General features: G+C 40.5%; 6 protein-coding genes and 1 pseudogene across 9 annotated transcripts; 5 read left to right on the top strand and 2 right to left on the bottom strand.

Annotated features, from left to right (window-relative positions):
* Positions 1–19,655: 19,655 nt before the first annotated feature.
* On the top strand, positions 19,656–20,351 carry LOC123805149 (40S ribosomal protein S8-like). Its single transcript, XM_045817616.1, is given in 1 exon segment — positions 19,656–20,351. A coding segment is annotated over 1 exon segment (627 nt). The 5' UTR covers position 19,656; the 3' UTR covers positions 20,284–20,351.
* An 8,778-nt stretch (positions 20,352–29,129) lies between these two features.
* LOC123805114 (NFKB activating protein) lies at positions 29,130–48,513 on the top strand. Its single transcript, XM_045817559.1, has 9 exons — positions 29,130–29,603; positions 32,352–32,432; positions 37,577–37,647; positions 37,968–38,108; positions 39,902–39,965; positions 43,138–43,247; positions 43,518–43,593; positions 44,568–44,717; positions 48,183–48,513. Exons 1-9 carry the CDS (start codon positions 29,221–29,223, stop codon positions 48,355–48,357), a joined length of 1,251 nt encoding a protein of 416 aa, XP_045673515.1. The 5' UTR covers positions 29,130–29,220; the 3' UTR covers positions 48,358–48,513.
* Positions 48,514–49,021: 508 nt separating this feature from the next.
* AKAP14 (A-kinase anchoring protein 14) lies at positions 49,022–71,250 on the bottom strand. Of its 2 annotated transcripts, XM_045817557.1 has the most exons (7): positions 71,190–71,250; positions 64,589–65,866; positions 59,404–60,368; positions 59,223–59,314; positions 54,536–54,715; positions 51,945–51,997; positions 49,022–51,381 (listed from the first exon to the last, which is right to left on the bottom strand). In XM_045817557.1, the coding sequence occupies exons 3-7, from the start codon at positions 60,356–60,358 to the stop codon at positions 51,282–51,284; spliced, it is 1,380 nt and encodes a 459-aa protein (XP_045673513.1). In that variant the 5' UTR covers positions 60,359–60,368; positions 64,589–65,866; positions 71,190–71,250; the 3' UTR covers positions 49,022–51,281. The 2 variants fall into 2 exon arrangements, with proteins under 2 accessions (XP_045673513.1, XP_045673512.1); XM_045817556.1 differs by lacking the exon at positions 71,190–71,250 and having other exon boundaries at positions 64,589–66,013.
* A 4,190-nt stretch (positions 71,251–75,440) lies between these two features.
* Positions 75,441–80,653, bottom strand: NDUFA1 (NADH:ubiquinone oxidoreductase subunit A1). Its single transcript, XM_045817717.1, has 3 exons — positions 80,450–80,653; positions 77,415–77,504; positions 75,441–75,569 (listed from the first exon to the last, which is right to left on the bottom strand). The coding sequence occupies exons 1-3, from the start codon at positions 80,549–80,551 to the stop codon at positions 75,549–75,551; spliced, it is 213 nt and encodes a 70-aa protein (XP_045673673.1). The 5' UTR covers positions 80,552–80,653; the 3' UTR covers positions 75,441–75,548.
* On the top strand, positions 78,307–79,239 carry LOC123805222 (annotated as a pseudogene).
* A 50-nt stretch (positions 80,654–80,703) lies between the features above and the next one.
* Positions 80,704–96,229, top strand: RNF113A (ring finger protein 113A). Of its 2 annotated transcripts, none has more exons than XM_045817715.1 (3): positions 80,704–81,844; positions 81,968–82,036; positions 95,953–96,229. In XM_045817715.1, the coding sequence occupies exons 1-2, from the start codon at positions 80,851–80,853 to the stop codon at positions 82,024–82,026; spliced, it is 1,053 nt and encodes a 350-aa protein (XP_045673671.1). In that variant the 5' UTR covers positions 80,704–80,850; the 3' UTR covers positions 82,027–82,036; positions 95,953–96,229. The 2 variants fall into 2 exon arrangements, with proteins under 2 accessions (XP_045673671.1, XP_045673672.1); XM_045817716.1 differs by having other exon boundaries at positions 95,942–96,229.
* Positions 96,230–117,618: 21,389 nt separating this feature from the next.
* UPF3B (UPF3B regulator of nonsense mediated mRNA decay) lies at positions 117,619–137,087 on the top strand. 2 transcript variants are annotated; one of them, XM_045817731.1, is made up of 11 exons: positions 117,620–118,011; positions 118,922–119,028; positions 119,197–119,303; positions 121,970–122,068; positions 124,036–124,146; positions 125,148–125,191; positions 125,652–125,834; positions 126,237–126,275; positions 128,366–128,523; positions 128,857–129,151; positions 136,094–137,087. In XM_045817731.1, the coding sequence occupies exons 1-11, from the start codon at positions 117,856–117,858 to the stop codon at positions 136,241–136,243; spliced, it is 1,449 nt and encodes a 482-aa protein (XP_045673687.1). In that variant the 5' UTR covers positions 117,620–117,855; the 3' UTR covers positions 136,244–137,087. The 2 variants fall into 2 exon arrangements, with proteins under 2 accessions (XP_045673688.1, XP_045673687.1); XM_045817732.1 differs by lacking the exon at positions 126,237–126,275 and having other exon boundaries at positions 117,619–118,011.
* The last annotated feature ends 7,092 nt before the right edge of the window (positions 137,088–144,179 follow it).

Below are 144,179 nucleotides of genomic sequence, written 5' to 3'. Positions count from 1 at the left end.
CCAAAGAGACCTACCCCAAGGCACATCATAATTAAAATGACAAAATTTCAAGACAAAGAGAGAATCTTAAAGGCAGCAAGGGAGAAGAAGGAAGTAATATACAAGGGAGCCCCAATAAGGCTGACAGCAGACTTCTCAATGGAAACACTTCAAGCCAGAAGAGAATGGCAAGAAATAATCCAGGTAATGAGAACTAGAGGTCTGCAACCAAGGCTACTATATCCAGCAAGGCTCTCAATCAAGATAGAAGGCCAAATAAGAAGCTTCCCAGACAAAAGAAGTCTAAAAGAATACACCTCGACCAAACCAGCCCTGCAAGAGATTCTAATAGGACTGCTTTAAGGAGGAGAGAAGAAAGAGAGAGAGAGAGAGAGAGAGAGAGAGAGAGAGGAACACACATACATAAAAGACAATGAATAAGTACCTATCAATAATAACCTTAAACGTAAATGGATTAAATGCTCCAATCAAAAGACATAGAATAGCTGATTGGATAAGAAAAAAATGACCCACATATCTGCTGTCTACAAGAGACCCACCTCAGGATAAAAGACCTACACAGGCTGAAAGTGAAGGGCTAGAAACAAATCTTCCAAGCAAATGAACAGGAAAAAAAAGCTGGGGTAGCAATACTCATATGAGACAAAATAGACTTCCAAAGAAGGTCCATAAAGAGAGACCCAGAAGGTCACTTCATAATTCTCAAGGGAAGAATACATCAAGAAGACATAAATATTGTAAATATATATGCACCTAATATTGGAGCACCGAAATACATAAAGAAAATCTTAGAGGACTTCAAGAAAGATATGGACAGCAACACAATTATAGTGGGAGATTTTAACACCCCACTATCAAAAATGGACAGATCTTCTAAACAAAATATCAACAAAGATATTGTGGCATTGAACAATACCCTTGATGAAATGGACTTTACTGATATATACAGGACCCTCCATCCAAAAGAAGCTAAATATACATTCTTTTCAAATGTACACGGAACATTCTCAAAGATAGACCACATGATAGGACACAAAGCAAGCCTCAAGAATTTCAAGAAAATTGAAATCATACCAAGCATTTTCTCAGACCACAAGGGACTGAAGCTAGAAACCAACCCCAAGGAAAAAAACCAAAAACACTCAAAATCATGGCGATTAAATAGCATGCTATTAAACAATGAATGGGTCAAGAGTGATATTAGGGAAGAAATCAAAAGGTTTCTGGAAACAAATGAAAACGACCTCACAACAACCCAAAACTTATGGGACACAGCCAAGGCAGTCCTGAGAGGGAAGTTCATAGCGATACAGGCCCACCTAAAAAGGTTACAAACATTCCAAACAAACAACCTAACCCTACGTCTACAAGAACTCGAGGAACAACAACAAAGGCAGCCCAGAGCAAGCAGAAGGAAGGAAATAACCAAGATCAGAGCAGAATTAAATGACATAGAGACTAAAACCACAATTCTAAGGATCAATGAATCCAAGAGCTGGTTCTTTGAAAAGATAAACAAAATTGACAAGCCTTTAAGCAGACTCATCAAGAAAAAAAAGAGAAGACCCAAATAAACACAATCAGAAATGAAAGAGGAGAGATTACAACAGATACCACAGAAATACAAAGGATTGTAAGAAATTACTACAAAGAGCTGTATGCCAAGAAATTTGAAAACCTAGGTGAAATGGACAACTTTCTAGAAAAATATAATCTTCCAAAACTCAATGAAAAAGAAGCAGAAAGTCTGAACAGACCAATAACAACAAAAGAAATTGAAGCAGTAATCAAAAAACTCCCAACACACAAAAGCCCGGGACCTGATGGTTTCACAGGAGAATTCTACAAAGCGTTTAAGGAAGAGCTAACCCCCCATCCTTCACAGACTATTCCAAAAAAATCCAAAAAGATGGGAGTCTCCCAAACTCTTTTTATGAGGCCAACATCATCCTAATTCCAAAACCAAATAAAGACACAACAAAGAAAGAAAACTTCAGGCCAATATCACTGATGAACATTGACGCTAAAATCCTCAACAAAATACTGGCAAACCGTATCCAACAATACATTAAAAAGATCATACACCATGACCAAGTAGGATTCATTCCAGGGATGCAAGGATGGTTCAACATTCGCAAGTCAGTAAATGTAATACATCACATAAACAAAAGCAAAGACAAAAACCACATGATCATATCAATTGATGCAGAAAAAGCATTTGATAAGGTACAGCACCCATTCATGATAAAAACACTCAGCAAAGTGGGAATAGAGGGAGCATTCCTCAACATAATAAAGGCCATATATGAGAGACCTTTAGCCAACATAATTCTCAATGGACAAAAATTAAAACCTTTTCCATTAAGATCAGGAACAAGACAAGGCTGTCCACTTTCACCACTTCTATTCAATATAGTACTGGAAGTTTTAGCCACAGCAATCAGACAAGAAAAAGAAATAAAAGGCATTCAGATTGGAAAGGAGGAAACAAAACTGTCGCTGTTTGCAGATGAAATGATCGTATACATAGAAAATCCTATAGACTCTACCAAAAAACTGCTTGACCTAATAAATGAATTTGGCAAAACAGCGGGATACAAAGTCAATATCCAGAAATCAAAGGCATTTCTATACACCAACAATGAAACGGCAGAAGCAGAGATCAAGGAAAAAATCCCATTTGAAATAGCAAAAAAGAAAAAATAAAATACCTAGGAATAAATCTAACCAAAGAAGTAAAAGACCTGTATTCAGAAAACTACACAACACTGAAGAAAGAAATCAAGGAAGACACAAACAAATGGAAACATATACCGTGTTCATGGATTGGAAGAATTAATATCATCAAAATGTCCATACTACCCAAAGCAATTTACACATTCAATGCAATTCCTATTAAAGTACCAATGGCATATTTCACAGACATAGAACAAACACTCCAAAAATTTATATGGAATTATAAACGACCCCGAATAGCTGCTGCAATTTTTGAGAAAGAAGAGTAAAGTAGGGGGGATCACAATACCCGACACTAAACTATACTACAAGGCTACTGTAATCAAAACAGCCTGGTACTGGCATAAAAACAGGCACATAGACCAATGGAACAGAACAGAGAGCCCAGAAATAAGCCCAAGTCTCTATGGTCAATTAATATTTGACAAAGGAGGCAGCAACATAAAATGGAGTAAAAATAGCCTCTTCAACAAATGGTGTTGGGAGAACTGGACAGCCACGTGCAAAAAAATGAAACTTGACCACCAACTTACACCACATACAAAAATAAATTCAAGGTGGATAAAAGACTTAAATATAAATCGTGACACCATCAAAGTCCTAGAGGAGAATGTAGGTAGGAAAATCTCAGATATTTCATGAAGAAACTTTTTTACTGACATGTCCCCTAGAGCAAGGGACATAAAGGAAAGAATAAACAAATGGGACCTCATCAAAATTAAAAGCTTCTGCACAGCTAAAGAAAACAGTACCAAAAATTAAAAGAGAACCAACTGTATGGGAAAACATATTTGCCAATGACACCTCAGACAAGGGTTTAATCTCCAAAATATATAGAGAACTTACACGACTGCACTCTAAGAAGACAAGGAATCCAATTAAAAAAGTGGGCAAAGGATTTGAACAGACACTTCTCCAAGGAGGACATACAGAAAATCCAAAGACACATGAAACGATGTTCAATATCGCTAGCTATCAGAGAGATGCAAATTAAAACCACAATGAGATACCACTTCACACCAGACAGAATGGCCATCATAAACAAAGCAACAAACAACAAGTGTTGGAGAGGTTGTGGAGAAAAGGGGACCCTAGTGCACTGCTGGTGGGACTGCAGACTGGTACAACCACTATGGAAAGCAGTATGGAACTTCCTCAGAAAACTAAAAATGGATCTGCCTTTTGACCCTGCAGTTCCACTGCTGGGACTCTATCCTAAGAATACTAAAACACCAATTCAAAAGAACCTATGCATCCCAATGTTCATAGCAGCACAATTTACAATAGCTAGATGCTGGAAGCAACCAAGATGCCCATCAGTAAATGAATGGATCCAAAAACTATGGTACATTTACACAATGGAATTCTATGCAGCAGAAAGAAAGAAGGAGCTCCTACCCTTTGCAACAGCATGGATGGAGCTGGAAAACATTATGCTAAGTGAAACAAGCCAGGCAGTGAAAGACAAATACCATATGATCTCACCTTTAACAGGAACCTAAATAACAAAACAAAGAAACAAGCAAAATATAACCAAAGACACTGAAATTGAGGTCAGGCTGATGGTGACCGGAGGGGAGAGAAGAGGGAATTTAAGGGGACAGTGGGAAGGGTTCACAGGAACAAACTTAAAGGACACATGGTCATAGACTAAGGGGAGGGTGGTAATGGGAGGGAAGTGGGGAGGGTGGGAGGGGGGTCTGGATTGGGAGTAAAAAGGAGAAAACTGTATTTGAACAATGATTAAAATAAAATAAAAAAAAGAAAAAAAAACAATTGAATCTAAGTAACAAACTAAGCAAACAAGAAGAACAGAGATAGAATCATAGGTATGCAGATCACACAGAAGGTTATCAGCTGGGAAGAGGAAGGGGGTGACTGGGGGAAAGGTACAGGGATGATTACAAAGTACAAATTGGTACGTACTGAATAGACAGGGATTGTTAAGAACAGTATAGGAAATGGAGTAGCCAAAGAACTTGTATGTGTCCCATGGACATGAACTAAGGTGGGGGCTATTTCTGGAAGGACTTAGGGGTGCTGAATGGAGGAGGGAAAGGGGAGAAAAATTGGGACAACTGTGATAGCATAATAAATAAAATATACATTTTAAATAAATAAATAAAATTTTAAAAGAGCTCATGTGATTAGTTTGGTCTCACTCAGTTAATCCAGGATAATCTGCCTGTTTCAAGGTCTATGATCTTAATTATACCTGTAAAGTCCTGTTTGGCACATAATGTAACATATAGCCAGGATACAGGGATTAGGGTGTGGACATCTCTGGTGTCCATCTACCACATGACAATCCAGAAAGTTACCACTTGACACAGGAAGAGGACAAGAAACCTGTTTGCCGCCCCTGATCTAGATAACAATAGAGAAATTTATACCTTTTACATCCATATATCTGGTTGTTGGCTTCACTCACTGCAAAGTCCGTGTGTTAGTTTTCTGTAGCTTTGTAGCAAATTATCACAAACTTCACTACTGAAACTAACACAAGTTTATCTCATCAAAGTTTCCCTATATTGAAGTCTAAGTGGGACTTAACTGGGTCCTCTGCTCAAGGTCATGTGCTAGCTGTATGCAATTTTTCTGCTGGATTTGCTGGGGTTCACTGTCATGACAAGAGCCTTAATAGGTATTTTAGTGATCCTCCCTTTCCCTGTTTTAACCAGTATATATACAGACTTCCCTAGGCACAACACTAACTTTTATTGATGCATAATTTACAGAACATGAATGTAGTGCTCCACTAATGACTCGGGATTTAGAAAATCCTCTTAAATGTATTACAAGTGACAGTTTATATACTTTTCTTGAAAGTAGATTTTATGATGAGAGCATATACCCTGTCTGGAAATACTTACTATATATCCTTTCTTCTCCAATTGATTTCTTTTTGTCAAATCATTCAAACACATGGGAAAGTTGAAGGAATACTACAAATAATGCCCCTAGCACACCTTCACCTATATTTCAAACATGTTAAAATACATATTTACTCTTTCTGTCTCCTGAACCTTATGAAAATAAGTTACAGTTGTCATGACACTTATATCTATAAATACTTTCATTATCCATCTCCTTAAAAAAGGAAATGTTCCTACATAACCATGATGTTATTACCCATCTTAAAAAATTAACAGTAATGTAACACTGTCATCATATATCTAATCCATATTCAAATTTTTTCAATTGCTCCAAATGTCTTGCAGCTATTTTAAAAATAGGTATCTCATTCATGCACAACATTTGTACTGCATTTAGATATTATATCTTTTCAAATTCTTTTAATCCATAACACATCTATTTTCCGCCCTTTTTTCCCCATGACAGTGGCTTTTTGAAATGTTGTCTTGTAGATTACTCCAACTTCTGGATTACTCTTTGTTTTATTATGATGTCATTTAATTTGTTCCTGTATCTCCTGTATTCCCAATGAACTACAGGGCAGATCTAGAAACATATCAAATCAACTCAGGTTAAACAATTTGACAAGAATACTTCATAAATACTCTCCTGTATTTATGGCAAGAAAAAATTCCAAGATGTTCTAAATTAAATTACAGCATGGCCTGAGAGTGAGAGAGACAGTTAGCTTGAGGGCCAGCTCTGACAAAAGCCTTCTCATATTCTTGTATATCTATTGTAATTTTGGAATAACTTCCAGGTGGCTATTTCCAGCAATCATTCAAAGAGAGAATACAGTCAGGTGCCCCCCACATCCCAGGAGTTTTCAATTCTCATTTACACATGAATTTACAAACCTGTCCACAACCTATCCAGGGGAGCAAACACTTCTTCTTTGGACTCTGCATCTATACCAGAACTGCCCCACTTCAGCTTCTCCCATCCCTTTTGTCTATAGCTAATGTAAATCCTTTCAGGGCTTACATCTCTCTCTCCACTACCTGAGGTATAAAAACACTGGCCACCTCTAGGATGGTGGACATGTTGTCTTGCTCTAGTAGTACTGCATTATGCCAGCAAGAAATGTGACTCATTAGAATTCAGAAGAATGTTCTTCAGCTTCCTGGCTTCCTCTAGTCATTCTAGTTATCTCTAGTTATCCCTAGATATTTGCATTTTTAGGTGCTAGTCTAGACTCTCATTTCTAAACAATATAGGTCTAAGGCACTGTTCCAGCAAGGAATTAGAACATAGTATTATACGACTGTGTTTTTCAACTTCCAGGTTTCCAGTATTACTTGTTCTAATTATATCATTACATCTAGATAACTGATGAAAGAGGTACACCAACTATCTATAGTATTGATTAATTATTATAACAAGAAATAAGAAATTAGAGTGGCAACTCATGTTTTTTTATTGTGATTTTAAATATTTCTTCTAGTTATTTCTAATTAATTCTACTTTACCACCTAGCTAGTTACTAGCTGGGTGGTAGCATGTATCAAATAGTACATATTCATTTTTTAAATAGATATTTAGAATTGCAAAAGATGTGTTTTCCAGCTTGAGGTTGTCTCAATTTTTCATTTTTAGTTGTCCCCAGTTCAGTAGTTACCTAGGTGCAACTACCTATATAGAACTAACTTATTATGCTAACAAGAAATGAGAACTTAGTGGTTAAAAAAATATTTTCCTTCCCTGCATATCTACATATCTCTACATCTACATATCTCTCTAGTTATCTTCAATTAGCTAGTTTCCTGGGTACAATAATTATCTGTGGTACTAACTCATTATTCACACAGCGGATAAGAATGTAGTGTTGAGAAGAATTACTACAAATTCTTGCATTCAACCACTTTTCTTCAGCCTTCTGGTTTCAACTCATTATTCTGATTATTATCATTTGTTCCTAGATGATGAAAGAATAATCATCATTAGACACATATGGAGCTAGCATGTAAAGACAATTTAGAGTTAAAAAAAACTTGACTTTTAGCTTCCTGCCTTCAACTAGTTATTCTTACCATCTCTGGTTGTCTCTGGTTAAGCACTTGCAAAAGTACAATGAAAATTTGTACCAGTAACTAATTTTTCCAGCAAGAAACTAGAATTTACAGTTGGTAAAGTTGTTTTTTTCACACCCATTGATTCTCATCTCTAGATAGCCATAATTAACTATATACCACTAATTATTTAAAGCACTAACTCATTCTCCCTTTTAAAAAGATTTTGGAGATATGTTTTTCAACATTTTGGCTTCAAGTAATTTTCCAGTTATATCTAGTTATCTCTGGTTAAATATTTACAGAGATACCACTATTTCTCTACCACTCTATGACTTACTAATTATCTGTTTTGCCAATATCCTTTTTCAAGAAGAAAGATGCATTTCAGAAAAATCTGCTTTTTAACATCCTGGTTTCAATTACTCTTCTAGTTTTCTGCAGTTGCCTCTAGATAAAGAGTTATCCAATCACAACTAATTAATGACCTATATTACCAACACATTCTTTCAATGATAAAGGATGAATTGAGAAATATGTTTTTAAGCTCCCCTGCATTCACCTAGTCATTTAGATAATATCTAGTTATCTCTAGATGTCTAAACATGGTCAATGTAGTTATTTACAGTACTATTTCCACATTCTAAACAGACATGAAAATTTAGATGTGAAAAGGATGGATGTTTTCTCTCTCATTGATATACCAGTGTATTTTCTTATATGTAGATACTTCTGATAAAACAGTTACCTAAGTATGACTTACAAACTGACCCAATAACTTGTTTTCTACTTCCTGGTCTCATGTAATGATCATCCTATATTGCTACTTGTCACTTAGGTACCATTAGCTATCATATTAACTCATTATTCAAACAAGAGATAAGGAGCAAGTGTTTAGAAGAGTGATTTTACAACTCTCTGGATTCATCAATTTTCTTAGTCACCTCTAGTTAACTTTGGCAAAGTAGTTGCCTAGGTATTACTAGTTATCTCTAGTACCAATATTTTATTCCAACATGAAATATGAATTTAGTATTGAAAAGATGGTGTTTTTCAGCTTGGTAATTTCAACTTATATAAGTGAGCTAGAAATGACCTCTATCTGTTGGCTCCTAAGTTGTTTATTTCTTCCCTGCAGGCTGAGGCCTATTACCTCAAAAGTTTGCTAAAGCCAAACTCAAACGTTTACATATCCAATCGCTTTACACATATTTGAAATAACCACATTTTTAGCCAGTTAGAGCCCTGCTACTTTACATGGCCCCCTATAAAAGTGTACCCAATATGTCTGCTAACTATAAGATAAACCCTGGGCCATAGAGACCACAAGTCACTGCTGCTCTTTGGTGCTCTCTGACCCAGATACTCTCCAACACGGTGCTAAATGACATTACTTAGGCACTTAAGCACTTTGCTGACTCCCTTCTCCCCCAGGAGTTAACTTGCCTCCCTCTCATTTCAAATGGTGGTACCCAGGAGCCTTAGTCTCTTGACAAATCTCATGCTGTGAGGAACTTCCCCAGTCTCAAATATGTCAAACCCTCCCCCCAAATAAAGCTGTGTCCTACTGCCACCTCGTGGGCATATATTTTCCCTTGGTCAGCCCAGAAATCCCTTGAACATCTATACCTCATTTTTCTGGTCTATTCTAGGTAGTTCTAGTTAACAAATTACTAGATCCCACTAGAAAACTGTACAATTAACTCATTATCAGAAGAAGGAATAAGAATATAGACATAAGATGAGTGTTGTCTTCACCTTCCCAGTTTGAACTGGTTATTCTAGTTATCGCTAGTTATCTATAGTTAACTAATCATCTAGGTCCGCCACATATCTATGGTACTAACTCATTATTCCAAAAGAAAACAAGAATTTATATTTGAGAAGAATGTCTTTTTCAGCTTCCTGACATCAATGGGTATTAGTAGTTATCTTTAGATATTTTCTGTAAACTAGTTACCACTATTTTAGATTTATGAGTTCTTTCGACATGAAATATAAAGTTAGATTAAGAAGGATATGTTCTCCAATTCAAGGCTTCAACTCCTTATACTAATATTCTTTAGGCAATTCGTTAAGTACCCTTATTCATCTATATTATTAACTCATTAATCCACCAAGAGAAAAAGAGTTTAGAATCCAAAAGAACCTACATTTAAGCTCCTAACTTCAACTTCTTACTCTAGATATCTTTACCTATCTCTAAGTAACTAGACATTTAGTGTCAATATCTATAGTACAAAATCATTCCAACAAGAATTAAGACTAATATTTAATGTGGTAAAATACACATAACATAGAATTTGCCATCTTAACCATTTTTAAGTGTACAGTTTATTGGCATTAAGTACATTCACATTTTTGTGCAATCATCACCCCCATCTACTTCCAGCACTTTTTCAACTTCCCAAACTGAAACTCCAAGCCCATTGAACAATAACTTCCCAATAACACTTCTCCCAGCCCCTGGAAACTACCATTCTCCTTTCTCTCTATAAATTTGACTATTCTAGGTATCTCATATAAATGGAATCATATAATATTTGTCCTATTGTCTGGCTAATTTCACTTAGCTTAATGTTTTCAAGTTTCATCTACATTGTAACACATGTTGTAATTTCATTCTTTTGAAGGCTGAATAATATTCCACTTATGGGCATATCACATGTTGTTTATCCAGCCATCCATTGATGGACACTTGGGTTGCTCCCAGCTTTTGACTATTGTGAATAATGCTGCTATGAGCATCTGCATACAAATATCTGTCCAAGTCTCTGCTCTCAGCTGTTTGGGGTGTATATCCAGAAGTGCAATTGCTGTATCATATGATAATTCTATGTTTATTTTTTTGAGGAATCATCGTACTGTTTTCCATAGTGGCTGCACCATTTACATTCCCACCAGTAATACACAGGGTTCCAACTACTTCCAAATTCTCACCAACACTTAGTTTCTGTTCTGTTGATAATAACCATCCTAACTGGGTGAAAATTTCAGTGGACACCTCTGGAGTCAGTTACTGTGGTAACATAACCTACAACCTAAGAATGCTGCATGCCATAACTTTTATTTCTCATTTAAGACTTGCCTTACCCTCCCTCCTCCCATTAAACCAAGGTTGTAGGGTGTTCTATTTGGAGTGAATCCTTGCCTCAAGCAGATCATCTTTCTTAACAGGCATATTCTCATTTTCCTTTGTGGAACCCTCAGACAACATATCCACATTTGGCAAGTGATACAAATGTTCATGGGCTCTGCAGTAAAAGGCTGGCAACCACAGAGAACCAGTCCCATTTTGCCATGTGGCTCTTCTAAGCAAAGTGCCTTTCTCTTCTGTACCCAGCTTACAGGAAGAAACTACAATAGTCTCTCCATACTGAAAGGAGCTTTTGAGGTCATGTGGTCCACTCCCTTCATTTTAGATTTGGTATGTAGGCTTAAAGGACAGAGTGGCCAGCCCAAGAAAGCACATAAAGTTCATCCTGGAGAAGAGAGCCTCTTGGCAGCCATGTCCTCCCCTGAGCCCTGGTTCTTCAAGCTCTGGGCAGTGCACATCAGCCCAGGTTCAGCTCCTCAGTAGTTAGATCTGCATCCTGCCCAAAACTTTTTCCTTCAAAGGGTTGAAAAACTCAAAGCTCCCATGAAAGCCTCATTTCTGAGTCATTTTATCTTTAGGAAAAGTAATCAACCTCCCCTGAAGGCATTCAGTCTCCTAGTGTCCACACGTTCAAGTCTTGAGTAAGTGATGCAATTTGTACCCTCCTCACAAAAAGTCAATTGTGCTTTGACTACCATAACCCTCATTTCTCCTACTCTCCTTGCAAAGCCAAGTCTGCCAACCAGTGTATGACCCATGAGCAAAAACCAGCTCTGATTGTGCTGAACTGGCTTTTTGGGGGAAAGAAGGTTATTTATTTGGAAACTGTTCAACAATAAATATTCAATTTGAAATTGATAATTTATGGTTTGCCTTGATCAATGTCACACTCACTCCTTCTCAGATATAAGCATGGAACTATGGGAGAAGGACCCTGAGTACAATGATATAAATACAATTTTCACCTGCGATGAGCTGTATGCTCCCCACTCCTGCCACACAAAGGGTGGGTCTTAAGGTGACTTCCTGAAATCCCAATATTTTAGACTGTAGAAATACAAAAGATGTTTCCTCCACGTGATTTCACTTTCAACATCAGAGGACACAAGATTGAAGAGGTGGCATTCATGATTGGGTACATAATTGATATACCTAGACCGATCCAAACCACAATCCCCAGACAAAATGTGAGCTGCTGTGAGAATTGTAGATTTGAAGTACAATTTTCCCCTATTCCATGCCCAAGGATCATGGTTTTGGGGGTGGAAATGAAGGCAAGGTAGGGAACAAGGAAGAGTCTCCATCCACTTCTCCCTTGAACAAGGGAGACAAATGAAGAACCAAAGGATGTTTTTAAATAGGAATTGGAAAGGGAGGCTGTGGAGACCTAGGGGAGAAAGAAATCCAACAGCTTTGCCCAGAGCTGTTGATCAGGTTTAGTGAGCTAGGTGGTAGCTGGGGCTGGTTGCTCAGCACTTCCTCTGCGTGGTAGTCATGGGGCACAAAATGATTGCTCTGGCCAGCTAGGCTTTATAAGAAATAGGAAAAACAGAACTCAGGTCCACTTGCAAATGAGTTCCTTACAGCTCCTACCACAGCTCCCATCACAAGGTCAAGCAACAGAGCTGTCTTTTCTCTTTTTCTCTCTGGCATACCCTCCTATTAACTCAACTGGTCACCTGAAGGTATTGCACCAGGACTGAAATATTCCTAAGAAAGGAGGGAAAGTCAAAACAGGGAGGGGGGTCTCACAATGTGATTGGCCCTGGCCTAGGTCCCCAACTCCAAGATCCCCAATAAACATCCAGATAGTTCCACTTTTTTTCATTTTAATCACAAAAAAATTCCAAGAATATCTAATGAATTCTATGAATCTACCCACCACAGCAAAACCTCAATTCCAAAAGGAAGTCATACAGAAATACTGCAAGGTGTTACATTGGTTCTTCTGCTATTTATTTAACATAGAGATTTAGACTTCAGGGGGTCTCTGTGGCAAACCTGTTCTTCCATTAGGTGAATACATTCTACAGTTTCAAAATTCCACTTAACCTTCAGCTTAAAAGAATGTTCAGTTCATTCATTCCAAACAAAAAGGCTGACTACCATCCTGATCAAGATGGAAGTGTGAAGAGGTAAAGAAAGAGAGCTTCACTAGTCATTAGGTGTCTATCCAAGAGCAGCAACCAAATCCAAGGCCAGAAATTGAGGTCCATTAGACTCACTTTGCTTCTTCTCACCATTCTTTCCCCTGAGAACCATGAAAATACCTTAATTCACAGGCAATAGACAAATGGTTTTAGAAAGACTCTTAATACTCCTTTGACATTTCAGGGCCCTTTGCACAAGCATGACTTATTCTCCCCCACCACTTGTAGTCTTGTAATATTAGACATCACATCTCAATTAAATATAATCACACTATGTAAGAATTTTGGCTCATAGAATTGCAGATTTATTCTAGGAAAGGGCAAATTGCCAGGAAAGAGTCCTTCTTTTGTTGACTTTTTATCTTTTTTATTTTCCTAGTGTTTCCATTGTAACCATTAGAGAAAGTACCAGAGGTCAGCACACATTCAAATTGTCTGTCTTTTCTAAGTACAGTCTTCTGACAATAAAATTAGATTTCCAAAATGATAACTCTGAGGCACTACAACTTCACAGCAGACCCCCAAAACCTTCCATCTTCACTTCTGACCCTACATCTTTCCTTGTTCTGTTCTTGTTCCTACTTTTTCATCTAGCCAATTTATTAAGGTCTGTCTCTTTCTTGCCTTTTCCTCCTTTCACTCCTCCTTCCCTTTTCAACTTTGCATGCCCAGTTGTTGTCTCCTTCCATCCTGAAATTCTATATGCTTGAAGTGTGGATCACTTATTTATCAAGAAAGGTCATAAACCATGGCCTTCCATTGAAACCTAACTGTTTTTTGATGTAATACTTGTGTCCCTTACCTTCACAGTAAGTACCTGCATTGCCTGCTGGGACTTCTACACTTGAAACAGCATAAATTACCATTATTCTTTTTGCAGATGAGGAAACTCAAACAGAGAGAGGTTAAATAATATACCCAAGACACACAACTGACAAATGGCTATAATGAAATTCATTGAATCAAATATTCAATTCACTTAAATAAATTCTTTGTATTTGAGAGAAAATATATACTAGTGCATGTTTTTATATTTCTCTTCAATAGAAAAGGTGGAAATAAACAAAAACATAGGTTGTATATTCATTCTCAGTTCATAATATTCCACTAACCAAAATAACCCCATATCTTAGATATTTTATTGAACTAAGGGTCCACTTTAACATATCTCCATTCAATATTTCTGGATAAAAATTAAGCATATTAAACCATTGGGTATGAACCAAGTCTTCTTCATTTATTCTTTCTTTTATGGTCCTCTTTTTTTAATATATTTTATTGATTATGCTTCATTTGTTCTTGTACCTGTACCAGTTAAATGGATTCCCTTTTCTCTGTTTTAAACTATCTTTTTTGTTATTCATTCATCCTTTTATTCTCTATCTTGGGATTTAAAGCAACATAAAACTTATAAGATACATATAATACAATAAGCAAAAGAAAAAATAAAAGTGATTGATGTTTTTTTTAATGTGGATTAAGTGATGTCACAGGCCCTATGTGAGTGGATTACAACAAATGCAGCTGCCAGAAGATAGGGGCCAGTGTCCTACATCAGACCTGCACCGAGGAGTCACCACTGGAGAGAAACAGCCATTGTTGTCCGGGACTGAACTCTTAGGGAGGAGAAGGCAACAAGATAGCAGATGACCCAGTGCTGTAGACAGGAATGAGGAGATATTTTCCCGTAGTAATCTGATAATGGGTTATTTTCAAAATATATAAAGAACTTATATAACTCAACACCAGGGAAACAATCCATTTAAACAATTGGCAAAAGATCTGAATAGACACTTCTCCAAAGAAGACATACAGTGGCCCATAGACATATGAAAAGATGCTCAACATCTCTAGCCATTAGAGAGATGTAAATTGAAACAACAATGAGATATCACCTCACACCTGTCAGAATGGCTATCATGAATAAATCAACAAACAACAAGTGTTGGAGAGGATGTGGAAGAAAAGGAACCTCAGTGCACTGTTGGTGGGAATGCAGACTGGTGCAGCCACTGTGGAAAACAGTATGGAATTTCCTCAAAAAATTAAAAGTGGAACTGCCTTTTGATCCAGTGATCCTGCTTCTGGGAATATATCCTAAGAATCCTGAAACATGAACTGGAAAGAATATATGCACCCCTATGTTCATAGTGTAACTGAAACCAAGGTTTGGCTGCCCACTGCAACAAAAGCCAAAATCGTGAGACACGTGCTGATGAAAAAGGAAAGAGGCTTTATTCAAGTGCAGCAACCTAGAAGATGTGAGACTCTCATCTCAAAGCTCATCTTAACATCTCAGTGCAGGAAGGGGTTTTTATAGGGAGGGAGAGGAAAAGCAGAATAAAAAAGATCAGGCAGAGAAGTTGTGGACATGCAGGCAGCATCCTTGCTGGTCCTGATATGGATGTTTAATGTCAGCATCCTGGAACTGGTCAATGCCAATCAAATTCCTGTAGTTGGCAATCTGTATCATATGAAGTCGTGGTCAAGGCCATTTCTTGTACAAGCAGGAACAGGAACTACTGATGCCTCCAATACATTTATTAATGCAACTGTCAGTATGTGAGTTCTTTTTATCAGTTTGTTAGTACATTTTATTCTAATTCCATTTTATGGTAAGTCAGAATAGTATAAAGTTTATTTTACTTTATTTTATTTTTAGAGAGAGAGGAAGGGAAGGAGAAAGAGAGGGAAACACCAATGTGTGGTTACTTCTCACGCACCCTCTACTGGGGAACTGGCCCAAAACCCAGGCATGTGCCCTGACTGGGAATCAAACCTGTGACCCTTTGGTTCACACACTGGCACTCAATCCACTGAGCCACACCAGCCAGAGAAAAGTTTTTATTCCCTGTTGCAATAGCAGCATTATATACAACAGGTAAGATCTAGAAACAACCCAAGCACCCATCAGTAGATGAGTGGATGAAAATGTTGTGGTACATTTACATAATGGAATATCACTGGGCCATAAAAAAGAAGGAACTCTTGCCTTTTGTGACAGCATGGATGGGCCTGGAGATTATTATGCTCAGTGAAATAAGCAAGTCAGTGAAAGGCAAATACCACATGATCTCACTTATATATGGAATATAATGAACAAAATAAACTGATGAACAAAATTGAAACAAAGGTGTGGATACATGGAACAGACTGGCAGCTGTCAGGGGGAAGAGGGGAACTGGATGAAATAAGGTGAAGGGATTAGCTAAAGAACATATGTGTATAACCCACAAGCATAGTCAACAGTGTGGTGATGGCCAGAGGGGAAGTGGGCAAAGGGGGAGGGGGATGGGGACCTTTGTAATAGTGTAAACAATAAAAATAAAGTTAAAAAAAGAAACTGATTAAGAGCTTGGAGGCAGCCCATGGCAATGGCACAAGCATGATATCATTGATCATTTTTCCCAAAGACCATAATTTCACAAGTGGCAAAAATGTAGGCAGATGAATTTGGGACTGCATTTAACATTAAGTCACATGTAAACCACCTTTGAGTCCTGGGAGCCATTACATCTGTACAACAAAGATTCAAACTTTATAACAAGGTACCTCCAAGTGGCCTGGTTTACCATAGCACAATTGTAACAGAGGAGGGACAAGAAAAGAAAGTCAACAGTAACTTTGAACATTTCAAACCAATTAATACATCATTGTATTTATGTGGACACAAATTTCATACAGAGGCCCTTACAGCACTACTTTCAGATGATAACAAGTTTGACTTCACTGTAATAGATGGTAGTGGTGCACTTTTTGGCACACTTCAAGGAAACACAAGAGAAGTCCTGCACAAATCCACTGTGGATCTCAAAAAAATAAAATAAAATAAAACATGGTAAAAAAGGTCAGGCAGCCTTGTGTTTTGCCCATTTAAAAATGGAAAAGTGAGCACAGGCTGTGAACCAAAGGGTCACCGGTTCAATTCCCAATCAGGGCACATGCCTGGGTTGCTGGCCAGGTCCCCAGTGGAAGCCTTGTGTGAGGCAACCACACATCAATGTTCCTCTCCTTCTCTTTCTCCCTCTCTTCCCCTCTCTCTAAAAATAAATAAGTAAAATCTTTTTAAAAGTGGAAAAGTGACATAACTATGTTCAGAAAGCAGCTGAGACCACTGTGCACCTGTTTCTTTCTGGGGACAAAGTGAATGCAGCTGGTCTCATTTTAGCTGGACCAGCTGATTTTAAAACTGAACTAAATCAATCTGATATGTCTGCTCAGATATTGCAATAAAAAGTTTTAAAATTAGTTGATATATCCTATGGTGGCAAAAATGGATTCAACCAAGCTATCGAGTTATTTACTGGAGTCCTCTTCAATGTGAAATTCATTCCAGAGAAGAAATGAATAGGATGATACTTTAATGAAATCAGTCAGGACACTGGCAAGCACTGTTTTAGAGTTGAAGATACACTAATGACTTTAAAAATGGGAGATGTAGAAATTCTAGTAGTCTATGAAAATCTAGATATAATGAGATATGTTCTTCATTGCCAAGGCACAGAAGAGAAAATTCTCTAACTCCAGAACAAGAGAAAGATAAATCTCACTTCACAGACAGAGGCAGGACAAGAACATAAACTAATTAAGAGAATGCCCCTGCTGGAATAGTTTGCTAACAGCTATAAAAAATTTGGAGCTACATTGGAAATTGTGACAGATAAGTCACAAGGATCACAAGATGTGAAAGTTTTACCAAGCAGACAAATGAAGGTTCAGCTGCCTGTTGCCACAAAAAGCCAAACTTGTGAGGCAGGTGCTAGTGCAAAAGGAAATAGGCTTATTCAGGTGTCACATAACCTAGGAGAGTGGTGGGCTCCTATGTCAAGGACCATCACAATCCTCCTGCTCAAGCTCGCAGTTCTTACAGGGTTAGGAAGGGGAGGGCTTTTTTAAAATCCAATTATTTTTCTAGCTTTTGGTGCACTTGGGCACTATCCATTCATATCTCTAGATTTCTGCGTGCTTGTTATAAGAACCTCCCCCTGCTTCCATCTTAGCCAATGGGCAGAGACTTCCCTGGCACTCTGATGGACTGTTTTATGGTAACAAAAGGATTTGGTGGTATTACAGGTATCTTGCAGTACCTAGTAGATTTCCAGGGAGTGGAATACCAAGGAAGAGATAGTAAATTTTTTACCTTGATGACTACTAGGTAGCTAGCAAAATGTGCCTCCCCTCCAGCATCCAACCCAAGGAGTACACTCATGGTGAAAGCCAAACAGATCCCTGCCTTACAATTGGAACATTTCCAGAAATTAATCCATGAGCAGTGGATACTGAAAAGAGAACCAAAACAAAACCTGGCCCAACCATACACTTTTGTTTGTCATGGTGTCAGCACAGCAGCCTACAACTCAGTTCCTAAATGCCACTTTGCACTAATTTAAACAAGAATCCCAGTTTTTACTTTTACTCAATGGTGAAAATGGTTGCTCTTGTATTTTATGGAATAACTGATTTTTAAACCTTCATACATAGAAGCAAAAATACTTTAACCACTGTAAACCTTCAAAAGTTAATAGAAATGAGATCATACTGGTCTGTTTCTTGATTGGAAAAAAATTAAATTGCTGCATTTCACAGCGACCCACTTACATGGCACTCTCATCTTCGATTGCATAAGAAAAAATATATGTGGTGAAATGTTGGAAACACTTCTCTCTTGGTCTCTTATTTAATGTTGAAAGGGTGAGCTAATAATAGACAATTTCAATTTCACTCCCTCCCTCACACTACCCTTACCCTCTCCAGACTGTCAGTTTTAAGGATGCAAATTGCATTAACAAGTCAAGCTGCCACATGAAGCATTTGGGTCAGTGCAGTGTTTCCTTCCATCTGTTTTGCAGGCACATTTGTGCTGGGATTTGGGAGCTCTTAGCATGAGTTGCTTTGACAAGGGTTCCCATAATCCTAGACTACTAAAAACTAGTTTGGGATGGGTATGATGGGGCTTCTGTGCTATTGCTGGGGTTGGGAGAAATAAAACATGCAATTTAAGTGGAAGCAAAAATAATAATAATAACAAATTTAAAATGCGATTAAGCTGTTATTTTTTAAAGTTTTTATTTATTTTTAGAGAGAGGGGAAGGGAGGGAGAAAGAGAGGGAGAGAAACATCAATGTGTAGTTGCCTCTCACGTGGCCCCCACTGAGGACCTGGCCTGCAACCCAGGCATGAGCCCTGACTGGGAATTGAACTGGTGACCCTTTGGTCCACAGCCCGTGCTCAATCCACTGAGCTATACCAGCCAAGACTAAGCTGTTATTAAAAAAAAAAAAAAACACACATACAATATCCTTTTCTCTGTGTGAATGGTAACCAGTGTGTGAGCACACAATATTATGAAATATCAAACCCTCACACTTTCAAAACTAAGGCAAAGACTTCCAGTTTCTAGTCCAACTTGTGAAGAGTATGGGAGGCACCCTGGCATTGTGGCTCATCTGATTGGAACATCGCCCTGTGGACCAAAATGTTGTGGGTTCGATTCCCAGTCAGAGCACATACCTAGGCTGCAGGTTCCATCCCTAGTCAGGGTGCATATGGGAGACAATAGATCAATGTCTCTCTCTCACATCCATGTTTCTCTCTTTCTCTCTCTCTTTCTCATTCATAAAAATATGCTCAAGTGAGATACACACACACACACACACACACACACAATCTCTTTTTTAAGAGTATGGAAGGCATTCTCATCTTCACAGCAAGAAATAAAATGAACTCTCTTTCCAGCTGGTGCCAAGCCATGGGCATCTCTCGGGACAACTGGCACAAGTGCCGCAAGACCGGGGGCAAGAGGAAGCCCTACCACAAGAAGTAAAAATATGAGCTGGGGCGCCCCACTGCCAACACTAAGATCGGCCCCCAGCGCATACACACAGTTCGGGTGCGAGGAGACATCAAGAAGTACCGAGCCTTGAGGCTGGACGTGGGCAACTTCTCCTGGGGCTCAGAGTGTTGTACGCGCAAAACAAGGATTATTGATGTCGTCTACAATGCATCCAACAATGAACTGGTCCAAACCAAGACCCTAGTAAAGAACTGCATCGTGCTCATCGACAGCACACCGTACCGACAGTGGTACGAGTCCCACTATGCACTGCCCCTGGGCCGCAAGAAGGGGGCCAAGCTGACTCCTGAAGAGGAAGAGATTTTAAACAAAAAACGATCAAAGAAAATTCAGAAGAAATATGATGAAAGGAAAAAGAACGCCAAAATCAGCAGTCTCCTGGAGGAGCAGTTCCAGCAGGGCAAGCTTCTTGCATGCATCGCTTCAAGACCAGGCCAGTGTGGCCGAGCAGATGGCTACGTGCTAGAAGGCAAGGAGCTGGAGTTCTATCTGAGGAAAATTAAGGCCCGGAAAGGGAAATAAATCCTCCTCCCTGCTTTCACATTAAAAAGAAAAAGCAGATTCCTCTAATAAAGGTGATCTGTGTTTTCTGAAAAAAAAAAAAAAAGAAATAAAATGAACTAAAAACAGCTCCTTTGATCCATCAGAGAAATGAGGTCACAGAGCAAACTCTTGCCCTGAAAACTAGAGAGACAGACATATAAAGAGAAACACAATGTACCAGAAGTCTAATAGCAGAAACCCACAGTTGGTGCCAGGATGAGTAGGAACACAAACTGTAATTTGACAAATTTCTACAAGCTATACCTTGAATATGGACTACTTGGAGAGTTAAAACTGGGGGCTTTCCTTAGGAGTACTCCACTCTTTCATGAGTTTTGCCTCTAGGAGCCCAACCAAGTTGTCACCGTAACAATTGGAGGGGGGGGGGGGAATCTCCTTCTTACAGCAGGGGGAGGGGGAAAGCAACCTTTCTGAAATATGTCCAGAGTGCTCTGTTTTCCTCAACCAAGACTTGTCCTGAAGGGAAGGAAACCAGTTTACCAGAGCCTAAATGACTTGCATTTCACCAAAGCTTAGCTGACCAGCAGGGAGGGAAATATCCAACTCCAGCCCCTTCTAGCTTTTGGTCTCAGCTAAAACAAAGTGTAGGGAAGCTAAGAAGCACTTGTAAAGGTCACAACCCAGGGATACAGGCCCACTAAAAGAGTAATAGCTAATCACAGAACTATAGAATGCTTCTCTTCCCCTCAGCCGTACCACCACATCAATAGTGGTCCTGTGTAATAACAGTGGGTTACAGCTAAAAGAAGTGCACAAGCCTCAGATCCTATATAAGAACAAACATCTATCTAGAGAAACTCAAAGGTGATAGGGGAAGCAAAAAAAGACACTAAAGGAAATTTTAGCCTCTGACACACAACTATGGCAAACAGTAAACACAGCCTAATCCTAGCCAGGTAAACATAAAACCACATACTAAAAACAATATACTGTGGTTCTTTTACCCAATACATCATGTCAGGCTTTCAACAAAAAAAGTATAAGGCATGCTTAATTTATTTAAAAAAAAAACATAATCTGTAAAGACAAAGCAAGCATCAGAACCGGACTCAAATATGGCAGACATTTGGAATTACCATGTTTTGCCACATATAATGCACACCCACGTTTTTGACCCAAACTTTAAGCAAAAAAATATTTTGTTTTATTTTTTTAATTCAATTTTAAAAGTTCAACAAAACCGATGATCACATTCCAAGGGATTGTTTTTCCATACAGATATCAGTATTGCTTTCCAGAGTTATACTTTTAATGTATAAGCATAAATAAAAGAATTAAAAACATTTATATAGATATGGAATTAGTACTACCCATTTATAATGTGCATCCTTATTTTTCCCTCAAATATGTGGGCAGAACAATGTGCATTATACATAGCAAAATGTGGTATTTGATCTGGAATTTAAAATAACTATGATCAATACGCTAAGGGCTCTAATGAAAAAGTGAACAACATGCAAGAACAGATGAGTAATGTAAACCAAGAGATAAAAACTCTAAGAAAGAATCAAAAGAAAATGCTAGAAATCAAAAACACTATAATATAAATGACGAATGCTTTTGATGAGCTTAACAGACTGGGCAAAGTAGGTGATATTAATGAGCTAGAAGATATGACAATAAAACTTCCCAATATGACAAAAGAAATTTTTCAAAGTGAAAAGCAAAGAAAAATATGAAAAGATAGAACATAATATCTAAGAACTATAGACAATTACAAAAGGTGTAACATATATGTATGTAATGGGAATACCAGAAGGATAAGAATGAGAAAAAGTAATGGAAAAAATATTTAAAGTAATACTGGTAGAGAATTTTTCCAAATTAATGGCAGACACCAACAACAGATCTAGGATGTTCAAAGAACATCAAGCAGGATAAATTTTCTTAAATCTACACTGGGGAATATCATATTCAAACTGTAGAAAATCAAAATCAAAGAGAAAATCTTGAAAGAGGCCAGATGAAAAATAAAACCTATAGAGGAGCAAGAATAAGAATCACAATAGAATTCTGTTCAGAAAATATGCAAGAAGAGAATGGAGTGTTGGAGAACTTAATGTGTTGGAAAAAAATACCGCCTACCTAGAATTCTGCATCCATCAAAATTATCCTTCAAAAATGAGAAATAAAGACCTTCTCAGATGAACAAAAAGTGAGGTAATTTATCACCAGTATACCTGACCTGCAAGAAATGTTAAAAGATGTGCTTTAGGGGGAAGGAAAATGATATAGATCAGAAATTCAGATCTACATAAAGAAAGGAAGGATATTAAGGAAATAATGAATGAAGGTAAAATATTTTATGTTTAATATTCTTAATTGATCTTGCAGATAGCAGTTTGTTCAAAAAATAATAGCAAAAATGTATTCCGTGATTATAGCATATGGGTAAGTGGAATGAATGACAGCAATATTATAAAGGACGGGAGAGAGGAATTGGGAATACTGTGCATAAGGTATTTGCATTACCAATGAAGTGATAGTGTTATTTGAAAATGGACTTAGATTTATTGTAAATATATATTGCAAACACTAGGGCAACTAGTAAAAATTTTTTAAGTACAACTGATATGTTAGGAGAGGAGAAAAATTGAATCATAATAAAAAGCTCAATTAAAACCAGGGAAGGCAGAAAAGGAGTGGGAGACAATATAGAAACCAAGACAATATAGAAACAATGACAATGAATAGAAAACAGTTACCAAAATGTTAGATATTAATCCAACTATATCAATAACCATTTTAAATGTGAATGGTCTAAATATGTCAATTAAAAGACTCAGATGGTCAAAGTGGATTTAAAAAAAAATAAGACCCAACTATATGTTGTCTACAAGAAACCAAAAGCTGGTTCTTTGAAAATATCAGTAAAAGTGAGAAATCCCTCTCCAGGCTAACCAAGATAAAAATAAAGAAGATATAAACTGTTAATATCAGAAATGAAATAGGAACCATCACTATTAATCCCATGGATACTAAAAGGATAATAAAATACCATCAACAACTCTATGGACACAATTTTGATTACTTAGAAGCAATTCTTTCTAAGGAATTCCTTGACAAACATAATCTACCAGTACTCATACAAAGAGAAATGAACTATCTGAATAGGCCTGTGTCTATATTTAAAACTAGGTCAATAATTAATAATCTTCCAAAACAGAAAGCACAAGGCATAGATGGGTTCACTGGGGAATTCTACCAAACATTTAAAAAAGAAATGACACCAATTATTTTTTCTAATTAGTATATTAATTTATATTTAGACAGAGGGGAAGGGAGGAATAAAGAAAGGGAAAGAAACTTTAACGTGTGGTTGTCTCCTGTGCACCCCCAACCAGAGACCTGGCCCACATGCACCCACATGCCTAAGCATGCACCCTCACTGGGAATCCAACCAGCCACCCTTTGGTTTTCAGGCTGGCGCTCAACCCACTGAGCCACACCAGCCAGGGCAGAAATGACACCAATTCTTTACAATCTTTTTTAGAAAATAGATGCAGAGTCAACAGTTCCTAACTAATACTATGAGGTCAGCATTAAACTCATACCAAAACCAGACAATACTTTCAAGAAAGTAAAACTAAAGACCAATATCTCTCATGACCAAAGATACAAAAACCCTCAACAAAATACTAGCAGATCCAATCCAACAGTGTATGAAAGAATTAGACACAATGAACAACTGGAATTTATCCCAAGTATGCAAGGCTGGTTCACACTCAAAAGTCAACTAATGTAATCTATCACATCAATAGGCCAAAGAAGAAAAATCGTACGAGCATATCAACAGATATAGAAAAATAACTTGACAAAATCCAACACTAATTCATGTGAAAAACTTGTTGCAAACTAGGAGTAGAGGGGAAGTTTCTCAACATGATAAATGACATTTATTTAAAAGCCTACAACTATAGTCACACTTGATGATGAGAAACTAGATGCTTTCACCATAAGATTGGGAACAAAACAAGGATGTCTCCTCTAATCACTCCTATTGAACATCATACCAGAAGTCCTAGCTAATGCAATAAGAAAAAGTAAAATAAAAGGTATACAGACATGGAAGGAAGAAATAAAACTGTCTTTGTTCACAGTGACATGATTGTCTAGGTAGAGGTTTTCAAAGAATTGATAAAAAACCTTCTGGAACTAATAAATGACTATGGCAAGACTGCAGGACATAGGTAAATATACAAGTCAATCACTTTCCTATATATCAGCAACAAGCAACTGGAATTTGAAATTTAAGACACCCCATTTATGTTAGCACCCAAAACTGAAATACTTAGGTATAAACCTAACAAAGTATGGGCAATGTCCTAATGTCTATATGTGGAAAACTACAAAACTCTAATATAAGAAATTAATAAAGATCTGAATAAATGGAAAGATATTCTATGTTAGTGGATAGGAAGACTTGATATTGCCAAGATGTCAGTTCTTTCCAACTTAATCTATAGATTGAATACAGTCCCAACCAAATTCCAGTCGGTTACTTTGTAGAAATTGAGAAACTGCCCTTAAAGTTTATATGGAAAAGCAAAAGACCAAAAGTAGCTAAATTAACAGTGAAAAAGAACAAAACCAGAAGACTGACACTGACTAACTTCAAGAATCAATATAAAGCTACAGTCATCAAAATATTGTGGCATTGCCAAAGAGTAAACAAATAGATAAGTGGTGCAGAATAGAGAGCTCAGCAATAGACTCGCATAAATATAATCAACTGATCTTTGCCAAAAGAGCAAAGGCAATTCAAATGAGAAAGGACAGTCTTTTCAACAAATGGTGCCGGAACAACTACACAAAAACATGCACATGAATGTTTATGGTAACTCATAATCACCAAAATCTGTAAGTAACTAAGCCCTTCAATAGGTGAAGAGATAAACTATGATGCATCCATACAACAGAATATTATTCAGTGATAAAAATAAATGAGCTATCAAGCCACAAAAAGACATGGAGGAACCTTAAATATATATTGCTAAGTGGAAGAAGCCAGTCTGGTTCCAACTATATGTCACTGTGGAAAAGGAACAACTGGAGGGACAGTAAAAAGATCAGTGGTTAGTAGGGGTTTCGGGAGGAGTAAAAGGAGAAGGAGGCAGGAAAGAAAGGATTAATAGGTGGAGCACAAGGGATTTTTTTAGGGCAGTGAAATTATTCTGTATAATATGGTAATAGTAGATACATGACATCATGCATTGACAAAAGCCATAGAAAGCACAACACAAAGAGCAAACCCTAATTTAAACCATAGATTTCAGTTAATTATAATTTATCAATATTGGTTCATTGATTATAACAAATATACACTAATATAAAATATTAATAGGGGAAACTGTGGGGGAGGAGTGTAAGGCAGGGGAAGAGAAGGAGTATATAAGAACTCTGTACTTTGTGCTCAGCTTTTCTGTAAACTTAAAACTGCTCTAAAAATCAAGTCTATTAGTTTTTTTTTAAAAACAAGACCAAAAAAAAAAAAAGCACAAGACAAGGTCAAAGCATAAACATTGCTCTCGTCTCCACTCACTTGAATCTGATGTTTTCAATTTGTGCCTTTTTGGGTTTTTGGTTTATTGGTGTGTTTTATCTGATAATAGATATAAAAGTACTTCATATAGTGTTGGTTACATTGTGCAAAACTGCATTTTGAGGAACTCCTTTTCTTGCATTTTTAAAGCATAAGGAGGAAAGGGGAAGTAGAAAAGGAGAAAGACGAGGAAGAGAGGAAGGCTACAACCTGAGGAACTCAAATGCCATAGTTCCATATTAACATCCACCCTTAAACAAAAGGCAAAGTTGCAACACGTTTATCTTTTATATAATCACAACAATAGTTTTGTGCCTAAGTGCCACAAATAAAGAACGTCAGTAAATTGGAGTTAAGCAATGCAGAAAAGTGGGGTGTATCTTCTTTAGCTGTATTCATCTTCCTTTCCCTTTTCTCCTCCTTCACATACAGATGCAAATTGATAGTTGTTCAATTTTATTTGGAATTTGTGACACAGCAACCATTGGCCTGCTTTGGGATCTGGATTATTTGCCAAGTTTTGCCACTTCTTCATTCTCCACTCTCTCAGATGTTGAGGATGAGCCTCCTCACACTCACCACTAGCCTCTAGTATAGTTGATCAACATCCTATTCTCTAGGTGCCTCATGCATTAGTCACTCATTCCTCTCTTTACCTTTTTGTATGCATATGCATGTATACACATGCACAGAGAGTCCTTAGCTAAAATATATCCTGGAAGGATGACATCATTCCATTTCATCCTGTGTTATTTTTTGGTCATCAGAACACTCCAAGTTACATCCATATTTCTACCTGTTGACAGACTCAACTCCTCCCAATGAGGTTAAGTTAGAAATAATTGTCCATTTATGGCATGGTATTTCCAATATGAAATTCACATTGGCTGACCCAAAAGTTTGAGAATTTTCCATACATCTAGAGGCCTAATATAATCAAACTCCTTCCTATAAATGGAGCATCAATGCAGGTGTTAGAGGAACCAACAAAGTCAGTGCCCCAGTAGTTACTAGAGAGCACAAGTTTGTACCAACCAAGAAATATTTGAGAGGAAAATTATGCTTTAAAGTATGTAGCTCAGGTTTTGAGCCCATAAATCCTTTCAAAACAGATCCGTGATTTAAAACTTTTAGTCTTGCAACTTCTTAAACAATTGATGGTATAATTGGAAAGCACCTATAAATTGAAGCAGACGCAGACTACAAATGAGTCTTCCCAATTCCCACTTCCTCAACCTCCATATCCACAACCCAGATCCCTCCCTCGGTGCTCTGAGTGAAAGCCATGCACCTGCTCAAGCAACTCAGATTGCAAAGAGAAGTAGTTAATGGAAGCTGAATACATCATAGCCACAAACTATTTAACTCTACTATAAAGAATGGATCCATGTAAGTAGGAATGATTTTTTTTTGTCTTGGCTGGATTGGGTTTCCACATGACTCAACCTCTGCCCCACCTCTGTGACTGCCTGTACCTGCCTATGTGCTCTGATTCCACGCCCCCCCCCCACACACACACTTCCTATTTGAGAAACGCAGGCTTCTCCAAGGAAACTGAGCAAGAAGAGTATCATGCCAATCAGAGGTGCAGGGGTAGGGGTTTTATCATTGAAACTAAAGTGCATGATAAGGGGAAGGTAGAACAAGTACTGTTGCAAAGTTCACTTTTAGAGGCAATTGATGTAAAAGTGTGCAGCCTGGTATCGCAAAAGTTAGGCATAGGTTTTCCACTCAAAACTTTATTAGAAATTTCCCCCAATCTCCATTCTAAAATATAACTTCTCTTACTTCATTTCTTGGTCCTCGCTCATGACCAATTGTTTTTACATAAAAGATATTCAACATAATTATACAACAAAAATAAATAAAATGTCCCTAAATATTGAAAGTAAAATTAAATTAACTTGTGTATTAAAGTAGTGGCATAACGAGAGAGAGGTAAACAATTTCATGTCAGTTTAAGATACAGTAATTTCATTATCCATCCCTACTGTGGGTATGCCCTAAGGGTAAAAATAATTAAAGAAAAAAATCTTCAACTCTTTTCAGTAATTCTTTCATTGGTGGTACTGTTGATATTTTTACATTGACACTGCTTTATGTATATTGTGGGATAAAGTAAATGAGTAATTACACTGGAGACATTGAGAGCTTGAATTTTGATTTGGAAAAAAAGTCAATACAGATATAAGATCATTGAGGTTAAATAAAATCTCTGTAGTCTTGAGTGGAAGTACCAATGTAAATAATTCATGGTGTATTTTATCGCCAAATAAGATTCTACCTCTATACACCAAGTGGGAAAAAAGGGATATCCAATAGTGTGGTCCACTTTTTCCATTTAACATTATGTAATACACCTTTCCTTTAAATTCCAAAATAAAGGAGGTTTCCGATAATTAATGGCATTAGTTTTCACTGTCTGATAAGTTACTTCTTAGGAGGAAAGGTCCAGAGGCCATCTAGCTGCTAGTAGAATGGGTTCAGAATTTCCACAACAAGCTCATTGTGCTTTCAAAAAGTAAAGTCAGTAGAACTAGTGCTCCAATGCTCTTTCACTTAAAAACAGTATAAAATGAATAGAAATAATGATCATTAACCATGTATTGCTGAGCTGATATATGATGAGACTAATTTAAGGGGCTGGACAGGAGGGGGCGTTACAAACTCCTTTTGCTGGAGTACACTGGTGGAGATGGATGCCTAGGGAGAAAATATGCAATTTTCTGTAGGCTAAAAAATTAACTGGAGTGTATCAGGCTCAAGTCATTAACATAGAATTTGTGCCCTCTAAGCTAATTGGGCAACAGGGAGTTTACACATCATAGCTAACCACCAATAAAGATAAACTTTACTTATTTTGCTTGGGACTGGAAAGAAAAATTGGGGGGGAGGGGAGGCGCAAGCGCGGGGCCGCATGCATACATACACAAACATATACACAAACATGTGTAAAATTACATTGGCTTTGTTGTTAATACGGCTGCTCAGTGAAAAGTGTCCTGTGGCCTGTCATCCCGGCCTTCTATTCAGATATTTCAAATCGAGGATGAAGAAAGGACAAGGTCTCCGGTCCAGTTTAGACTTCAGCAACCTCGCTAGGAACCGGAAGGACTCACGGGTCAGGTTGCCCCACCGGCTTCTTTATACCATTACACACATTACATCCCGTCGGCGCGACAATCTAGGTCAGGGGAAGGTATTTACCGACGTACCCGGAACTGTTTCCAAGGTTTCCTAAGGTTCCGGTTGTGACGCAGTGACAGGTCTTCCCGGGAGCCAAGGCAACCGGTATCTTCCCAAGCTAGCAAGAGCGCCCCCTTCTCCCCGGCTTCGGGGACACAGCGACAGTGATGGCTCCGGTGTCTGGTTCGCGCAGCCCAGAGAGGGAGGCCTCGGGCTCTAGGGTGAAGCGTCGCAGTTCGTCGAGGAGCCCTAAGCCCAGCAAATCCGCCCGATCCCCGCGGGGCCGCCGCTCTCGCTCGCACTCTTGTTCTCGGTCTGGGGATCGGAATGGCCTCAGCCATCAGCCGAGTGGCCTCGGCCAAAGCTCCCGAAACCAGCCCTACCGCTCCCGCTCGCGGTCACGCTCTCGAGAGCGGCCTTCTGCGACGCGGGGCACCCCCTTCTCTTCTGCCTCGTCCGCCTATTATGGCGGCTACTCACGCCCCTACGGGAACGACAAGCCTTGGCCTAGCCTCTTGGACAAGGAGAGGGAGGAAAGCCTACGGCAGAAGTGAGTGAGATGGGCGCACCCTCTCTTGCACCCACCTACCTTCCAAGTCCAATTTTATAGTTCATCCTTACTGACTATTTACATTTCTCTCTCCGCCTGCCTTGTGCCCATTTTCATTCCTTCCTTCAGTGCACCCACTACAATGCCTTATTTGCTCTTTAATCCCCTTAAGTTTTCACTCATCCTCAGGCTCCTTTAATACGGTGCCGTGGTCTGCCGCTACCCGCTTCTGTCTCCAGGCTTCTAGCGGACGTGGCCGAGCGCCTCAGACCTACCGGAATCTTATAGGAAGCATTTACTTGGTTGCGTGGTTATCATTCGTGAGCATGTTTTTATTTCCCACTAGACAGTTCTAATGGAAAGGAGGGACCCTATTGTATTGAATACAAAATTCACAGTGATTAGCACTCTGTAGGAACGCTGCCATTGCTTGTTGAATGATCAGACAGGTTTGAACAGGATATCTTAAGTGGAAATATTTTGTAGCCGGTTGGGAAGGGTTGAGATTAAAGGTTTAAATTGGAGAGGAGAAAAACCTCTAATGACAAGATAATTGGATGAATGCAGGAAAAGTGACCTGCTGAACTCTAGATAAGGCTACATTGAGAAGGATCTTATTAAAAGTGTTCTCAATCTTGACCATGAAAAGTAAGGTCAGGGTAAGATCAGGTCTCTAATGAGAATGAGTACTGAAGTGGAAAAATAGATAGTTTAAGAAGTAGAAAGGAAACGGGTTATAATTATCTCTAAGTCTTAATGTCTAATGCTTAATGAGTGTTAAATTATGTGGCGGGCACTGTACCAAGTGGTTTACATTCACTATGTGTTAAAAACGACATTTAAAAGTATTACAGGCATTGAGGTTAAGGTTTTAATAGCAGCAGATGTCCCCATGAATTGTTTTCTTCCAGGAGAGAGAAGCCAGTAAAGCATACTGAAGAGGACAGGCTTCAGAATCACACTGAGGGAATTCAAAGCCCTGCTTTGCTGCTTAATAGTTGTGTGACCTTGGGCAAGTTACTTATCCTCTCTTGAGTTTAATTTCTTCACTATTTAAAAGGGGATGGAATTAGTACAATTGCTTTTATAGTTGTAATGATTTAGTGCTTGGAACCTAATAAATAGTCCTTACAGTGTTAATTATTAGGTTTTCCTGCCTGGGAACAGAAACAGTAAAAATGGTCCTGAGTTAGGTTGGAGACTTACCTCTCCAAATTAAATTTTTCAGAAAGTTAGCCCCAGGCTGTGTCAATCAAAAAGCAACCAGCTTCTTGCTAGACAATCATTACCAAAAGATGTTGGAACTTTTGGATGAAATTTGCATTTGTACATTTAGAAAATAAATAATTTATCTTAAAAGGACAGATGGCAACAGGGGTTGAATTTGACTGCTTGCTCTTTACAGCCTGTCAAGCATTCTTCCTCCTGTATGCACAGTATTCCAAGTTCAGTCATAAATATGTCTCTTTTTAGACTGTTTCTTCGAGTGGGAAACCTGACTCTGCACAATTATAATACCTCTTCCCCTGAATAAAGAATTATATTTATTTTGTAAGTTTTTTTTAAACAAATGGAGTCACAAGCTGCTAAACTTTGAGGAATTGAGCCTTAGGTTTTTATGTTTGTTTGTTTATGAGTAATAGCAAAAATTAAGGGAAGCAATCACAAACATAAAACTTTTTTCTGTGTGTCCTCTTAGAGTAGATAGAGATATAATCTTTTTTCTAAAAATGAACTTAAATGGAAAAAGAAAAACCCTGTATCTCATTGAGTATAATTTTTTGTCAAATAAAATTTCTTTTCAGAGCTCTCTTTATTTTCTACTTCTAATGCTTCATTTTTATTTTCTTCATTAATTGTTTCTTTAAGATTTTATTTATTTTTATATTTATTTTTAGAGAGAGGGGAAGGGAGGGAGAAAGACAAGGAAAGAAGCATCAATGGACTAGAGAAACATCAGTCCGTTGCCTTTCACATGCTCCTAACCAGGTATCTGACCTGCAACCCAGGCTCTGACCTGAATTGAACCAGTGACCCTTTGCCTTGTGGGAAGATGCCCAATCTACTGAGCCACACCAGCCAGGGCTATTTTCTTCATTAATTCTTGAATGTCAACAAACAGAAAGTTCGACCAAACAAAAGTATTGACCTCTCTATTTTCATAAATGTGTGTAAACAAAAGAAGTTATTTACAAATGTAAAACTTTCTGCACTCACACATTGCAGAATATGAAATGAGCAGTTGGGAGCTAGGTCACGTGTGTGGCAGAGAGGATGCACTTAGCAGCCTCCCAGGCTACATTTCTGGCCCAGCCTCTCAAGCTATCTGTAGTCTGTGCCATTTGATAGTATTATCAAAACATCAGATCCTAATTGTTGACTTTATATTTAAGCCAAGTTTTTTATTTTTGTTTTTTAATAAATTTATTTATTTTTAGAGAAAGGGAAGGGAGGGAGAAAGAGAGGGAAAGAAACATCAGTCAGTTGCCTCTCACAGACCCCCAGCTGAGGACTTGGCCTGCAACCCAGGTATGTGCCCTGACCAGGAATCAAACCTGCAACCTTCCAGTCCTCAGGCCAGAGCTCAATCCACTGAGCCATACCAGCTAGGGCTAAGCCAAGTTTTTATTAATTTAAAGTTTAAAATGTAAGGGAAAATACGACTTAACTGGACTCCTTTGAATTTCATTGTATGTTTAGGAATCAATTTATCCATTTAGTTATAATTCACATGCCTATATCTTCTAGGAGATTAAGCGAGAGAGAGAGGATTGGAGAATTGGGAGCTCCTGAAGTATGGGGACTTTCTCCAAAGAATCCAGAACCAGAGTAAGTGATTAAAAAGTATATTTTTAAATGTAATATTTGTTTAACTCCAGAGTCTATTGTCAAATTTTTGTTCAGTACAGCTCACATTTTTCTCCTTTCTTGTGATTAATGCTATTCTACCACTAAGTTTGTTTTGTTTTTTTAATTTATTTTTAGAGAGGAGAAGGGAGGGAGAGAAACATTGGTCAGTTGCCTCTCACATGCCCTCAACTGGGGGCACAGCCCACAACCCAGGCATGTGCCCTGACTGGGAATTGAACCAGTAACCTTTCAGTTCCAAGGCTGACACTCAATCCACTGAGCCACACCAGCCAGGGCTACCCCTTACATTTTAAAGACATTGAACATATCTATTGCTAGCAGATTTTAGCATGCTAATAGTTTTCTTAAATTGTTATTCACAGGATGCAAATTTCTTGTTCATAGAAGGGTTCTGTGTTAAAACAAATACTTTTATACTATTTCTGATCTTTTTTTTCTCAATCCAGTAGCAGTTTGCATGTTAGATGTTAGCATTACAAAGGGATTTTTTGCAGTATAATTGACATACAACATTATATTGGTTTCAGGTATCCAGCATAATGATTTGATATTTTTATACAAGGGTGGGCAAAAGTAGGTTTATAGTTATTCATATGGAAAATAATATAACAATAAATAATAATACAAGAATAAACTGTTTTGTGTACTCACAATTATAAACCTACTTTTGCCTCACCCTGTATATTTTTGGCTCCTTTGTTGTAAATTAATTGACCATATACAAGGGGGACCCCCCAACAAACCGGAATTATCTTCTGGAGGGTGCGACCCTTGTAGTACAGGCTTTTCCCACTAGGCAAGTATTCTAGGAACCCATCTGTATCGGTTTTATCAGCTGGCATTGTTGTGAGAGGCTGCCTTCAGCTTCAGTGAATATTTTTTGAAGGCTCTTTCAGCATGTTTGCATATTTCATGGTGGGGGTTTACCAGCACACCTGCCCACACCATGCTGAGTGTTCAGCAGTTTTTGACCAAAAATGGCATGACTCCTGTGCCACACCCTCCCTGTTCACCCAATCTGTTGCTGAGCAACTTTTTTTTTGGTTTGTTTCCCTGATGAAAAAAGTGCTCAAAGGGAAATGTTTTGCCAGTATAGAAAAGGTCAAACAAACAAACAAACAAAAAACGGCAGAAGCACTAAAAGACATCAAAATCAACGAGTTCAAAAACTGTTCTGAGCAGTGAAAAAAGTCTCAATAGGTGTATTGCATCAAATGGAGAGTACTTTGAAGGTGTCTAAAGTTTAAACATGTAAGAATAAATACAGTTTTTTAGAAATAGATTCCAGGGTGTTTTTTTTCTGGTCCCCCCTCATATGTGTAGGTTTATTTCTGGGCTTTCTATTCTGTTCCCCAAGGAATTTTTTTCAATAAACATACTGATATGGTTTTGTTTAGTTCTCCTATATCTAGTAGTATCTGAAGATTTAATCCTTTTTTCCTTTTCCTTTTTTTTTCTCTCTGGTTCTGTTGATCAGCTGCTTCTTCCTTCTGCTCTGTTTCTGTGTCTACTTTAGGTTGAGTTGAAACAGTGGGCTTGACTGGTAAACTTGTCATTTGTGACAGGGTGATAGAGCATTATTATCTGAAACTCGTTCTTATCTGAAACCTTTGGGAAATGCTTGAAGAGTCTGACCCCAAAGAATTAGAGTTGGAAAGAACCCTAAAATTAATTTTCTAAGCAATACCTAAATTATTCCAGATATGATTTGCAGAGAAAAGATTATATGGTGTAAGAACTCCTTTTCTAAACCATTACAGAATTTTTTATAGCACTTATTTTCGGAATTCTCTACAACAGAAAGAAATGTGTTTATACCATAGTGTGTGAGGCTCTTCTTGCTCTGGGGAGACAGAGCAGTTGCTGCTCTGCCATTTGTCCTTTACACACATAGAAATAAAATTATGACATCTTCCCACAGCCTTCTTATCCCCACTTTCTTTCATCTTTCCTTATGGCTCCCATTGCCTTACTTTCGTCCTGTGCTTTCTTCTGAAAATATGAATCTTACATGCTTATTTCAGTTTGAATAGCACTTTGTAAACTCTAAAGCATTATGCAAGTGTAAATGATTACTATATTATCATGAAGGTGGTAAATCCTTAACCGATACTCTTAGAAAAGCAGTCCAGTGCTTGCTTTTAATAGTTCTTGGAAATCGTTTGATACTAAAACTTTTTAACTCTATATTTTTTATACTCTGTGGTCCATATTTTATCACTTTCCTGATTCTTTTTTTTCTTTTTAAATTACAATTGACATACAATATTATATTTGTTTCAGGTATACAATCCCATGATTAGACATTTACATAATTTACATAGTGATCACCCTAATAAATTTAGCACCCATCTGGCACCATATATAGTATTACATTATTCCCTACGCTATACATTATATTCCTGTGATTATTCTGTAACTACCAATTTGTACTTCTAAATCCCTTTACCTTTTTTACCCACCCCCACCAACCCCTCTCCTATCTGGCAGCTATCAATGTTTTCTGTATCTATTAGTACATTTCTGTTCTGCTTATTTGTTTTTTAAAATCCCACATATAAGTGAATTATCTGGCATTTGTCTTTCTCTGTCTGACTTACTTCACTCAGCATAATACCCTCTAGGTCCACCCATGTTGTTGCAGATGGCAAGATTTCATTCTTTTTTATGGCTGAATCGTATTTCATTGTATGTATGTACCACTTCTTTATCCATTCATCTATTGATGGACACTTAGGTTGCTTCCATATCTTGGTGATTGTAAATAATGCTGCAGTAAGCATATGGATGTATATGTTTTTTCAATTCACTGTTTTGGGTTTCTCTGGATTAATACCCAATAGTGGAGGTACTGGATCCTTCTTTGTCTCTTGTTAATGGCTTTTGTTTCAAAGTCCATTTTGTTAAATATTGATGGTTTTTCAGATATGGCACCCACCTGCCAGCTCTGTGTGGAGAGGGCTCAGCAAAGAAACAATGACTTTTGTCAGCACTTCTGTCTGGGAGAAAGCTGCCCCTCCAGCCCTCTCACTGATGCCAGTGATGCCAGTCAGTTCAGTTCCTCCCCGTATGCCTCTGGTGCCTTTTTGACCTGATGCCCCAGCACTGGAGCTCAGAGGGAGTGAGTCTGAGTAAGTCTGTGCACTGGCCATTTAAGAGGAATGTCACACTCAGCCACAATCCCTGCTGGTTTTTATACCCAGAAGTTATGGGACTTCTCTTCTTGGTACTGGAACCTGGGCTGGGGGTGCCTGGGTGGGGCTGGGACCACTTGTTCCTCAGAGAGGGACCTCTGCAGCGAAGATATCCCTCCCGGTTTTTCACCGCTGTATGTGGGTGTGGGACCAGCCTGTTCAGTGTCTCTGTCCCTCCTACCAGTATCAATGTGGCTTCTTCAGTTTATTTTTTAGTTATAGGACTTCTTTTCAGCTAGATTTCAAGTGGTTTTGAATGATGGTTGTTCTATAGTTTAGTTGTAATTTTGATGTGATCATGTGAGGTTCTGAGTACCGTGTTTAGGTACTCCCATCATCTTGACCAGCCCCCGACATTTCTGATTCTTATAACCATGCTCTTTATTTTTTTCATGGTCCAAGCATGTAGTGATTTTTATTAAGAATAAGTTTGAGCCCCGACCTGGTAGCTCAGTTGGTTAGAGCATGGTCCTGATACACCAAGGTTGGGGGTTCGGTCCCAGTCAGGACACATAAAAGAATCAACCAAAGAATACATATAATAAGTTGAACAGCAAATTGATGTCTCTGTCTCTCCCCCCTTCCTGTCCCTCTAAAATCAATAAAAAAAAATTAGGGGGAATTTTTTTTTAAAAGAATAACTTTGGTTTGCCCTGGCCAGGTAGCTCAGTTGGTTGGGATGTCATCCCATACACCAATAGGTTGTGGGTTTGATTCCTGCTCAGGGCACATACCTGGGTTGTGGGTTCAGTCCTCGGTCAGGGCACAGCTGATTAAGGTTTCTCACATCGATATTTCTGTCTTTGTCTCTCTCTCTTTCTCTCTCTCTCTTTCTCTTTCCTTTCCTCTCTAAAATCAATTAACATACCTTTGGGTGAGGATTAAAATAAAAATGAATAAGTTTGATTCTAAGCATTCCACCTTCAATTCTATAATACTTTATATTAAAAACTTATATAAGCACAAATACAAAAAATATTAATTATGAAAACAAATACATTAAGGCTCCTTTTATATATAATATACATTCAAACAAGTCAAGATTTTTCAAAGTAGAAGAATAAAGTCAACTGTTACAGCTTAGAAAACAATGCTGCTTTATTACTAGGAGATTATAAAACATTGAACTAGTTTAAGAAAACAACAGAGTGGGAAAATGTAGCCATTTTTGTCCAAAAGTGGCTCAGAGCAAAAACTGCTTAGATGTTCATGAGTCCTACGGGTTTGGACTGTACAGTATTAAAGTGTGGGGGAGACTGATGCCTTTTTAACCTCGGGCCTGTGAGCTCAGCTGATCTGGTGACTTCAAAGAGCCTCTTTATGTGTACCTTCCACTGTTTAGTCATTGAGACATCACTGTATGTTATTTACAAGTCTTCTTTTGGCCATCCTTATAGTACTAACTACAAATAATTCTGCAGATTTGTGAGTGAGATTGGGAGGGAAATGCTTTTGTAACTTATTTTTCCCAGTGAAGGATGAATTCTAGGTAAGTTCTTGGTTCTTCTAAAGGACACTGTCAGAGCCCTTGAGAATTTTATCAAGTGGCAGAATTGTTTCAAGGACATAAGTCTGTGTATGAGCAGTCCTCAACCATCATTTTACAAATCACATCATTAGTCTATATGCACAAAGAAAATATTCCAGTCAATGTGCAATCAGAAATGTACTTTTCAAGATGAGGTCAGTTAATACTTTCTTCTTTCAAAAGAAAGAGCTATGGGAAAAATAGTTACCATTCCATCCTTCAAAAGCAAACTACTATAGAGCAGTATCTTATCTTAAGCACCTCCTATTTTATTTAAGTAATACTTGCTGATGAGAGAAATCATCCATTCCAGGTATAATCCACATGTTTTCAAACTTGCAGTATATGATCACTACAATAACCATGTTCTTTAAATTCAGCTCTGATGAACATACACCAGTAGAGGATGAGGAACCAAAGAAAAGCACCACTTCAGCTTCTACTTCAGAAGGTATGTTTTGTTTTGTTTTTTTTCCTCTGTGCCATTGAGTGACAGCTGCCACTGGCACAGTCCCAGGGCAAGGATGCACCCAAGGGCTTTTCTTTCAACACCAGCTACCAAATCCCGGCCCCACTGCCTCAGAAGGTATGTTTCAAATACGGAGCTTCTTTATTTACAAGTTAAAAAGTAAGTTTATAAATAGTTAAACATTAGACTTTGCTTTTCTTCAAATCGTCTATCACATACTCTTTTTCAGTATTTCAAATAAAATAAAATTAATACTCAGAAACACTTCTTTAGAAGTTAGTTTTTATTTGTATTCTCTGTAGAAGAAAGGAAGAAGAAGAAGAAGGATAGTCACTCAAAAGAAAGGTCCAAGAAAAGAAGGAAGAAAAAATCATCTAAAAGAAAACACAAGAATTATTCTGACGATAGTGACAGTGACTCTGATTCTGAAACAGACTCCTCTGGTAAGATGGTCACATCATTCTGCAAGCCTCACTTCAAAACTTCTTTTACATTTTAAAGCTCATTTCAGAAGCATGCTCTTAAAAACAACAATAACAGTCAAGAGTTTTTGGACACTTACTGACTTTGGGATGGGCACCCTGCTATGTGCTTGCTATTTCATCCACACAGCAACTGTAGGATAGTTCTTTGAGATGGGGAAAAGGAGGCATGGAGCATCACGGTCACACATTTGGGATTCAAACCTAAGCAGGGTGACTCTAGATTGGTTGTGTGCAGGTGTCCAAGGCATGTGGCACCGAACCAAGTTGGGGGTGGGGCTGCAAGACGTGGTACCAAACCAAGCCATACGGGACTGCCTCAGCCCAGCGGAGCAGCTCTTTTGTGTAATTCTCACACTCAGTGGGCACCTTTGTGCAATTTTCAAAAAGCCACACCATAAAGGGCCCCTTCAGGCTGGCAGCTCATTTAAGGAAGACACCCTGTGGGCTGGCACAGCACAAAAGCCACCTGTTTGCATCTAGTCCTGCCTGATGATTGGCAGAGGGTGACTCCTCTGGGGGACACACTACATAAAGGTGTCCCCCTCCTCTGATGTCACCTGGGTTTCCTGGCCCCCATTGTCACTTTTCTTCCTCACAGCTGGAAGACCCAACTTTCTTAAAGCACAAATCTGAGCATGTCAGTCCCCTTCTTAAAACCCTTGAGTAGTGCTCCATAGCCTTCACAGTAAAGTTCACACCCTGATTGATCCACTCTAATCACACATACCCTGTCACTTTCTCTCGTGATGTCCTCAGTTACAAGCCTGAGGACTACTTTCTGTCTCCTCCGTGTTCCATGTTCCTTCTCTCGATTTTGTTACTTGATGCAGATAATCCGTCTGCCTGCAATGCCAGTCTCTCCCGGCATGCGGCTTTGGCTTACTCATTGCAACAATGGGCAGGCATTACTTTTGTAATAGAACGGATTTTAAAAAGAGCTAGCTTAAGGGTCACCTTTGCGTGGTCAGCCATTCCTCAACCACCCTCCCCAAATCAGCCTGACTGTGAGACTCCTCTGTAGGCCTAGAGCACCCCGGGCTTCCTCTGTCACTCGGGATGCTGGTTATCTCTTTACCTCTGTCTCCTGCAATAGACTGTGCTGCTGGAAAGCATCCCCCCAAACACACACAAAGGTTTCTCTCTTTCCATCTTGAAAATACCCAAACATTCAGAAAAGTAAAGAGAACAGTATAGTACCATATGCGTATCACCTTGATTTTAACGATTGTTAGTAGTTCCACATGTTTGTTTCAAATACTGTATTTTGCCATGTGTAGTGGACACTTTTTTTTGCCCAAATTTTTGAGGGAAAAATAAGGGTGCACATTATACATGGGTATAATGATTACATGCCATGGGCATAATAATGCCATGTAAGATGCGCACAAGAATGTGGGTGCGCATTATACATAGCAAAATACGGTATTTTCTTGTTGTTGAGATAGTCGATATAAATTATAAACATCACACTGCCACTCTAAGGATTTCTGTATACATCTCTTTTATGACATTTTCCTACTTAATCACAATACTATTATTTCATGTGATAAAATTAATAATAATGCCCTATATCAGCAAATACCTAATGTGACTTTAATATCTGTGTCCCCGGTGCTTCGTACAGTGACAAGTAGCAATAAATGAATGAATTTCTGTGTCACAACAAATAGAACAGTGATGTGATATTTATGTACTCAAAAGTATTGGGGGGTCAGAGTTAAAATTTAATTTTTAAATGCTTTAATTTGCAGATGAAGATACAAAAAGGAGATCAAAGAAAGCCAAGAAAAAAGAAAAGAAGAAGAAACGCAGATCGTTGGTGTTTTTCTTCAAAATTTTTAAAGATTTTTATTTATTTATTTTTAGACAGAGGGGAAGGGAGGAAGAAAGGGAGAGAAACATCAATGTGTGATTGCCTCTCATGCGCCCCCTACTGGACACCTGGCCTACAACCCAGGCATGTGCCCTGACTGGGAATCAAACTGGCAACAGTTTGATTCTCAGGCTGGCACTCAATCCCCTGAGCCACACCAGCCAGGCCTCTTCAATTTTTACTATGGATAATTTTAAATACATATAAAATTATATAAAACAATGAAATGATCTCCCATGTAACCACCACCCAACTTGCACAATTACCAACTCATGGGCAGTCTCCACTGCCCCACCCCAGATTATTTTGAAACCAATCTCAGATATTATTTCATCAATAAACCAACATGTTTAAAAGATAGACATTCTTAAAAAAAAAATCATAACTACAATATTTTTATCACATCTAAAATATTTAACAATAATTTCTCAATTCTTAGCAGTTTCCTATAGAGTCTATTCAAATAAGGATCCAAGAAATGGCATGAATTGCCATAGGTTGACATGTCACTTAAGTCTCTAAATCCTCTTCTCTTTTTGTTCTTGCATTTTGTTGAAGAAACCAAATTATTTGTCCTGTATAGTTTCCTGCAGTATGGATTTTGCTGATTGTATTCCTATGGTATCCTTTTAACATGTTCTGTCCTCTGTATTTATAAGATAAACCTACCCTCATGACCTGTTGGGGTACTCTGAAGACGTTTATATAGGAAGGACGTGATAATTACTTCCTTTTTTTGTTTGTTTTATGAGTTTTCAGAATAATGAGCTGAGTTATTTTAGTATCATTATGAACCCAAGTATTCATACATGTTCGATGTTTTTTAATCCATTACATTTAAAATTATTGATGCTCAAATTGGTGTAGCTGTTTTTTTAGTGTGTTTTTTAAATATTTTATTGATTGTGCTATTACAGCTGTCCCATTACCCCCCTTCATTCCCCTCCACCCTGAAAACCCTCCCCCACCCACATTCCCCCCTCTAGTTCATGTCCATGTATCATAAGTTCTTTAATTTCTACATTTCCCATACTATTCTTGCCCTCCCCCTGTCTATTTTCGACCTACCATCTATGCTACTTTTTCTCTGTGCCTTTTACCCCTCTCTGCTCCTCCCACTCCCCTGTTGCTAACCCTCCATGTGATCTCCATTTCTGTGGTTCTGTTCCTGTTCTAGTTGTTTGCTTAGTTTGTTTTTGTTTTAGGTGTGGTAGTTAATCATTGTGAGTTTGCTGTCATTTTACTATACATGTTTTGTATCTTCTTTTCCTTAGATAAGTCCCTATAACATTTCATATAATAAGGGCTTGGTGATGATGAACTCCTTTAACTTGACCTTATCTGAGAAGCACTTTATCTGCCCTTCCATTCTAAATGAAAGCTTTGCTGGATAGAGCAATCTTGGATGAAGGTCCTTGCCTTTCATGACTTGGAATACTTCCTTCCAGCCCCTTCTTGCCTGCAAGGTCTCTTTGGAGAAATCCTTTGTAGGTTACTGTCTCCTTATCTCTTGCTGCTTCTAGGATTCTCTCCTTCATTTTTACCTTGGCTAATGTAATTATGATGTGCCTTGGTGTGTTCCCCCTTGGGTCCAACTTCTTTGGGACTCTCTGAGCTTCCTGCACTTCCTGGAAGTCTATTTCCTTTGCCAGATTGGGGAAGTTCTCCTTTATTATTTGTTTAAATAACTTTTCCACTTGTTGCTCTTCCTCTTCTCCTTCTGGTACCCCTATAATTCGGATGTTGGAACATTTATAGATGTCCTGGGGTTCCTAAGCCTCTCCTCATTTTTTTTTAATTCTTATTTCTCCATTCTTTTCTGTTTGGTTGTTTCTTTCTTCCTTCTGGTCCACTCCATTGATGTGGGACCCAGCTTTCTTTCCATCACTGTTGGTTCCCTGTGTATTTTTCTTCATTTCACTTTTATAGCCTTCATTTTTTCATCTAATTTGCGACCAAAATCAACCAGTTCTCTGAGCTTCCTGATCACCAGTGTTTTGAACTGTGCATCTGATAGATTGGCTATCTTTCAGTCGCTTAAAAGGATGGGTTCTGGGGCTTTCATTTGTTCTTCTGTTTTAGCCATTTCTTTTTTTGGGGGGGTGTGGGGGTCCAGTCACACCTATCACATATGAGGAGCAGAGCCTTAGGCGTTCACCAGGGCGGGGAAACCCAGTTGCTGAGTTGTGACGCTTATGTGGGGGCGGGGTCCAAGAGAGGACAACAGCGCTAGCTCCACTCTCAGCTGATTTCAGTCCCTTCCACCACTTCCCCCAAGCACACTGAGCCCTTCTGGTGCTGATTCCCAGGTGGGCGGGTTTGTGCACATTCTAGGACTTGGTGGGTCTCTCCAGCAAACTCTCCCGTGATGCTAGGAGTCTCTCCCTGCACCTCAACCCCCACAGGAATTTTCAATAAGTGCCCCAAGGCTCTATTTCCCGTCACTGGGACCCTGGGATCGCCTGGTTAGCCAGCCGCCTTGCAAGCAGTGCCTTGCTTCACAATCGCTGCCTTGCTGGGTCTGCCGGTTGCCACCCCTCGGCCAGGGTCTGCCAGCCGCCGCTAGCGCACACAGGGTCTTCCCGCAGCAGTCTTAAGTGCCCCGTCCCAGTGCTCATTGTGCCCTTGCGCCGTTTGACCCTTCTCCGCCCGGCTTCCCGACTCCGCCCCTCCAACCAGTCCGGATGAATGTGTCTATTTTTTAACTCCTTGGTTGTCCGACTTCCATACAGTTCAATTTTCTGTCAGTTCTGGTTGTTATTCTATTTCTAAATCGTTGTTGTCCCTATCTCGGTTGTGCGAGGAGGCACAGTGTGTTGTTTACCTACGCCTCCATCTTGGCCAGAAGTGGTGTAGCTGTTTTTTGAAGTGCTTTATTTCTGTTATCTTTCTACAACATGAGAACTATATTTCATTGTTCCCATTAGGAGTCTCTTTTTTAATAGGTAAACATGATTTGGTTAATAAGTTAGATTTTCAGATTAAAATTATTCTCTAAAAAGTTTGAATAAGCTGAGAATTCAATTCTAATCAGTCTTTTCATTGCCTTGAAAAATAATATGCCCTTTAACATGAGAAAATTAAGTCACTTTGTATCAAATTATATAATTACAGGAAGAAACACAAGAAAAAGAAGTCTAAGAAGAACAGAAAAGATTCCAGTGATTCAAGCTCTAAAGATTCCCAAGAAGAGTTTCTGGAGAATCCCTGGAAGGATCGATCAAGTAGGTCCTGATGATACACTTTTTTTTCATTATTTGAGTATTTATTACTCCAGTTCACTCTTGAACAACATGGGTTTGAATTGCGTGGGTCCACTTATATAAGAATTTTTTCCAAAAATACTGTAAATATATTTTCTCTTATGATTTTTTCTTTGTTTATTATCGACACTATTACACGTGTCCCTGATAGACTTTGACTCAGAACAGATAAAACATTAAATTAACCAATTAGTCAAAATGTGAATATGTTTCTGAACATCTTTTATGCAGAGCCTGAAGAACCCTCGGATTTAATTGGCCCAGAGGCTCCCAAAACACTCACCTCTCAAGATGATAAACCTCTGAAGTAAGTAACAGTGTATTTAAAATATCTAAAGTACCTCCTCAAAAGTATGGCCCTAACTTAACCTTTCCAAGCTTATTTCCCTCTGCCCCCTTATTTATACTTCAGGTTGTAGCTGAGCTGAGCGAAGTTTCCCAGTGGTTACTGTGCACTTGCCCACATTGTACCTTGTTTCCCTTATTTCTTCCCCCAATGTGCTTTCCCTTCTTTTTCCAGCCCTGTTTTCTTCACTACCTCTAATTTTTTCCTGGTAAAATCCTCACTATCCTTCAAAGCCCTTTTCAAAATGGGGATTAGGGGGCAGTATGTGCTGATTCCCAATACCTTCCCTCAAAAGTAGGTGTGATTCCTACCCTCTTTCATCCTTTAGTCCTCAAAGCATTTTCTATTTCTTTTGTGAAATGTATTATATATTCTACAGTGTATTGCAGTCATATCCTTATTAATATGTCAATTCCACAAGAACAGAGATTATTTTGTTTAATAGATATTTAAAAAGCATTCAGTAAATTGAGTGAAGGGACGATAGTTTTTAAAGTCCCCTTGAATGAAAGGTAGTAGATAATTGTTACTACATGTGTTATTATTGGTTATAAGGCTAAACAGTATGTTAAATTTGAGATATATTATTTCTTTACTCTTTTTCATGGAAAAGGGGTAGAGGAATTCACTGAAAGGAGCAGTAATGGCAGTACTTTAGGGATAAATTGATCCATAATTATAAAACATGAATCTATACATACTAACACCAGTTCTTTTGTTCTTCCAATGTATCTCTGCACTTCTAGATTGGTTACATAGGTCACAGGGCACTGTTTACTAATTAAATTAAAGTAATTCATGTTGGGCTTCCCAACATGCTGCCACTCGGCAACTGTTATTCCCACTGTTTGCTGAGAGTAAATGAATTTTTGTGCTCTCTTTAGATGATGAACTTTTTATAATGGACCTTTTCTGAATTCTGCATTCCTTTGTAGCTATGGCCATGCCCTGTTACCTGGTGAAGGTGCAGCTATGGCTGAATATGTAAAAGCTGGAAAACGTATCCCACGAAGAGGTGAAATTGGTTTGACAAGTGAAGAAATTGCATCATTTGAATGCTCGGGTTACGTAATGAGTGGTAGCAGGTATGCTCTTGGCATTGAAATCAGTTTCTGTATTAGATCATTTCCTTCTTTCCCACTACCAGAATTATATTTGGTGATTGATTCTCATTAAGTGACCATTCCTAATCAAAAGTAAAGTATAAGTATTGTTATAATATGGGTTTTATTGGTATAAATGTGGTTGTCTAAAATTCTGTGTATGCAACTCAGCCTCAGAATCAGTTATGTCAAAGAATCAGTCTTTCCACTGTCTTTTCTTATTTCATATTTTGGTACAGATAGTTTGTCCTATGGAGTATATAGCTAAATTCAGCTATTTATCACTGCCCCATGGGGAATGTAGCATGTTTCTAGTTAAGAAAGCATTTTCATAAGACAGTGTTTCCTGGTTTCTAAGTTTGCCTCTAGTTCTCTATGGACTCTGAGGATGAAGAGCAGAAAAGAATTATGACAAATATCAGGTTCAACATGGGAAAATGAATATAAAATTAGGGAAGAGAAATCAAAGTACCAAGAAAAACAAGGAGAATAAATAGGACATCTGTACCAAAATCAAACTGAAGTTTGGATTTTTGAAAACTGTCTATCACATTTCCCTGGCTGGCCTGGCTCAGTGGATTGAGCGCCAGCCTGTGAACCAAAGGGTCGCTGGTTTGATTCCCAGTCAGGGCACATGCCTGTGTTGCAGAGCCAGTCCCCAGTAGGGGGTGCGCAAGAGGCAACCACACATTGATGTTTATCTCCCTCTCTTTCTCCCTCCCTTCCCCTCTGTCTAAAAATAAATAAATAAAATCTTAAAAAAAACTTTACACAAAGTTTTAAAAGTAGATAAATATTTTAAAATAAAATTGAAAGCAAATATTGGCAGTACCTCTGAAGCAATTCCAGAATCTTAGAATTCAGAGGACCAACATTTGAAAACATTATATCTGAGGATCAGCACAATAAGATAAGAAAAAGAAATTAGAGACATAAGGACCAGAAAGGAGGATATAACAATATCATTTTTGTGAGTGATATGAATTGTTTATATGGAAAATCTTAAAGAATCTAGAGATAAATTATAAATAAGAAGAGGGTTTAACAAATGGTTGGATATAAGGTTAGTACACAAAAATCAATTGCATTTCTGTGTACCAGCAACAAACAACTAGAAAATGTAACTAAATAAAAAAGAAAATAACATTTATAACAGTATCAGAGAATATGAAGGACTTAGGAATAAATCTTAATAAAAGATATCCAGGAGCTCTACAGGGAAAACTATAAAATTATTGAGACATTTTAAAAGGTGGAAATAAATGAGATGTTTGTGGATGAAAGGCAATATTGTAAAGTTGTCAGTTTTTCCCAAATTGATCCATAGACTTAGTGCTGTTCCAGTCAAAATCACAACAGATTTTTCATGATACTTATAATAAGTTAGTTTTAAAATTTATATGTTAGACTAGATGGCCAAGAATAGCTAGGTCACTTCTGAAGAAGAGGAGGAAGATGACATTTGTCCTACCAGGTGTGAAGACTTATTAGGATGCTTCCAGTACACCAGAAAGTGTGGGGGTACAAATGAATTGTTCAATGGAATAAAATAGCCCAGGGACAGAGCCATACATGTATGGAAACTCAGTGTATGAAAAAGATGGCCTGTCAAATCACTTGGGAAAGAATAAACTATTCAGTAAATGCTTCAGGAAAAAATTGTTATCTATATGAAAAAGATGAAAGTAGAACCCTGTCTTACCATATTTAAAAAATCAGCACAACTAGATTAAGGACTTAAATGTCAGAAACCACTTTAACACTCTTAGTATAAAATATGAACAGATATCTATTAGATCTTGGGGTGGAAGCAGTGTTTTTTAAAGAAGACAAAAATGCAATAACCATAAAAAAAATTGCTAAATTTGTCTAAGTTAAAAGTAAGAACTTTTGTTCATCAAAAGACATCTTAAAATAAGTAAAAAGACAAGTTCCGAGCTGGGATAAGATCCTGCAATACACACAACCATTATAGAGTTAGCATTGAGAATGTTTAAATACCACCTATAAACAACCCAAAAGAAAAGTGGGAAAATGACACAAACAGGCATTTGTCCAAAGAAATATGTATGGTCTATAGGTACATAAAAAGATTTCATTATCATCGGAAATGAAAATTAAGAACATACTGAAATACTATTTTACATGCATTTGATAGACAAGAGTTCATAGTTCTAACAATACCAAGCATTGGAGAGGATGTGGATCTATAGGATCTCTTAAGTATTACTACAGGTGGTGTAAATTGGTACAGCCACCTTGGAAAACACTCTGCCATTATTTTGGCAAGTTCAGCATTCATATACTTTTATGACCCAATAACTCCGTACCTAGATACCCAAGAGAAAATCTTTCCCGCGTACTAGAAGACATTTACATAGAGGTTTATTACAGCATCATTCACATGGCACTTTCTGTTCCAGATAAACTACTCACTGTACCCTGAGCAACCTAAATACATTGTCATCTTCACTCTCCATCCTGCCACTCCCCAACTTCCACACTAACCTGAAATGGTTCTCCCCTCTTCTCACTCAGTTTTCTCTATTTTTCTAGACAGCTCAAGCTTCATCTTGAACTGATTGTATAGGATTGGGTACATATACATAAAAGAAGCAGGTTTTCATGAAGTTTTCCTGCTAAATAAGCAACCTTTTGAAGATGATGTAATAGTTTCCCTCTGCCTCTGCCCCTATACTTCCCTGATTTGGATCTTATGCTAAATCCCTTCTTTATTTTCTTTGAGCTGCTACTAGAGTCTAAGTACTCAAATTCAATTGTAGATGTAAACTTGGTTCTTTTCGTTGTATGAGAAATTTGAACTTTAAAGAAGTTCTACCTAATTAATGACAGCTTAAGTCTTTCATCTATCCTACTATCAATTTCACAAAGGCAAATTGCAAATATCACCTAGGAGGTTTAATAATTTGCCTGTTTCTGGTTGTTTTACTGGAGACAGCAGAATTAGCCTTAGGCCCTTAGTATTTAAAATTAATAGCTTTCACAATGTTTACAGAATATCAGAGATTATTATTTGAATACTAGAAATGAATCAAAGGACATGTTGGCAGATAAAATGAATGATCTTTTGAAAATATAAACCATTACGAAACAATTTCTGTCAGATTTTTTTAAAAGATTTTATTTATTTATTTTTAGAGAGAGGGGAACGGAAGGAGAAAGACAGGGAGAGAAACATCAATGTGTGATTGCCTCTTGCACCCCCACAACTGGGACCTGGCCCACAACCCAGGCATGTGCCCTGACTGGGAATCGAACCAGTGACCCTTTGGTCTGCAGGCCCACACTCAATCCACTGAGCCACACCAGCCAGGCCTCTATTTGTCAGATTTTTAAATGAACCACTCTGTATTAAGAAAGGATTAGTGAGGAAGTACTATGAGAATAATTACTGAGAAATTAAGCCAAAAATAAAATTATCCCCAGGCATCGCCGAATGGAGGCTGTGCGACTACGGAAAGAGAACCAGATCTATAGTGCAGATGAGAAGAGAGCTCTTGCATCCTTTAACCAAGAAGAGAGACGAAAGAGAGAAAACAAGATTCTGGCCAGTTTTCGAGAGATGGTATACAGAAAAACTAAAGGGAAAGATGACAAATAAAGATTTTGGGCTTGTTCTGCAGATGTTTTTAACAGAAAGTCTGGGTTTTATATATACCTACAAAAAGATTGTTATGGCCTGAAACGCTTTGCAGTGCTACTGTGCCTTCTATTTAATTCTTTCCGTCTTTCAATAAAAAGCTGCTTATTGATATAACATTAGCAAATTCTTTGGGTTATTTTGATTGACCATAAAACTTTCTGATTTAAAAATCCAAATTATGAATGAAATCCTACTATATTGGGTGAGGTGACATTGAGAGAAAATATCAGTGAGATGAGAAACTTAACTCTCACACCATGGGACAGTGCTACTCATAGCTCTACACAACACCTGCCCCCACCCCAACTGAACTGGTGGGAAATTACCATTACTCTATATTGAGTGTGTTATGAATGGACTTGATAGAAACATACAGGAGGCCAGTTTTGTCAACACAATGAAGGCGTTGCTGAAAAAAGCAAATCTGGAATTTTAAGATTGACTTTTATTATACAATATATAGTCTGCCCTGCGAATAATGTATTTTGGTTTTAGTCCCTGACGAATCCCCAAACCAGCAAATAAAACAAAAAGCAAACTAACCCACAGACTTGTTGAATTGAAAATGTGAACATTAGTTTTAAAAATTCTTAGTAGGTTACTTAAAAGTGTTTTTTTTTTCCAAATATAAAATATTGGAAAGTCTACTGTTGTGCCACTGTAAGTACATTATTTCCATCTAAGCTTTATGTAGATCATAATTTGAAAACTAGAAATTAATGGGAGTCAACTATGGTCAGTAGTTTAATAGGGAAAATAAAATGAATCATTATTTTAATTCAGTTGGTTTATAAGGATGAAGCCAAAATGATATCAAACATTTTGCCTGTCCTTTATGTAATAGGCAGATTTTATTTTAAATGTTGTTTAACCTTTCAGATTGTTTTTACATCTATGATTCAGTTTAATCTTTAACTTTGTATAGAACCCTGCACTTTATCACTTTTTTATTGTCTACTATTGACTTTTAAGTTTGGGAGAAATGGAAAATTTTGGGACTATGAGATTACAATCTTTTTCCTTACCTATGTCATTCAGTTTTAGTCATTAGGTCACAGGAGTGAAGGGAGGGGACAGTGGAAGTTCAGGTTGTTTTTGTTAAGGTTGTTTTGAGCTGCATTACTATTTTGTACCTAGGATAAATTTAAATTTACCTGGGTGATAAGGAAATTCTGACTCTGCTCTTATAAAATGCCCTCCTCTCTCCTTAGAATAGTTTATAAAGTCATTTTTTCAAAGTTTTAAAATAAGGCAGTCAGATTTCAAAGCATAAATCAGAATTTTACTATTTAGCATATATTCTAGGAAAATGTCTACCTTTAACGCACAACTAATGAACTAAACAACCACTTGGCATGTAGCAACATTCATGACCCCTGAATCTGAAGTGATTTCTATTTATAATCATTGCTGAGAAATCTGTTTTTTCCAAAAGTTAAAAGGAAACTAACTAGGTTCCAAATGTATGAGTTGTAATCCATCTACTTCCCTGTGTAATAAAACCAAAACTTTTAATCCCCATTTAAAAATTTTGTTCTGTAAGAATGTTATTTTTTGTTACTGGCTCCTAGAGCCTAAATGAGCCTATTCTCTTATTTTTAGTAGGCAAGATAGTTCAAATGCAACAATTTTGTGATACATGAATACTATGGATTTTTATCAGATTCTCCTGTCTCTCCCACAGAGCAGATACTCAACAAATGCTTGTTGAGTAATTGGAAGAAAATATATTAACTTATTTCAGAGCTTTACCATTTCTTTCATCAGTGTTTGTTCAGGAAAGATGTGCCAAGAACAGCTTTGATGGCATATTTTTGGGGAAGGGGGAAGAAAGAATAAAAGGGCTGAAAGTATTTTATTTTCAGCTCATGAGAGCTACTACTTCAAACTGTGTGCTCAGTCACCTGAGCCATAATTCTAATAGGAGGGCTGTTGTATTTGAAATACTACATTTTTTCTTCTCCAGGGAGACTTCTCTAGTTTCCCACCTCCTCACCTGTTGCTCTAAAATTTTCCTTCCCTTTTTATTTGTTGCATAAGTATAACAGTTAAAAAAAAGAAGAAAGAAAAACTACCCACATTCTTACCACATCAGCTGTCTTTAGGGTTCTGTGTTCACTTCCAGTGCTTGTCTATGTAAATATGTATTCTGATGTACCTATAAGTAATCACTCCTAATGTAATTTGTCTTTGGTATTTTAAAATTTTGCAGCCAGGCAAGACAGCCTCACAGGGATGGTAGGAACAATTGATAATCTGGTGTGAGGATGGGAAGAAAACAAAAAATAAGTGAGGGTGAAGACCGAGCCTTCCGTGTTTTTTTTGCCCCCAGTCCTGAAGCCACGCTGTTGCCATCATGATTGCGATGATGCCCAGTTTGAGCTTCAGACTGTGTGTACCAAGAAGGCTTACCTCACAGTAAATGAAGGGGTCTGTAAGCAGAGAAACCCGTCAGACTGACTGGTTATATTATGAGCCATAGAACCATTGCCGTTTTTCTGTTCCCCAGTTGTACCCATAAAGAGGTGTATCTGGGCTGAACACTTAGGCTCAAATCGGGGGACGGGCAGTCAAGTACCAATCTCTGTTGCTCTGACAGGTGAATTTTAGCAACTCTCTAAACTCAGCTTCTATACCTGTAAGACTGTGAGTGAGACAGATAGTGATGGGGAAACACTTTTAGAAAGTAGAAAACAACTTACTGGTTACTCTGTTAGCATGATGCAAGTTGCCAAATGGAAAATGAATGAATGCAAAAAAAAATACAGCTGGATTGTGTGCCACAAGTTTATTATTCAATAAATGTTTTGTGGTTTGATGTGCAGTATCGTATTATTAATACATTTGGATTAGGAATCCAATCCTAACACATTCTGTAAGAATCAGACATAATTGATTTCGGAGACAAATGGCTTTGCTAACTTATTTTTGGCCTCAATCATGTAAATCAAGCAGTTTTCTGGAAAGTGAGCCATTCCTGGTCTGCAGAGGAAGAAAAACAAATACACCAAAAGTTTTTTAAAATAAAAGAAATCATTGAGCCAAAGATTGATTCCCTGTTTACTTGGTTACATTCCTTGTGAGCAAAAAAGCCTTTTCAGGGTGAAGGGGTGAAGACTGTCTGTATCTATTCCTTAGGCCCAATCAATAAAAGAATTAGTGAGCTTGTATGTAAAGATTCTTTAAGAGAACTGCTATACAAATAAGAGGGCTTATTATATGTGAGTTAATTCCATGTAATTGTGAACTTTCCCATAGAAATAATGGACATGACCCACTTTACCCCCATCCTACTCCAGCAACTAACCCTCAAGTTTCTAGTCACTGAAAAATGAGACACTAAAAATCATCCCCCCCAAAAAAACCCCACAATTTTCTAGAACAATAGCAGTATCCTACTTTTAGTCCATCCTAATGGGGTAGGTGTCCAAACGAGAAAGATGACCATTACGTGAGTTATCTGTGACTGTGGGCCTGCTGGATTCCTGCAGTGTGATGGCCTTTATCTACCACTCACTTAAAATAACTCTCCAAATGTCCATTACCTGTGAAGCAGTGACTGGCCCTCAAAGAAGTAAGAGACATCAACGGGTGCATCCTAAGAAAGAAAAGGACAGTTGTCAGCCTAGACCAATCATACCAACTCATGATTCCTGCCATCTCTACACTTGTCCATATGTATACTCTTAAATTTCTAGAATTCATCTTCCTTGTGAATCAGGGGTCTGTAGGTGGTAACTCTTTGTCACTTCAAACCTCTATTCTCCAAAAGATCTTTTTGGCAACAGATATCTTAAGCATCGCCCCGACATTGGAAACAAGTCAAGAGAGGCTCATTGAGTAAGTCATTTACCTGCTTTACATGTTCCTGTTTACTCAACTGACAGTACTTGTTTTACCCCTTAGGAATGACACAAGAGTAAAATAATATAGATGAACCAGTTTGAAAACCTTTTTAAAACAGCATAACAATGTAGGCTATAATATTGTCTCAGTGGTCCCCACCCATTCTCCCCTCCAAAATTATACTCTGAATTCTGAGCAAAAGCCCTACTCCCAAGCCTTGTCTGTGTGGTCACTAGTTAATGCTCTTGCTTACCTTCCCCAGCCTTACTTTCCAGTCTCTGGATTTACCAGTTACCAACACAGCTGGTGGTGGGATATATGAATGGGAGAAGCAAGAGCTCCACATATTTTACCTATTTAGATTACTGTAGGTTCCAAACTCCCTGAATAGATGTTCGTACTAGAATAGCATGAATTGTAGGATATAATTAGCTCAGTATGTAGTCACATATAAAGCCTTAGAGTCAGACAAAGCTTCAAATAACTTTTGTAAAAGGATGGAAAACAAAGGGGACATAACATTTTTATGTCTGCTGTGTTCCAGGCATGCTTAGTATCAACCCTGGTCCTCTGAGAACCCTGCACCTGGATTCATGTTATTTTTACTTTCTTCACAGCAACTATCAACACACTTCATATTCATGATCTCCCTGCTGGCTACAAGCAGTCATTCCTTCAAGTATTTATTGAGTGCCTACTATTTTCTAGGCCTTGTTTTACAGCAAGGCAAACATCCTTGCCTTCATGGAACTCACCTTCTGGTAGGGAGAGCAGACAGTAACAAGATACATTATGTCAAATATCAGAAGGTGATAAAGTGTTATGGAGAAAAAGCAAAAGCATTAGCAGGTAGGGGAGTCGGGGGTTGAAAGTACAGTGCAGGAGGTGAGAGAGCAGACTAGGCACATATTTAGGGGAGAGTGTTCCAGTCAGAGGGAGCAGCAAGTGCAAGGGCCCTAAAGCGGGACTATATTATTAAAGAGTAGCAAGATCAGAGTGGCTGGAGAGAGAAGTGAGAAGGGAGAAGGAGTGGTGGGAAAGCAGAAATAACAAGGAGCTGGATCACACAAGGCCTTGTAGGCCCTTACTACTCAAAGTATACTCCGTGGACCCACAGCATCAGCCTTACCTGGGGGCTTGTTAGTAATGTAGAATCTCAAGCCCCACCTCAAACCTGCTGAATCAGAATCTTCCTTGGAACACGGTCCCCAAATACTTGCATGCACTTTGAAGTTTGAGAAACATGTTGGAACATGTTTAAATGGAAGAGTGACATAAATTCATTTTATAAGGGTCACTCTGGCTAGCTGCGATACTGAAGAAAGACATAATGAGGGCAAGGGTGGGAGCAGAAGGACCTGTCAGAAGGCCACTGAAATCATCTTGATGAGAGGTGATGCTGCCTTGCATCAGGGTGGTAGAAGTGGAGTGGTAAGAAATTGTTAGATTCAGGACCTATGTTTGAAGGTAGGGTCAACAGGAATTCCTAATGGATCAGATGAGGGATGAGAGAGAGTCACCAATGATGCCAAGGACTTTGGTCATCAACTGAGATGAGGGAAACTGCAGATTAGGTTTGGAAGGGAAAATTGGAAGTTCAATTCTGGATACAATAAGTGAGATGTTTTTTAAACATCATAGCGGCAGAAGTCTGTGCTGGAGTTATAAATTTGGGAATCAAAAGCTAGAGGTGGGCCCTGGCTCATGTGGCTCAGTGAATTGAGGGCCGGCCTGCAAACCAAAGGGTCACCGGTTGATTCCCAGTCAGAGCACATGCCTGGGTTGTGGGCCAGGTTCCCAACAGGGGGCGTGTGAGAGGCAACCACACATTGGTGTGTCTCTTCCTCTCTTTTTCCCTTCCCCTCTCTAAAAATAAATAAATAAAATCTTTTTAAAAAAAAAAAGCTAGAGGTGTCATTTAAAGCCAGGAGACTAGATATGATCATCAAGGCAATGAGTACAGATAAGAAGTCCAAGGCCTAAGTTTTGGGACATTCCAACATGTAGAGGTTGATGGGAGGAGGCAAAAACCAGTAGAGACTGAGAAGGAATGGCCAGTGAAGCAGGAGGAAAACCAGGAGAATATGCTGGTCTAGAAGCCAAGTTGAATGTTTAATGAAGGAGGGAGTGATCAGCTATGGCAAGTGCCGCCAATGGGCCAAGCAGAATGAGCACAGAAATACGACTATTAAGTTTTACAAAGAAGGGGCCATCGGTGCCTTGACAACAGAAGTCTCCATTTTCACTGAAGTCTCATCAAAGGAAACAGGGCAGAAAGGGTAGAGCTTACCGGAGGTTTGTTTTTGTTGAACTTGATGGTGAAGAAGGCATAGGCAGACTGTGGTATCATAGGCCTCTGAGCAGTTGGGAGGCTCCAGCGTACATAGTAGATGTAGTGGAAGCTGTGAACCACATCTCTTGTCTCTATCAACTTTGCGTAGCACACCAAGCAGTCTTGATACTTCCAAGTCTGTTTTATATTAAAAAAAAAAAAGAAAGAAAGAGCACACAGAGAAAGACAAACAGAATTCTGTTCAGGCCTCCGATAAACGTAGTGCACAATAGTAGCAGTTACAGCCCTGCTTCTGGAGTCCATTTCCAATGTTTTTGATTGGGATTCATAGTAGAGTTAACTCCCCATTATCTCTACAAGTGGAAGAGAGAAGAGGTGGAGCTGAAATGGAATGAGTGACTAATGCAAAGATCACTTGAGATTGGGCTTTGGACTTTACATTCTTATACTGAGATGTGGGTGTGTGCATATACACCACACACACATACACACTCACTTCCTTGTAGATCCTTACTTGGGAGACCAGTTTGGCTCATTAGAAAATCATTAGAAAGTGATTAGAACGTGAGGTCTGCTTACTGTACTCAGAGAGACCTAAAGGTGTGACTAGAAAATAATTTGAAGCTGATTTCACAAACTGTTTTTGAAAATCAGATTTGATTCATTGCATCCATAGGTGGTATATAAAATAAAGTCAGAAAAGGAATGAATCAGGCAACAGGATCTTCCAAAACCATCATATCCCTGTCTATACCTCTAGAGAAGCTTCCCCTCAAAAGTACAAATCTTATCAGCACCTAGGGTCCACCACAGAAGTCAGAGCAGCCCTGATTCTTAGAACAGGACCTTGAATGTTATAGGTAATTAACAAGTTCAATTCAACTGAAACCCCTTGGCTGTCTATTAGGGCACAGGACGCTTCCAAATCCAAAAAGATCCTGAATTAAGATGGAGGTCCACAGAAGGAAGGAAGTGGGATTGTCTAACAATCCCGCTGATGTGTGGAGGAAGTGTGGGAAGAAATGGGAAAATGATTTCAGGCTCTCCTTAGAACATTTTTTTTTAAAAAACCATTAGGCTGGCCTTCTGCCTTAGCTTCCTTTATTTCAGGCTTCTGCCCAATTGACTCTTTCAGTCAGCCAGAGAGGAGCACCAGACTCTAGATTCCTTGAGATTAGGGACTGTGACTTCCTACAGAAATCATCATTCCTTTTAATGAGGTTTGATAGTCATCCCCTTGAAGCCCATAGAAGCATGCCCTTTTCCCCAAACCTTCTATAGTATTTTTTTCAGCCCTAATTTTTAATCTGTCAGATAATGACAGACTTTGTAGCATTGGAATGTCCCTAGAGATCATCTGATGAAGCCCTTTACAGATGAGGATACCAGGGCCTAGAAATGGGTAAGGACAGTCCAACACAACAGCTGGGATTGGGGCCCCGGGCTCCCCAGCAGCCAGCTCAGTTCTCTCTCCACCCTACCAGATCTAAGTTCTAAGATTCTCTCCTCCTCAACTTGGTGTGTTAGTGGGGTTTTTTTCCCTTTTATAAACTAAGACAGCCTTGGGCACATTAAATTCAACTACCTCCATCAGGCCAATCTCTTTCCATTTTTACCACTGCACAGGCAGCTGACTTATGTAGTTCCAGTGGGTGTGTGTTTTCCTTGTTCTGCAATCTTTACATAACCTTGCTTCATATACTCGCTTCCAGGAAACAGTGTGTCATTATGTCACTCTGCCATGGATGGCTTAGCCCATTACAGATTGGACACTCAAAATCAGCAGGCACTGGAAGTATATGCACAAAACTGTTATCAATGGCAAGTGACCTTCGAGTGAGTAGAACTGGGTATTGTGGGGGTGAAGGGGTCACTCATTTTATACCTTGTGCCTTTTTGCTCACTGGGGATTTTTATAATGATGTTTTATTTTTATTATAAAAATAATGTCAACTGTGTGGTAGGCCTTGGGGATTTTCCAGTTTTCTCCTATAAGGAACTTATGTGTCTATTCTTGTTGCCAGGTTATGTTCCTGAAGAGAATAAACCAATTATTGTGCCTGCTGTCAATGTGTAAGTGTACATATTCCCTCCCCACAGACACACAAGCCTTCTGACACCAGATGGAACCATTCTTATTCACACCACAATACCTTAAAGTCTCTTGAATTTGCATTTTGCATTGATAGTAAAACTCTGCGGGTTTTTTGTCATCAACAATTCCTTTTCCTATTGTGGTGGGAAAAATCTATCAGACAGACCTATGATCAGAACTTGATTTTCTGCTTAAACACAAAGAATTTGGACATATTGCCCAACTTCTGCAAGCCTCAAGGTTCCTCATCTGTAAAATGGATACACTGATGTACCTGCATTCAGGTTTGTTGTGAGGATTAAGTGACATGATGCACATGTAGTGCTCAGCAGTGCTTGGCACATAGCAGTGTTCGGTAAATGGTAACTCATTTGCCATCCCCTGGTGTGTGGTAGACTCTGGGACATCTGCACGAAGCTTGAGAAAGCTCTATCAGAAACACCTGACACTGAGATGGTAGATTTCAATTCACTGCATTACTGGGGCTGAAAACAGGGTGATTTGATGTCAGGAGTTATGTAGAGCTTTTAGCTTTTCAGTCATGTTCTAATTGTCTCTGTCCTCACAAAAGCCCTACAAAGTAGGAAAGCTTGCCCTGGTCAGTGTGGCTCAGTGGGCTGGGCATCATCCCATAAGGCAAAAGGTCACCAGTTCAATTTCCAGGCAGGGCACATTCCCGGGTTGCAGGTCAGGTTCCAGGTCCCCAGTTGAGGATATGCAAGAGGCAATTGATCGATGTTTCTCTCCATCCCTTTTTTCCTCCCTTCCTCTCTCTCTAAATAAAATCTTTTTAAAAAACAAAGTAGCTAAGCTCTTCATCTTCAAGAAATAATGGTACAGAGAGAATAAACCTGTTCATGTATTTAACATTTATAGAGCGCCTATAGAGGCTGGTGATAGAGAAATGAACAGAAGTCTCTGTCCTCATGGACCATATGCTCTGGTGGTAGAAGAAAAGCAATAGAGTGGATAAGTAAAATCTAATATCTTAAGTAGAGCTAAGTACTAAATAAAAAATAAATCAGACCCCCAGCTGATGTGCCTCAGTGGACTGAGCACCAGCCTGCGAACCAAAGGGTCACCGGTTCGATTCCCAGTCAGGCCACATACCTGGGTTGGAGGCTGGGTCTCCAGTATGGGGCGCATGAGAGGCAAGCACACATTGATGTTTTTCTCCCTCTCTTTCTCCCTCCCTTCCCCTCTGTCTAAAAATAAATAAAATCTTTTTTAAAAGAAAAAATAACAACAAAAAAATCAGAGAAGGAGAGAGGGTTGCAATTTTAGATGAGGTGGATAGGAAAGGCCTCAATGAGCAAGTGGCATTTAACAAAGATCTGAAGAAAGGTAGGGCATGAACCATGAAAATAGATCTCAAGGGAGAGTATTCCCTGCAGAGGGGACAGTAAGTGCAAGGGCCCTGAGGTGGAGACATGCCTGGCAGTTGAACAGCAAGGAGGCAAGTGTGGCTGGAATAAGGAAGGTGAAAAGGGAGAAGGTAGTAGGTGATGGAGTCTGAGCAGTAAGCTGGGAGGGAGGAGGGGACTCAGATCACATTGTGTCCTGTAAGACTATTGTCAGGACTTACATTTGCCTTTTGTTCAGAATAACCAGTGAGATTTGCAGGGGAAATTTTTCTTGCTTATTTTGTGTCCCATTCCAGTCTGATTCACAAACCCTGGGTGTAGCAGGCAAGGACTTTTGCCCAAATGGAGATGTGCTTCAGAGCAAGAAAGACGAAGAGTAAATAGTATTTGGCACCATTTATCTTCACTATGCTCCAGATACCCCTTCTAACTGGAATGGTGAGTTGTGCCCACTGGAGTATAAACAAAAGGTGTGAAGCCAGAAATCCCTGACCTTTCCTCCTTCTCACCTGACCAGGGCTGCCTAGAGTGTAGGGTTCTTAGGGCCATCACTCTGGTGGGCTGACCAGAGGAACAGAGACAGCAGGAAACTTCTCCCAGGGCTGGGAGTTGCCTCCACCAATTTCACCTGGTCTCTCTTCTGGGGAAATACAGTGAGTGGGGACTCTGAGTCATGCTTCTTTATCCACCCACCAGTTATGCAAAGCAACCCAGGACCTTTTCACCAGAGCTGTCAGGTTAAGCCACATGAATGGGTCAGAGTCAGGCACAGGTGGAAAAGAAGGAATTCACTGGCCTGTGCATCTGAGTGTGCAAGCAGTATGTTCCAAAGGTACAGCAAAAATACTTGACCCATGAACATCCCCTCTGTTAATACTGAGAATTCTAAAGTTGCTGTTGGAGAACTCTTGTTTGAGAAAAGACATTCCCTCCTTAGGCCAGTAGGCCCCCATTTAGAGCACCAGATGGGAAAAATTGCTTAATTAGGAATATCAGATTTTCCCAGGAAAATATAAGGAGAGGATGATACAAGCACAGGGAAATAACAATTGTGCTTTTCACCTTCAAAGACTATTGCATCTTGATTTTGGAATGCAGATGAAGACATGTAGTTGCCTTTGATATCATCTCCTAGGGATTCTGGACTTTAAACCTGCCATCAAAGAAGAACCTTTTTATTGTTCTTTGCCCTTGTACACCAAGCTGGAGTGGTCAACAAACTTACCCTAACGAACTCCTCAATTTGTACACGGCACTTTTCTGTTGTGAATTCACCATGTGTGAGCCATTTGATATTTTCAATGGGGTAGTCATCTTCTGCAAAAAAGGTGTGAATTTGTTAGTTGCCTGGTAGTGTGACATTATATTACAAAACAGTCCTTTAGGTACCCAAACAGAATTACTACCTTGCACAGTCTGAACAGCAGCAATGATGGCACTCTGAGCTAAACGTAGAGCTACTTCAGTCACCTCGCCATCATTTGTATGCACTGCTGGTCCAGTCACGTCACTCTGTTCTGTGGGCACTGCTGGTCCAGTCACATCGCTCTGTTCTGTGGGCACTGCTGGTCCAGTCACATCGCTCTGTTCTGTGGGCACTGCTGGTCCAGTCACATCGCTCTGTTCTGTGGGCACTGCTGGTCCAGTCACATCGCTCTGTTCTGTGGGCACTGCTGGTCCAGTCACATCGCTCTGTTCTGTGGGCACTGCTGGTCCAGTCACATCGCTCTGTTCTGTGGGCACTGCTGGTCCAGTCACATAGCTGTCTTCTGTGGGCATTGCTGGTCCAGTCACACCTCTGTCTTTTGTGGGCATGGCTGGTCCAGTAATATTGCTGTCTTCTGTGTGTGTTGCTGGTTTAGTCACACTGCCATCTTCTGTATGCATTGCTGGTAGAGTCGCTTTGCCATCTTTATGCCTTGCTAGTTCAGTCATGTTGATATGGTCTGTATGCGTTGTTGGTAGAGTCAGTTTGTCATCTTTATGCTTTACTGGTTCAGTCACATTGGTGTCTTTTCTATACATTGCTGGTAGTGTCAATTTGCCACCTTTATGCTTTGCTGGTTCAGTCACATTGGTGTCTTTTCTATACATTGCTGGTAGAGTCACTTTGCCACCTTTATGCATTGCTGGTTCAGTCACATTGTCTGTATGCGTTGTTGGTAGAGTCAATTTGTCATCTTTATGCTTTGCTGGTTCAGTCATATTGATGTCTTCTCTATGCATTGCTGGTAGAGCCACTTTACCACCTTTATGCATTGCTGGTTCAGTCACATTGCTGTTTTTATCCACCAATGGGATTGGGGGATGGTTATGCACATATACTATTTTGTTAAATCTGATAGTTCTCCCCTTCTTCATTTTCTTTTGGCTGGAAAAAGAAACTCAAGAAGTTACCTTGTGTGTGTGTGTGCATGCACATGAGCAAGTACACATTTGTATAAGTACAGACTATCTCTTGAATAATCACAAGAGACAAGAAATGGTTGTTTCCTCTAGGAAAGGGTTTAGGAGCTTGGGTGGGAGTGAGGCCTCACTGTTTCACTTTTGTGCCTGGCCACTGAGATCTACTTTTCCTGGAAACCAAGGACTTTCAGATTCATATTACTATGAAGACTTAAGATGTAGTAGAATGATTCCTAACTTCTTTGGAGTTCTAACAATACTGATTTCTAGTTGAGTCTTTAATAGAACCTCAAACCCTGCTTTATGTGACTGAGAGCACATAGCTATTTAAAGTGAATGAAAATAATTAGAGGCAACATGGGGGCGGGGGGTTCTCAGGTTTTTCTCTTGGATTTTACAGGTATACAATTATGTCATCTGCTAGAAAGTATCATTTTTTTACCATCTCTTTTCCTGAAATATGTATCAGTTTTGGTTAATGCTTCCAGGAAAGTGTTAAATGAAAGTGGAGATAAGGAGCATCCTTCCTTTGTGTCTGACTTCAATGGGCATATGCTTTCTGGCATTACACCAGCTGGTTTATGGCTTCAGATTTATCCCATCAAGGAAATATTTGTCTGCTCCTGTTTTAGTAAGGTATTCATCATAAATGAGGCTAATATTTTCCAAATGCCTTCTACATCTGTTGAAATTGTGAAAATTAGAGTTATCAGGGTTTTGAAGGGCTCATCATTGAGCTAGGAGTCTTTGTACACTTTTCATATTTTTTCAGTCTTTTCTCTTGAGTTGTGGCTTCTCTTTCCCTGCTATATTTAAGTCTCTTCACTTAGAAGAAGTTACTTACTTCTAGCACAGTTATAAATTCTTTGCAGGCAATCCGTGCATTGGGGGTGCTACAGGAAAGTGGGTCTCTGTCTCCTAAGGCAGCTATGTATTTTTCTATAAATAGCAACTCCCAATTTGGGGGTGCTTAGTGTGCCTCAACTCTCACCACAGCCCTGTGAGATCATGTACTACCTTTCATTGGCCCTTCCAGATCTATTCTCCCCCATCTTCCCTGCTCTCTACCCTGGAAGGCTGACCCGGCTGCACTCATCAATGAATGGGCTTTCCCATGCCCTGTCTCCCAGGAGGTTCCACACAATGGGGAGACGAGGCTGAACGAAGGAGAGTGAGGCTGAGGTATATATTCCCCAGGGGGCTGTCCCCCAACGGGGTCACCTGTGGCTGGCTGTGTGGGGAAGGAAGGCCCCTGCTTCTCCCAGGGCAGCTCTCACAACTTCTCAGTCTGGTATGGCCCCACTATAACCAGCCCTGGAGCGCTGTGCTTGCCTTTCTTGCCCTTGTTTCCCCACTGTCTGCCCAGACCTTTGTAAATATTCCCTTAACCCTTCTCTACCTACCCTACTTTTAGTATGCCACCAGTTTCCTCCTGAGACCCTGGGTCATAAAGGGAGGGACTCTTGTTCCCATGCGAAAGGAATAAGCGAAGCTCACACCCAGACTGTCCGGCTCCACAGCCCGTGCTCTTAACTATACTGCTATCCTCCCTCCAAGATTCACAGAGTGTTGGGGACCTGTTCCATCTGGAGTCCAGAATGTTCTCATTCTGTGCATGAGCCTCTTTCAAAAAGGGTCGACCTTTGCTCCCTTTCTCAGTGTCATCATTATTCCCAGGGCATGGTGAGTAACTGCACAAGGCAGCCCTGTTCCTGTGCAAGAATGGTTGGGACAGCCCTTAAACATTCTGGTAACAATGCTGACTCGTGTTCATTTGGGTCTTCTTATGAGCATTTTAGGCTCAGTCTTCCTCTGCCTCAGTTCCCTATTGCTGCAGCTGAGGAGTGGACAGGGCCATCTGCTGGGGGGAAATGGAATCCTCCCAGTCTGCCCATTCTAGAGTGACGAGAGGCTGAATGAAGGGTGAGGGAGTCTTTAACCTAGCACCACTGGTTTTCCCCAGCCCGATTTGGACAAAGGGATTTGGTGTAAACTCCGTAGGTAAAGACAACAATAGTGGTTTTTGGTAAATTCAGTGTGCTTTAGTGAGTCCACACAGTAACTGGATCCTTCAGAAAATGGCTCATTTGGTGACTTGGTCATTCAGTGACTTGGCTTTCAGCAAATTCCCTCTGGATGAATTGACTGGAAGCCGAATGTATGTCTCCCAACACAAAGCAAATGAACTTGGGGCTTTATCCATGGAAGCACCTCTTTAAGACCTTCCCTAAGGGAGCCCTGTGCTACAGCAGGATCTTATCCACATACATCCCTGAGCGCAAATCTTTCTTAAGCGTCCCTCTGACTGGCCTCTCCTTTTTGTGTCCTCCCACCCTTAACAACCCCCAATACCTGAGTGACCAGATCCTTGTTGGAAATAGCGGTAGCCAGGGAAGCCTCAGAAAGAGTCTCTCAGCAGCTTTTCTCCAGGATTCCCAGACGGAATGTTTACAAGTGCTGCCATGGAAACCCCAGTTTCAACCAATGGGAAACAAAGCCCAAATAAGAACTCTGGCCACTTCTGTTAATAACCAATGGGAAACAAAGCCCCAGTGAGAACTCTGGCTACTTCTGTTAGTAAAGGAAGGGGCTAGTCAGGTAAAGCAACAATTTGACTTCCAAAGCAGGACCAAGCTGTAGTGTCCATACCCAGCTTCTCCCCTGCAGGAGATGATGAGTTTACAGGGCTGCCACAGCAAGGATAGCAAAGCAACAATGAGCCTTGCAGTCACTGTGTGGAGGACTCAGTATGTGTTAAATCATTTACTCCTCATCCTCATAGCAGCCCCTGAGGCACAGAGAGTATTGAAGAACTTGCCAAGCCCTGGCTGCCCTGGCTTCCCTGGCTGGTGTGACTCACTGGCTGGTGTGGCTCAGCTCACTTGGAGCATCATCCCATAAACCGAAGGGTTCAGTTACTGGTCAGGGCATATGCGTGGGGGTCAGTCCCCCATCAGGGTACATATGATACAAGGAAGCCAGCCAATTAGTTTATTTATTTTGAGAGAGGGGGGGGAAGGGAGGGAGAAAGAGAGGAAGAGAAACATCAATGTGTGGTTGCCTCTTATGTGGCCCCCAATAGGGACCTGGCCTGCAACCCAGGCATGTGTCCTGACTGGGACTCGAACCGGCAACCCCTTTGGTTTGCAGCCCACACTCAATCCACTGAGCAGCCAGGGCCAATGTTTCTTTTTCACATCAATGTTTCTCTTTATCTCTTCCTCCCTTCCCCCACTCTTTAAAATCAATAATCATGTCATTGGGCTAGGATTTAAAAAAAGAAGAAGAAAAAGAAGTTGTCAAAAACTCAAACCCAAAGCTGTCCAACTTCTTGACTGAGCTTTTTGTTTATTATTTATTCCCAAATTCTGAGGTTAGGACCTCCCTCTGTGCTTAATTATTTTCAAAGATTGTCTTTTTTATTGATTCACATTAAAAAAATAATAATTTGAGGTAAAATTCACATCACATAAAATTAACCATTTTAAAGTGAACAATTCAGTGGCACAGTATATTCAGTGTTGCTTCCCCCACATTTCAACATCTCCGAAATGGGGGTTCATCATATAATCAATGATATATTATGATTTAATTCAGGGGTGTCCAAACTTGTGGCATCTCTGGGCCACACTGGAAGAAGAAGAGCTGTCTTAGACCACACATTAAGTACACAAACACTAACAAAAACTGATGAACAACAGCAAAAAAAAGGTCTGTACATAATTTTCATGATATCCACCACCACAGATAAGCAAAAAAGTCCTCATATAATAACCCTAGTTATGCAGCAGCTCTTCTTATAGTATTTTTTAAACAAATATTTATTTTCAGAGAAAGAAAGGGAGAGAAACATATGTGAGTGGTGACTCTCGCATGCCCCCAACTGGGGACCTGGCCCACAACCCAGGCATGTGCCCTGACTTAGAATAGAACCGGTAATAGAACAGCCTTTGGTTCACAGGCCAGTGCTCAATCCACTGAACCACACCAGCCTGGGCCCTTTTGTTAATCTTTTAAAATCGTCGAGCAGGTTCCCATGTTTATGATCACTAATATAGAAAATGTACTTGTCTAAGTAATGAATGTCATTGATTTTTTAAAATATTTTTATTATAAAAGAAAAGAGGGCAATATAAAACTAGTGGGATGTTTGACATTGTATTTGAGAAACTAGTGCATCCATACCTGGTTTGAGAGAAGTAGTTGCAGTTCTCAGTGAGTTCTCAAGGTGCTCTTCAGATATTTTGGTTCTGATTTTACTTTTAATGTGGTTCATTCTTGAAAATAGTTGCTTGCCAATGTAGGTGCTGCCAAATAGCGATGACATGAATAAGGCACAATTGTGAAGCAAGGGATATTTGTCCCTGGGAAGATAGGACCTATAAAGTCCACTAAAGAGACATGACCAAATTTTTCTTTAAGTTGAATGTCAGATTGCAGCTCTATGCATTCCACTTGAAAATTGGCAGGTAACATATTTATGTCGGCTGAAAATGGAGTAACAAATATAGCAAAATATTACTTTCCCAGAAATCTTGAAATCTGTTTTCAAATTCTTGTATCAAATCAAAAAGCAAGGCTGCATATTTTTTGCTGTTCACAGAACTGTTTAGCCAATGTGTTGAAATGCATAAAATTATTTGCCTTAATTTGAACTTGCCATAATTTCAGTTTCATTTGGAACACCGTTACAGTTTGAAACAGAGTATTGATAAGTCAGTTTTATCCTTGAAGATGTATATTTAACTCATTTAAATGAGCAGTTGAATCCACTAAACATGCTAAATCCGGAAGCCAGTTTTCATCATCAAGTTCCAGCACAAATTTGCTTTTTGAAATCATGAATGACTTGATAACATGTCACAAACTAAAATCTTTTCAACATTTGGCCTCGACTTAGCCATCTTACATCCAAAAACTAAATGATGTCTCCATAGTCACCATCTGTACTTTTAAGGAATTCCTGGAATTGGGGATGATTCAGTCCCTTGGCTCTTAGGAACTTCAGTCTTGATGATAATTCGCATGTCATTATCCATTTTTAAAGCTTGTGTGCATAAATTTCCTTGATGTACTATGCAGTGATACTTCATCAGACATGAGTTTTGGGTGGCAATTGCATCATCTTCTATTAATTTTACAAACCCCTCTATTTCACCTGCTATCACCAGGGCACCGTCAGTAACTATACCAGACATGTTGACAATGGACAAAGAAAATCACTTTAACATATTTTTTACTGTTTCATATAAATCTCTTGATTTAGTTGTATCTTTTAATGGCACTAAAGATGCCATTTCTTCAGTGACATCATATCCGTCATCAATACCTCTAGTAAAAATGGCAGGTTGAGCCATATCTGTAGCATTAGTGTTATCACCCATCACCAAAGCATAAAATTCAAAATTAGCAGCTTTACTCTCCAGACTTCTTTCAATAGATTTTCCAATTTCTTCAGTTCTCCTGGCAAGACAAACTGATTTTAGAAATAATCCCCATTTTTCAGGGCAAATTATATCTGCCATGCTTTTTATGCATTGCTTAATAAACTCACCATCAGTAAATGGTTTTATTTTTTATATATATATATTTTTTTAAGATTTTATTTGTTTTTATTTTTAGAGAGGAAGGGAGGGAGATAGACAGAGAGAGAGAGAGAAACATCAATGTGCGGTTGCTGGGGGTTATGGCCTGCAACCCAGGCATGTACCCTGGCTGGGAATCGAACCTGAGACACTTTGGTTCCCAGTCCGCGCTCAATCCACTGAGCTACGCCAGCCAGGGCTTATTTTTTTTTATATTAAATATGCTACCACATAACTATCTTTTACAATGGAATCCACCCGAGTCATAACTTTTTGAAAGAATTTTTATTGAGAGGACAGACTTTTTTCCACTATTTTGTCCTTACAACATAATCCTTCATATGCCTTGAATCCAGCAGCATGTTTTTGTATATAATGCCTTTTCAAGTAATAGTCTTTGAAAACTTGTACAGATTCCCTACAACTTAAGCAGAGTGCCTTACTGTTTGCCTTGACAAAAAAGTAGGCATCTGTCCACTTTTCACTGAACAATCTTCTGAAATGTTGTAGAAACCATGCTGGGATTAAAAATAATAATAATAGATAGGGACTTTATTTACATTTATTATAAAAATTAGCCTGGCTGGTGTAGATCAGTGGATTGAGCAACTAGAGGCAACTACACATTGATGTTTCTCTCCCTCTCTTTCTCGCTCCCTCTCTCTTTCCCTCTCCCTTCCCCTCTCTCTAAAAATAAATAAGACCTTTTTAAAAAATTAATTGACAGGGAAATAGACAGCAAGGTTTGGGCCCTTCCACAGCCTTCTCAGCATCCAATGCAGGGCGGAGCAGAGGGCTGACTATAAAGCGAGATGAGCAATGTGTGAGGCGCTGCTGAGGTGTGGAAGTACCTTTAATAGTCAAATAAGAATGCTTATATGACTTCTAAATAACATTAAATGTCTAAGGTTGCAATGGTAGGTTGAAATATTACTGATGACCACTGTCTCACTAAGCCAGCATGAGCACATGTAACGTCTGATGGTGTCAATTCTACTGTCTGCACTTGGAAGATAACACACTGGAAGCTTCACACCACTGTAAAACTGAAGCCGCACATGTGTACAAATAGCAAGAGAGTATGTACATTTATTTTACATGACATTATGATACATAATCACAAAAAAATCTCATAATGTTTTAATTTATGACTTTGTGTTGGGCCACATTCATAGCCATTCTGGGCCGCATGCAGCCCATGGGCTGCAGGTTGGACACCCCTGCTTAAATGCTCAATAAACATTAGTTATCACAATCATGATGATGAAAAGACTCACCACAAAAGACAGAACCTGAAACAAATACAAAGTACTATGGAAAGTAAACTGTAATTGAAAAACAAAGTAGAGAAGTCAGAGTCCGCCGCTTCCCCAAAGCTGGAGAAATTTGCCTGTGACAATGGGGGCAGGTGTGTCTTAAGCTCTTGCTGTTTAGGCCTAACACCCAGCAGCCAAGCCAGGAGGAGGAGGACTTGTGTGGACACTGTCACTGGTGAGCATGCAGGTTCCAGAATGCCATTGATGATGGCCTGAGTTCTCTTCACTGGTCTGACTCCCACACAGCCCATCAGAGCAACTGCTAGGAAACTTCTAGTGCCACAGCAGGCCCAGATCCACTGCCCTGCCCTGCCCTGCCCTGCCCTTCCTCTAGGTTACCTGCAAGATGGGGTCAGGGGAAGCTAGAAATAGTAGGCCCCTACTGCCAAACTTTTGTGGGCAAGGGCATTAAGATCTTTCCTAAGAAGCCCTGAGGCCATTGGTGAGAGGCCCAGGGTGAGGACCTGGCCTGGGAGGGCTGCCAGTGGGATTCTTAATTGCCTAGGGGAGACATATGTAGGCAAGTGATGAGAAACTCCTTATGGGCAAAAATGCTTTCATGACACAGGAGGTGGGGGGAGCCAGGAGAGATTTTTAGAAAGGCTGCTCTGTGAAGCAGGAACCTAAACTCCCCTGGGCCAAAACCTTACGTCCCAGCCAAGGCCCTCACTGAAGCGACAAACTGTGGCCTCCAGGTGTTCCAGACTAGAGGCCTTTTGAACGCAGAGGCAACACTGAGGACAGGTTCTTCCAAACCTCACCCTGCTCTGCCCAGTGCAGGTAAGTGTGGAGAGGTGACTCAGAAGACCCCAAGAGGAACGGGAGAGATGTGAGGAGCAGGTGGGGCCACAGAGGAAGAGCTGGCCAGAGGCTTGCGCAGCCCAGCCTCATATTTCTCAGGAAGGAAATCAACTCTACAGGCTGTGAAGCCCCAGTCCCCACCTTGATGCCCCAGCCCGCCCTGAGCCTCCCCTATTGTCAGGGAGCCCTACCTCCCCGCACCTCCAAGCCCTCACTCTTGGCCCCACATGTGGGTCAGCAATGTGCCTACTATTCACCAGGCAGCACGGAGCCTGTGCACAAAGATGAACCACTGCCAAATGCTGCAGGCCTTCAGGACAATGCTTAAGGAGTCCCTTTCTAGACAGAATACAGGTCATCCCTGTGAGTGTGCTGTGTGTCATATGTGGTCCTGGGAGATAGCCCGGCCTTCCCACTTGGGCCCCTAGGCTACCTGACTGGACAGACCCTGGGGGTAGAGGACAGGGCCTCACTTGCTCTGAGTGCCAAGATGGGGGTGGGGGTGCAATTTTGTAAGATGGATATGGTGCTCACTGGGGAGAACTGTATTTGAAAGCTTTACAGGTCTCAACACTGTTGGCTTCTTCCTGAATCGCAGACAGTTGGGGAAGAGGCCTCTAGGCAGAGGTGACTGATGGCAGAGCACAGAAAGTGGGGCCCTCTCCTGCTGCACAGCTCCACGCTTACCACTGCTGGGCAGATCGCAGGACCAGGGTCCCTGTTGGCCTTTTTGTTGGATGAACAATCGCTGGGGCCCAGGATCAGGCAAGGGAGACTCTGAAGGCCTTCCACCTGAGTACTATCCATTTACTCCTTTCCTCATCAGTGAGTTCCATCACCCCAAGTGCTCTGCTCTTCAGGTGCCTACAGAATCCTGTCTTGGGACCAGGAAATGTCTCGCACCAAGTATGCCTGCCCCTGGCCAGTCACAGAATTTATTCCTAAGTCTGAAAGAAGGTGGTGACACCCATGGGTTCTCAGCCAAAAGGAAAAAAAGATACTGGACCTTTGTTCCCGGTGGGGGAAACCCCTTAGTTTTCTACAGGAGCAGCTTGCTGATCCACATGGAAGCTTGCAAAGCGGTGTCCTTGAGACCCAAGTGCCAGGTGGGGCCAAGCACATTGGCCTGAACCAAGTGAGTGTGTATGAAGTAAATGCCAGGTGCACATATTTCCTCTGCACACACATTTACTATCAACAGATGGTCCTCCTCCTCTGCCCCTTCCTTCCCTTCCCCTTTTATAACCATTTCTTGCAAAGGGTCCAAATTATTTCCACATATTCCTGGTCTGATGATTTCCTCATCCAAGTGCAACTTTTCATTTCCTATTTCAACCTCTGGCTCCTGAGCTGAGTTCTACTGGGGAACTGGCCTGTCCCTGCACATCTTCCCGTGTAAGGGAGACCTTCGCAGATGGCTGCCCAATGGGTAGGCAGGTCACAGCCACCATAGCGAGTAACTCATATTTATGTTGCATAAGATTTGAATTTGTATAATTTTGTGATTTATTTTGGCATTGTTATGAGTTTGACTCTTGGGGAGTTTTGTTGTTATGACTTGTTTCTTTTGTCACAAAACAATGGTATTTGCTAAACAATATATGGAATTTATTTTTGATTGGTACTGAAAAAATGAAATGGAGAAAAAGTGGGGCCATCTCTTCAGGGATTCCACACCCTGGGCCTTGATTTATATTTTTTCCTACCTGTTTCTTTTCAGTCATGTTCATTCCCTCTCAGTTCCCGCCCTCTCCACCTTTGTATCCTCAAGCTCACCCTATCAGCCCCTTCCCTTATTTATCTTCTTATATTCTTTTACCCTTTCCTTACTCTTCCTTCTCCCTGCCCATGCCTAGCAAGGATGCCAGCTCGTGGGGATGAAGCTGTGGCTAAATGCTGACTTTCTCTTGTCAAGTGAACCCAGTCAGCCAGCACACATCTTTTAAATACCTGCAAAATGTGGGGGTGGCAGACTGGGGAAGTGGAGCTGAATAAGACAAGATGTCTACCCTCAATGCGCTGACAATCTAGTTGGGAAGATAAGGTGTGCTCGCATGAAAAGGTAACTAGCAAGTCAAATGTAGCAAGGTATGTTGGATTTGGGCACGTTCTAAGTAAATGTGGCTGAGTGACCTTGCGTCAAATCTAAAGGGCTACCAGACTGTAGCCAGAAGAGGAAGAAAGCAGCCTATCCTCCAACAGTAAAAGCTATAAACCCTACTAAATACAGTACTGGTCAGTCCCAGGTGGGCAGACCCCTGACAGTCATGATGTCACAAAGACCTCTCAGAACATTCCATCCATCCTTCAACATGTAAAGCTGCTACAGGGTGGGTGCCTCACTGAACAGTGCCTTGCTTACAATATAAGTACTATGGCAGCCCTGACTGGTGTTGCTCAATTGGTTGGGAGTCATCCTGCAAAGCAAAAAGTTCACTGGTTCAATTCCAGGTTGCAGAATATGCCTGGGTTGCAGGTTTGGTCCCCTGTCGGGGCACCTCCAAGAAGCAACCAACCAGTTTCTCTCACATTGATGTATTTTTTCCTCTCTTGCCCCTCTCTATAAATACATACATACATACATACATACATAAATTTTTAAAGGTGCTATGGCAGAGCTGTTGCTGGACGCCTGGACTTTTGATGGTGATGCCTTGTTGTTGTGATCCACAGTCATGACTACATGGACTACTCTCAAAGGCACTGGATGAAAACTCCGGGGTTGCCCTACAGATCTAAGGTACGTCACCCCAAAGATGGGGCTCTCAGAGGTAAGAGAGCATAGTGTGTTTCTGGGGGCTGTGCTATTTTCTGGTCTATAGAAACAAAGGGTATTAGGCCTAACAGGGAAACTTTCTCTGCTGAATGAAACTGACACTCCCCCAGCTGTGTGGCAGGTGGCACACAGGGGGACAGGCAAGGTATACCCAAGAAATCTCAAACACTTGGGAAAGATTTTTGTTTTGTCAGGGCAGTAATGCTCAGTGTTTCCACTGTCCTCCCTACCTTTTTTCTACTGCTTTTGGAATTATAGTTCTTTGGGGTCATAATTGAAATTGCGTACTTGTTTGTAAATTTTATTACCTGACCATTCTCTAGCCCATATGTAATGATTGGTTTCTCCATGTTTCTGGAGCTGAGGAACATACCTGCCAAGAAACAAAACAACAGATTTTTTTTTAATGTGTTCAAACTAACAAAGCAGCAGTTACATGGGTTTACACAAGTAAGACGTACTAGGCCATTTTCTCAGTGGCAGCTTGAAAGGAACAATTAGGTCTCTTAATGCTGAACCAAGTTTTGTGGAAATCCCAAAAGCAGTGATTTGGCTCTTCATTGCAAAAGAGCCTTTGGGGAGGGGAATAAGGAAGTTATATTACAGCCAACAGCATCAAACACAGAGCACACACAGATAAGCCAAAGAAACCCTTAACAGTTAAAGATTATGCAAACATCGCTCTGGATTTAGTTTTTCAGACATTCCCTTCCCTTGCCTTTTTATCAGCAATGCACCAAAATGTGATGGTTATATTCTCAACCCTAGTTCAGTGTGCTGTAGGGTCTGCTCCAGTTTTGTCTGGAGGGCAAAGAAGAGCACATCCCAAAATAATATTGCAGCATGTCCACACCTCAGAGATGAAATATTTAGTTAGGGGGTGTGGATGAGGTGGTGGGTGGAGTGGAGCATTAATACAAGCATACACAGGCCCAAACAAAGATGCTGAGTGCTAGTCTCGTTAGTTATCTAAAATCTGTATTGATATGCTTGGGAAAGAAAAAACTCTAATTTTTCCATGTATCTTAGGTCTCACAAGAGTATAATAGGATAATTTGAGTCCTCAGGTCACAGAAGTATCATAGTGATAGGAAAACTTTAAAAAAACAAGTGATGCTTAACTTTTACCCCACTCCCCACCCTTATTCAAAAGCTTGCTTTCGAGTATGGTAGCAAGCTTCAATTCCATCCACTTACCACCTTCCCTTAAAACAAGTGGCAGCCCTGGCCAGTGTGGCCCAGTCGGTTGTTGTCCCATCAGGTCACATACGTAGGTTGTGGGTTCAAATCCCAGTCAGGGTACCTATGGTTGCCCTGGCTGGTGTGGCTTAGCTGGTTAGAGAATCTTTCCATCAACTGAATGGTTGTGGGTTCAGTCCCCAGTCAGGGCACATACCTAGGTTGGGGGTTCAATTCCAGGTAAGGATACATGAGGAAGACAACCAACTAATGTTTCTCTCTCTTTCTCTCCACCCCCCCCCCACTCTAAAAGCAATGAAAAGATGTCCTCAGGTGAAGTGGCATTAAGATGGGTTTTCCTTTGTTTTCAGAAAATACCTTCAGAGTAATTGAGGTTAGTGTTGTCTGCTGTCTCTTTGCAGTGCTCTAGGAATACTTAAGTTGTGATCACTTAAAGAGAGCTGAAGACTGCTACCAACACCTACACTTACTTACTTCCTGGCATCACATTTGAATAACTGCCTTTGGGGTTTCTAGGGTGCTTAGGGGATACTTACAACACCAGCAATGATGCACAGGGCTGTACAGTTACCAACTATTTCATATACACGACTTCATGAGTCTCAGAAACCCAGTGACATATGCAGAATACATACTATCTTCACTTGAGAGATGGAAGACCTGAGGCTCAGAGCAGTGAAGTGACTTGTGTAAGGTCACACAGCTGACAGATGGTGGAGCTTCCTGATGTGACCATCCTTCCAATCCTCCCAACATTGTACATCAACTCCTCAGGAAGGGAGGGGTTTAATGTTTGCTTTCTCAGCCTGAGGTCCCTCACTGCAGTGAGTTGGGATATATCCTTGGGGAAACAAATGCCTCCAGGGAAGGGATACAGTTCAGGTTTATAGAGGAGCCAAGAACCTGGGATTGGAACTTAAGAAAAAAAAAGAACTAAAGATAGAGGATTATTCCCATACACTTCTGAATAAGATTAAAAACGCCCTAACTGGTATGGCTCAGTGGATTGAGTGCCAGCTTGTGAACCCAAGGGTTGCCAGTTCAGTTCCCAGTCAGGGCACATGCCTGGGTTGCAGGCCACGTCCCCAGTAGCAGGTGTGTGAGAGGCAACCACACATTGATATTTGTCACCCTCTCTTTCTCCCTCCCTTCCCCTCTCTAAAAATGAATAAATAAAATCTAAAAAAAAAAACAAAAAAACAGCTCCTGATCTGGCTGGTGGGGCTCAGTAGACTGAGCACTGGCCTGTGAACTTAGAGGTTGCCAGCCCAATTCTCAGTCAGGGCATATGCCTGGATTGTGGGTCAGGCCCTGGTTGGGGTCATTGTGAGAGGCAACTGATCTCTCTCATACACTGATATTTCTCTCCCTCTCTTTCTCCCACTTCTCCTTTCTAAAAGTAAACAAATTAAAAAAAAAAAAACCACTTCCGGTACCTTCCTTAATGGAGGCCCTGCAGCTGGTTGCAGGGTTTCTCTCAGTACTACTATTGACACTTTGGGCTACCTAAAGCTGTTCTGGGGAGGGGCTGGCTTCTGAGTTGTAGGATGGTTAGCATTGCTGGCCTCTAACCACTAGATGTCAGGAACACCTCACCCAATTCCCTATGTTGTGACCATGAAAAGAACATCTTGGAACTTGCCAAATGTGTCCTGGGGGCAAAGCTGCCCTGGTTGAAAACCACTGCTTCAGTCCATCTGTTGGGAACCGCCCTGACTGGTATCAGAAAACTGAAACCCCCGCCTAGGCTAGGCTAAGGGAATGCCCTTGGAACCGTGAGCCGGCAAGGAGACAAAAGCTTATCTTCCTGGCAGGAATGCTGTTTCTGCTGCTTTGTTCATAACTGAACCCCCAAAAAGCTTGGTCGGTTAGCCAAAGACGGGTAAGATTCCCCACGGGGGGAACAACCCAAGCCAGGCACGATCACTTTGGGAGGCCCCCCCCAAAAGGACTTGGGGGGCTGCAGCAAAAGGGGGGTGATGGACCCTCACTCCTCGGCTTTGACAAAGTCTGAGTTCTCAGCGTCCGGAAGAAAATCTCCTTATCTCTCGGTGGCCTTAGTTCCCTTGCTCCACCTAAGCCTCAAACAATGACGGGGAAGTACAGCTCGGTACTGGGAAGTGCGGATTTCCCCGGGGTGATCAGGCCTAAGAAAGAACATGTAAATTACTGTGAAACCTTCTTTGTTTAAGAACGCTCTCAGTTGAATGAGGAGGGTCTTAGGAGGAAGCTAGTTTGTTCCTCAGCCTTACAGCTCTTTGACTCCCAACTCAATAGACCAGCAGAGTTCTTTGTTTCCTATATTCCTTACTTCCCCTAATGAGTATTGTACGTTACCTGAGTTATTATGCAAAATGAGCCTAATAAAAGCAGGTATGGACGGTGGATCAGCGCGCTCCCCACTAGGGGGGTGGCCATTCTGTCCCTACTTCCCCACAGAAACTGGTTTGTCTCTGTGCATGTGTGTTTTTTCTCGCGTATTGTCGAGCCATCCACAGTGTGCTGTGGTCACTGCTAGCCGGTGACCCACGCGCAACATCCATCCTCTTCCAAGCAGCCAGGTAGATGTGGGTAAGTCACCATCTCACTCTCCTGTTTCCTGCCCTGCAGAGGCTACCAATCTCTCCAGTACCATTTCCCTCTAATTCCTGTCTCGTCATCTTTGCTCTAGCTCTACACACGGCTTGCATTGTAGATCATTCCCACACAGCCATGCTAGTTTGTTTCCCCACACTCATGCTGCTTTCTCTGCGTGATATCCTCCTCTCGGTTGTTTATCTTGTAAATCCTACTCAGCCTTCAAATTTGGCTTGGTGTGGGCATCACGTGGAAACCTATCCTAGAGGAAACCTCTCATCTAGAGGTCCTCTAGTCGCCTGGGTGTTGAACGGTCCTTCACCTTTTCAGATCTTTAAATTATGTGGTTACTTTTAGTAGTGAACATACAATGCTGTATTTTAAGTGGTCAGTATACTCATGTTAATACACATAATGACTGCTGCTGCTCTACCATTAGAACAAAAAACGACACTTAAAGCAAATACTATGTGTTAGATACAGAACGCATGAAAGGTGCAGTCTGTTTTAAAAGCATCCTAACTAGAATTTTAAACATTATTGAATTCACCCTGAAAAGTAACTAGAAAGAAAAAACCCAATATTTAAAATACCTATTACAATAGCAGCAACTACCATTAGGTGCTGGGAAGTGATGGGTGCTCGGTATACATTATGTGTATAATTTTACAAGGCTCAAGCTGCCTTCTAGTTTTGTTTTGTTTTTAGTGATAAAGCTACCCTAGGTAGACTGCTTGATCTTGTGTAGTAGTTGTATTTTAAAAAGTAAAGAAAACCTTTGATTTTACTTTTTAATGTTTATTACGCACTATGTAATACACTGCATACCCTTTTAGCAGGGGTAAATGAGCATAACTGAGTTATTTTTCATCAACCAGGAAAATGCTTCCTTAATCAATGTTCTCCAAACCCTGAAAAACAGTTTAAAAAGGAAATGTAAGAATTCTGTTCTCATCAAAGATGTACATGTACTCTTATTTCTAGTGTCACCAAATGGCATTCTCTGTGATTAAAGAAAGTACTTTCACATCCCACATTTCTAACTACAACAATAGACTGGACTGAATTTTATAATCACTAAAGTAAGGAAGAATAACTTACAATGACTTCTAGTTTTCATTTTCTGACAGCAGCAAACATACCACTTTATATGAAAAGACCTCTCCCCCTCCCCCCAACCAGAACTAAAGTCAAGCAAGTTTTTATCATCTGGATCCTTCTAAAAAGCACCCTCAGAGAAACAGTTTTTTAAAACAACAGCCAACATGAGGGAGATACTATTAACTCATTCTAGGTTTTTTTGGGTTTTTTTTTCACAGATGAAAAAGGCTTGGAGAGGTTAAAAGTCGCTTAAGTCAGAGAGGAAGTAGCAACAAAGCCAGCATTCAAGTTCAGGGCCCCCCAACTCCAGAAATTTTGCCCTGTGTAAGCATCACACTATTTTTTTCAGAAGATACACTCTATCTTAGTCCACAACCAAGTACTTCAGAAATTATCAAGTAGAAGATCAATCAGTGATAGCATTTCTTCTAGGTGTTAAAACACCACAGTTCAGGTATTTTGTTTACTATTACAAGAGGAATCAACTTGAAATTTAAATTGCTGTCTTAGGAGCCACCCTGTAGAAATCCTAATTTGTTTGGTTTAGCCAGGGGCCTAGGAGTCTACATTTTATATCATATGCCAGATTAGGATGGTTATTCTTGGATCGTATTTTGAGAAATACTGTTCTAGATGAGTAGATTACCATCATCATGTTCTTTAGACTGGATTCGCAAATGGCAACAGATCACCTAAGTAGAGTCCTCATAGTGTTATTTAACCAGTGACCCTCTGTTCTCTCATCTATAAAATGGAATTAATATTTACTTAGGTTCACTGTGAGAAATAAATGAGCAAAGAGAAAATAGAAGAAGGTAAGTAAAAAAATTTTAAAGAGTAATGAAGATGAACTCCTACAAGGTATTAGAACACACTATTAGGTTGAAGCATATAAAGATGCTACTACTTGGCCATTTCTGACCTACAAAAACAATTTCATATTATTTGATCAAATATAAAATTACAGTGATTCTTTACATATGTATGATACTGGTGCAGGAATTGGCAAACCAATGGAGCATAGAAGAATACATTTGTGAAACAGGCCCATGTGTATATGGAAATTTAGTTTACTAGAATGACATTTCAAATAAAAAATGGACTGGTCTATAAATGGATAATTATGACAACTGCCTTTCTCTTGGAAAAAAAGGAATGTTAAATCCTGACTCCACATCATACCCCAAAATGACCTGTATATGGATCAATGCACAAAATGTAAAAAAGGAAAAAGAAACTAACAGTATTTGGAGGAATTAGAAAAATATATTTTCATAATCTTGAATAGGAAGCTCATTTGTAAGCAAGACATGAAACCTAAAATCCAGAATGATAAAATACAAACTGAGCATCAAAATTAAAAACTACTATCATAAAGTGATAAAGACAATCAGTAGATTGGGGGAAATATTTGAACACATAAAAGAGACACGATTAATATCCGTAATACATAAAGAAACCCTATAAATACAAAGAGCAGAGCAAGCAAAGTATATAGGTAAACAAGAGAACTAGAAATCATTAAATGTGTGAAAAGGCTCTTCAACCTTACTAATAGACAACAAAATGCAGATTCAATTAGCACTGTAAGACCTTTGGCAAAATATTACCAGAACCCACCTCAACCTGGACAGCTAGCATCACAGCCATCTTACCTTTGACACATAGTAGCGATTAACTCCAGAGACACGCCTATCTCTTTCCATCAAACTCCACTGATAGGGATAATAGGCAACTCTTTTTTCCTACAATTAAAAAAATCATTATTGCAGTTTTAAGATGAGTGGCCCAATAGAAGAATGTTAGAACTTTAATACATGACATTCTGGAATAATGGAATCATCACTGAAATAAAAAAACAATTAACAATATAAGACCAGAATCCTAAATAAAATAGGAGCACTAAACTTTAGAATTAAGATGGTAACTTACACTTAAAAAAATATTTATTTTAAACAGAGGGGAAGAGAATGAGAAAGAGAGGGAGAGAAACACCAATGTGTGGCTGCCTCTGGTGTGCCCCCCCACTGGAGACCTGGCCTGGCCTGCAACCCAGGCATGTGCCCTGACTGGAAATCGAACTAGCAACCCCTTGGTTCGCAGGCAGGTGCTCAATCCACTGAGCCACACCAGCCAGCCAGGGCAGTCACTTACACTTATTTTAACCTGCATCATTTTATTTATTTCCTCCCTGCCCCCATGTCCTTTTAAAGACATGACTACTTGTTTCCTTTTGGGACCTAAAGGAAAGAAAACAGTGGTAGATCACACGTGAAGGGCAATCACAAAACCAAAAAGCAAATACACTTATACTCTCTAGTCTAGAGCTGATGGAAGAGGAGGAAATTACAATGCTGAAAAACAGAATCTTAAGGTACATTTCTAAAGGCTCCCAAGAGAAAATGGAGGGGGAGCAGCTGCTAGGGGAGGGCTGGGCACAGTAGCCACGGCCACTACCCTCCCCCTCTCCCACTGGCGTGGAGGGGGAGGCAGAGGATGGAAACACCCTTCTACAGCCATTAGCTGCTAAGCAGCCTGGGTGGTGGCAGCTTTGAGTCCCCAGGTCACCTGTTCTGGGGCACCCCCGCCGCAGCAGCTGGCAGCATGATGAAGAAAGACGTGCTGACGCCGAACCTAAGCGAGCAGGCGGCAGCGGCGCTCAAGGCTGCGACTGTGCAGCCCCTGGCTCCCATGGGCACGGATGGCACGCCTGGCTCGGTGCCCCCCCCCGGCTCGGTGCCCCCCAATGGACCTCTCGCCTCACGGGACCTAGGGCTGCTTGAGCTCGCTTCGCCCAAACTCAAGCTCCTCATCATCCAGTCACCACCACACGACAAGCACGCAATTCCTCTGCCCCATTGTGGCGGTCTGAGAAGAACAGTTCACCAAGGGCTTAAGGCCCTGGAGAACTTGCACAAGCAGAACCAGCTGGGTTCGGTCCTGGTCTCCACTACAGCAGTGGCTCAGGGACCCTCAAGCACGGCCATGGGCACCAAGCCTCCCGGCTGGCTGGTTCCTGCAGTGGCCACACCCAAGGCGCCGGTGTACGAGAACCTGAGCAGCCACAAGGGCAACACCAGGAATGCGGGGTGTGCTGCGACAGTTGCCTTCTAGGCCGAACCCGTGCCTTCCCACCCCACCCCCAGCCCTGCCCACGGGCACGCACAAGGATGAGTCGCAGATGGTGCCCAACGTGCCGAGCTTCTCACCGCTTTCACCCATCGTCATGGACACTCAAGAGCGCATCGAGGCAGAGCGCAAACAGCTGTGCCACCACGTCGCTGCCTCCAAGCACCACAAGTGCAAGCTAGAGTGCATCTTGCAAGGAGAAAGTAAAGGCACTCAAGAACCAGAACATGGAGCTGGCGCCCACCGCGAGTTTGCTAAGTGAGCAGGTGGCACAGCTCAAGGAAAAAAATCCTTGGCCATGTCAACAGCAGTTGCCAGCTGCTGCCCCAACACCAGTTACCTGCGTACTAAGCCCGTGTGTGGGCCCCATGCGAGGCCCCCTCCTCCAGACGCGGGGTGGCGTGGGGGGGGGCACGGGCTGGTGTGGGGGGGCGTGGGTGTCCCAGACTTGGAAATGGCGTGGCCCCAGGGACGCCCCCGAATGATGTCAAGACTCAGAGAAGGTGCCTCAGACTCCACAAGCTGGACTCCCTGCTCCCGGGGGTGCACTGTCTCCCCTTCGTACACATCGCCACCGAAGAGGGTTCCGAGGGGGCACAGCCTGAAGCCCTGAGTTGCTGGGGTTTTGTTTTTGTTTTTGTTTTTTCTGCATTTGGAAGAGAGAGCAATGTTTGATTCTGCCCTATTTATGTTTCTACTTGGAAACAAATGTTGGTTGCGTGCATGTGTGTTTTCCTGTGTTTTCTTTTAATAAATGGGAAGAAAAAATATACCAGTACTCTCCCCTCTCCTTGCTCTCTGCCCCACCCCACCCCCGTCCTTCCAAGACCCTACCTCCCACTTTGTTTCTGTTTTGTTTTGCTACGAGTCTACGTCCCTGTTTGTAATACTTGGTTCGCCCGGTTTTCTCTTTTCAGTAAAGTTTCCTTATGCCAAAAAAAAAAAAGTCTAAGTAAAAACGTAATTAAGGGCCCTGACCAAGTTACCCAGTTGACTGAAGATTCGTCCCAAGCACCAAAAGGCTGCGAGTACGATCCCCCGGTCGGGGTGCGAACGGAAAGCAAGCGACCGATGTTTCTTTCTTTTCTCTTTCTGTGAAATCAACTTTTTGAATAATCTTATCAAGGTTGAGGAAGAAGTAAAGAATGAGAAGCTAGCAAGATGTGAATACGAGGAGTTAAAATCAAAATTGAGCAACAAAGGAGATTAGAACTCAGAAGAAATGCGGACAAGACCGACGAATCCCTCCCTCTGCCTAGGAGCACGGACCTAACCTCTTCTACTCTCCTTTTCCAGGGCCCGAATCTCTACTCCGCCCCCTGGCCCGCCGAACAACTAGCTGTTTCTAGCAGAGCTGAATGTCGTTTCCATCAGGCTTCATTCCACAAACCTCCACTTTCAGACAGCACGAAAAACGGTGGGGCGGGGGGCGGGGGACGGGCCCACCTCCCTATTCCCCTCCTCCGACAAAGGGTACGAACGCTAGCGGCCTCCCTAGCCCACCGCCCATTACGTAACGTCAGTCCGCGGAGTCCGCCGCCAGGCCCAAAAGCCGCCTCACCTTCTTCCCATTACTGAACTTGTGGATGTACGCAGTGGCAACTCCGGGGAGGACTAAGCAAACGCCCATGACAGCGATCCCGGGGAGAATCTCGAACCACATCGCGGGAAGGTTACCAAGGCCAGAAAAACACCTCCCAGGTCCCTGAAAAGTCAGTGGCTTGACCCCTTCCCACAACGCTCCACGGCAGCCCCGCTGGGGCGTGGTCACGTACACCTCCAGAGGAAACGACGGTGGCCGGCAGGGCTGTTCGGTGACGCACTGTCTCATCTCAATGCTCCGCAGTTTTTCTGCAGCGCATTGTGCTCCCATTTTCAGCGGGGAGCCGGGTGTGCGGTAACGCGAAGCAACCCCCACACCACTCAGAACCCCGTGGCCGTTTTGGAGCTCAGGACTTAAAAATGGCAGAGCAACTTTCTCCAGGAAAGGCGACAGACCAGGTATGCACCTTCCTGTTCAAAAAGCCTGGACGAAAGGGGCCTGCAGGCCGCAGGAAGCGCCCGATCTGCGACCAAGAGCCGGGAGACAGCAGCAACAGCAGCAGTGACGAAGGCAGCACTGTGGTTCGCCGGGAAAAGAAGCGGGCGACCCACAATCCCATGATACAGAAGACCCGTGGCAGTGGTAAACAGAAGGTGCTTTACTGCGACTTGAGTAGCGAGGAGGAGGAGGAGGAGGGGAAGGGGAACAAGTCTGAGGCTCTCCGAGTGTTCTACAAGTCCACCCGCTCGGCGAAACCCGTGGGGCCAGAGGATATGGGGGCGACTGCTGTCTACGAGCTAGACACAGAAAAGGAGCGTGACGCACAAGCCATCTTTGAGCGCAGCCAGAAAATCCAGGAGGAGCTGAGGGGCAAGGAAGATGACAAGATCTATCGGGGAATCAATAACTATCAGAAATACATGAAGCCCAAGGATACGTCTATGGGCAATGCTTCCTCCGGAATGGTGCGGAAGGGCCCCATCCGAGCTCCTGAACATCTACGTGCCACCGTGCGCTGGGATTACCAGCCTGACATTTGTAAGGACTACAAGGAGACAGGCTTTTGCGGCTTCGGAGACAGCTGCAAATTTCTCCATGACCGATCAGATTACAAACATGGGTGGCAGATCGAACGTGAGCTTGATGAGGGTCGCTATGGTGTCAACGAGGACGAAAACTATGAAGTGGGAAGCGATGATGAGGAAATACCATTCAAGTGTTTCATCTGTCGCCAGACCTTCCAAAACCCAGTTGTCACCAAGTGCAGGCATTATTTCTGCGAGAGCTGTGCACTGCAGCATTTCCGCACCACCCCGCGCTGCTACGTCTGTGACCAGCAGACCAATGGCGTGTTCAATCCAGCGAAAGAATTGATTGCTAAACTGGATAAGCATCAGGCTGCAGAAGAGGATGGTACTTATGATTTTTTCCAGAAGACCCCGATGAGGGTCCAGTTCCCATTACTTAGTTTTCCCATTATTCTCCAATATCAAAATAAATATTTTGGAAATCTTACTTTGTGTCCTTCCTTTCTAGGGAAAGTGACAGAGGAAAAGGCAGGTGGTGAAGTAGGTTCCTGGATAGATGGCTTGTGAAAGCATCAAGGTAGGTATAATCTGTATTTTTACCTAGTATAAATGCTGTCTGTGTGTAACTTCTCAGAACTCTTTGTAATAAACTACAAAGATAGGAGAAATTTGGGGAAAGAGCTAGAATTCGCTTGAAATTTCTGACTAAAGGTGTGAAAGGAAGAACTGAACCTATTTGTTATATCACATTTCTGTATCACTTTATGATTTATTTTATGCATTATCTTTATTGGGAGCCTGTGCTATACACCCCAGCCAAGATGTGTTTGCTCGGGACAGGTGGCTAGCACCACAGAATGCATGTATGGAAAATGGCCCTGAAAATGGCCCTTGCCCTCTTTTTAAGCACCTACAGTAACCTCCGTCCTTCCATGGATGATTGAAATGATCTATGCTGTGCTGTCCAATATGATATTGGCTTTATGTGCCGTTAAGCACTTGAAATGTGGCTGGTAGCCACCCTATTGGACATTGCAGCCCTAGACTGAACTTTTGAACATGCAGAGGGCAAAAGCCTAATACAGTCATACCTTGGTACTTGTCTGCTTCAGAACTCATCAAACCCTGTACTCTTCACATTTTGGTCAGAAAAAAAAATGTTTTAGCACTGGGCACTTGCTTGGGCCTCAGCACATTTGCTAGAACTTGTATGAGTCACGCCACCGCCCCACAAGAGAAAATGCTTCAGCATTCAGTACCTGTCGGTTTCGGTACTCATGAGTTCCAGAACAAATTAACAAGTACCGAGGCACCACTATATTTGTAATATGTTGTCTGAAACTGTGTCTGCACAAACCCTGTAATATAGTTGGTCACGCACTACTATATATCTGTATTCCCAACTAAGTTGTGAACTCCTATGACTAGCCTAGTGCTTGGCATATAAGCCCTTAATAAACCAGAAAGGTTTCAAAAGGGAGTGTGGGGCCAAAGCCTTAAATCCAAGCTGAGGAGCTTGAGTATATCCTGTAGGTAATGGGGAAATAGCAGAGTTTGGGGAAAGGAACACAATTGGACTTTTTAAAAATGTTGTGGTTGCAGGCTATCAGATAGATTGCAGGGAGATGGATGACAAGAGGTAGGGAGGCCAGTTTTGCCAAATGATTACTAAATTTTTATTGATCTGGCTAGAATTTGGACTGATCCCAGGAGAGAGATGCAAGAATAAATTGCAGGTTAGCATTGTTATTTTTTTTTTATTCACACCATGAGTCCATTTAAAGATATTTGAGGAGCTATTCTGTGTCAGGCACTATGCTTGGCATAGGGGATATTAGCAAACAAAATAGACACAGCCTGTACTCGTGGAGCTGGACATCGAACAGTCACAGGTGTGAGGAGTACAAGGGAAAGAAGTGCACTGAGTTGACCTAGATAATCCCGATCCCAGTTTTGTTGGATTTGAGAATTACAAATTCACTTGATACATGGTAAAAACATTTTTTTTTTGTTTATGCCTCTTTACTCGGATTTCCATAAAGGTTTTAGGCCCTGGCTGGGTGGCTCAGTTGGTGAGAGTATCATCTGCATATGCCAAGGTTGCAGGTTCAATGCCTGGTCAGGGCATATACAGGAATCAACCAATGAATGTATCAATAAGATGAACAACAAATTGATGTTTCTTTCTTTCTCTCTCTTGCACCCCCTCTCTCCCTGTCCCTCCCTCCTTTCTTCTCTCTCTCTAAAATCAATCAATTTTTAAAAAATTAGATTCATCATGTCAACCTCTGCAAAAATATGCAGGAATTTTTCTTGGTATTGCACTGAAATTATAAATTTGGAAAAAACAGATTTCTTATACCCACACAACTGCTACTATTAGTAAAATCACAATATTACCACTGGTACACACTATTAACTAAATTATAGGCCTTATTCAAATTTCTTCAATTGCTCTACTAATGTCCTCTTTCTGGACCTCAGTGCCATCCAGGGTCACACAGTGCAGTTAGTTGTAATGTCTCCTTAGTCTCTGTTATTCTGGACGAACTCTCAGTCTTTGTCATTCATGTCCCTGACACATCTGGAGAGTGTTGGTCATTTATTTTGTAGCTACCTCCCAGTTTTGCTTTGTCTGATGTTTCCTTATGATTAAATTCAGGTTATTCATTTTTAAAAGGAAAACCATAGGAGAGATGCTGTACTCTTCTCAGTGTATTAATATGAAACATTCCATAACACAATGTGAAACGTATAGTGGGGATAATGAGATACTTAAGAGGCCTACTGGGAAAAGGCTTAAGAAAGCATCACACAGGAAAGAGCATTTAAGGTATGAAACAAAAAGAGCCCAACAAGAAAGAGAAGCATATACAGCCATGGATGGCAAAGGAAGAGTGTTCTTAAAAAGTCTCATGGAGCTCTGTCTGGTGTGGCTCAGTGGACTGAATGATGGCCTGTGAAATAAAGGATCACCGGTTGATTCCCAGTCAGGGCACATGCCTGGGTTGCGGGCCAGGTCCCCAGTAGGAGGCGTATGAGAGGCAACCATACATTGATTTTCTTTCTCCCTCTCTTTCTCCCTCCCTTCCCCTTAAAAAAAAGTCTCATGGAAAGAAATATGGTAATGAGTAGCAAATGAATCATTAAAATGGTTCAATTTTTAAAATATTCCTGAGAATTTCTACTAAAAAAGTTATTCAGAGGCAGAATAAAGCTTTATGGAAAAAGATATACAGTGAATAGAAAAATGTCTAAAGTAATAGTCATCAAATGGGAACATTGCTTAGTTTTTTATTATTATTGATGTGCAGTTACAGTTGTCCCACCTTTTTCCCAGTTGCTCTCCCCTGCCCCCACCCTCCCTACAGTCTATCCGCACCCCATTTGTCCATGCCTGTGAGTCCTCTATTCATGTTCCTTGACTTGCCTCTTCCCCTTCTTTCCCTGTTATCCCTCTTCCCTATGATCACTGTCAGTTTGTTCTTTATTTCCAGGTCTCTGGTTCCATTTTGCTCGTTTGTTTGTTTTGTTGATTAGGTTCCACTTATATGTGAGATCATATGGTATTTGTCTTAGCATAATGCTCTCCAGTCCCATTCATGCTGTCGCAAAGGGTCCTACCCTTTCTGCTTTCTTTCTGCTGGGTAGTATTAAATTGTGTAAATGAACCAGTTTTTTGATCCACTCATTTACTGATGGGTACTTAGGTTGCTTCTAGCACTTGGCTATTGGAAATTGTGCTGCTATGAACATTAGGGTGCATACATTCTTTTGAATTGGGGTTTCAGGATTCTTAGGGTATAATTTCAGCAGTGGGATCACTGGATCAAAAGGCAGTTCCATTTTCAGTTTTCTGAGGAAATTCCATACTGTTTTCCACAGTGGCTGCACCAGTCTGCATTCCCACCAACAATGTACTGGGGTTCCCTTTTCTCCACAACCTCACCAGCACTTGTTTGTTGCTTTGTTTATGATGGCCATTCTCACTGATGTGAAGTGGTATCTCATTGTGGTTTTAATTCACATCTCTCTGATGGCTAGTGATGCTAAGCATCTGTTCATGTGTCTCTGGGCTCTCTGTATGTCCTCCTTGGAAAGGTGTCTGGAACATTGCTTACTTTTGATGGTGTGAGTCTAGGGAATTGGTCACTTTTCTCTTTGGACTTTTATGTCTTGAATTTCTTTGAGATTTTTTACACTATGTTTAAATAAACAGTGTAAAGTTATATTTCTCAGGGGGAAAGAAAAAGATAACATTGAATTGTTTTTATATATTATGTAAGCTGAGAGAAAGGGTCCAGGAGAAAACAAGATGAAAGGGAAAGAATGCTGCTGATGCCTAAATTCTAAAAGGTAGCTAGAATTGAGATGGGATGGGATTAAAAGCATGTATCAAGAAGTTAATCTTATAGAGCTGAGAGAAGAGGAGAAAGATAACATTTGTCTACTATTCCACATGTTTTTTAATACCTGTCTGTGAATCTTCAGAGAATATACAAACTATATGCACATAAGCATTGTTCTCAGGATCCATAGCATTCAGCATATTCATAAAGTGATAATAACTCCACAAAAGTGCATAAATCAATGGTGTACTCAAAGTGTTTTTCATGTTTACAAGTTTACGATTACATTTTTTAAAAGTCGGAACAGTCATCTACAGGATTACAATTTTGGACCAGTCCGGAGGCTAACAATTCAGGACTGATTCTTCTCAAGAATGTGCCTTTTTATTTATTATAAGAGCTCTTAGCTTTTCTTTCTTGTTTGAAGTCAGACGTCTTTTTATCACTTTTAGTCAAATGCTGCGACTTCTTCATAGGTGGAAATGAAATAGCTGTTCTTAAATTGTTTTTTAATTTATTTGGGGGGGGGGGGAAACATGCCAACAGAGATGAGATTGCAGCTGGACTCTGAAGGAGCTAACCTAGTCTGAGGTCAGAGGAGTTTCCCCTTGGAAATGACCCTAGTAGGAGAGAAATTATCCCAGGCAGAGAGTTACACGTATTGGGTTGGCCAAAAAGTTCATTTAGTTTTTTTCCACACAATGGCTCTAGTAGTGCTTAGTTGTCTTTAACTTCATTTGAAACAATTTTATTAGAGTATATTGTGACAAATGTCATACCAGTCTGCATAAAAAAAAAACTTACCCCCCAGCTGGTGTGGCTCAGTGGATTAAGTGCCAGCCTGCAAACCAAAGGGTTGCTGGTTCGATTCCCAGCCAGGGCACATGCCCAGGTTTCAGACCAGGTACCCAGTTGGGCGTGTGTGAGAGGTAACTGCACATTGATGTTTCTTTCCCCCTCTTTTTCCCTCCCTTCCCCTCTCTGTAAAAATAAATAAATAAAATAATATATTTTTTAAAAATTATTAAAATCGGTGAATTTTTGTGCAGCCATTTTAATATTGAAGTTGAAAGAAAGTACAAACATTTTCAATATATTATGCTTTATTATTTCAAGAAAGGCAAAAATGCAACTGAAATGCACAAAAAGATTTGTGCAGTATAATGAGAAGGTGCTGTGACTGATCGAACATGTCAAAAGTGGTTTGCAAAGTTTCTTGGTACTATTGACATTTTGGCCAAACAATTCTTTGCTGTGGGGCTGTCTTATGCATTGGAAGGTGTTTAGCAGCACCCCTGCCTCTACCTACTGGAAGCAAATAGTGAGAGATAGCCAACATACTCAAAATATCTGAATCAATAAAGTTATTGGTGAAAATGAAAAATGTGTCTTTTATTTTACGGAAAAAATTAAACAGACTTTTTGGCCAAGCCAGTATAAACCAAGAACCTGAAGTGAGAGACTGGTTTCAGCTCAGAACTCAGAGCAGTCCAAGATGGCTGAAGGATAAAGACACGGTGGCCAAAAAGAATACTATTTCTTTCCTGGGAGTTCTCTTTGTATTGCAGATTACAACAGGGACTGAAGCACAACAAAGGGAAAATGCAAAAGTCAAGTGTCAGGACAAGTTAGAAGCATCCATATATACAAATTTAAAGAAATACTACTAAATTTAGCTTAAAGAAACTTAATTCTGCTTTAGTATCAAATTTGAAATGTGATCAGAAAGTGTACACCCTAACAGATATAAGGGAAAGTATTTACAAAGCATTTTACAACTGTGGAATAAATAATATTTGATTGTACCATTAAAAATACAAAACTGACAACACTCAGGAAGCCCCTCATGCATCATTTTCCAGGTCATACTCCTCCCCCTTCTGCCCATAGGTAACCACTTGCTGACTTTTATGGTGATCATCACCTTGCTTGTTTCTTTGTTGACCCAGTCTTCCTCTTAGTGATTTATCACTCCTTCCCTCTCACCAAAGCAAGGATAACGTCTGCTTAATAGCTTGCCTTTCACATCTCCCATTTACCTTCTTTTGTAACACCTTCATTGACATAATTCACATATCATATAAATATCATATCTCATTCACCATTTTAAAGTATATGCTTGAGTGGCTTTTAGTATATTCACAAGGTTATACAAGCATCACCATCGAATTCAAGAACACATTAAACACCTCCGAAAGAAACCCATCCCCATCAGGAGTCACTCTCCATCATTCCCCTTTGCCCCCACCCCCATACGGAACCACTATTCTCCTTTGTCTATATATTTGCCTCTTTGGGCAAATATCAATCATATAATATGTGGTCTTATGTGACTGCTTTCACTTAGCATGTTTTCACATTTCATCCATGTTGTAGCATGTATCAGTACATTGCTTAATATGGCTAAGTAATATCCCATTGTATGGATATACTACATTTTGTTTATCCATCATTTGATGGACAATTCAGTTGTTTCCACATTTTGGCTATTATGAATAATGATGCTATGGATATTCATTACACATTTTTGAACCAGCGACCCCTCGCTTTGCAAGATGATGCCTAACCCACTAAGTCACAGTGGACAGGGCCAATTCCTTATGAATGTTTGAATCGGCTTATCAATTTTTACAAATAAATGAACTGAGATTTTTTTTCAGCTTGCGTTCTGATAGAGATTGCATTGTATCTGTAGATCAATTTAGGTAGCAGTGCCATCTTAACACTATTAATTAATGTTTAGATTAACTTTCCAATTGATAAACACATGATGCTTTTCCATTTATTTTAATCTTTTTTGTCTGTGAATATTTTTATTTATTATTTTATTGATTATGCTATTATAGTTCTCTCAATTATTCCTCCTTTGCCCCCTCCACCCAGCACCCTCCACTCCCTCAGGCAGTCACCCCACCATTGTTCATGTCCGTGGGTCATGTATAGAAAAGTCCTTTGGCTACTTCATTTCCTATACTGTACTTACATTCCCATCGCTATTCTGTAACTACCTATTGTACTTCCTAATCCCCTTACCTCTTCACCCATTCTCTCAAACCACCCTCCCATCTGACAACCATCAAAATGCTCTCTGTATCCATGATTCTGTCTCTGTTCTTGTTTGCTTAGTTTGTTTTTTAGATTCAGTTGTTGACAGGTCAGTGCTTATTGCCATTTTATTGTCCATGGTTTTGATCTTATTTTTCTTAAGTAAGCCCCTTGAACATTTCATATGATAATTTGGTGATGATGAACTCTTTTAGTTTTACCTTGTCTGGGAAGACCTTTATCTGCTCTTCAATTCTAAATGATAGCTTTGCTGGGCAGAGCAATCTTGGCTGTGGGTCCCTACTTTTCATGACTTTTAGTATTTCTTGCCAATCTCTTCTAGCCTTAAAAGTTTAAGGCTAGAAGATAATAGTCTTCTAAATCAGCTAATAGTCTTGTGGGAACTCCCCTGTAGGTAACAAACTGCTTTTCTCTCTCTGCTTTTAAGCTTCCCTCTTTATTTTTAACTTTTGGCATTTTAACTGTGATGTGTCTTAGAGTGAGCCTCTTTGCATCCATCCTGTTTAGGACTCTGTGTTTCCTGGACTTACATGTCTATTTCCTTCACTAAATTAGGGAAATTTTCTTTCATTATTTTTTCAAATAGATTTACAATTTCTTGCTCCTTCTCATCTCCTCCTGGCACCCCTATGATGTGAATGTTGGACCTCTTGAAGTTGCCCCAGAGGCTGCTTACACTGTCCTCATTTTTGTTTTTTTCTTTTTTCTTCTTGTTGTTCTGATTGGCTGTTGTTTTGCTTCCTTATGTTCCAAATCATTGATTTGATTCTCAGTTTCATCCACTCTACTGTTGTATCCCTAGAAATTGTTCTTTATTTCAATTAGTATATCCTTCATTTCTGACTGGATCTTTTTTATGCTGTTGAGGTCCTTACTAAATTTCCTTGAGCATCCTCATAACCAGTGTTTTGAACTCTGCATGTGATAGATTGCTTATCTCCGTTTCATTTAGTTCTCTTTCTGGAGTTTTGATCTGTTCTTTCATTTGGGCCATGCTTTTCTGTCTCCTCATTTTGACAGCCTCCCCTGAGTTTGTTTCTATGTATTAGATAGAGCTGCTATGACTCCCTGTCTTGGTAGTGTGGTCTAATGTAGTAGGTGTCCTGTAGGGTCCAGTGGCACAGCCTACCCTATCATCCAAGATGGGTACTCAAAGTGTGCCATTCATCTGGGCTGAGTACACCCTCCTTTTGTAATTGAGTCTTGATTGCTGTTGGCAGATCAATGGGAGGGATTTACCCAGGCCAGTCAGCTACAAGGACTGGCTGTGACCACTGACCACCGACCTTCACCCTTCATGGAGGATCAGCTGTGCACAGGCAGGGTAGTGGTGCTCCGACACAGTCTGTAGCTGTGCAGTGGGTGGGCAAGTTGTGGGGTTTTCCAGGTGGTACAAGCCAAGGTCAGCCCCCACTTGTGTTCTTCCCAGGCCACTCTGCCTAAGCTATAAAGCAATCTGAGATGGCTGCTGCTTGTGCTGGGCTTAGAGATTCCCAGGCAAAACCAAGCTGTGAATCTAGGCTGGTTGCTACTAGTGCCAGGTCTGGGACCACTTAACAAGAGGTATGGGAGCTGGGGGCTTTCCAGAGGACAGCTGTTGCTTATTTCATAGGATTTAGGAAGTTGAGAAGCATGAGCCAAGATCAGCTATTCATATTGAAAACTCAGGGTTAACAGTTTGAATGGGCCCATAAGTGGGTGGGACAGAATCTCAGGGGATCTCCAAAGTGGGACAAACAGTGTTAGCCAGCTTGATGGACTCTCAGATATGGCACTGTGTGGTTCTGTGGGTAGAGAGCTCAGAAGAGGGACAATGGCCTCTGCCTGCCTTTCTGTCTTAGAGAAAGCTGTCCCCCACCTCCTGCCTTGATGCCAGATACTTTAGTTCCTCCCTGTTTGCCACTGGTGCCTTTTAAGCTGCTTGTTACCCTGGTGCTGGAGCTCAGAGGGAGTTAGTCTGATTAAGTCTGTGTGTGGGTTCTTTAAGGGGAACTGCCTAGGACTCCAGAAGTTTCTTCCACCAATGAGTCCCCACTGGTTTTTGCACCTAGGAGTTAGGAGGACTTAACTTTCTGGCATGAAACCCTGCGGGGTGGCCTGGTGTGGGGGTGGGACAACTCACTCCCAAATTATCCCCTCCAAAATTTTTTAAGATTTATCTATCTATCTATTTATTTATTTATTTGGGGGTGGGGGGAAGAAAGGGAGAGAAACATCAATGTGTGGTTGCCTCTCGCACACCGCCTACTGGGGACTTGGCCTAAAACCCCCAACCCAAGCCTGTGTCCTAACTGGGAATCGAATCAGTGATCCTTTGGTTCACAGGCCAGCAGTCCATCCATTGAGGCACACCATCCAGAGTTACCACACACTTACCACACTAACATGAGCGCCTCTAATACAGTTTTCATTTCATTTACCGCATTTTTCAACTCCAAAATATTCATTTGGTTCTTTATATAAATTTTAATCTATTGATATTATCTGTTTGATACAACATTGTTATCATACCTGTCTTTTTTCTTTAATCATGGTTTCATGGTTTCCTTTAATTCTCTGAATGTATTTATAATGGATACTTTGAAGTCTTTGTTAAATCTGTCATTTGGGCATTCAAAGGCAGTTTCTATTACCTGCTTCCCTCTCCATGCCACCCCCTAGTGTGCAGGTTAGGCTTTCCTGATTATTTGCATATCTCATAATATTTTTGTTGGAAACTGGACGTTTTAGGTAATACAGGATCCAGCAGAAGTAAGGCCTGCTTGAGTGTGGTTGGTAGCTAATAATATGGGTGTGATGATTCATAGTTTTAATTTGTACATTTCAGCTAGAAGGGCATATGTTGTGCTTGAATGTGATAGTTATGTTACAGAATTACATGCTTATGATTTTGTAATAAGAGATTTTATAAAAAGGGGGCTTTGTTTGTGCGAGGCCCTGCATATTAAACTGACTCATTGCAGGCCCATCCACTCTCTCTTCAGGGCTTACTATTATTTGTGACGGGCTGAGTTATTTTACTGAATTCTGTCCCTGCTTCCCCGGCCTCCATCCACCAGTGTTAAGCTTCTGATGTTGGCCCTCAAGGGGTGCGGCCTTTGGTGTGCCACAGCACCCTGATTCAACAGTGGTTTTGACAGATTTCTCTTTGTTTCTTTTCCTGACCACACTTATTTGTCAAATTTCACCAATTGTAGAATAATTGCTCTGTTATTTCTAAGAATACCCTCAGGCATAAATCGCTCTAAAATCTAATCCAATCAAATTGGAGCTCTCTTGAAGGAAGTTCCCTAGATCAGTGTTTAAAATTTTTCCTTAGCCTTGGAATGTTTCTCCCACCTGTCTCTTTACCCAGTTCTCCTGTGCAGATTACTGGGCCTACAATTTAGCCTATATCTCTACTGAATCTACAACCTCCTCCACATTACCTTTCACCACAACTTCCACTGTTTTAGAGAATATCTTTGAACTTGACCACCACCCTGTGTTGCAAATGTAGTTAGTTCCTTTGAAAGAGATCAGGAGCTATCTATTTTGTACACTGCTTCTCCCCCCAGGAAAAATGTCCAAGCCAAGTCTGTGGAGTTGGAGGTGGGGTGAGTGACTTGCTTATCTCTGAGTAATGCCACCATGTTAGGACCCAAGTATTAAGGGAGACAGGGGAGTTCACAGCTTGCCTCTGCCACTGTGGAACCATCTTACCAGCCAGGCAGGGGGGATCAGGGCCCCATTATTTTCTGCTGTACCATGCTCAAGGTACAGTCCCTGTCCCACTAGAGGGGGCTAGTTGAAAGAAGGGATATGCCCACCTCTCTCCTGAACTATCCTAGAACTTAGCCTCAGCCACAGGTAGCTGAAAGCAGAATGAGAAAAACTGATGTCCTTCCCCTTCTGGGAAGATAGCCCCCTAACTGGGAGCTGCATTGAACAGATAGTCCTGTATTTCCGCCTATACTCTGGAACGGAGTTTCCATCTCACTGGATTGGGAAGGGGGATGGAGACTGCAGTCTTGGTTCAGATGCCACAAGCTCTTGCTTTTCTTATGGAATCTTATTTTTTTTTTTTTTTTCATTTAAAAATAAATAAATAATTCTTATTTATTTTTATTGTTGTTCAAGTACAGTTGTCTCCATTTTCCCACCATCACCTTCCCCTACCACACCCACTCCCACCTCCCACCTGGAATTCTACCCCCCTTTGGCTTTTTCCATGAGTCCTTTATACACATTCGTTCCTTGAGGGCCCTTCCTCTTCCTTCCCCTGTTTTCCCCCTCCTTCCTCCCCTCTAATCACTGTCAGTTTGTTCTTTTCTTTCAATGTCTCAGTTCTATTTTACTTGTTTGTTTTGTTGACTAGGTTCCACTTATAGGTAAGATTATATGGTATTTGTCTTTCACTGCCTGGCTTATTTCACTTAGCATAATGCTTTCTAGATCCATCCATTATGTCGCAAAGGGCAGGAACTCCGTTCTTTCTGCTGCGTAGTATTCCATTGTATAAATGCACCATGCTGTTTGATCCACTCATTTACTGATGGGCACCTAAGTTGCTTCCAGCACTTGGCTACTGTAAATTGTGCTGCTATGAACATTGGGGTGCATACGTTCTTTTGAATTTGTGTTTCAGGATTCTTAAGGTATACTCCTAGCAGTGGAATTGCTGGGTCAAAAGGCAGATCCATTTTTAGTTTTCTGAGGAAATTCCATACTGTTTTCCACAGTGGCTACACCAGTCTGCAATCCCACCAACAGTGTACTGGGGTTCCCTTTTCTCCACAATCTTGCTAGCACTTGTTGTTTGTTGATTTGTTTATGATGGCCATTCTCACCAGTGTGAGGTGGTATCTCATTGTGGTTTTAATTTGCATCTCTCTGATAGCTAGTGATGCTGAGCATCTTTTCATATGTCTCTGGGCCCTCTGTATGGCCTCCTTGAAGAAGTATCTGTGCAGGTCCTTTGCCTATTTTTTTAATTGGGTTCTTTGTCTTCCTGGAGTAAAGTCATGTAAGTTCTTTATATATTTTGGAGATCAAACCTTTGTCTGACGTATCATTTGCAAATATATTTTCCCATATGGTTGGTTCCCTTTTCATTTTGCTGATATTTTCTTTAGCTATGCAGAAGCTTTTTATTTTGATGAAGTCCCATTTGTTTATTCTTTCCTTTGTGTCCCTTGTTCTTGAGGACATATCAGTGGAAATATTGCTGTGTGGAATATCTGAGATTTTTCTGCGTGTGTTCTCCTCTAGGACTTTTATGGTGTCACGACTTATATTTAAGTCTTTTATCCACCTTGAAGTTATTTTTGTGTGTGGTGTAAGTTGGTGGTTGAGTTTTCATTTTTTTTGCATGTAGCTGTCCAGCTCTCCCAATACCATTTGTTGAAGAGGCTATTTTTATTCCATTTTATGCTTCTGCCCCCTTTGTCAAATATTAATTGACCCTAGAGACTTGGGTTTATTTCTGGACTCTCTGTTCTATTCCATTGATCTATATGTCTGTTCTTATGCCAGTTCCAGCCTGTTTTCATTACAGTGGCCTTGTAATACAGTTTGATATCAAGTATTGTGATCCCTCCTGCTTTGTTCTTCTTCCTCAAAATTGCTGCAGCTATTCAGGGTCATTTTTGGTTCCATATAAATTTTTGAAATGTTTGTTCTATATCTCTGAAACATGTCATCAGTATTTTAATAGGGATTGCATTGAATCTATGAATTGCTTTGGGTAGTATGGATATTTTGATAATGTTAATTCTTCCAATCCACAAACACGGTATACATTTCCATTTATTCATGTCTACCTTAATTTCTTTCTTCAGTGTTGTGTAGGTTTCTGAATACAGGCCTTTTACCTCCTTAGGTAGGTTTATTCCTAGGTACTTTATTTTTCTTGTTGGTATAGCAAATGGGATTTTTTTCCTGATTTATGTTTCTGATATTTCACTGTTGGTATACAAAAATGCCCTTGATTCCTGAGTATTGGCTTTGTTTTACCAAATTCACTTATTGGGTCGAGTAGTTTTTTGGTGGAGTCTATAGGGTTTCCTATGTACACTATCATGTCACCTGCAAACAATGATAGTTTTGCTGCCTCCTTTCCAATTTGGATGCCTTTTATATCTTTTTCTTGTCTAATCTCTTTGGGTAAGACTTCCAATACTGTGTTGAATAGAAGTGGTGAAAGTGGACATCCTTGTCTTGTTCCTGATCATAGTGGGAAAGATTTTAGTTTTTGCCCACTGAGTATGATGTTGTCTGTAGGTTTCTCGTAATGGCCTTTGTTATGTTGAAGTATGCTCCCTGTACTCCCACTTTGCTGAGTCTTTTTATCATAAATGGGTGCTGTACCTTATCAAATGCTTCTTTTGCATCTGTTGATATGATCATGTGATTTTTGTCTTTCCTTTTGTTTATGTGATGTATTATGTTTATTGATTTGTAAATATTGTACCATCCTTGCATCCCTGGAATGAATCCCACTTGATCATGGTGTATGCTGTTTTTAATATATTGCCAGATGCAACAAACCTTATACAACTTTCCTTGTCCTGTCTAATTTGTCTCTTGTTCTCTTAACCATTCTGAAATAATCAACTTATTTTAGGACAAACTTATTTTCTTATAATTTCCCTCAAAACTGAATCTCTATACTTTATATCTTCCATTACTGAAAATATATCCTACTTTTCTTGTGTTCTTAGTTGATTCATGTATTCCTAGTAGCTTCAATTACATATATTGGATTTTTAGCCCCTAAAAACCTCAATTTCTAATGAAAACTAAGTAACTGTGAACTGTTGAAAGTGATAGAAAATCATAACAGAATAGGTATACTAGAATTTAGCTTTTACTTGAAATTATTAAATTAGCTCTTTTAAGAGTCTTGGTTGCACTGGAATATAGTTATATCCTAGGGCCTTGAGGCCTGCATATAAAGCAAGTTTCAGGAACAATATTAAAGTATACTTTGCTTAAGATAATAGAAGAATGTAAACTGTTAAGCATGGGATATATAGCTGTGCTTTTGGTCTTGTCTTAACATAATGTCACTGACTCACAATCCCGAGATGTCTTGCAGAAATCTGTAAGCAGAAAAGATCACCTGGCCACAGTCACGAAGACCCTGGACAGGATGCCACCAAGAACTAAAATGAGATTAAGAAAATTGCTGAAGCTTGCACAAGAACTGACCAATTGACACAGCCCACAACCCTGAACCCCTTATTCGTGCTTACTCGTTATTTTTTTGCCTTTAAATACCCCAATTGTAAGCCATTGGTGATCCATGTTTTTAAGTGATAGCTTCTAGTTCTCCTTGCATGGTGCCCTGCAATAAAGCTACCCTAATTCCTCCACTGCAGTTCTTGGTGTTTTTGTGTTTGGCTCTTCTTGGGGAACAGCCACAAAAGTCTGAATTCAGCACTGATTCTGAAGAACTGACATATAGCCTTAGGGAATATAGCCTTATTCAAATTCGTAAGAGCTTTAAAAGGAGAAACTTACATGGGCAAAGCAACTGTTCCCACTGGTAGCTGGCTGGAGAAAAACCCACCCCCTTCCCAGGACGGAATCCCTTTTGTAAGGGGCGAACAGGATGGACAGTCTTGTAGACCACAGAAAGAACAATGCATCCGTAAGTTAACAGATAACATCACGTTGGTATCACACTCTGTACATTCATTAACATCCTTCCTGGGGACATGACATTAGTCTTTGGGCAACATTCTAGTTTTCTGGGTAGTCCGCCAAGCCTGACACTACTGAGAGTTCAACAGAAAGTCCAGTGTTCCTCAGAGGTTTTTGCTGCTGGATCCATATTGCATCTAAAGTGAGTTCCCCTAAAGTTCTGCTGTGTGCCAGGTGAATGAACTCTTATCCAAAGCGTCCATTAAGATTTAATCAATACGCTTTAGTTTTACAATACTGAGAAGTAGAAATGTTCCCCAGTCATATTTAATATCCATTCCTATTTAAACATTCAGGTAAAAACATAACTTCTTTACATAATACATGCTTCAACAATCCAACTTTCATATTCTTATTAACCATATATTTTTATGTCCTATCAGTCTAATTGTAGCTGCAAGTCCGTGATTCACCAATGACCTTTTGTTGATCTTTAATTTGATCAATCAGCCTAATGGCTGTCCCAAGACATTGCTGGTCAGATATCTCATTATAGTTTTTGCCTTTTGGCTTTTTTAATTTCTTCACACTGTGGTAAATAGATATGACATGTCCGGGGCCCTTTAATGCTGAGGGACTATACAGGGATCTCTTTGGCTTGCCCAACTTTAGGTTTGAACCCCATTCAAGAAATGGGATAAGCCCTGCTAGGACGAGTCCTGTGAACCTTCCCTTTCTGTTTCATGTTTCATTTGTCCCTATCAATATTTGCACTATTTACCTTATTTCTTAATACCCTTTTGTAAAAAAAAAAATCCAAGAGTGTCTTGACTTTCCTGGGCCTCTTCCCATTCTCCTATTAATTAATGCTTTTATTAGCATCTATAAGACCCATGAGGGAAGCTGAAACAGCAGATTCAATATGACTTCTCAACCTGATTTTGGTTTGTAAGGCTAGTCATTATAATTCTTTGGATACACTTTTGAAATTTGATCTTTCTTTACGTACCAATGAAACAGTGGTTATGATGAGAACTCTCTAAAAATTTTCCAATTTAGAAGTTTTTTCAATTCAAAGGATACCATCATCTGACCATTTCACAAGTAGGATCAATTAATCTAAATAGCGACTGAAACCAATAAGGTTTTGTTGTTGTTGTTGCTGTTGTTTTGGCTTAATCAAGGAAGTAAGAGCAGTTCACAAGAGAGTGCAAAGGATTCAGGCTCACTCCCAGAATAGTCCTGAGACAGCGAAAGTCCTTCATTATTACAGGTGGTAAAGCAACAAAGGTTGAGAAGGCAAAGGCCCCTTAGGGACTGGCATCCCTCATGACAAATTCCCCTAAGAGCTAGCATGGTTGGATAAAAAGGTGAGAAAATGCCAGTCAAGTGGCTGCAGAGGCCCAGTCAAGTCCCAGGTATTCCTGTCCTTCAATCCTACTGGATACAGCTTCCTGGAACCCCCAGTCTATATGACTTGGTGCCAAATGCAAGCAAATCTGTGCACTGTTGTGTCGGGATGGCAGAGATGAAAGAGGAGGTCAAATCCAAGCTCTCAAAATAGAACAAGACAAACAATATGGACAAAGGAAAACTATCTCAGGAAGGGTGATCAATGGAAAAAGAAAGAAACAAGAGTCACTAGGCCTAAGAAGCTAGCTTCACAAATTTTCTCCTGCCAACCTAGGGAAAGGACTGTCAACACTTAACTTCCACAAAACCCTACAGACAGAAATCAGAGAGGCTGATAGGATATGAATACTTACCTCTTGGCAGCATTTTGTCAGACATCGCATCATTCTCAGCTACAGCAGTTCCAGTGGCTAGTGCTGCCCCAACCAGTTAGTTCTGGCTTACTTGCCAATACTGTCAGGAAAGAAAAATTCTACTCTACCTTTCAAGGTTTTTCTAGTTGGTCTAATCAACCTGACAGAGACATTAGCAGGAGAAAAACAAACTGTAGTAACATGCATACCTCCTGTATACATGGGACAGACCCAGGAAAACTGAGTAACTCTCACCAAAATGATGAAGACAGCACCATAAATACCACCTTCACCTAAAGACAAAAGAAGACCTTAGGGGTGAAGACAGTTAAGGGAGGTTACCAGGAAGGAAAAGCACAGTAAACAAGGAGAATATTGTTATGCAGATGTAAATCCGTGCCTTCTCCATTGATATTGAAGGCCAGCCGGGTCCAGTGAAGGAAATGCTGGTACAGGTGGAGATTTCCATTAAAAACAAATGTCCTTTACAAAGGGCTACTTCCACTTGGTTTTCAGAGCTTCTCCCACGTCTGCTGTGTCTTAAAGATAACCAGCCTAAAATAATCCTTATGTCAAGGAGACATATTCTGGTATGACAAATTCTGCTTCCATACAGTAGCAAAGAGGTTAGTACTTATTTCCAGAAAGTTTGGGTGAGGGAGTAGGGTATCAAGATTGATCTGGAAAACACAGGAATTTCCCTAGTGTGGGGCTTTCAGGCACCCTGAGGACATCTACAGGGAAAGAGATGGTTCCCTCTTTCCCTCCTCTCTACTTCCTTTCCTCCAACGTAAGAAACATCCAAACTTGTAAGAATTTTTATGAGTTAATTTAAGCCAAATTGACAACAATTAGTGGGAAGTAAAATGTCAAAGGATTCAGAAAGTGCTCCCAGAGAATGGCAGTTATGCACCTTATTTTATACATTACAATCAAAGAAGGAGGCATAAGGGAGTTACATGAAATTCACTGGTGATATAGATTGGGGGTCAGGAGAAAGCAAAGTGTGGAAGTCTCTGGGACTGGATAAAAGTAAAATGAATGGACACAAACTTCCTTTACATTTGTGGGTATAGTCACACACTTCTTTTACATTTGTGAAAAAATAATTGTTATTGGTAGACAGTCTGTCCAGAATGTTGGAGAGTCTCCCCGATCAGCCAAGATGGCAGCAAGGGGAGGTTCTTAAACTGAGCACACGAAGGCTAGCAAGGTAATTGGGTAGGAAAAAGCCCTCACCTCATTTCTGGTACCTGATTGGGGGTAGAAACAGTGTAAGGTAGGCACATGCACCACGGAAGTCAAAATGGTGCAGGGGGAGGTACTAGACCAAAGAGACCTGTCAGTCTAGCCTGGAAAAAGAAGAGATTAGTTGGGAGGTAGACCCCCACCACTACCACCACCGGAAGGATGCAAAAGTTTGGGAAGTTGATTTATCATTGTGAGAAAGTGCCCGGTCCATCCCACACCCAAGCTAATATAATCCCAGGGGAACAAAGAGGCATCTTGCTTGGGGCTCACTGGCTCATGACCTACACTGGCACGGTGCACTGGCCTATCTTCTCCATGGACCCTGTGTTTTTAGCAGCTACTTTGTCCGTGGCTTCCCACAGGGAGCTACTCTTGTACTCTTGGTCACCTGGTGATGCATTTGCAGGTGCATTTGCATGCTTTCGTCCAGGAGCACAGAACCTTGTGACCCTATTGGCTGCAAGCCCTTGGCTGCGTGAGTTCTACATGCAGGAACCAGGAGGGACTGTGAAATGAACAGCAGCCAGATATACTAAGCTACGCTACCTGAATGTGGACTATGACTGCTTAGCAGCCACCTGCAGGCTCCAAAGTACTATACTTTAAATTGGAGCTGTATCTTTTGATACTGGCTTTTGTCTTGGTCTTCCAGAGGGGATGAGCTTTGAGACAGGAGTCTGCCATTCTCCAGATCACACAGCACCTGAATAAAACCTCTTTATTTTTTGCCCTGGCTGGTGTGGCTCAGTGGATTGAGCACCAGTCTACACATCAAAGGGTCACCAGTTCAATTCCCAGTCAGAGCTCATGCCAGGGTTGCAGGCCAGGTCCCCAGTAGGGATGGGTGTGAGAGGCAACCACACATTGATGTTTATCTCCCTCTGTCTCCCTCTCTTCCCCTCTCTAAAAAATAAATAAAATCTTTACAATTTTTTAAAAAATTTCTTTACTTTTTTTAAAAAGATTTATTTATTTATTTTTAGAGAGGGAAGGGAGGGAGAAAGAGAGAAACATCAATGTGCAGTTGCTGGGGGCCATGGCCTGCAACCCAGGCATGTGTCCTGACTGGGAATCGAACATGCGATGGATGCTTTGGTTCACAGCCTGGGCTCAATCCACGGAGCTACGCCAGCCAGGGCAAAAACTATTTTTTTACACCACCATCTGCTTCACAAGTCTGGTTATTGTGATGACGAGCAGCTGACTTCCATTTTTTGTTTGGTTACGTAGACACATACTTCTACTACATTTGTGGGTACAGTCAACAATTAACATAATAATTACAATGAGGGGATCCATGGTGGTTGTGCTTTGAGGAATAGGGTGAGAGGAAATTACTTTCATACCCCAAAGGTATGTTATCTTAGATGCAAAAAAATGACAGCATCAGTTAAGGTGAAGATTGACTGACCTTAAGGAAAAATACTGCCCTAGGACATGACTACCTGCCATGAACCACTTTTAGTTATTAGAAAACTTTCATTTCAGACCATCCTATGTGGTTACTTTGGTCTCAGAGTTTGTAACACCACCACACAGGCCTCCCATGAACTTGTCAGGTTTATTAAGTAGCCCCCTTTTTGTCCACAGTTCATTTATTCATTCAGTCGGCAATCCTTTACCAAATATTTACTTCAGGCTGTGCAAGGACTGGACCAGGCCTTAGGGAAACAGGATGAGAGGACATGGTATCTGTCCCCAGGAAGATCACAGTTTACTGGAGAAGACAGACAGAAAAATCACACGAGAGTCAAGCATTAACGGAGGCGCGTACAGGATGCTGCAGGGTCACCAAGGGGCAACTGGCTAAGTCTACCTGGGGGTGTGGGGCTCACAAAGGTGGTGACAGTTGGGTCAGGCCTTGAAGGATGAGCAAGAGTTTTCCAGGCAGACTAGGAGGAGCAAGAGCCTTCCAAGCAGAGGGAAGAGCATGGGCAAAGGCACGGAGATGTGAGGGAGCATGGTAGGATGTTCAGCTGCGAGAGCAGCATGATCAGATGGAGTCCTTCCTTGACTCAACATGTGCGTGCTGTGCACTACACTGGGTGGTGGGGTGACGGCAGTGAAGAAACCAAGTCCCTTAACTCACGGAGCTTGCATTCTGGTTGCAGAGATCCACACAGAGCGAAGGGATACAAATAAAGTGGGGATGGTAACAGAGAGGGAGCAGAGGGTGGTTTTAGACAAGGGTGGCCAGAGAAGACCTTCCTGCCCAGGTGACATTTGAGCAGACTGAAGCGAGGGAGCAGGCCTTGCTAATGAATGGGGAAAGGTCACACCAGGCAGTGGGAACTGCAGGTGCAAAGGCCCTGGGGTGGGAACGTGTTTGGTGTGACATAGGAACAAGCAGGTGGGATTGGGAAGTCCTGGAGCAGCACGAGGGGGTCGAGTGGGGGGCGAAGTTGGTAGGAGATGGGGTGGGTGAGGTACAGGAAGACCCCATCAAGGAGGGCCATGTGGACCACAGCAAGGGGTAGAGATCTCATTGTGGATGGGATGGGGAGTGTTTGCTGAGACAGCATGTTGCGGTATGAGAGGAAAGTGAGGTGTTAGGATGATGTGAGGGTTTTCACCCAAGCAACTAGATGGATAGAGATGCCATTAAGTGAGGTGGAAGAGACAGGGGGCGGGGGGGCGGAGATGAAGAGGACCTCAGTTTGGACGTGCTGTGTGAGAGACCCATTAGATGTCTCAAACTGGAGCTCTGAGAAAGCAGCTGGCTCTGTCTGCATGGAACCTGAGCAGGGGCCAGGGCAGCAGTGCTGGTGCATAGGGGGCATTTAAAGACCTGAGGCAGGATGTGATCCTGGAGGGAGGGAGTGCACAGACAGAAGCGGTCCAAGGCCCAAACCCTGTGGCTCTCCAGCCTCCAGACTCTAGAGGATAAAGTGAGCAGGAGCCAGCAGAAGGCACTGACTGATTGTTTGGTGGGATTAAAGGAAAACCAATAGAGCCTGGAGTCCCAGAAGCCAAGGGAAGAAAGAGTTACAAGGAGAACATGATGATAACTATATCAACTTATGACAGGTGGGCACAGGTAACCAGGTTCTTGGTGATCATGGGCAAATAATCAAACTGAACACATAGAGAGTTTATAGCAGAAAGAGGGAGAGCAGATTTGTTAAGCGATAGTACACTCCACAGAACATGGGAGCAGGCCAGCTTTGAGCAGAGATTGACCTCAGGAGCTGGAGAGATTCTATTCTTAAGGGCATATATTTCCTGGCTAGTTTTGGCAGGGTTTTATTGTGCATGTACAAGTAGTTGTATTACTTTAAAGCTACTGCACATGTGGTCTCCCATGGTTTTCTTTGATTGTCCACTGGGGGAGGGGGTGATACGATGTTAATTCATTATAATGCTATTATACTGAAGCATCTTCTGCATAGGTGCATTCTTGATTCACCATGATTCAGTACTTTTCCAGGAAGTGGGAACAACTGGTCTTGGAACAGTGTCTCTAATCCTGTATCGATGTCCTTTGTCTTAGCCCTGGGGCACCTCTGGGGTACCCTCCTTCCTGGCTTTCTCCTGCCTAAAAATGCTGCCAAGAGGCCTAGTAAGGTAAGGGCTCACCATTGGATTGGACATCAGGAAGGTAGGACACAGAAAACTAAATATCCACATGCAAAAACTTAAAATAAATGGGATCCTTATCTTACACTATACACAAAAATCAACTAAAAATAAAGACTCAAACATAAGACTTGAAAGTGTAAAGTTTCTAGAAGAAACATAAGAGAAAATCTTTTTTTAAACAAGCGATTTTAAAAATATTTTATTTATTTATTTTAGAGAGGGAAGGGAGGGAGATAGAGAGAAAGAGAGAAACATCAATGTGTGGTTGCTGGGGGTCATGGCCTGCAACCCAGGCATGTACCCTGACTGGGAATTTAACCTGCGATGCTTTGGTTCGCAGCCCATGCTCAATCCACTGAGCTATGCCAGCCAGGGCTGAGAAAATCTTTATGACATTGGTCTTGACAATGATTTCATGGAAATGACACCAAAAGCACAAATCAACAAATAGAACTACATCAACCTAAAAGGCTTCAGCAAAGGAAACAATTAACAGAGTAAAAATGCAATCTATAGAATGGGAGAAAACAATTGCAAACTATATATCTGATATGGGAATAGTCTCCAAAGTACGTAAAAAAGTCCTATAACTCCTCAGTAAAAAAAATTAAAACTAACAACCCAGTTAAAAAATGGGCTAAAGATTTGATTAGACATTTCTCAAACATATACAAGTGGTCAACAGATATAGGAAAAGATACTCAATGTCAATAATCATCAGGTAAGTGCAAATCAAAATCATGATATCACCTCAAACCTGTTAGATACCTATTAACAACAGCAACAAATATAACAATAAGAGCAAAAGACAAGAATTGTTGGTGAGGATGTGGAGAAATTGGAACCACTGTATACTGTTGGTGCAGCTGCTAAGGAAAACAGTATGGAGGTGCCTCAAAAAATTAAAAATGAGACTTCTAGCCAACATGGAGGTGTAGGCAGATATGCTTCACCCCTTTGCACAACCAAAAGAAGGACAACAACCAGTGTAAAAACAAAAAACAAACCAGAACTGCCAGAAAATCGAACTGAATGGAAGTCTGACCACCAAGGAATTAAAGAAGAAATATTCACTTTTTGGGTTAAAGTGAAACCTGAAAAGCCAGTGTTCATGCTGCCTGTTACCTACTAGACCCAATAAGCAGAGACAGGGAATGAATCTTTATGGGCACTTCATTCAGATGGCCAACTACCTGAGAAGACGGAGGGTTCGTACCCTAATAGACCATCTTAAATTCCATTTTAAACTGATACTTTTTATATGGAATAGAAAAGTGTGGGTAAGGGGATTGGAATTCTGGGAAAAAGTTGATCAGATAAAAAGCTGCAGCATTCTTTCATCTGTGTCCTGAGCTGTGGGCATCTCTCCCTGGAGCACAATGACTCAGATGCCATCTTGACTGCTTGCTGTCCTCCTGAGGCACAACAGTGGAACTGTTTACCATCTCCTGGAGTCAAGGTGGGACATACCTTCAGTTCCTGAAACAATAGCTTTTATCTACATTGATTTCTAAGCTTATTAACTATTACCTGAAACTAAAATTTTTCCAACATTTGAGTCCCCCATCAGTAGGAGGGGCAGAGACAGGCAGCTGGGGCAGAGAGGACACATGTCAAGTCAGTGGCTGGCAGACACAGGGGTCCCATATTCACATGCAGGTGAACTGGGAGGAACAACTAGGGAGTGAGACACACAGAAGAACCCAGGGTTCCAGTGCAGGGAAATAAAGCCTCAGAACCTCAGGCTATAAAAACCTGTGGGATCTGCAGTGGCAGGAGAAACTCCAAGCTTCACAAGAGAGTTCATTGGAGGGGCCCATGGGGTCCTAGAACATACACAAGCCCACCCACCTGGGAATCAGCACCAGAAAGGCACAATTTGCTTGTGGGTACTGGGGGAAGTCACTGAAAGCAAGGTGAGAGCTGAGGAAGCGACACTGTTCCCTCTCTGACCCCTCTCCCACAGACAGCACCACAACACAGCAACCTGGGTTGCCCCACCCTGGCAAATACCTAAGGCTCTGCCCCTTACAACATAACAGGTGCGCCGAAACAAAGAAATAGGGCCAAATGAATGAACAGACCAAACCTCCAGAGAAAGAACTAAGCAACAAGGAGATAGTCAAGCTATTAGATGCAAAATTCAAAACACTGGTAATCAGAATGCTCACAGAAATGGTTGAGTATGGTTGCAAAATAGAGGAGGAAGTGAGGGCAATGCAAAGTGATAAAGAAACATATACAGGGAGCCAACAGTGAAGGAAAGAAAACCAGGACTCAAATCAATGATTTGGAGAAGAAGGAAGAAGTAAATATTCAACCAGAAAAGAATGAAGAAACAAGAATTCAAAAAAATGAGGAGAGGCTTAGGAAACTCCGAGACAACTTTAAATGTTCCAACATCTGAATCACAGAGGTGCCAGAAGGACAAAAGGAAGAGCAAGAAACTGAACACTTATTTGAAAAAATAATGAAAGAGAACTTCCCCGATCTGGCAAAGGAAATAGACTTCCAGGAAGCTCAGAGAATCTCAAAGAAGTTGGACCCAAGGAAGCATATACCAAGGCACATCATAATTACATGACCCAAGATTCAAGATAAGGAGAGAATCTTAAAAGCAGCAAGAGAAAAGGAGACAGTTACCTACAAAGGAGTTCCCAGAAGACTGTCAGCTGGCTTCTCAAAAGAAACCTTGCAGGCAAGAAGAGGCAGGAAAGAAATATTCAAAGCCATGAAGGGCAAGGACCCACATCCAAGATGACTATCCAGCAAAGCTATCATTTAGAATGGAAGGGCAGATAAAGTGCTTCCCAGATAAGGTCAAGTTATCTAAGAAAAAGAAGATAAAAAATGTGAACACTAAAATGACAACAAACACAACTATCAACAACTGAACCTAAAGAAAAACAAAAACAAACTAAGGAAACAACTAGAACAGGAACAGAGTCACAGAAATAGAGATCACATGGAGGGTTATCAGCAGGAAGAGGAGAGAATGAGAGAAAAGGTACAGGGATTAAGAAGCATAATTAGTAGGTAGAAAATAGTCAGGGGGAGGTTCAGAATAGTATAGGAAATGGGGAGGCCAAAGGATTTATATGTACGACCCATGGACAGTTCATGTGGTGCAGCATGGAGGGGCATAAAGGAAAGAAAAAAAGAATGGAACAAGTGTAATAGCATAATCAATAAAATATAGTTTAAAAATGTTAATGGAATTACCATATGATGTAGCACTCTGGGTATTGAGTCAAGAGAATTGAAATCTGGCTCTCCAAGAGGTATTAGAAATCCTATGTTCATTGTAGCACTATGCACGACAGCCAAGATGTGGAAACAACCTATATCTCCATCCACAGATGGGTAAAGAAAACATGGTATGTAAAGTCAATGCAATATTATTCAGTCTTAAAAAAGGAAGGAAATTCTGCCATATGTGACAACATGAGTGAACCTTTAGGTCATCATGCTATGTGAAATAGGCCAGTCACAAAAGGACAAATACTATATGATTCCTGTTAGATGAAGTATCTAAATAGTCAAACTCATAGAAGCACAGAACGGAATGGTGGTTGTAAAGGGCTAGGGGTAGGGGAAAATGAGGACTTGCTAATCTATGGGTATCAAGTTTCAATAATGTAAGATGAATAGAAATCTGCTGTACAACATTGTGCCAACAGTAAATGCTACTGTATTGTACACTCAAAAATCTGTTAAGATGTTGACACAACATCCCCTGTTAAGTATTCTTTTTTAAGAGTTTGAGTCAAACTGACAGCAGACATCAGAGAGTAAGAACTCAAATGCCCCTCATGTTAGTGTTCTTACCACAATAAAATAATTTTTTTAAATTTTTAAAAAATGTAGGGATATGAGGACTTCCAGTCAAGATGGAGGCATAGGTAGACACACTGTGCCTCCTCGCACAACCAAGATAGAGATGACAACAATTTAGAAACAGAATAACAACCAAAACTGACAGAAAATTGATCTGAATGGAAGTCAGACAACCAAGAAAATAGACCCGTTCATCCAGACCGGTAGGAGGGGCAGAGTCGGGCAGCTGGGCGTGGGTCGCAGTGCGGAGAGCAGAGAGCATTGGGACTGGGCACGTGAGGCATCCGGGGAGCGCAAGACCGCAGCAGGTGGACCCTGAGTGCGCAAGCGGCAGCTGGCAGACCCCAGCCGAGGGGTGACAAATGGCAGACCCAGCAAGGTGGCGATGGTGAAGCAAGGCACTGCGCACAACCCAGGATCACAGTGCTGGGAAATAGAGCCTTGGGGCACTGACTGAGGACACCTGTGGGGATTGAGGCACAGGGAGGGACTCCCAGCCTCACAGAAGAGGTCCTTGGAGGGTCCCACGGCGTGCACAAGCCCACCCACACAGGAATTGGCACCAGAGGGGCCCAGTTTGCTTGGGGGAAGCAGCGGAAGGGACTGAAGTCCCACAGAGAGCAGAGCAGGTGCCATTGTTCTCTCTCGGTCCACGCTCCCACATACAACATCACAACTCAGCAAATGGGGTGCCCCGCCCTGGTGAACACCTGAGGTTCCGCCCCTCATACGTAACAGGCATGACCAGACAAAAGGGGGGAAAAAAGATGGCTCAAACAGAAGTGAAGGCCCCACATCCAGTTTTTTTAAGCAACCAAGAGATAGCCAACCTATCAGATGCACAGTTCAAAGCACTGGTGATTCAGGATGCTCAGAGAATTGGTTGATTTTGGTCGCAAATTAGATGAAAAAATGAAGGCTATAATAAGTGAAATGAAGAAAAATGCACAGGGAACCAATAGTGATGGAATGAAAGCTAAGTCTCACATCAATGGAGTGCACCACAAGGAAAAAAAAAACCAAACAACCAGAAAAGAATGAAGAAATAAGAATTTTTTAAAAATGAGGAGAAGCTTAAGAACCTCCAGGACATCTTTAAACGATCCAACATCTGAATTATAGGAGTACCAGAAGGAGAAGAGGAAGAGCAACCAGTGGAAAACTTACTTGAACAAATAATAAAGAAGAACTTCCCCAATCTGGCAAAGGAAATAGACTTCTAGGAAGTCCAGGAAAGCTCAGAGAGTTCCAAAGAAGTTGGACCCAGGAAGGAACACACCAAGGCACATCATAATTACATTAGCCAAGGTAAAAACGAAGGAGAGAATCCTAGAAGCAGCAAGAGATAAGGGGACAGTTACCTACAAAGGAGTTCCCATCAGACTGTCAGCTGATTTCTCAAGAGTCCTTGCAGGCAAGAAGGGGCTGGAAAGAAATATTCCAAGTCATGAAAGGCAAGGACCTATATTCCAGATTGGTCTATCCAGCAAAGCTTTCATTTAGCATGGAAGGGCAGATAAAGTGCTTCTCAGATAAGGCCACGTTAAAGGAGTTCATCCTCACCAAGCTCTTATTATATGAAATGTTAAAGGGATTTATCTAAGAAAAAGAAGATACAAAACATGTATAGTAAAATGACAGCAAACTCACAATTATTAACAACCACACCTAAAACAAAAACAAAAACAAACTAAGCAAACAACTAGAATAGGAACAGAACCACAGAAGTGGAGATCACATGGAGGGTTAGCAACAGGGGAATGGGAGGAGGAGAAAGGGGTAAAAGGTACAGAGAATAAGTAGCATAAATGGTAGGTAGAAAATAGACAGGGCGAGGGCAAGAATAGTATGGGAAATGTAGAAGCTAAGAACTTATGACACAAGGACATGAACTAAAGTGGGGGAATGTGGGTGGGAGACAGTGTGCAGGGTAGAGGGGAATAAAGGGGGGAAATTAGACAATTGTAATAGCATAAACCATAAAATATATTTAAAAATTTAGGGATATGAATGCCAATCAGAATGAAGCTTCCAGATAACACATTTCCTCTGCCAGGAAATAAGGTTTTCCTCGAATGCCAACAATCATTCAAGCTCACTAGTTTCCTTATATGAAATACTTTAATCCAATAAACTAACCTCATTGATGAACTCCAATCCCAAACCCTGGCCAGGTAGCTCACAGTTTGTTAGAAATAAAGCAAGTCTTGCCCTGAAGGTATGGCTCAGTGGATTGAGTGCCAGCCTGTGAACCAAAGGGTCACTGGTTCGACTCCCAGGTAGGGCACATGCCTGCGTTGTGGGCCAGGTCCACAACTGGGGCTGTGCGAGAGGCAACCAGTCTATATTTCTCTTGCACATCAATGTTTCTCTCCATCTCTTTCTCCCTTCCTTCCCCTCTCTCTAAAAATAAATAAAAACTTTAAAATAAAAGAAATAAGACAAGCCTTCAAGCCAGAGGAACAACCCCATGTACCTAGCAAGACAAATGAAAACAAATCCACACCCAGACATTGTAATAAAACTGTAGAGAATCAGAAGGAAAAAAAAAACTTAAGAGATAAGATAGAAAAACAACCTCCAAAGTAACAATAAATAACTACAGCCCTGGCTAGTGTGGTTTAGTGGATTGAGTGCTGGCCTGCAAACCCAAAGGTCACCAGTTTAATTCCCAGTCAGGGCACATGCCTGGGTTGCAGGCCCCGTTCCCAGTTGGAAGCATGTGAAAGACAACCACACATTGATGTTTCTCTCCCTCTCTTTCTCTCTCACTTCCCTTCTGTCTAAAATAAATAAATAAACTCTAAAAAAAAGAATAACTACAGACCTCAAAAAAAGATACCTGAGATGATACAAGTGTTAAGAAAAACAAAAGTCAATCAAGAATCCTATACTCATTCAACAAACTCAGAAAGTGTAATAAATTTATTGTTTTAAAACTCAGTACTGCCCTGGCTGGTGTGGCTCAGTGGACTGAGTGCCAGCCTTGAAACCAAAGAGTCATTGGTTTAATTCCTAGTCAGGGCACATGCCTGGGTTGCAGGCCAGGTCCCCAGTTGGGGGCGTGTGAGAGGCAACCACACATTTCTTTCCCTCTCTTTCTCCCTCCCTTCCCCTCTCTAAAAAATAAATAAATAAAATCTTAAAAACAAAACAAAACAAAACTCAGTACTTACTATGTGCTAGGTATTTTTCTAAATGCTTGGGATACACAGTGAATGAAACAGACAGAAATCTATGCCCTCATGGAAATGACACGATAGTGGAGAGATAAAGAAAACAAACAATAATCAAAGAGGGGAATTATATAATAGGTAAAAACAGGTAAAGGGATTGAGATACTGGGAAAGGAAATGGGTTGAAAGTTATTAAAGCAGCCCTGGCTGGGTAGCTCAGTTGGTTAGAGTGTCGTCTGGATTTGCCAAGGTTGTGAGTTCCATACATGATTAGGGCACACAGAAAAATCAACCAATGAATGCATAAGTAAGTGGCACAATAAATCAATGTTTCTCTTTCCTTTCTTCTCTTTCTCTAAAATCAATTTTTTTGGAAGGTAATAGCTTTTTTTAAGATTTTATTTATTTATTTTTAGAGAGAGAAGGTAGGGAGAAAGAGAGACATCAATGTGTGGTTGCTGGGGGCCGTGGCCTGCAACCCAGGCATGTGCCCTGACTGGGAATCGAACCTGCGATGCTTTGGTTTGCAGCCCGCGCTCAATCCACTGAGCTATGCCAGCCAGGGCTTCTAAAATCAATTTTTAAAAAAGCACGTTATTAGCCCTGGCTGGTGTGGCTCAGTGGATTGAGCACAGGACTGCGAACCAAAGGGTTGCCGGTTCGATTCCCAGTCAGGGCACATGCCTGGATTGTGAGCCAGGTCCCCTAGTAGGATGCACAGGAGAGGCAACCACACATTGATGTTTCTTGCCTTCTCTTTCTCCCTCCCTTCCCCTCTCTCTAAAAAATAAATATTTTTTTTAAACTTTCATTAAAAAAATTGTAAGGAAATTGCATCGAGAAAGGAGAAAAAAAGCAAAAAGAAACTGTGAGTAGAAGACTTTGCAAAACATAAATGTTACCCTGTGTGGGTGGTTCAGTTAGCTGGAGTGTCGACCAGTCACCAAAATGTTATGAGTTCAATTCCAGGTCAGGGCAAATATCTAGGTTGTGGGCTCAATCCCTGTTTGGGGTACATACAGGAGGAAACCAATCGATGTTTCTCTGTCTCCCTTCCTTTCTCTCTAAAATCAATAAACATATCCTCTAGTGAAGATTTTTTAAAAACCTAAATTTGTACTCTTTATATAAATAGGAGATTTAAAAAATGAAACCCAAATTACCTTATAACCATAACATAAAAAAGTGGATGTTGTGATAGGAGTTAATACTGGAGTTAAAGCACTGAAAACTCCACATACTATTTAAAAGAATAATGTAGTTAATTACTAACTCTAAACTTACTAAAAATTACACGTGCATGTTGAGCTTTGCATTGAGGCAGTATGGTAGGCAATGAGGTTTATCCGAGGTGCAATTATTGCTAATTGAAAAAATATAGAGGTGCATGTTGAAAAATGCTTAAATGGCATAAATCTCATTTATTTAAAACAGTATTTCTCACCTTTATCAAACTGAAGACTGAACCTGGCTGGCGTAGCTCAGTGGATTGAGCGCGGGCTGGGAACCAAAGTGTCCCAGGTTCGATTCCCAGCCAGGGTACATTCCTGGGTTGCAGGCCATAACCCCCAGCAACCGCACATTGATGTTTCTCCCTCTCTCTCTCTCCCTCCCTCCCTCCCTCCTTTCCCTCTCTAAAAATAAATAAATAAAATCTTTAAAAACAATTGAAGACTGCAAAAAATAAAAGCAGTGCTTTATTGAGTTGTTATTAACCATGGGAACAGTATTGCCACCTGTGAACCCAACTCACACATGCCAAATCTATCCTACCTCCCTTCACAGAATAGTCCTGAAGCTTAGTCAAATAAAGCTACTGTACACAACATTTACATTAGAAAAATATAGCTGGATGCAGGAAAACCAGGGGTGCTGTTCCCTGTAGGTAAAGTTTGCTCCACAGTTGGGACGTCTTAGCTTCCTCAAGACGAAACAGCAGAAGAACCCAAAAAGGGACAAAAGGACGGCCAAGAAGATGCCCAGGAGGGTTACGGAGTCCTCCAGCACCCCAACTCTGCAGACTGTGTGGCCACCAATGACAACAATGGAATTGGCAGAGTACCAGGTGACATTTCCACTATGGATGCTGTAGATCCTGAGGTGGTGGTTGGGTATCCCTGTGGACAAGAACCCAACATCAAAAGAGGGCAGGGAGGAAAATCTCAGGAGTTAGAGAACCACTTCTCCTGCCCTTCCTCCCCTGACACCACATGTTGAAATTTTAAATCAACACTAAAAAGATAGGAAAAACAAACAAAACATACACCAAAAAACTAAAAACATGGCCTGGCCGTGTGTGTAGTTTGGTTGTAGCTCCATCCTGATGTGCCAGGGTTGCGAGTTCGATCGCTGGTCACAGCTCATACAGGAATCAACCAATGAATGCATGGATGGGTGGAAGAGTCAATTAATGTTTCTCTTTCTCTCTCTCCCTTCCTCTCTCTCTCTCTAGATTCAGTAAATAAAAATTTAAAAAGACTAAAAACACAACCCTAAATAGCTAATGAGTTAATAAGAAAATCTAAACAAGAATCATGAAAAGGTTAAAACTGATCACAATAAAATACATATAAAAACGTGAGTTGCATCTAAAATGGAAAAATGAGTAAGTTTATAGTGTAAAATGCACTTTAAATAATGCATTGCACATTCAATTTGTGAAGCTAAGGGGAGAGCAGAAGAAGCCTAACAGAGAGAAAAAATAATAGAGAAGAGCAAAAATTAATAAAAACAAAACAAACACACAAAAAATGGAAGTGATCAATAAAACTAAAAGCTGGTTCTTTAAAAAGACTAATATAATAGACATACCTTTATCAAGATTAAGCTTTTTAAAAAGATGAAAGATATATTGGGTTGGCCAAAAAGTTAATGTTTTTTTCCGTAAGATGGCTCTAGTAGCACTTAGTTGTGCTTAACTTCATTTGAAACAATTTAGTTAGATTGTATTGTCATAGTTGTCATATCAGCATACATTTTTTAAAAACTTATCAAAATTGGTGAATTTTTGTGTAGCTATTTTAATATTGAAGATGGAAGAAAATATGCAACATTTTAGGCATATTGTGCTTTATTATTTCAAGAAAGGTAAAAATGCAACTGAAACACAAAAGAAGTTTCTTCAGTGTACGGAGAAGGTGCTATGACTGATCAAATATGTCAAAAGTGGTTTGGGAAGTTTCGTGCTGGAGATTTCTCTTTGTATGATACTCCACTGTTCAGTAGACCAGCTGAAGTTAATAATGATCAAATTGAGACATTAACTGAGAACAATCAACATTATACCACATGGGAGATGGCCAACACTCTCAAAATATCCAAATCAATAAAGTTATTGGTGAAAATGAAAAATGTGTCTTTTATTTTATGGACTTTTTGGCCAACCCAATATATAAGTAATATTAAAGAAAAGACACAACTACAGATTAAAGCCATACAGGACACTTTAGAAACATGGATAATGAACATGTTTTCATCTGCACACTGAAATCCACCAAAATTATAATAGGTAATTATAAAAGAGATGGACCCACAAGGTCATAAAACTTGCTTAGCTGAATGGAGGACTTATGAAAGTACACTCATGAAGGAAGCCAACAGGAAATAAGCCAATTTTTGGTGCAGAAACTCAGAAAAGTTCAAGAACTGAAGGCATCCGTGTAAATAGTATTTCGCATTATGTGCAACAACTGTAACGTGCTAGGAAAAGATATATGATTTCTATTGGTCAAAATCATGGCTAATATTGCTATGGTTTATTGCTTACATTCCTAATTGAGGGAAATGCTAAATTTCATTTAATGGTTAGTGAAAATAAAGATGTAATTTTTCCATACAAGCTCACAATTTCATACATGCACAAAGTATAACCCAGCAATTCCACTCTGAGGTCAATATCCAACAGAAATACTTGCATGCACAAACATAGACAACAATGTACAAAGCAACATTATAATAGGCAAAAACTGGAAACAACTCAAATGGTCAAAAACAGTACAGTGGCTTCTAGCAAACTGGAGAGTCCAAGAAACGCAAAATGAAGTTCCAGGACAACATCTGTGTAGCAGGCCTAAAAATCACTCAGTACTTGTAAGAGTAGAAGGGTAAATGGCAGGAGGAAAGATGTCTCCAAACTAAACAAACAAACAAACAAAAAACCTAATAGACTACCTGATTCATTTGAGTTTAAGGAGTAGAATTTTGCAACTCTGAAGGGATTGGCTAAAAAATTAGTAACGGGAGCCCTGGCAGGGTAGCTTTGGTTAGAGCATTGTCCCGCTGTGCCAAAGTTGCAGATTCAATCCTCCATCAAGGTACATACAAGAATCAATCAATGAATGCATAAATAAGTGGAACAACGTACCTATGTTTTTTTCTCTTTCTTTTCCTCTCTCTAAAATCAATTAAGATAAAAATAAATTAGTAATAAGTACAAGGAAAGAAATCAATCAAACAAAATAACCAAAGTAATCATTAACTCCAGGAAAAACAAAGTGTCATATACGAAAGAAGCATAATATTACACTATTGTCTCAACTATGAACAACATTTATATAGGTATAATAATGGTAACACTAATGATTTAATAAAAATATAACATTGCATCCCTGGCTGGTGTGGCTCAGTGGATTGAGTGCTGGCCTGTGAACCAAAGGATTGCCAGTTTGATTCCCGGTCAGGGCACATGCCTGGATCACAGGCCAGATCAAGTCCCCAGTGGGAGCTGTGAGAGACGCAACGACACATTGATGTTTCTTTCCCTCTCTTTCTCCCTCCTTCTTTTGTCTAAATAAGTAAATAAATAAATAAATATTAAAAATAGATACATTGGGATAATAAGTATATGCAAGACCAAGACTTTGCATCGTGAATAAATCTCTTTAGAAGTATTACTATTATTTACTTGTGGTTTGCCAGTCTGCCATGACTTGTATAAATTAGTAACATCCTTTGTGAGCTGGAACTATTTTCTACAATGGACATGTTTATGATATCATAAAATTCTCCAAAACATGTTTATTTTTCATTGATTTTAGAGAGAGAGAGTGAAACAGCAATATGAACAAGAAACATTGATTAGCTGCCTCTCCTATATGCCTCAACCATGGATGGAACCAATAACCTAGGTTATATGCCCTAACTGGGAATGGAACTTGCAACCTTTTGGTGTATGGGAAGAAGTTCCAACTGAGCTGCCTGTTCAGGGCTCCACAACATGTTTTACAAGCTATTGGAGCTAATGCATACCTTAACACAGGATGGGTAAAGACAGGTTCTTTAGTAAAATATGACAAGAGCTGTTATCTCCTTATACTGAATGTCAGGGAGGCACAATAAAGCAGACACTCATTGCTTACAATAAAGAGCAAAGTATAGTCAAATTTACTCTTACTTGGAAATGCCTTCCAGATGATTAGTCATCCCAATAAATTTAATTAAAACAAAAGATGATTAGTCAGATAACATGGTTTTTTATCTAGGTAACAGGGTCTCCAGCTTTTTTATTAGTATTTTTAAATTAATAAATCATTGTAAAAACTTAAATAAAATTCATTTTATTACTATTTATATTAGAAGAAATTTATAGCATAGTATGTAAGTGAACCAAATATTTTATTTTAGGTCCCCAAAATTGTTTTCTCTTTGTCTAGTAATTGTCGATTTTTTTCTTTTAATTGAGAGAGAACAGAATATTCAAATACTTGTGTTCTATATTTCCCCTCTTACACATTTTCTGATTCAACTTGTGTGCCCACACAGGTGTGTATTTTAGGGAGGTGGTGGATATGAGAATGCAATGCTCATCTTAAATAAAATTCAATAGATAACTCTCCTTTGTTTCTGTGTAAAACTGAGTGCAGTAGAATTTTGTAAATTAATTAGGCAAACAACCTTTAGTTTTGAGTTTAAGATTTATGAAAAAATCCAAATAGCTTCTTAAAATTGTAGAATTGCTAGTTTAAAATTATTCATTTTAACATCATCGAGATAAAGCTTTTCTATTTTGAATACCCTGTTCTTAGCTGATGACAATTTCATTTTAAAACTCACCATTGTTCATTATTCATATAATTATGTCAACAATGGTTTAAGCTATTTGAAACAGTCAAAAGGCAAAGATCTCTAATATCCATAAAGAGAAAACGTGAACTAGGATATGTGTTAACATCAAATACTTTTAAAAATCTTTGGGGCACTGCACAACTTGAAAATAAGAACATATTCATTCTGAACCATTTTCTCCTTCAGTCTTAGTAGTTGTTGACCATACATAAAGAAACATTTCTGATATTAACTTTTTTTCTTATATATCCTTTGATTTTTTTCATTTGGGGTTTTTATAGTTCCAAAGTCCTCAAACCTGAATTTCTGTAAACTCATTATTCCTCTAATTGTCTTCCTTTACTTCTATATCTATAAAATGTGTTACTATACTAATATTTGACATGAAATCTCTTCATATTTTTATGATTTAATATAAACAATGCCATGTTGGTTAGAGCGCCATCCGGATACACCAAGTTTGCTGTTGATCCCGTCAGGGCACGGGATGCAAGAATCAACCAATGAATGCATCAGTAAGTGGAACACGAGATTGATGGGTTTTTTTCCTTTCTCTGCTCCCCTTCCTCTCTCTAAAAATCAATAAATAAAAATTTAAATATATATATATATAACATAAACATCATTGCAAAGGTCAGGAAGGCAACTTACATGCGGATGAAATTGTTAAAGAACTGTTTGCTGGGCCATCTTTAACAATGCGACACAGGGAGGGCTTTGCTAGGTACACCCCGTCTCACACACTAGTTCATAGTATGTTGACAGCTCCCTTCTTGGAGCAAGTTCCCTCTCTAAATCCTTTCAGGCAGTTCAGGGTATGGTGAAAGGTTATTCCTGAATCTTTTCTTGATAATCAGCTTAAAATAATCAATATCACAAAAGACTTATTTTGCGGTGGCAACGTTTCCCCTCAGAATCAAAGACAGAAAATACAAGTTCCCTAGTGAGGTAATCTTTGGATAACGTCAGGTTTATCTGAGGAACACGTAGGCAAGTACAGCCCGCGGAACCTGTTTTGATCGGTAAATACTAAACTTCCAAAATGAGAGAATTACTTTATGTACTAGAACTCCTGGCCAGAAGCGGGTAACCGCTTTGTATGCCAGAATTTGTGGTCCGCCAAAGAGTTAGTCTAGTTACAATGGCGGACTTGTTAATACATTGGCTCCCAACCTTTTTTGGCACCAGGTACTGGTTTCCTGAAACGGGAGCGCGGGGGGGGGGGGGGCAGGGAGGTCAGGCAAGCTTTGAGCTTCCCAGCTCACCTCCTGCTCTGGAGGTGGGCAGGGCGGAGACAGGAGGCGGAGCTCAGGCGAGCTTTGCTCGCGGCCGGGTTCTTAACTGGCCAACGGCCGATACCGGTCGGGAGCCCACAGGACTGGGGACCCCTGTGCCAATACCACATAGAGCGCGGCCCCCAGAGGGTCTGGATCGAGAGGGGATTGGGTGGTGCGGGGATTCGGTAGGCCGGAACCTAAGACTAGGTGTTAACTCCTCTTCACGGAAGCAAGCCAGGAACCTTGAAGTCTCGCGAGATCCTGACGGAGCCCACGGAACGCGGGGCTGTCCCTATCACTAGGGGGTGTTTGTTGGAGGCGGAACTGTAACGGGAGTGGGCCGGCAATCTAAGGTGCGCTGTAGGGCCATTTGGGCGGAGCTTCGACTGTGCAAAGAGCCGTGGCCATGAAGGAAGAGAAGGAGCATAGGCCTAAGGAGAAGCGAGTAACCCTTTTGACTCCCCCGGGGGCCACAGGCAGCGGCGGAGGGGCTTCAGGGGACAGCGCCAAAGGGGAAGATAAGCAGGATCGGAACAAGGAGAAGAAAGAGGCCCTGAGCAAGGTGCCTGGCCACCCTTGGCTCTTGAGAGGGCGGGACGCGGCCGCCACCCATGGAGGAGGGCTGGGAATCGGGCCGCCCTCTTCCTGTCCCAGGCTCCCCTTCTGTTCCTTAATCTGAGTAAAATCGCATCACCTTGTCTCATCCACTCTACCGAAATGGGAGGATTCCCTCCTGGCCAAACCCTGGGGTGGGAATGAGGGAAAGGGGGAAGGATCCCTGGATGAGAAGGGTTTAGATCCGAGTTGTGAGATGATAATGGGAGAGGGGGGAGAGTGATAATAAAGGGAATGAGGAATTAAAATATTAATTGGGAAGAATTATTAAATTATGAAAGGGCTATCAAGGGTGGGAGTAGTTTGTGATGGAACTATTAATGGAGGCAAGTTGAAGGAGTGTTGAGATTAATGGTCCAGATACCACATCGGGTTCATTCTACTTGGGGGACAATTAGGGAATTTCCGGTGTTCCTTAGAGTTTTGAATTTTTCATGCTGAATGAGAAAGGGTTGTGTTTTAAAATGTGTTTGATATTGTAGGGAAATATTAGTAAATCAAGAGTTTGTGGCACCCACAAAAGACCAGAGTTGGCCTACTAGTTTCTTACCACTACACCTATTGAAAAATGGGTGACAAAATGATATGAAAAACTATTAAGCTATGGGCTTAAAACTATTAAGCTTCCTTGCTCCAGACAGTTCTCATTTCTAAGAGCTTTAAAAAAAATTACTATTGTTTGATTAATTTTAAGCATTAGAGGACTATTTTCTCCTCTAATTTTTTTAAAGTAATATAAGGGATTTTATAAGCAATCTCCTCTTGTAAAGACCGGCTTTCTTCAGGGATGGTTATTCTTTCTGATATGACAGAAAATTGATTTGTACTAATTTTATTTTATTTATTCATTTCTGAAGGTGGTAATTCGGAGATTACCTCCCACTTTGACCAAGGAGCAGCTTCAGGAACATCTTCAGCCTATGCCTGAGCATGATTATTTTGAGTTTTTTTCTAATGATACTAGGTAAAATAAATAAAAGAGGGAGGGGGTAAATGAAAAATGTTTTTCCATTCCATCCTAGCAATGTTTCTCATTTAACTTTTGAGCCTGTCTCTTTAATATATGCATTCTTATAATTCAGCCAGATACCTACCTGCAAGCACATTTACATAATTGCTTTCCTCTCTGCAGTTTGTATCCTCATATGTATGCAAGAGCATACATCAACTTTAAAAACCAAGAGGACATTATTTTGTTCAGGGATCGCTTTGATGGTTATGTATTCCTTGACAATAAAGGTGAGTCCTAGTAACAGGAGGTTTCTTTGTCATTTGTTTAAGATAATGTGTGTATCACAGTGTCTTCTCAATGCCTTGATAGCTTTTCTAAAATCCTGGGTGATAAAATGTGCAACATTTAAAGTTTTACACATTTGATAAGCCTATTACAATCTTTGTTTTAGTTTTTTTATTTGTTGACTTGAGAGAGAAAGAGACATCAGTTTATTTTTCCACTTACTTATGCATTCATTGGGAGCTTCTTGTATGTGCCCTGACTAGGGCTTGAACCCGCAACCTTGGCTTATTGGGATGATGCTCCAACCAAATGAGCTAGCTACCTGGTCGGGTGGCCTGTTACAATCTTATACAAAGTTTGTGACTTTTCTTAGCCATTGGGTATTTTTATTAACCTGTTATTTCTGTAGTTCAATCCACTGAATGAAACTTCCTATTATCTCCTCCTGTGATAAATTTTTTGGCCTGGATTAGAAAATCCGTTGTTTTGACTATTTACTAGTTTCAGCAGTAATATGCATAAATGATTCTTTAAACTTGTGTGACAAGTTTTAAATGTTTACTTCTCATCTTGTTTCAAGGACCAACATTTATTTAGTTCAAATCCTTTAAACCAAGAGTTACTTTGTTGGAATACTGTTTAACATTCTAAGTTGTATCTAATTAAAACATCAAACTTCATGATATATGTTTCTGTCCACTTTGAATCCAGGAATTTATAAGGAAGAAAAACTTTTTTTTTTAAAGATTTTATTTATTTATTTTTAGGGAGGGAAGCGGGGGGGGGGAGAGAGAGAGAGAGAGAGAGAGAAACATCAATGTGCGGTTGCTGGGGGTTATGGCCTGCAACCCAGGAATGTGCCCTGGCTGGGAATCAAACCTGGGACACTTTGGTTCCCAGCCCGCGCTCAATCCACTGAGCTACGCCAGCCAGGGAAGAAAAACTTTTAAAAAGATTTTATTTATTTATTTTTAGAAAGAGGGAAACATCAATCTCTCATATGTACCCCAACCAGGGACCAAACCCACAATCCAGGCACATGCCCTGACCAGGAATCGAACTGGCAACGTTTCACTTTGCTGAACAATGCCCAACCAACTAAGCCACCCATCAGGGCAGGAAAACAAACTTCTGCTTTAACTCTCTTTCTGTTTTCTCCTGCTTGCAACATTTACCCAGAGAATGTCTGAGCTGCTGTTTGCCATTTTTTGTTGGCTTTGCAATCATAGCGAATGATGTCTTTTGTTGAGTTTTGTTTTTTTGTGTTGTTTTTTTTTTCAGTATTATTTCAAAGTTAGTGAAAATTGCCAGGGAATATGCCCACAAAAGTAGAAGGATTGCCACTGTTTTTTTTTTTTTAAGATTTACTTATTCACTTATTTTTAGAGAGAAGGAAAGAGAAAGAGAGGGAGAGAAACATCAATGTATAGTTGCCTCTCGAGCACCCCCATCCAGGGACCTGGCCCGCAACCCAGGCATGTGCCCCGACTGGGAATTGAACTGGTGACCTTTTGGTTCGCAGGCTGGTGCTCAGTCTACTGGGTACACCAGCCAGGGTGCCGCTGTTTTTATTGATCCCCACAAACTACCTACTTCTTCACTCCAACTGTATTCCAATAGATAGCAGTGATTTCCTAGTGACTTTGCCTGGAAATCTGAGTTGTATTTGACCTTTTCCTCTCTCTTTTTTAGACCTTACATATATAAACAGTGATGAATCTTCTAAATTTATTTTTTAACATCTTATTCATTTAGTCATACTTTATGCCCTTGTCACCTAATGCTAAGACAACTATGTCTCTAAACTGATAGGGTTTTCCATTTTTTCCATTTCTATATAATTATGTCTGTTATCTTGCCATGAAATTAATCTTTTTAAAAATAATGTTTTAAGATAATAGTTGTGGAAAAGCCCAAACTTCCTAACCTTGTAGTCAAGGTCCTGCATAGTCTGGCCTCACTTCTGTTTTTTCAGCTTATCTTCCTGTTACCTTCTGCTTCAGTTTATTCCCTTTTCAAACATATCAATTCTGAAGCTAATCTGACTCTGCATTCACCAGGATTTCCAAAATCACGTTTCCTCCATGACTGCTTAATAAGACCTTGTTGTTAATTCTAGTTATTTTATTCTAGCTTATGTTGACATGTCAATGATCTTTATATGTAATTCACATACCAAGAAATTCACCCTTGAAACATGTTTTTTGGTGCATTCACAGAGTTGTGCCCCTCACCACAATCTGATTGTACAACACATTCAGCATTGTAAAGAGAAACCCATACCCATTAGTGTCACTCCCTGTTCTCCCAACCACTACCCCCAGCTCTAAACCACCACTAACTTTATTTTTCTCTGTAGATTTGCTTATTTTAGAGATTTCTAATGTATTTTTTAAATGAAAATTAGTTTATACATCCCCCTGCATATCAAAAATCACACTCTAGAAGTGGAATACAAGTGAATGTTTTATTTCCCTGCCATATGTTTTCAGCAGGGGCTCCTTTGACAGCACATTGATTTTAGTTAGGCCAGTGTGATTGACACCTGTTTAGAGATACTTCTCAGATGACTGCCATTGGAGGAAGCCTAGGGAGCAGTGGGTTGACTCTCTTGTATCTATTTGACATTTTCTTTGTTATAACAAGTGTGATACTTTTTTCTAAACAGGTCAGGAATACCCTGCAATAGTAGAATTTGCACCTTTTCAAAAAGCTGCAAAAAAGAAGACTAAGAAAAGGGATACCAAAGTTGGGACTATCGATGATGGTACAGTATAGCTCTAGTTGTGTAATGCTATTGCCATGGGCTTTTAAAAAAGGTTTTATTTCTTTATTTTAGAGAGAGGGGAAGGGAGGGAGAAAGAGAAGGAGGGAAACATGATATGCAAGAGAAACATCAATCAGCCTCCTCCTGCATGCCCCAACCAGGGACCTGGTCCTGCAACCCAGGCATGTGCCCTGACCAGGAATCGAACCCTCGACATTTCTGTCCAAGGGGTGACGCCCAACCCATTGAGCCACACCGCTCAGGGCTGCCACGGGGTTTTTAAAAACATCCTTTGTGGGAATTAATTGGACTCCAGTCTTTTAAATATGTGATAAAGTTAATACAAAATATAATTCATTGATGAAAGATTTGTGTAACTGTTAGAATGGAGGTGGGTTTCCTATAGAGTTTTCACTCCCTTTGGCTAGTGGCATTTCATTCCTCCACCATTAAGCAATACAATGTTGACTATTGAGTAGTAAATTACTTTAGGTTTGTTGATTCTAAGACCATGGAAAAATCCAGTCTTTCAAAGCACAACAGCTACTTGAGGCCTCTTACCATTGTTATGATTATTTGGCTTTTGGTTTCCATTTTTATAAAGAGGAAGATTTATCATTGAGAGCTATACTGGGAAATACTATATAGTGAAGTAACTTAATATAAAGTAACTGAAGTAGCCAGTTCTGTTTTCTAAACTTTGAATATACAGTTAACTAAATGCTTAGTCATTACATTAAGCTGAAAGACAGGAACTAAAAAACTGGAATAATTGCCACTTAAACTAAACTGGATCCATATTTTGAAATCTCTGTGACATATGTAAGATAAGGGCTTACCTGCAATAGTTTCTATCAGATTGATATTTTAGAATCATGTTGTTTGATTCCCATTATTTTATAAAGAACACAGAAAAGACTCAATACACAGCTGCTTATTGAGTATCTCATAGATTCATGCCTAGAAGGCTGGATCAAGTGGCATGTTCCACACTGCATAGAAACTCCAAATACGGAGAAGTACAGTGACTCAGATGTGTTACCTTGTCTGATGTCAGAGACATCTAGGAAAGGACTCCAGGAATTACAGTCACCTCCAGTGCCACATCTAGGACATCCCCCTTACTTATCTTTTTGGAACATCTGATTTTCATATATTGAGTTTATTTAAAGTGAGGTATACCCATACAAGTATTGCTTATATTCTGCATACATAATAAATATATACTATAACTATACGTAATTATACACACATAGCAGTTTTCCTACAAGTATGACTCTAGTAGGAGCAGTGACTTTTTTTAAAGATTTTATTTATTTATAGAGAGGGAAAGGGGAGGAGAGAAACATCAATGTGTGGTTGCCTCTCATGCGCCCCCTACATGAGGATCTGGCCCTCAAGCCAGGCATGTGCCCTGACTGGTAATCAAACCAGTGATGCTTTGCTTCATAGGCAGGTGCTCAATCCACTGAGCCACACCAGCCATGAAGCAGTGACTTTAAAAAGCAAACTATGTCTTATCCCTGGAGGTTCTGTTATGATGTGTGGTATCTCATTTTCCCTGACCCCGTGTTACACCAGACTCCCTTTGTGGGTATCTCTAACAGGAATTCTGAGAGTAACCAATAAAGAAGGCTCTCAATATTCTATCTTGTGGGTATAGGTTTATTTTCCAAATTCTTTAATTTATTGATTTGAGAGAGGGGAAGGGGAAGAGAGAGAGATCAATTTGTTCCACTTATTTATGCATTCATTAGTTGATTTTTCCCTGACTGGGATTGAACCCACAACCTTCGTATGGGGGGCAATGCTCTAACCACTTGAGCTACACAGCCAGGGCTTGATACAGGTTTATTTTCAGTCTTCCATGAAGTAGGAAGTTATCTTCTTTGATAAATATCCTAGACAATAATTTCCTACTTGTTTAAAGTCTGCTATATTTTCTGTTTACTTAAACAATTATTTAGATCCAGAATATAGAAAATTTTTGGAAAGTTATGCTGCAGATAATGAAAAAATGACATCTACTCCAGAGACACTGCTAGAGGAAATAGAAGCTAAAAATAGAGAACTAATAGGTAAGTGGACAAAAGGAATTAAGGGCAACAGCTGTTTCATCGGAAGACCTGTCTGACTCCCACTTCTGTCACTTGATAGCTGTGTGATCGTGGGGAAAAGGACTAACTTCTCTGAGACTCTGTTTCTTCTACTGTAATATGCAGATGATAATAACCTGTGTTTCAGGATTATGAGAATGCGTTGATTAGATGGGGAAAAATCTCTGTGACCTATTTCGTGCCACACAAATGTGACACATGTTTAAAACATTTGAAGACTCATGGCATCTTTAGGTGTTGGTAAGCATTTGAAGATCAATTGGTGTGTTCTAGTAATAAGAAGCTAATATTCCTAAAAAGAAATTTGACCTGAAATACCAAAAAACGTATTTAGTTGCTGCAAAACTGAAAACCTCGAGAAATTCTAGCTTGGATGTTGGTTCTAATAGTAAGCTCTCACTACTGGATCAGCTCTAGCCTCTGACGCAGGATGTCCACTCCTAGGAATTTATCCAAATGAAGTATGTCTTCCAAAGCTAGCTACAAGGCTAAATAGCATTGTTTGGAATATTGAAAAATGAATTAAATACTCTCCTAAAAGTTGGGTTTTATTTATGGACACAGTATAAGCCCATCTCTGATCATTTCCTTAAAATAAATTCCCAGAAGTGAAATTATGGGGTCAAAAGGATATTTTTAGCCCCTTCCCCCAATTTCTTCCCAGTAGGACAAATTTGTACTCTCATCTGTAAAATAAAAGAATGTCCTTTGCATTTAATTCTCACCGACGCTAGGAATTACGCTTTAAGTGTATTTTCTTTTTTATTTCCTCAATTTTAAAAAGGTATTTTAAATTTGCAGAATTGGAATGCTGTAAAAATTTCTTTCCAGTAATATAGTTGTGAACTCTGTTTAAAGGGTATAGTTTTTCCCACCTTGGGTGGTTGGCAGGGAATGTCAGAAAATGGAATCCTTCCTAGGGGTTGATAAGTATTATTAATAATCTGTTTACATTTATGTAGCTAAAAAGACAACCCCACTATTGAGCTTCCTGAAAAACAAGCAGGTAAACCTTTGTTTTTATAGTTCTCTCAATACTTTTATTTCAATGGTTCACATTCTGTTAAACATTTTAAGAGCATTGGGATCCCACAGGAGAAATAGATGCTTTTTCTTACCATTATTCTTTTAAAGATTTGGCTCATTGGCCCTGTCCTTCTCTGTGGTGGTTGGACCAAGGAATCACTCTGCAAACCAGAGAGTCCTTAGCTTGTTCCAGGGATACTCTCTTGACATTCTGAAAGCCTCTGGAAATTTAGTAAGGCAGCAGTGGGAGACTGGCAGTAGCAGGCCCTGGTCTTTATTCTCTCTCATGTTCTGAACGGGGTGGGGAGGGGGTTAAGGAGGTAGAAAGTAGGAAGAAAAGATGATCCAGGTTAGTGGGTGCCCACCATGCCTTTGAGATTGATTTACGTTTTTGGTGATGATTATCTTGTTTGAAGGTGTATGTTGATATTTCTTTCTAGAGAATGAGAGAAGAAAAAAGAGAAGAAAGACGGAGACGAGAAATAGAAAGAAAAAGACAAAGAGAAGAAGAGAGGAGGAAATGGAAAGAAGAAGAGAAACGAAAAAGGAAAGATATAGAAAAGCTAAAGAAGATAGAAAGAGTTCCAGAAAGGGACAAATTAAAGGAAGAACCAAAGATTAAGGTATGAAAATAACTTAAACTGACCCCATGTTGCTGAAAATTGCATGTATCTGCTTCTTTATAAAAATGCATGCATCTTGTGTGGTGTAAATATAGTTTTTCAGTTTTGTTTTTGTCCTTTTTGGAGGGGGGGGTAAGCCAGTAGAAATCTTTCTATAATAATAATAGTATGATTTAAAATTTTTAAGATAATTTAAAAGGACTAAGTAGTTTACATATTTCTTCAGTGCAAATCTATGTTATTTTTATCATTGAAAATGTTCAAGTTTTGGATGATTATTCTCTCAGTTCTTCGTAAATAAGGGCTTAGGGCTGGCTGGCATGAATTGTGTTTTTTATTCAGCTTTTCTTTCATATCTGATACATGAAGTTGCCTCATCTGTTTGTTTTCCACTGTCCTCAGGTACACAGGTTTCTGTTACAAGCTGTGAATCAGAAAAATGTAAGGACCAAGTACATGATACTGAACACCTAGTATCATGTCACACACAGGTCTTAGTTAATAAGTCCTTTTGGTGGTGGTGGTAGTGTTGCCTGTAGAAAACCCCTTCAGAGTGACTTGAGTCTTAAAAGCAAGCTATTTTAAATTCCTACTTTAAAAGGAAGTCCAGATAACTTCCTGATGCTGTGCTGTATACTCAGAAGCTTCAGCAATATACGGCAAGAGGATAACCATGCCTAAATAGCTCTTTCTCTTTTATACCTGCCTTTCATGACTGCCTTGTACAAATACTAGAGATAATATCCTGCATTATGTGCTTTCCCCTCTCACATGATTCCCACGCCACCTTCTTGTATCTACCTGGGAATCGGTGAGCAGCAGATTCTGATTAATGTATTGAACACAGGAAGAGGAAAACCTGTGGAGAGCCCAGCCTTGCTGCTCCTCTTCTGAGGGCATGGCTTGGGCCTTGTTCCAATGAACTTCTTGGGGAAGTACTAGTACTTCAGAGAAAGTCAGAGAAAATCTCACAGAGATGGTGGCAGGGTCTCCGTTTACCTCCTCAAAAATTCGGCAGTTTAAGCCCTGGCTGGTGTGGCTCAGTAGGTTGAGCACCGGCCTGTGAACCAAAAATGTGGCAGTTTATGTGTTTGCCCAAGACTCTCCGGGGCTCATTGTTGATGAGGGGCTTGGCCATGGTGTGGGAAAATTCCCATCTTAATACTTTCGAGCAATCTGTCTGTCTGCCACACCACAAGTGACCTGACTTGCTATTCCTAACTACCAGCAAGGCAGAAGATAGAGCCATCAATGCTAGAGACACCCATTAATGTTCTTATTAGAGTAATGAACATCTTGGCTTCTGACAAAGATGTTCATTAGAGAAATAAGAACACTTCCAATGAAACCTGTATATGGTATCCTCACTTTACACTGGTGCCTTCTTAGTGTCCAGTTTGAACTCACCATTTGCAGTGGCTGTCTGTGTGCTGAAATAGTTCATGCTTAAATCTTTTGGTGCCTGGCATTTTGCTTGGCCTTTTGCTCTATGATGCCTTCACCCTGAGATGAACCTTTGTATGATGCCTTCACTCTGAGATTTGAAATTCTTCTATTTTGCCTAGGAATCAATCTCTCTGAATATCCAACATGAGGGGAGTATTCTAGAGAGATTTGTAGCAGTGGTATGAAAAAGAAACTTTTGTTAGAAATCTGGCCTTTATAAACCACTTTCATTTTAGAATTGCTTTCTGTCATGTGTATGACTACAAAATTCCAGTAGAGATGGTACTTCACTGTTCTGTTGTATGAAGTATTTGGACTTTTAAATTCCATGCCAAATAATTCTTACTATTCATCTTTAATGAGAATATGATTGTACCATCATACAAGTATGTTACTCTCAGGCTCAAGGCAAAATTATTCTCACAATAGATCGCTCCTTTGGTGACCAAGTTATTTGTCTTTCCAAGTACCTCATAAAAACACTCCAGTAGTAATGATCTACCTAGCATTTTAAATTTGTGGCTTATTTTCCCATCAAGTTGTATTGGCATGCTAGTGTGCTATAAAAGGCATACTTGGAAGTGTGAATTGGTTCACTTAAAAGTTGACCTAGCCCTGGCTGGTGTAGCTCAGTGGATTGAGCGCGATCTGCGAACCAAAGGGTCGCTGGTTCGATTCCCAGTCAGGGCACATGCCTGGGTTGTGGGCTGGGTCCCCATTGGGGGCCACCTGAGAGGCAACTACACATTGCTATTTCTCTCCCTCCGTTTCTCCCTCCCTTCCCCTCTCTCTAAAAATAAATAAATCTAAAAAAAGGTTGACCCAGGTAAAACCAAAGGAGTCTTGATTCTATTGCCACAAAGTGATCAAACCATTCATTTGAGTGGATGACACTTCACATTAATAACAGCCTTTTAGTAAATTACTGCTCTTGTGCACTAACTGTTCACCTGAGAGTTTGAGTACCTGCAGAAAACAGGGCCTTCTAAAGTCAAAAATAAAGATATTAATATATTGTTTTTTTGATAGACTCAGAAGATAGTGTCCCCCCCTTCAAAATAAAAACAAATTTGTTTTCTTTAAAGCTGCTCAAGAAGCCAGAAAAAGATGAAAAAGAATTGGACAAAAGAGAAAAAGCCAAGAAATTGGACAAAGAGAATCTGAATGATGAAAGAGGCAGTGGGCAAAGTTGCACATTGCCCAAACGTTCTGATAGTGAATTTAAAGATGAGAAGCCTAAGAGGTCAGTAGGCAAGGGCTCCGTGGTACATTTGTTTTCAGCACGTTTCTAGATGCTCGTTTACTGCTGCATCCTGGATTTGTACCAGAATAAGGATAAGCCGTTTTACCAGGGGTAGTGGCATGAGGAGGAAAGGTTTCAAATATCCTAATATCTTAATCTGGGTGGATGACTTTTGATTTTTGCTACTGTTTTTCAAAAGATTAGTATTTTTTTTTTTTACTCTGCTCGAAAAGTGCAGCCTCATTGCAGTGGCCAAGTCAGAATCAGAGTGTTTCGGCATTTACGGTTAGAAGATCTTTGAGGATAGATTCTCAGATTTGATTTTCCATGCAGATCTGAAGATGAAAGTGTCAGAGACTACCGGGAGAGGGAACGGGATTATGAACGAGATCAAGAGCGCATACTTCGGGAACGAGAGAGACTGAAGCGGCAAGAAGAAGAGCGCCGGAGGCAGAGGGAGCGCTATGAGAAGGAGAAGGCATTTAAAAGAAAGGAAGAAGAAATGAAAAAAGAGAAAGAAGCACTGCGGGATAAAGGAAAGAAGAATGAAAGTACAGAATCAGTAGGCAGCTCAGAAAAAACTGAAAAGAAAGAGGAAGTGGTTAAAAGGGACCGCATTAGAAACAAGGTGCTGCTTTTTGTTAAAGTTGTTTATTTTCATGAGGATTTTTTTTCTTTTCATGCAAGTGTAAAGGAAGGGGCTAGTTCATTTTTTATTATACAGTTCTTAAAGGAAATTCTATTATAGTAAATTTTATCACAGGAACTTTAACTCTCTGCAACTTTTGTATTGCTTGGGTCCTTTTATTAGATTGTAGAAATTTCAAACATACACAAAAGTAAAACAGAACAATACAATGTCCCCATCACTCAGCTTCAAAAACTATCAGCTGGTGGCCAATCTTCTTCTCCTCCACCCCATCCCTACCCCCTACTGGATTATTTTTGAACAAATCCTAGACATATAATTTCTCCTCTAAACATGTCAATATTACATATCAAGACTGCACTTTCACATAAAAAAAAACTAACAATAATTCCTTAATATCCTGCTGACTCATTGTTCAGATTTTTCCCACCTGTCTCATTTATATCTTTTCCATAGGCTCCAAACAAGGTCCACAAATTTATATTTGCTTGATATCTCTCCTTAAATCTCTTCTCATCTAAACATCCCCCCCCTTTTGTTTTCCTCCAGTTACTTGCTGCAGAAACCAATTTGTTCTATACAGCTTCTAACACTCTAGATTGACTAACTACATTCCTGTGCTATCATCTATCATGTTCCTTTACCTTCTTTGTTTCCTTAAAAGCTGATGGTTATATCTAGGGCAGGGGCCAGCAAATTTTTTCTATAAAAAGCCAGATGGTAAGGAAATATTTGAGGCTTTGTGGGCCATATGGTCTCTGTCACAGCCACTAACCTCTGTAGGCATAGACATATGTAAAAGAATGAGTGGCTATGTGCCAATCAGATTTTACTCACGAAAATAAGCAGCCCCCGGCCTAGAGGCCTCAGTATATCTGGCTCCATTTTTGGCAAAAACACTTCATGGATAGTGTCATGTACTTCTCATCCATCATATCAGGAAGCATATTAATGCCTTGGGTGTCCTTTTAATGTGATGCTGTGATTGAGCAATAGTCGTGTTGTGGTTGCATAACAGGATGTCCTTGTTATTAAGATACACGGCTTAAATATTTAGGAATTGAAGGGTCATGATGTCTGTAACTTACTCTCAAGTGGTTGTGCAAAATAGTAGTGTGGATATATGTGTGTGTGCGTGTCCAAATACTAGAAACTGGAAAAGCACACATGCCAAAGTGTTAAAATTGTGAATCTAGAAGAAAGGTATTAGGTAGTCATTGTTTACATTTTACAACATTTCTATAGATTAAAAAATTTTCAAGATAAAAAGTTAAAAAAATGATCTATAGTTTTTTGTTTGTTTTGTTGTTGACATACATAGTATATTAGTTTCAGGTGTACAACCTAGTGATTAGACATTACATGATTTACTAAGTGATCATCCTGATAGATCTCCCAGCCATCTGATACCATACATAATTAGGTTATTGTCTATATTCACTGTGCTGCACTTTAAAACCCCATGACCAATTTGTATTTCTTTTTTTAAAATACATTTTATTGATTATGCTATTACAGTTGTCCCATTTTCCTCCCCTTAATCCCCTTTGTTATTACCTCCCTCCCACCTGCACTCCCCCCTTAGATCATGTCCATGGGACATACATATAAGTTCTTTAGTTTCTCCATTTCCTATACTGTTCTTAACCTCCCCCTGTCTATTTTCTACCTACCATTTATGCTTCTTATCCCCTGTAGCTTTTCCCCAGTTGTCCCCACTCCATCTCCCTGCTGATGACCCTCCATGTGATCTCCATTTCTGTGATTCTGTTCCTGATCTAGTTTGCTTAGTTTGTTGTTTTGGGGGTTTTTTAGGTTCAGTTACTGACAGCTGTGAGTTTGTTGTCATTTTACTGTTCATAGTTTTGATCATCTTCTTTTTCTTACATAAGTCCCTTTAACATTTCATATAAATACTTGGTGATGATGGCCTCCTTTAACTTGACCTTATCTGGGAAGCACTGTATCTGTCCTTTCATTCTAAATGATAGCTTTGCTGGATAGAGTCATCTTGGATGGAGGTCCTTGCCTTTCATGACTTGGAATACTTCTTTCCAGCCCCTTCTTACCTGCAAGGTTTCTTTTGAGAAATCAGCTACTGGTTTTATGGGAACTTCTTTGTAGGTAACCATCTCCTTTTCTCTTGCTGTTTTTAAGATTCTCTCTTTATCTTTAATCTTGGGTAACTAAATTATGATGTACCTTGCTGTGTACTTCCTTGGGCCCAATTTCTTTGCGACTCTCTGAGCTCCCTGGACTTCTTGGAAGCCTATTTATTTCCTTTGCCAGATTAGGGAAGTTCTCCTTCATTATTTTTTCAAATAAGTTTTTAATTTCTTGCTTTTCCTATTCTCCTTCTGGCACCCCTATGATTCAGATATTGGAACTTTTAAATTGTCCCAGAGGTTCCTAAACCTCTCCTTTTTTGTATTGTTTCTTCATTCTGTTCCAGTTGAATGTTTATTTCTTCCTTGTGGTCCAAACTGTTGACTCCCGGTTTCCTTCCCTTCACTGTTGGTTCCCTGTGCATTTTCCTTTATTTCACTTTTCAAAACCTTCACTTTTTCCTCTATTTTGTGACCATGCTCAACAATTTCTGTGACCATCCTGATTACCGGTGTTTTGAACTCTGCATCTGATAGGTTGGCTATCTCTTCATCACTTAGTCGTATTTTTGTAGAGCTTTGTTCTTTCATTTGGGCCATATTTCTTTGTCTTGGTGCACCTGTTATGTAGTAAGGGGTGGACCCTTAGGTATTCACCAGGGCAGGGGAACCCACCTTGCTGCATTGTGGCACTCTCTGTGAGGAGGGTTCTGAGAGGGAACAGTGCTGTTTGCTCAGCTCTCTGCTGGCTTTCAGTCACTTCCTCCGCTACCCACAAGCAAACTGAGCCCCTCTAGTGCTGATTCCTGGGTGGGTAGTTTTGTGTACGTTCTAGGGCCCTGTGGGTCTTTTGAACAAACTCCTGTGAGGCTGAAGAGTTTTTCCCACCGCTGCAACACCCATAGGTTTTTTCAGCCAGAGGTTTTGAGGCTTCATTTCCCTGTGCTGGAACCCTGGTTTGCGTGGTCTGTCTCACTCCCCAGTTGTTCCTCCTGTTTTATCAGCATGCAAGTATGTGACCTCCCACTCTGCCAGCCACAGCCTGCCCCAGTCCTCCAACTGCTGCCTTGCTACTCTCTACCCTGGCTGCCTGTCTTTACCCCTCCTACTGGTCTGGATGAATGTTTCTTTTTTAACTCCTTGGTTGTTGGACTTTCATACAGTTCAATTTTCTGGCAGTTCTGATAGTTTTTTGTTTTTAAATTTGTTGTTGTCCTTCTTTTGGTTGTGCAAGGAGTCACAAAGTATCTATCTATGCCTCCATCTTGGCTCTAAGTCTGATCAATAGTTTAAAGTATTATAGGCCTGATCCATCTGTTATACAATTTTTTATCAGCTCTGGTTAGTGTGTCTCATTGGACTGATAGCCAGCCTGTGAACCAAAGGGTGGCAGTTTCAATTCCCAGCCAGGGCACATGCCTAGGTTGCAGGCCAAGTGTCCGATAGGGGGCATGTGAAAGGCAACCACACACTGATGTTTCTCTCTGTCTCTTTCTCCCTCCCTTCCCCTCTCTAAAAGTAAGATTTTTTAAAACATTTATCAGCATTTCTCTTAATGATTTTGCTTAGATTAATTATTTCATGGGGACAAGGGAATGGTGGTAGTGGAAAATGGTGATATAGAATTCTGCCTTTCCTATTGTATTTATTATCTGATGTTCCTCTATAAAGAATTTCTCTTATCAGCTGTTGTGTTAGTCTGAAATTCAGTTTACATAGGAAAGGCAGGATAAACCCTTGATTCTTTCCTTTTACTTACCAGTATTCGGAGTAATGAGTTGATGTCTCAGCAACTTCAAGAGCTTAGCATTGAGTTGTTTAGTCTTTAAGAACTCATGGATTTAGAAATACTTGGTGTATTCTAACTTGCTATTACCAGTTATTGTCTTTGTTGATGATTAAATCGTTCTATCTTTGCACAATGGGACCCCATCATCCATTCTTTAAATACTATGTAGGAGTCTCATCTGTTTTGACCTTTCATCTTGTAAAAATTTTGCTGGAATTTAGTCAGTTGAGAATAATGCTTTAAGGCTAACGTTCATACATCAGGGAGAAAGGATAAGGAAGACTCATGTCATTCTTTGTGAATTCTAAAAAAGGCATATACATTTCAATTTTCCAGGATCATACTGTCATTAAAGCAACCATATTACTTGGACTGAGAGCTAGCTACATGATGACTTTATTGAGGCTTATTTAGGAATCTGAGATCTTAAGTGTCACCTAGATAGAATCTCAAGCAGGGGTGTTATATTGTTACACCTGAATTAAACAATCATGTTGTGGTGAGTTATTTGGTGTCTGAGCTCATAGGTTCAGAGAGGTCTCCACTTGGGGCTGCATTCTTTGTTGCCGTTGTTTTTACTTCTAAGATTTTCTTATATGGTGGTGCATTTGTTCTTGTTTTTAAGATTTTACTTATTTATCTTTAGAGAGAAGGGAAGAAGAGAAAGAGAAACATCAGTGTGTGGTTGCCTCTTGCGCACCCCATATAGGAGACCAAGCCTGCAACCCAAGCATGTGCCCTGACTGGGAATCGAACTAGAGACCTTTTGGTTCGCAGGCCAGCACTCAGTCTACTGAGCCACACCAGCCAGGGCCTGGTTGTGCATTTAAAAGTCAATTTCCTGATGGGCAGGAGCGATAGGTAATGGCTATGGTTTCTGAGTTTAAAAAAAAAAAAGCTTAATCAGTTCCTCTTGAGATGGTTAAGAAAATTAGGCAGTAGGTTTATCAAAAATTTACCTTAGGCATATAAAATAATACTTAAGAAATAGTTGCTGTTCTTTGGAGATAGGGGAAGGAAGGAGGTTGTTAGAAGTGAATTAACCATCAACACTTACTGTCATGTACCATACCCTCACAATTTTGGTGTTTTTTTTTAATATATTTTATTGATTATGCTATTACAGTTGTCCCATTTTCCCCCTTCACCCCCCTCCACCCTGTACACCCTCTCTCACCCATATCCCCCCCTTTAGTCTGTCCATGTGTCATACTTATAAGTTCTTTAGCTTCTACATTTCCCATACTGTTCTTACCCTCCCTCTATCTATTTTCCACCTACAATCTATGCTACTTATTCTCTGTACCTTTTCCCCCTCTCTCCTCCTCCCACTCCCTGTTGCTAACCCTCCATGTGATCTCCATTTCTGTGGTTCTGTTCCTGTCCTAGTTGTTTGCTTAGTTTCTTTTGGTTTTGCTTTAGGTGTGGTTGTTAATAATTGTGAGTTTGTTCTTTTACTATACATGTTTTTTCTGTATCTTATTTTCTTAGATAAGTCCCTTTAACATTTCATAAAATAAGGGCTTGGTGATGATAAACTCCTTTAACTTGACCTTATCTGAGAAGCACTTTATCTGCCCTTCCATGCTAAATGAAAGCTTTACTGGATAGAGTAATCTGGGATATAGGTCCTTGTCTTTCATGACTTGGAATACTTCTTTCCAGCCCCTTCTTGCCTGTAAGGTCTCTTTTGAGAAATCTGCTGACAGTCTGATGGGAACTCCTTTGTAGGTGACTGTCCCCTTATCTCTTGCTGCTTCTAGGATTCTTTCCTTCATTTTTACCTTGGCTAATGTAATTATGATGTGCCTTGGTGTGTTTCTTCTTGGGTCCAACTTCTTTGGGGCTCTCTGAGCTTCCTGGACTTCCTGGAAGTCTATTTCCTTTTCCAGAATGGGGAAGTTCTCCTTTATTATTTGTTCAAATACGTGTTCAACTTGTTGCTTTTCCTCTTCCCCTTCTGGTACCCCTATAATTCGGATGTTGGAACATTTAAAGATGTCCTGGAGTTTCCTAAGCTTCTCCTCGTGTTTTTTTTTTTTTGAATTCTTATTTCTCTATTCTTTCCTGTTTGGTTGTTTTTTTTCTTCCTTCTGCTCCACTCTATTGTTTTGAGTCCCAGTTTCCTTCCCATCAGTATTGGTTCTCCGTTTATCTTCCTTTATGTCTTTTATGGTAAAGCATTTTTTCATCTAATTTGTGCCCAAAATCAACCAATTCTGTGAGCTTCCTGATCACCAGTGTTTTGAACTGTGCATCTGGTAGATTGGCTATTTCTTAGTCGCTAGAAAGGATGAGTCCTAGGGGACTGATCTGTTCTTGTGTTGGAGACATGTCTCTCTCTCTCTCTCTCTCTCTCTCTCTCTCTCTCCTTTTTGGTCTGGTCGCTCCTGTTATGGTGAGGGGTGGAGCCTTAGGTGTTCACCAGGACTGGGCACCCCAGTCGCTAGATTGTGATGTTGTATGTGGGGGCAGGGGCGGGAGGGAACAATCGCGGTAGCTCCGTTCTCCTGGGACCTCAGTCCCTTCTCTGGGATCCTTGGTTGCGCGCTCTGCCCTGCTTCACAATCGCCACATCACTGGGTCTTCCAGCTGCCGCTTGCATACTCAGGGTCTACCGCTGCAATCTTGTGCGCCCCAGATGCCTTACCCACTCCCTCCCGGTTGCCTTATGCGTCCAGTTCTCCCTGTTCTCCATGCACCCACGCCCGCCTGCTCCTCTCCGCCCCTCCTACCAGTCTGGATGAACGGGTCTACTTCAACTTCTTGGCTGTCTGACTTCCATTCAGATAAATTCTGTATCAGTTTTGGGTGTTATTCTGCCTCTAAATTGTTGTTGTTCTAAATCTTGGTTGTGCGTGGAGGTACGGTGCATCCACCTATGCCTCCATCTTGCCGGAAGTCTCCACAGTTTTGGTCTTGTATAAGTTGTTTTTGGTGTATATCATAACATAACTTATGACTCTGAAAATCCCCTGTAAACACTGAGTATCAATGTTGTAACATTAACATTTCATTTTACTTTAGGATCGCCCAGCAATGCAGCTTTACCAACCAGGAGCTCGAAGCCGAAATCGACTTTGTCCCGCTGATGACAGCACCAAGTCTGGTGACTCAACAATAGAAAAAAAGCAGGAAAGTGGTATTTGCCATAGAAAAGAAGGAGGAGAGGAGTGATGAGTCCAAATGGCCATGGGTGTCCTCCTGACTGTGTAGGCAGCCAAAGAGCATGTGTTAATTCAGAAGTGCCTCAGGGCAAAGGAATAGAGAGAGAAAGTGGGTGGCTGTGCTGGTGGGGTACACTGCAGAGGAGTATGTTTTGCGTCAAAGCAGGAACCTGATTGCAGGTGCAGACTGGAAGTACAATTTCATTTTTTTGCAGTTCCTACAAATTAAAGTGTCAGACAAAATGAGAGCGAGGACATGCATTGCAATTTTCAGGTGGGAAATGTCAAGTAAGGACTTGATTAGGTATGACGTGAGAAGAAGAAAAGAGAGCCGGCTCTAAAATCAAAAGGTTTTGTTAATCCTGGATTGCATTTTTTTAATTTAGTGGAGCAGAGTCACTTTTAAATCTTGTTGAGATCTAGTTATGTTCATTGTTGGTGTTACTTGTTGACTTTGTGTAGCGTAGGAGCAACAAGCATGTAATTGTAGTACAGCTACAGTGAAGGATATAACAAAGGTTCTCTGGTGCAAAATTTAAATAGTCATGTCATGTCTATATCCTGCGTCCTAAAAATTCAGGAGTAGTTTTAGATTTCTGCTTGCTTATGTGAGCTTAGCATAGAGAATATTTTTAAATGTCTCCCTTCCCCTCTAGCAGTTTTTACATTAATAAGTACAATTTAACCCTTGCTTGCTTCTTGACAATCCAGTCTTTGTTTTATCTTAGGTCTCATGATCTGAGTATATGACCTGTCCGGGAAGGAAACTGCACCAATATTTGTTCCTGTTTAAATAGCAATTTTCAGTCTTAGTTTGTTTTGCATTGGTGTCAATAAATATCAACATCACTCAAGTATGAAGCTAAGTGTGTTTATTAACTTTATTAAATAGCTATTAGGGTTTTTTGTAATTTTTTATTACCATTTATCCTCCTTACACACTTCCACCTTCACCCCTCCCCACCCTGCAATTGCCACATCATTGTCCATGTCCATGAGTCCTTTTTAAATAGCTACTAGGGTTTTTTTTTTTAGATTTTATTTATTTATTTTTAGAGGTAAGGGAAGGGAGGGAGGAAGGAAGGGCGAGAAATATCAATGTGTGAGAGATACATTGATCAGTCACCTCTTGTACACCCCCAACTGGGGACCAGGCCCACAACCCAGGCGTATGACCTGACCAAGAATTGAACCAGCAACCTTTTGGTTTCCAGTCTGGCACTCAGTCCACTGAGCCACACCAGCCAGGACTAAATAGCTATTAGTTTTGAAGAATTAAATTTTGATACTGAATTAACCTCTTGGGAATTTTGAAAGGAGTGGGATGATATTCATTTGTGCTTTCACTAGGGTCTGCCTTTATTTTGCTCACCAAGAAGATCAAGTCACTGGCCCTGACTGGTGTAGCTCAGGGGAGGGAGCACGGGCTGCGAACTAAGGGGTCGCCAGTTCAATTCCCAGTCAGGGTACATGCCCGGGTTGCAGGCCAGGTCCCCAATAGGGGGTACACAAGAGGCAACCCCACATTGATGTTTCCCTCTCTTTCTCCTTCCATTCCCCTCTGTCTAAAAGTAAAATAAATAATCTTGAGAGGTGACCACACATTGATGTTTCCCTTTCTCCCTCCCTCCCCCTCTCTCTAAAAATAAGTAAATAAAATCTTTAAAAAAAAAAAAGAACCAAAATGTTTGGACAATATCCTTGAGCTGTTGCTTAATTTCATCCTGACAGCTCCTCCTAATGTTATGTCAGTTTGCCTTTACTTAATAAGTCACTGCTTTTTGTTTTCCTTAGCTCATGGAAACCAGTATTCAGAGAGGCAGGTAAAGAGGAAAAGCCATTGAAGATGATAGAAAGAGAATGGTCCTCAATTGGGTGAGAGAGTATTAAAGGGAAGGGAAAATTTTTAAGAATGGCTGGTTAAGGAAGATAAGACATCTGAAGTGTTCATTGTAGCTGGAAGCATTGAGGTCATTAGTGAAATGTACACCCTGTTGGCAGAGGTTGGAGGAGTTGGTCTTAGGAGAAACAACACTCTGGAACCCATCATTCGAAAGTTGCCATCACTTGCCTCCTTACCCAGCCTTTGGCCTGTTGCTGGCCCTCTCAAGGCTGTTTTCACATCAGGGCCTCTCTGTTTGCTCTAGTTGCTTTGCCAGTCCGATTTGGTAAACTATACTCCCCACTTCCCTTAAATTCTTCTCATGTATGTATTCATTTAGCAAACATTCACTAATCTCTAGTGCCAGGCCCTGGGGTGGGTAAGGACTCACAAAGTCCTTGTCCGGAATCATGGCCCAGTGGTGGCAAGAGACCAGAGAAATAACGAGCACAAGGCACCGTGTGAGAAGGGCAGTGGTGGCATGGCCTGGTGGGGGCGTCTCCTGCCCCTAAGCTGCCAAGTGTTGCTGGAGAAAGTCTCTAAACCGGATCAACTGGTGAGACTACAGGAGGGCCCTCCCTCCCACTAAATAGTTTTTAAAGTCCATTGACTTCTTTTTCCACAGCGCCACCTTTCTCTAGTTTGCTTCCTTGTTCTATTTCTTGTGTTGGGGTTGGGGGATAGGGCCACTTTCTCTTAATTTCATGCCCTTAATAAAAAAAAAAACTATGCTGTAAACAACAGCAAAGTTATCATTCATTTCTCTTTTTGCTCACTTTTCTTCAAACACGGGGTTTGATTTCTCTGGAAATAAAGACAGGATAGAGAGAGCTCAGGCCTGGATATCTAGACATTGGTTGAGCACCTCCTATGTGTTGGCTCGAAGACTGCAGTAGTGAACACAGTCCCTGCCTCCATGATTCTCACAGCTGTGCGAGTTTGCTGGTCTGGTGAAAGAAGTGGTACTAAGGGATGTAGGCAGGAAAAATTCAAGAGGCAAACTAAGATCTAACTTTATGGTAGTCACAGATTTTATCTTTAATTCCACAGGAGAAAAGAGGAGTTTTATAGCTTTTTGTTGGTATATAGAAGCTCTATAGGCTATATGTTTTTGTGGGGGCATCCCAGAATTTACTGTCTCTGGGTCTGTCCTCTACACCACAAAATTATTATGATCATGTATATCATCAAAGAAAGCAAGGTAGCAAATATAGACTCACACTTGGTGAATTCTTGGAAAGTATATATTGATAGCTACATACACAGGATTAGCCATCCTTAGAAATCTCACAGAGCTCATTTATTCATTCACAAATATTAAACTCTGGCTACAAAGGGAAAAGTATGTGAAAAGGTCCTAGGTTAGGAATGTGCCTGGCCTGTTCAGGAATGGCAAAGAGGCCATTACGGCTGGAGTAGAGTGAGCAAGGGGGAGAGTAGTCTAAAGGGATTGAATAAAGTCACAGAGCTAATGGACAGGATCCCACAAGTCATTGTTAAGACTTGAGCATTTATTCCAAATGATACAGGAACCACTGCAAAGTTGTGAGCAGAGGTGTTACATAATCTGACAATATTTTAAAATACAATGTCCCTGATCGCTGTGGCTCAGTTGCTTGGGCGTCATCCTGCAAAGTGCAAGGTTACCAGTTCCATTCCTGGTCAGGGCACATGCCTAGGTTGCAGGTTTGATCCCCAGTGCAGGAACATATGAGAGGCAACCTATTGATGTTTCTCACATGGATGTTGCTCTCCCTCTTTGATGACCCTGGCTGCTGTATTGAAAACAGACTAAAGCAGGAAAGGACAGCAAGAAGTTAAGCACACTAGTGGTTATAGTATTCACTGCTGCCAAGAAGTGGAAGCAACCACAGCGTCCATCAACTGGTAAGTGGATAAACAAAATATGTTCACACAGCAGAATATTATTCAGCCATGAAAAAGTATGAAATACTGGCACATGCTACAACATGAAGAAACCCTAAAAAGATGCTATGTGAAAAAGCCAGACACAAATGACAATATAATATATGATTCCATTCACATGAAATGTCCAGATTATGCAAATCCATAGTAACAGATTGGTTGCCTAAAACTGGGGAGAGGAGGAGAATGGAGAGTGACTGCCAATGGCTACAGTTTTCTTTCTGAGGTAGTAAGAGTGTTTTGGAATTAGATGGCAGTATGTTCACATACTAAAGACCACTGAATTATATATTTTTTCTGAAAGATTTTTTACAATTTAATCTGTATTGTATTTTTTTAGTCTGCTTATACCCCCTCCCCCCAGGAAACACCACACTGTTGTTCATGTCCATGAGTCCTTTTTTCTTTCTTTCTTTTTTTTTTTTAGAGAGAGGGGAAGAGAAGGAGAAAGAGAGGGAGAGAAACATCAAAGTGTCATAAATATTGATCAGCTGCCTCTTTCACACCCCTAACCTGGGACATGGCCCACAACCCAGGCATGTGCCTTGAGTGGGAATCAAACTGGTGAACTTTCAGTTTGCAGGATGATGCCCAAATCACAAAGCCACACCAGTCAGAGTTGAATTGTATACTTTCAAATGATGACTTTTATGGTATGTAAATTATACCTAAAAAAAAGAATAGGAGAGAAATTGTAAATAAATATAGACAGATCTTTCAGAATTTTGTTATAAAAGGAAGGATAGAAGAGAACAGCAGTTGGAAAGGAACCCGAGATAAAAACAGGTTTTTAAGATGAGAGAGCTGATTGCCCTAGCTGGTATAGCTCAGTGGACTGAGTATGGGCCTGTGAACCAAAGGGTTGCTGGTTCGATTCCCAGTCAGGACACATGCCTGGGTTGTAGGCCAGGTCCCCACCAAGGGGCACGTGAGAGGCAACCACACATTGATGTTTCTCTCCCTCTCTGCTTCCCTTCCCCTCTCTCTAAAAATAAATAAATAAATATTTTTTAAAAATAAAAGATGAGAGAGATGACCAACTATTTATTTGTATGTTGATGGGAACAATCCAGTGAAAAGCAGGGATAGAAAAGAATGGCTTGCAAGAGCATAGTTCCTGAATAGGAGGTTAAGACCAAGGGCACAAGCAAGCAGAAAGGCTGGCAGTAGCTCATGTACTCCATCTATGGGAACAGGAGGGAAGCAGAGGGTTTGAGCGCAGGTGCTACTTCACTGGGATGTGGTAGGTGAATTGTGGAAATTTTGTGATGGCTTGTATTTATTTTCTCAATGATCAGGAAGCAAGGCCACCAACTGAGTGAGAATGGAGGAGGAAGGGTTGCAAGTGTGAGGAAAGAGGAGAGGTTTGAAACCTGGAGCAAACCCAGCCACTGCAAGCTGAGGATGGTTTTGTATTTTTTAATGGTTGAAAGAAATGAAAGAATATTTTGAGACACATGCAAATTCTATGAAATTCAAAATTTTACTATCCATAAGTAAAATTTTATGGAAGCTGAGCCACACCTGTTCATTCATGTATTGTCTAGCTGCAAGGGCAGTTGAACAGTTGCAACAAACACTGTATGTGGCCTGTAATGCCTGAAATATTTGCTATCAGGGAAAGTGTTTGGGCCCCTGGTCTAGGTAGGCCCTTGCTACTCCAAGTGTGGGTCCATGCTCCAGCAGCAGGCGCACACCTGGCAAGTTGTCAGATATGCAGAACCGGAATCTGTATTCTAGCAAGATCCCCAGGTAATTCGTATGAATGTTAAAGCTTGAGAAGTATTGCTCTAGAATGGAGTGTGGCTGGACTCCAGAAATGTAGGGCTTTGAGGGAGCATGAAGGGCCACTTGAAATTAGTGGTCATGAACCTGAAGTGAGGCCGGTTGGTTTCCTTCCACCTCACTCAGCTGCCAGAGGGGCAAGCTGGTGAGTAGGTGAAGAACTGGATTTACCAGGGTTATGATTTCACCAAGCAAATACAAGAAAAGGGTAAGATGTATATGAGTGAGTGGTTGGTATAATTTAAGCTAAGTAAGGAGGGAAGAGGAGGTGTGGAGGGATGGTGGAGAGAAAAGGGAAAAGGTGATAGGTTCAATGGATTGATGGTCCCAGTGAGGTGAAAAGGTTGTTCACATTGGGGTACTAGAGGGAATGCGCAGCAAGGAATCAGAAAATGGAATAATGCCAAGTCGAAGGTACAGCAAGGGAGTGGCTGCACTGTGGCAGAGGACAAGATCACTGGAAGAGAGGAGGCTAAGAGGCTGGACATCTGTATGGATATTGAATTCACTGGGTAGTGTTTGAGAGACTGATGGAGAGCCAGGAGCTAAATCTGCAAGGAGTGGGAGAGAGAGACTGACTCTGGGACAGGCAGGCAACTACAAGGAGGAAGAGTGTCGTGGTATTGGGACTATAGCCAATAGCCCCCATGGGTCTCCCTGTTTCCACTCTTCCCTCCTCCCCTTCTGCTCTCCTTTCCTTCTGCACAGGACCTTTCTGAAATATTTATATCATTGCCACTCGCACTCCAGATGCTTTCAACAGCTCCCATTTGCCTTTAGCAGTCATTTTCAGGCTATACTCTGAGGAACCCTCTTGGCTGGATAGAAATGCTTCAGGGGTTTCTAAAACAAGAAGTGTTCAGGCCAAACAGTGAAGCTAGAAACTGTCCTGTTCTTCTAGTTTGTCTATTTCATGTATTAGAGTTTGTTCGTTCACTCATCAAATATTTCTTGAGCACCTACTATGTGTGAGGCACTATTCTAGGCTCAGGGAATACAGCAGTGAACAAAACACACAATCCAGGCCCTCATAGAGTTTACACTGTAAGGAGGGGGTCAAAGATAAAGAAAAAATATGTTATGTCAGATAAGTTCTATAGCAAAAAATAAAACTGGAGTGTGGTTAAGGAATGCTGAGTGGAAGGCAGAAGCTGCAATTTTAGATAGATAAGGTGATTACGGAAAGCCTCACTGAGAAGATGACACGCGAACAAAGACCTGAAGAGACTGATGGCTTCCAGCCAGCAGGGGTGTCAAACTCATTTTCACTGGGGGCCACATCAGCCTCAAGGTTGCCTTCAAAGGGCTGAATGTAACTTTAGGACTGTGTAAATGTAACTACTCCTTAACTAGAGGCAAGGAGCTCAGCGCTGCCACCGGGTAGAAACAAGGTGCCAGGCCAGATAAAACAAGGCAGAGGGCCGGATTCAGCTCACAGGCCTTGTGTTTGCCACCTGTGAGCTAGAGGAAGCAGCAAGTGCAAAGGCCCTGAGATGGAAACGTAAGTGGTCAGTGTAACTGAAGCAGAGTAAATTGAAGATGTAAGCAGTTGGAAATGAGGCCAGAGAGGTGGGGGTGGAAGGGTCTGATGGCATTTGTCCTTAGGCCATTGTAGGGACTCGGATTTTTACTGAGAGATAATGATCAAACAGGTGAATGACACAATTGGACTGGTTTTAACAGGATCATTCTGGCTGCTGTGTTTAGAAGACACTGTGGGGGAAAAGTCACAAGAGAAGAGTTAGGAGGCTTTGTAAAAATCTAAGAGAGTGATGGTGGAGTCTTGAGCCAGGGTAAGGGCAGTGAGGAACCTCTGGATTCTAGATACATTTTGAAGAGACAGCTAACAGGATTTGTTATAGGGCATCAATTTTCAATTGGTTGGGCAAGAGACACACAGGTGTGCCACAAGAATTTTTAAAACATGCAGTATCTGGCTATTTACTCATGGGCACTGACCTCTTTTCCTGTAGATTGTCAAATTGAAAAATTACAACAGTCACCCTGGATGCTGTGGTTCAATGGATTGAGCACCGGGCTGTAAACCGAGGGGTCACCAGTTTGATTCACCGGTTTGATTCCCCACTGGGGCACAGGCCAGGACCCCAGTTGGGGGTGATCATTGGATCAATGCATTTCTCACACGTCGATGTTTCTCTCCCTTTCCTTTTCCCTCCCTTCCCATCTCTCTAGAAATAAATATTTTTAAAAAAATGTATAAAGCCAGATATTAACACATAAACATTCTTTTATTTAAAAACATAGCCCCGGCTGGTGTAGCTCAGTGGATTGAGTGCGGGTCCATGAGCCAAAGTGTCAATGGTTCGATTCCCAGTCAGGGTACATGCCTGGG

Source organism: Phyllostomus hastatus, unplaced genomic scaffold, assembly GCF_019186645.2.
Source record: "Phyllostomus hastatus isolate PE091 unplaced genomic scaffold, TTU_PhHast_1.1 phas_scaffold_28, whole genome shotgun sequence".
NCBI classification, from domain to species: Eukaryota; Metazoa; Chordata; class Mammalia; order Chiroptera; family Phyllostomidae; genus Phyllostomus; species Phyllostomus hastatus.
Note: the sequence above shows the minus strand (reverse complement) of the source record. Positions and strands in the feature narration are given on the sequence as shown.

Bases quoted from the DNA above. Each gene is read 5' to 3' on its own strand.
- LOC123805114 (XM_045817559.1), top strand. From the start codon at position 29,221: ATGGCTCCGGTGTCTGGTTCGCGCAGCCCAGAGAGGGAGGCCTCGGGC. The intron at 29,604-32,351 runs GTGAGTGAGATG...TATATCTTCTAG, and splicing joins GAGGAAAGCCTACGGCAGAA to GAGATTAAGCGAGAGAGAGA. The intron at 37,648-37,967 runs GTATGTTTTGTT...TATTCTCTGTAG, and splicing joins TTCAGCTTCTACTTCAGAAG to AAGAAAGGAAGAAGAAGAAG.
- AKAP14 (XM_045817557.1), bottom strand. From the start codon at position 60,358: ATGAAGAAGGGGAGAACTATCAGATTTAACAAAATAGTATATGTGCAT. The intron at 59,315-59,403 runs GTAGTAATTCTG...CCTTTTTTGCAG, and splicing joins TGCTGTTCAGACTGTGCAAG to AAGATGACTACCCCATTGAA. The intron at 51,382-51,944 runs GTAATGGACATT...CTTCCTCTGCAG, and splicing joins GGCCAGTCACTGCTTCACAG to ACCAGGAATGGCTCACTTTC.
- NDUFA1 (XM_045817717.1), bottom strand. From the start codon at position 80,551: ATGTGGTTCGAGATTCTCCCCGGGATCGCTGTCATGGGCGTTTGCTTA. The intron at 77,505-80,449 runs GTGAGGCGGCTT...TTTTAATTGTAG, and splicing joins AGTTCAGTAATGGGAAGAAG to GAAAAAAGAGTTGCCTATTA. The intron at 75,570-77,414 runs GTAAGATGGCTG...ACTGTTTTTCAG, and splicing joins ATCGCTACTATGTGTCAAAG to GGTTTGGAGAACATTGATTA.
- RNF113A (XM_045817715.1), top strand. From the start codon at position 80,851: ATGGCAGAGCAACTTTCTCCAGGAAAGGCGACAGACCAGGTATGCACC. The intron at 81,845-81,967 runs GTACTTATGATT...CTTCCTTTCTAG, and splicing joins TCAGGCTGCAGAAGAGGATG to GGAAAGTGACAGAGGAAAAG.
- UPF3B (XM_045817731.1), top strand. From the start codon at position 117,856: ATGAAGGAAGAGAAGGAGCATAGGCCTAAGGAGAAGCGAGTAACCCTT. The intron at 122,069-124,035 runs GTACAGTATAGC...ACAATTATTTAG, and splicing joins AGTTGGGACTATCGATGATG to ATCCAGAATATAGAAAATTT. The intron at 124,147-125,147 runs GTAAGTGGACAA...ACATTTATGTAG, and splicing joins TAAAAATAGAGAACTAATAG to CTAAAAAGACAACCCCACTA.